Raw genomic sequence first — 144,179 nt, 5'->3', positions numbered from 1 at the left:
ATTAAATATGAATGCTCTTTGGATATAAGATCTCAAAGAGGAAGAGTGAAGTAGATATAAGGTCAACATAAATGTCATCTATGTAGCTTTCAATTCTACAAGTTATTTTGACTAGAAGGATGATTATGCCAACACATTGTATGCTTTTGCTTTTAATCTGCATTCTTGAATCATGCCTCAAGTTAAAGGAGGAACTCCTTGATTGAGGAAAGTCCTCTATGGAAGGGGGTGAGAGTTTGTGGAATATTGGGAGAAATCTTTCAAAAGATTGCCACATGTACATGTATTACACAATACATGTATATAAATAGACATGCCTAAGTATTCATAGACATGTATGTGTGTTATACATTTATTGTATATTTATTTGTGTCCATATGTCATGTATGAAAATGTCAAGATGTATATATGGAAGTCTGTTGTAAATGTAAACATATGCATGGAAGATGTAGTCTCTTCCATTAGCAAATGAGTGCTATATGGGGTTGAGAGTTTGAGAGGTTATGTATATATATGTAGATATAAATTCATACATAGATAAGTTTATACATGCATACGTAAAACTATTTACATGTGTTTTTTTATTTGTACATAGAAAAGGATATGCATACATATGCATAAATATGTGAAAACAGAATGTGTTTAAAGATAAATAAAGACATGCATATAAAGATAAATAAATATGTTTAGATATTCCTTTATACACATCTATGTATAGGAGTTTGAATGTTAGCTCTATGTATCAATAATAGTATATTAGTTTGACTGTTAGCTCTATGTATCTATAATAGTATAGGAGTTTGACTGTTGGCTCTAAGATAAACTAGACCCTAAATGCATGTGTTCAAAATGATAGTGTAAACATGTATCTGGTTAGTGTTTAAAAAATTTAACAGTTGTGCTCACATTGAACTCTTGATCTTCATAGAATGTTTTGGAGAAGAATAGCATGTGCCGTGAATAATAGACTTTTTCTATAGTTTCCTATACTATATTTGCTCTTGGATTAGATTTTCATTGTCTTGCAATCTCATTTCATATGTGACCAGTGTATGAAAAGGTGTTATTTTTGTATTTCATTTCAGGATGACTGGAAGGAAAGGTAAAAAGCCTCAAGAGGCTCTGCCTCCAAAGTTAGCAAGAGGAAATAAAATAGATCCCCCTACCCAATCATCAGTAGGTGGGACAGAAGAACTAAGGAGTGCAGCAGGTTCTGAGCCTGATACATCCTCTACTCCAAGAGATAAAGGACCAAGATTGGAGGAGGTTGAATTGGATGACACTGAAGTGCAAGTGGAAGGAGGAGGTGATGTGATTGGAAAATGCAGGATGCTTGATTCAGATCATTGTCCTCGCATTCCATTATGTAGATTGATCCCCTATGCACGAGTACGAGGATTGCATGATGATGTGTCTTCATTAAAATGTGCATTCCAAGTGGAGGGCTACCTTCCAGAGAAAGGATCTTTCATACTGTCCGTTTGCAAAAGTGATGGAGAGGAGGTAGTAGTGACAGATGATATGATGGAGAGGTGGTCTCCCACTTGGAGAGACGTTGATGAAAAGTTTGAGAATGACTTGCTATCAAGTCATGAATTTAAATTTATGTCAAGAAGGATGTTTTTTGTTTGGGAGGGAAATCATAGGACTACTGCTTGGATGAGTGTTATAAAGGATATCTTTCCTACAAACAAAAAATGGCACATAAGAGTGGTTTGCACAATAATTGATCCTAGAAAAATAAGTGAGATTGCTCTATTGGCTGGCCTACAGCACATGAATTCGTAAGTACTTTGATCCTTTTTTCTTTCATTATTTTGTCTTGTATAATTTTTTATCTTCATTATTTTTATTTTGTACAAATGAACTAATCTTTTGATGTATCTTGTAGTATGAATGAGCATGCCATCATCAAACCTAGCCTCCGAGACACACTTATAAATGCACACAACATTTGTGAGTGTGATCCTACGATATTTATGGAATCATTGTCTCCTAATGAAGTGAAATCCATAGAGAACTGGAGGGCTCATGAGAGTAAAGGAAAAAGGCCCTGGTTTCCATTGACAAGAGGCTATCTTGCAAGATTGGTCTTTCAGATTTAATGCTACACTTCTCTTGGTGCTTATTCTCTTTCATTCCTTTTCTTTCTATAAAAGGAAATCTTTTGTGTAGGTTGAGTACAATACAGAGCTTAAAAAGCCAATTGATAAGATATCCACAAAGATGCCTATAGACCAAAGAATAGAAGCTGAAGGAAAGCAACGCGTCCTGATTCAAAAGAGAATTGTTGACAGGATGGGAAAGGTGAGAGTTTAATTCTTCTTGTTGTTACATTTTTTAATCATTTTATGCATCTAACATGCAATGCTTGGATACGTTTTGAATTGCATAGATCCAGGCTTGGAGGCCTGGTTGGAAAAGTTATTTGCCTTGCGATTTGATGGTCTGGACTCTTGTGTAACTTTGGAGAAGCTACAACTCATAGCAAAGTCTGATTTGAGATTGGAGAAAAAAATCATTTTTCTTTCCTTGTTGGAGGCTACCAAACCAATGAGGGATATGTATTTCATGCCTGTGGGGGATGTGGAGTATAGAGGGTGAGTTGTTCCTTTCATAAATAAACTTATTTTGCAGTGTTTGTATGTATTAAAGAAGTGCCATAAGTCTTAGTTGTGTGAATACTTTGTTTTTCACTTGTGTAGATGGATTAATAGAGAGATATTTCTTGAGAAAGTAGAGACCCAGACTTTGAAAGTTCTTGATGACTTGAGGATTGCAACAACCATGGGTGTTCCTTTAGAGACACCAAAAGATTACACAATGCAGCAGTACATGGAGGACATAAAATTAGAAGGAAGAAAGCATTTGTTCTTAGCTCTACGATCAAAGGATTCAAAGATTGAGAGTAAGGGAGGAAAGAAAGCAGATGGTCTCTCTGAGTTGGACATGGCCACTCACAGGGTTGTCTACAGGTTGGTCCCTTTTAGTTTTAATGATGGTGCTTTTCTATTTGTTTTGTGAAGCTTATAACAACATTGAACTTGACAATCATTTTTATTTGTCTCAATTTTTTTGTGAACCTTTCTTTATATAGGAGGTCCAAATAATTAGTGATTGTTGATTTGTAGGTATCTTGCTCATTTGGCAAGAGAGAGAAAGATCTTAGAGATTCCAAATTTGTGCAAGAGTTGGGTGGAAATTGGTCATGCTGCTTGTATGTATCCTCCTGGCATGCACAATCACTCTCAATGGGAACTTGCAAATTATCCTTGGTGGATAGACTTCCCCAAGGGACAAGTCTTGGTGCGTGAGAGAGACTTTCACAAGAAATATGCCTCATTTAAGGACATTGAAGAAAGTAAGGATAAAATGGGGGGAAGCTCTAGAAAAACAAAAACACAAGCACAAAAACAAGAACAAGCTCAAAAGAAAGGTAAAAAATATACATACATGTTGAGTTTCTAATGTTGTTTATGATGAGGGTTTGGAATAGTATACTAATGTTATTCTTTCCTATCCATTTAGATGAGGAGCCATCTAGTCCACCAAGGCAAGATAAGGATCAAATGGAGCATGCAAGTAAGGTTCTAGTTTATTTTTGTTCTTGCTATCGGTGTTTCAAAATTTCCTTTGGTTGTGTTTGATATAAATTTTCCATGTAGGTTCACAATCTATCACAAAGTTAGTACAACATTATGTATTTCATAAGGCACAGTCACCGGATAGTCTATCGACTCGAGGTATCACTCCATTATATGCTTGTATGGTGGGTGACTACATAACCATGGGCATGGACTTTTCACAGTCTAAGAAAAATGAAAAGTATACTATTTTGCATGAGTTTTTCATGAATGTAGTTAGCCCTGATCGAGACTACATGCCGTTGGGTAAGAAGATTAAGTGGGCTACGGATTTTATATTGGTTGACTTTCCCACTGGATTTCCACTTGATGAGAGAGAACCCGTCCCAGTTTGGAACCTCTTATTGGAGGACCATGTGTGTTATGGGCTTGCCGTTGGAGCAGCTTCATTATTAGATAGTGGTTGGCTCGCAATTATATGTCCTATGGTAGGTAAGGTTTAATATCTAGCACTATTGTTGTTATATGTCCTCTATTCCCATTTTTCTTGTATGAGATAGTGTCATTTGATTGTAGGACATTGTATTTCATGGATGGAGCACTTTGCATTTGTTCAAGGCTTGGAAGTTGTCAGATGTGTAGTCATTCATGATAAGCCTTCACATGGATACTGTAAATACCATGGTATAACTCGTAAGGTATGCTACAATTCCATGCATGGTGTGTTGTAATGCTACATTCATGAACTTTTTAATGTGTTTCTTTATGTGGGATTGATAGATGCCATGTTACATGTAGTATGCATGCTAGGTTTTGATGGTAAAATCATATATTTCATTTGTGTTCCATATGTGTGGTCACATGTAGTCTTTCATGCTATGATACTTGTTGGCTAAGGTCATTCTTTGGTATGTGGTTCTCTATGCATGATTCACAAATGCAGTCATCTATGTTGGCTCTAGTACGTAGGGCTAAGAAGACTCCATCAATTTATTTAGAAGAGAGTGTTCCACTATTTCAAAACCTTTCCATTGATCCGCCGCTATCTGATTTATGGACTCACTATGTGCCTCTCAGTGAGAGGACAATAGTGCCTATGTCTTCTCAGATGGCTCGAGGTGGACTTGAGCGATGTTGCTACTTTGTTGGGTGCCTTTTGTCTCTCTTATGTGTTCCAAGAGGATTGGTTTTAGAGATGGGTTGTGGCACAGCTCCTCTCATACGTGCTTGTCAGGCTACTGGTAGACCTTGTTTTTCTTTTAATTCAGATAGCAGTATTATGGCTACCATTCTTGAGCCACTTGTAGCAGACATTCCGGGAAACGGGTGAGGTCAGAGCATGATGGCAATGGGGATGAAGATAGAGTGGACCCCATCACAAATCCATATGATGATTAGTATGGTACTGAACTTAGATCTTTCTTTGATGACATTTGGATATTTTTGTATTGTTGTTATTGTGTCTTTAACGTTTTGACTTACTATGGTTTCAAATGTATGTTTGATTGTAGTTTTTACCATGCTATGTAGAAGAAATGGCAAGATTCATGTCAACTGAAAGAAGATATGATGAGAGGCATTCAGATAGGCCACGAGCTCGCATTTACTTTGTTGATGATGAGTGTCAAGAGGAGTAGAATATGATTTAAAAGACCATTTTGATGAGAGCTTGGTGATACTTGTGAGAAGAAGTCCCATTTTGAATATCGTAATATTGCTCTTTCGGGTGAGCTAACAGTAATGTGGTAATATTTCTGTATGTATTATGCAATCCTATGCTTTCAAATGATACTTGGGTTCTCCCACATATGGATGAAGTGGTATTAATGTTATTAAGTATAATTTCAAGCAATGTGGATGTTTTGATTGTAGGAAAATAAAACCCATTTTGAATGCAGAAGAATTGTTGTGTATGTGATGCAATCCCACGTTTTGAAGTCACACTTCACTTTCTTTTGATTACTAATGACACATATTGGAAGTTACATTATTGAGATAATTCTAATCAATTTTGTATCTTTTCTTGTACTGTTAGTCCAAAACATCACTTTTTGACCTCACGTTTGTACACAGGTCATTTGACACCCAAATCATGTCAACTTCAAGAAACATGTATTTCGTAGACACAATGTATTTCACATGCACAATTTAAATGGGATAGGAAGGACAAATACAATTACCATTTAAGAAAGCAAAATGTACAAGATGTTGTGCTTGGATAGTTAAATACAATGAAAACATTAAAAAAGGCATGAGATATGTTTGCAACTTTATATGAGGCAAATGAATACCTAGGATCTTGATGAAGAGAAAGAAAATCAATAAAAGCTTTTGGCATGCGTATATAGTGAGACTCATAGGCATGAATATACAACTTGCAGCCATATGAGGGACTATGAAATATCAATAAATTGTGCAAGTCATCATCAATAGACTCACTAAAGTATATGAGAATTGAGTTGTTGGAAAAGTCTTAGTTGCTTTAGTCTCTCCTATGCTACCAAATCCAAGTTACATTATCAAGATAATTATAATATATTATCAACTTGCTTTACTCTCCCAAATATGGAAAGTAGGTTAAGTTTCATTTTGGAGATTCTTCCCAAATAGTGGATTTCACAGAGCTATGTTGGCTACCTCTATAAGGGATTGTGGAAAAGATCGCTCGCTTTTTTGGGCCCGCTCGCTTTTTCTCGCTCACTCTATCAACTACCTCGTGGAAGGGTGGCACATGGAGGAACCATGCCACCTTACATTTTATAATATTACTACCATGGGTTATGTACAACACACCTTATGGGTCCTCTTATGTGGAAGGGTGGCACATGGTCATGCCTTACCACCTCAACCATGGGCCGTATGCACACCATATTGTATTATACTATTGCCACACATACAAACACACACACATATTAATGCCTTTTTTCTTAGACAAATTTATCCATAACTCTGTGTGTGTGTGTGTGTGTGTGTGTGTGTGTACGAGCAACTATATGAGTGATGAGCAAGAACATGGATTACTTGGGCGCTTTGTAAACAGAATGTCCCTAGTAAGCCAAACTAACCAAATGATGGAAGCAGAGCATCACACAAGATGTTATAATAGGTAGTATTGATATTTTATTTGTTTTGCAAGCAGATTTTCTAGATGCAAGGTGGATGGGCCTTTGCCTGCTATTCCTTACCACATTCTATGGGGAAAGTTGTTCGTCACCAAAGCCTTATGATAATATCAATCCCTTTTGTATTTTGTGGGATATAGATAAGCCCACTCCTAAAGACATTGTGATTGAAATAGATAATGAGCATTTAGGCATTAGGCTATTCAAGTTTAAATGGGGATTTTTGCATACACATGTTTTCATTGTCACAATTTTGGACATATACAGCTAGAATGTCCTACTTTGTTGCATTAGCCATCTCCTAGTGCTATTGTGACCTATAAAAGAAATACATAGAGAGATGATGTCTCGCAAGACAAAAAACAAAAGGGCAAGGCAAAAAGGAAGCTAGTTCTTCTAACTTCAATAAAGGCAATCCAAGGTGGATGTGGATAATGTATATCCGCCCTCATAGCTCAAAGTTGACAAATCACAAGTTGCTTTAGAGGGTTGGTCAATTCTATTCATAGTGCTGCACTCCTACTAATATGGGTTTATTCCTTGTAGACAAACCATTGGTAATATTGCTGATGTGTTTGTGGGAATAGAATTTGCCAAATACAACAATCAAGAGTTTCTTTTGATGTAGGTGGATATAGCCAAAGCATTTGACTTAGTACATTGGGATTTTATAGCTTAAGTATTGTCAAATATGGGTTTTTATAGCAAAATGGCTATGTAATTTACAAGTTATGCCAAAATGGAATTTCTCAATGTGTTCTTGATAAAGAGCTTCCTCTACACTGGCAGCTAGGCAAATTAGTATGATAATGCTACCCACTCCAATGCTCTTCTATATGCAATTGCTACTCATCTTCTCTGTTACAATATATGGACGTTTTGATAGTGACAGGTCAATTTGAATGGTTTTTCACTACTAGACAATTCTTGATTTTGTAGCTCAAGCATACTCTAATGATGTATTTTTCTTGCCTCAATATTTCTCTCATTATGTAAAGGTGCTTATGGTAACTTTAAGTTATATATTTTGGCAACCAGATTGAATATCAATTTTGCTAAATCTAAATTGTTGCCTTTAAATCAATGATATTGGCACATTTTATTATGTGTAGAGAAAAGCACTCACCCAAATGAGAATTTCAAACATTTGGGCCATCCCATCACCTAGAATGGTTCTAGAAAGCAAACAGATTGATGGGTGATGCAAAAACATAAAGCCAAGCTGATTTTTTGAAATTGTCCACGTGGCCACTACTTGTATGACTTCATATAGTCCAATCCTCTCATGTCATCACAAAAGGAGGCTATTGCATTTGTATCTATTTCTATGAATTTACTATGAGCATAAGAAAGGATTACTACCTCTTTTGGGAGCAACAAATAAAATTTATTCTCCAAAGATGTATGGGGACTTGAGCAAATTCATAAGCATACATTGGCACATAAATCAACATTATTGGGGGTACTTTTTGAGCAGCAGCAACCCTAGACATTGATGCTTGCAACTTATGCATGGACAATTAATGCTTATGGGCAATGGAATGTAGATCTTTATGAAGTAGTCCTTGGAAAATTTAAAGGGAGATAGTGGTCTATCCTTATGCTAATAGGCTGCTTAAAGATTGGGGCTTGCTACTATCTTGTCTACAATCTCTAGTATAGGCAAAGCCACATAAAGCATATAATCTAGTAAAGCAAGGCATAAGAGTTCTTCAAGATGCCATTGACACTCAAAGATATGTCCTCTCCTTCTCATAGGCTTGCCAAAAGTTGGGATTGCATATGCATCATTGATGTATTTGAAAAACTGTTAAGGAGCTACTTCAGCATTTTAAGCCTATACCTCCTCTTAATTCATCGTATCGTCTGCTTGGTTGGTCTTTGATCCAAATGCAAGTTTTTTTTGGATTAGATTTTGGCAAAGTAGGTTTAATTATCTCTTTTGTGTTCTATATGGATGGTTGATCATGCTAATCATTTGTGGCATATGTCAAAATCAAAGTAGTAGGTGGAAAATCAGATTCAGAGAAGTGCTTTCATTTAAGGAAAAGTTATTCCTTTGGTGATGTTTGGTTGGTGCTTTTCCTATTGGGGTCCTCTTGCAAAAAAGGGAAATTGCTTCTTCATGCTATAGGAGGTGTGTCCATCATACTTAGATTGTGTTGCATTTACTTTGGTATTGTTCAAAATCTTGCTCTCTCCTGTGCATTTGGTTTGTCTTAAGAGGTACATTCCTTAGTATCATTTTTGGAGCCAATTATAGTTATTTGGTAGATTTCCAATTTGCCTCTTACACTCCTATCTAATCATGCTTGCTCCCTATTTTGGATAAGATATTGACCCTCTAGGCCATTTGGAAAGCTCAAAATCATACTAATTTTGCTTTAATTCAAGCTCTAGGGATGTTTTCTATGTCCTTGCTTGACCTTCTTAAGGGAATTGTGATACTATGTAATTATTCCATTTCAGTGTAAATGACTTGATGAAATTTCTGTTGTAAATGACTTGATGAAACACAAGAATGGATATGGAGCGTACTTCTTAAAGAAATGGGTAGGATGGAGCTGTTTTATGCCGTATACAAATTTGAGTTTCACGAAATTTCCCCTTGTGCATTTGTTCAATGTGTATGAGAATTATTTGAGTGTGAGTGCCAGTGGATCCATGGGACAAGCAAAAATTTTAAGTTTTAGCCCTACATTAAAAGCTTATTTTTATACTAGCTTATTTTGTAGCCCTACATTAAAAGCTTATTTTTATATTTTTGTTATTCCCTATTGAAAGATATCCTAGTCCTGGGTTTTTGAAATCTTTTTCTTGCAAGATTAAACATCCTTGATGTAGCTTCCATGGTGTTTTGGCTGGCTATTCCAGTAAGCTTAGTTTCTTTCCCATGTGGTTTTCATCTCCTTTCCTTAAACTTGTAAGTCAATTCTCTCTATTTATTAATAGAGCAGGTTGAGATAGTTGCAAAATAAATTTTAAGAACCAGTGAGGCCACTCTTATTGGAACCTGATAGATGTGACAAATTTATCTCCACCCACTAATACTCCTATCACAAATAGTTTCTAACTAGTATTGGGCAATCCAAGCGTGCTTGTTGAGACCCAATTTCTTCATGTCACTTGTTTATAGAGTCCACTTTTCTCTCATATTAGTCAGCCACCTCTCCACACTATATGAACCCATATGTTCTTTTTGCAAGGAGGCTAAGATATCAAGGGAAAGTATCGTAGCTCACTACTTAACAAGTGATAAAATCACTATGTTAGAAATATTCATACACTAAAAGGCCTTGTGATAACTTTGGATGGTGCAAGCATATAAATCATATTAAAGAACACATGGGTGGACAGAGTCTTAAATTTATCTCACCCATTCATAGAAATGCTAGAAGATGGTACACAATTGTTGAAATCAGAATTGTTCAACCAGAAGATTGAGGGGAGATTTTTTATTAACATGCATGGGTTGATCACAAGATTCATTCCTTTAAGGACTGATACTACTTAAACACTTGATTGGTTAGATTTCAATTTGCTATGAATCAATCTATTCAAATGTGCTTGTGTTCTCAATAATACATGATAGGCCTCTTATATAGAGAGTGCCCTTTGAATAGTCAACACATGTGTGATCCTCTCATCCACATCTCTCCTTGTGGATATCCTCAATCGACATCTCCACATCATGTAGTCCACATCTTAGGGTGGTTACTTTAATACATTCCTTATCACATACCTTTGCCCTTTAATCTATGTGCTCATGGCACCACAACTCCCAACACCTCCCCTTGGTGCCATGATCCTTTGGCTACTGCAAGGTGGTCAGATGTGAGTTACAAATCCATCACCTCCCCTTAGTGCTTGCATTGCTACTTAAGGTGGTCAAATGTGGCTTTTACATGTTAATATCATGGGTGAGATTGGCAAGGTTTTTGTTTCTCAATACATTCCATTGATGTCACCATTTGGATCATGGCTTGATGATGATGCTATGTAGTTGACCTGCTGGTTCTTCAATCTGCAATCTTCTTCCTTGTGTAGCTTCATGTATGATGCTTTGTTCTTCCATGTGCCTTAATGCTTTATGTGTGAATGCCATGTTCTGTCCTATGGTCATCTCATGCACTTGTGCTTTTGGTATGCTTATGACAGCGATGTGTGCATTCATGCTTTGATTTGTCATTTGTTGCAAATGTCTTACCAATTGATTTCTTTCAATATTCGTAGTGTCTAATTGCTAACAATGCTTTTGATCTTACAAGCACGTAAAGCTCAAAAAGAGGATCAATTTTCATTTTTGGAGTGTGTCCAAATTCTTCCTGGATTGCAAGTTATGCCTTGTCAAAGTTTCTGTGAAGAAGAGGTGGCCTGATGATGTGGCACATGGATTCGTATGCTGAATTCCAAATAGCGCTTGGCAAGGGGACTATGCTTGGGTGGCACTATGCCACATGGCAATTTCTTAACTGAACTAAATTAACCCACGTCTACCAAAACTTAACCATGGTCCAAGCAATTGAGCCTAACCATGGTGATCTTTAATCTAACCACAGTTAAAGGTTACCACCTTATCTACCACGTGGCATTTCCATGTGGCCTAAGGTTATCAAACCTTAAAAAAACAAGCTCTGTGAAATCTGTGAGGCCACGATTGTGCGTCGCATTCGTAGCTTGCAAAGAAGGATGTACATAGATCTTGGGATCCATCTTTATGCGTCCTTGCAATAACTGACAAGTACTTGGAGCTTGTGGCACAAGGGAGTCGGCCGTTTGCTAGAGCACTGGTTCATTAGGACAACTGCCTTGGAGTCGTTGTGCAGAGTGTGAGTCCGGAGCTAGCTATTGCTCATTCGCATAGTAGCGGCTGGCAATACAAAGTCGTCTATAGGGAGGAACTTGAAAGGAGAGGTAGTTCGCATGCAGACGCCAGTCGAGGGGAGCCGTTTGGGCTGAGCAACAAGCAGAGTTTGCATTCTAGCAAGCTGGGTTACTGGAGCTAGGCTGAGAGCCTTGGCTTCTGCAAAGAAGGAGTTGGCCGCCGGTGGAGGCTTGGAAGATCGCAGTCGCTAGAGTTGAGGTTGAAGCTCATGAATATGCTAGGAGCCGCTCATGGTTCAAGTGCCATGGAAGATTAGCATATGGTGAAATTGTGTGAGCGGCTCTTATAGCCAAGAAGCTACCTTGCTGGTCAGGTTCACTGGAGCTCTTTGGTCGGGAGCTTGCTTGATGGCAAAAAGTGTTATGAAGCCCGATGGTCATCATAGTATGCCATTCCGTTTGCAGGCTAGAGGAGACACCTTGATTGATTGCCGTGTAGAGACTGGTTTACCTTGTAGGAGCATTGCTTTAAGCTGATTCTTTGTCGATGGCAATCATCATTCGTGCTGTAGAGAGATATAGATCGGGCCTACTAATTTGAGTCGATGGAGCTCGCTTTGGTGCCTTGTTGAAGCTGTTGCTTTGCTTGGTGCTACTGGTAGGAGTAGTTGTCGAAAGTTCAAAAGGAGGAGCTCAAAAAGGAGTTGCCATTTGGAACGCTCTACCTATAGTGCTAGCTCATAACATCTTTTGAGTCGAAGCTACTAAGTGCTAGGGCATCTCTCTCTCAAAGTTGTCTCTAAAGTTCCTATCTTTGTCTCTCTCAATCTCAATCTAGGCTTAGCTAAATCTAAGCTCTGATACCATGTCAAAGAATGAAAGATCATGCTAAACCTAGTGCAACTAGATGAGCATAAGAACTATGGAGGCTCAAAGTATAGAAGAAACCCCATAAAAGAGATGATGAGAAGCTCTGAATCAATCTATTCAAATAGCACAAAGCATTATTGCAATTCTTAAATGTTCTCCAAGATTACATATTTCAAAGATAACTTTGTTACAAATTAATCATAGTTAAATGTATTCAAACATCTTCTATTACTTATAGTTAAATGTGTTCAAACATCTTCTATTAAGCTTATGTTTTTTCATTATATAGTACAAGGTCACCAATGCTTAGCACCTTCAACTCAAATTGCTTCAATGCTAATCACTCTTTGTAAAAAGATGTGAAATTAGTCCCTTTAACAAATTCAAAGTTTCTTGCAGTTTTGTTTTCCACAAGCACTTAAAAACCTCTCAACACCCCAAAACCAAGACAAATAAAATCTCTCCCACATCCAAAAGAAACAACCTTTCCTACAACATATTTTGCTCATAGCACATGACTATAAGTACCTACTATACTTTTGAAAGCAAAGACAAAAAAACATACATACTTCTTTTTTTTTAAATCAAAAAATTTAAGATAACAACTTAAGAAATAAACATGTGAGAACCCAGAGTTCAGTGCAAAGACAACTCAAGTTCAAATTTATTTATTAAAACAAAGCAATTTTAAAATCATTCAACTAACTTCCTCTTTCTTTTCATTACATAGTACACAATTAATAATCTATAGCACACAATGAGTGAACACATACTCCATTGCATGTGAATAAATTCACAGGATCTTTCACATGTTGTGAACATAACTTTTGAAATAAATCTCAACTCATATTTGGAAAATAATGCATCTTCTACTCACTCATACATTACCTTCATTATAAAGACATAGGTCTCACTAGACGTACAAAAAATGAAAAGATACCTCTCACTTGGCGTTTTAAAACCTGAATCACTGAAACTTATTGGGCCAACTCCTTATGGTTAGGTTCACACTAACAACTCAAAAAAAAATTACAATATAAAAAGGAAAGCACGCACACCTAAATATTACTACCTTTTCATTATGACAACATTCCCTCAGAAAATGTAAATTAAAAACTTCTTGTAAATATGTTGTCATTGTAGAGGGCAACATTGGAAATTCTTGTACTAATAGATACTACCTTCTCTACAAAAAAACTGGTACTCAAAATGTCACATTTCTTACTTTCACGAAACAAAAGAAATTGAATACACACAATTCTCTCTTAAACTACATATTACTACCAAAATCTCCAAATCCCTATGGTACCTTTCACCTACTCAAACATTTTATAGTTATATGTACAAGTTCTCAATCAAGCACTGATGTAAATCCCTCAACAATATGCTCTCTGCATTTACAAAAGGTATAGGTTCTCAATCAAGTATTCATGTATGTACCTCAATAATATACTCTCTCCATTTACTAAAGATAATACCGCTTCACATTGTAACACACTCCAAAGAAGCCCAACTCATGAAAATGAATAAGGTACATGAAAAGAATGAGGTACACATAGATAAAGACTTCTTCAAATTGTATCCACAAAATAAATGTATATTTGCTTGTATATCTTCTATTTTGCAATTCCATATTACACTAGAAGCATTAAGAAGATTAAATTCTTCACAACCTACAAAGACTTTACAAACATCTCTTTTCCAAGAAGAGGAATGGGACCATCAATTTACCACATCACAAGTTTTTTGACAACTTTACTCAAACTTCATGACTACTGAGCAATATTTAGAAGCATTGTCAACCAACAATGTTTGTTCATCACATAAGACTTATTCTGGTATGTTCTTCCATGTATTCGTCTTCAAATTTCCATGCTAAACTCACTGATGAGAGCAAAGAAATCATAGGCACTAAGCCACAACCTCAAAAAATGTAGCTACTTACAAAGCACCCCAAAATGTTCACGTATCTAGGCAAAATCAAAACAAAAGCAAGGGACTCCGCTCCCGCTGCTAGCCTCCTTCCCCATCGCCATCGCCATTACCATTGCCTTCACACCGCCATCGCCATTGCCTCCCCTCCCACTACCCACCATCACCTCCAACCTGCCATCGCCATTGCCCTCCTTCGCTTCTACTTCCCCTTGCCTATGAGCTCTTCTCCACACCCACTCCCCTCTGCATCTACCTCTCGCTGTCAGCCCGGTGACCTCCCTGCCTTGGCACGTTGCACCTGTCAGCCCACAATGGGCTCCTGTGGTAACTACATGGGCTGAACCAGTCAACCCATGCCCCCTTTGTGCCTAGAGCAGCGAGTGGGCTATGTGCCAACTAGCAATAAGCAGAGGTGAGAAGGAGCTATCTGCTCCCTATACCCTTTGGCTGCCAACTAGCTAGGAGAGAGTTGCTCTTGGCTAGCCCCCTTGACTATCCGAATAGGTTTGAGCTCAGGAATGGCCCCCTAAAGACTTTCAAAGGTGTGACATCCCCCGAGAGGGAGTAGTAGGTTTCTTCCTGCGAGTGGAGGCTATTCAATAACAAGAACCCCAAGCTCAAGGGAGGGGTTCACCAGGACTCTTTTTCTTTTGGGCTACACTTGCAGCCCACATAGCTTGTAGCTCATTAGCAAGCTATCTCTCCTTGGTTTTTCTCTTTCTTTTCGAGGCAGCCAAGTGATAGTGTTTGCTCTTAGGTAATAGAGTCTTGGCAGTGACCACTTGGTCTGTGGCCAGAGCTCTCATGGTAGCATCCTCAACTCCCAAAGCCGTATTTCTCCTTCAGCTGAGCTCTCCAACCACCTCACAAATCGCAGAGTCTAATCTACCTTATTCCTTGGTATCACACCTTCTCGGTGGAGGATATATATGGACATGACACATCATGTCCCCCACTTCCCGATGATGCTTCACTTCCCAAGGCTCTTGAGGGAGTATAGATCCATCCTGTCATCTAGGGGGGGGGGTTGTCACAGGAAGTCCGCACCAGCTACTACATCACCATAAGGAGTCATGAACGATGGGGTCCCCAAGCTCAAGCCAAAGATGATCCTCCTTGAAACCCTGGATGGGGGAACACTGAGGCAGAGGGTGGAGATCTCAGCGCTTCCAAGATAGTGCCTCCATTGCAAACAGCTGGGGCACTATATCGAGATTGTCCAAGAGGATAGACACAACCCCCTCCCACCCCCCATAGGGTAGGCAGAGTTAGCAAAGGGATACTCAAGATGAGATAGCATAGAGATCCTCTAGACAGTAGTAGCTTGACTCACAAACTCCATGGGTGCCACCCTCGGAGGGCAAGTGGATCCAGGTGAAAAGAAAAAGAAGGTGAGAAAACGGACTAAGAAGAATCAGAAATGAAGAGCGAGCAAAAGAGAAGACAGAGTGAGAGTCAGCACCCCTCCCCCCTAGAAAGAGTAGTCCATAGATTCACCCCTTCAAGTCAGACCCCCAAGTAGGTAGATGGGGTCCCTTCTTCTACATTAGACCCCTCAAGCATAGTGCACTCGAATAGCCGACATAGCACGTTCCATATATGTTGATGGTAGAGGCTCCTCTAGAGGAATGCCCTTAGGATCTTTAGTGGCATCCAACCCTGCCTCCCCCCTAGTCCTCCAACCCCCCCGGATCCTTCTCCCCATCCCCCTCCTCCATGCCCTTCGGAGTCCCACCCCCCTCCTCCCCCCCCTCCAAATCTCCCCTCTACTTTGCCTGCCTCTCCCCTCCCTCCTCCGCACCTCCTACTGCCCTAGAGGTTGTCACCCTTGTTATTTGCCCCCTCTCCTCCCCCCTCCGCTCCACCCCCCATCGCAGTGCCTTCCACCCCATCTTCCTCTAGTGCCTCCCCTATCCCTCACTCTACGGGCAAGGGAAAGGCACCAGCCTCTAGCTCATCCCCTCTCCCAAAGAGTGGCAGGTGGGAGCCTCCTCTCAATGGACCCTTGTCTCATGACAGGAAGTGAGGAGCGTTAGATCCCATCACTCATTGGTTCCAAGCTCATTGCTTCTTCACCCTGGACTTCCCCTATTGCTGAGGGAGTTTTGGCATCTAGGGCCATGGAACTACCTTGCAATTCCAAATTCCTACCCCATGCCTCTTAAGATGATAGTCTTAATTCTGCAACCCCATAAAGGGGGATCATTTAGTGTGGTTGGATCCTGCACCCATCCCTTCTAGGGCATAGAGTTTGCCTCCACAAGAGAGGAGAAGTGGACCTTAGAGATGTTTGATGACATGATAGAGGAGCAGTTGTTCGCATGATGGACAAGTGGATGGGGTTGTATGGGCTAGTTGGACCTGTGGTACATGCATGGCTCGTTGGTCCTCTTCTAGCTGGATTCACTATAGAGAGACCAGGATTAGGTTTAGCAGTAGGTGTGATCTGGCTGCCACCTGATATGAGGATTCACCTGTGAATAGCACTGGATGATATAGTGTGTAGAGGCATTTCAAACCATACATTATGCAGTGGGCACGGAAGGTAGGAGTTGAGCCGATGGCTACTCTACTCTGTAGACACATAGACACAATCAATGGCAAGAGTCTTACAGATGGATCTTCTCAGAGGTACTGCAGTCCTTCCTATAGAGTGGAGCTTGAGAGACATCCAATTCTTTGGCACTCCGAGGTTAGAGACTTAAAGGGATGGATGCTAGGGCAAAGAACACACATTGGATGGGTGCAGTAGGACGATAGTGGTCCAGCTAGATCCTTTGGGGCTTGGTGATAGCTCCCCAAGGATCCAGAGGCCAAGGTGTAGGTACTATCTCACTTGCAGGGAGCAAGAACACAAGTGGTAAAGATTGATGCAACGATCCCTGAGTCATGGTGGGAGAGACTACGCAGCCTGTGGACACCCCACTATTAGGACAGTCAGTTTCATGGATAGGGTGCCTCTTAGGGTTTGGTTCTTTGGGGAGCATTTGGGATTTATCCGCCTCCGCCATAGGTTTTACTATGTGGATTTGGTGGGCTCCTACAAGGTGAGTCAGAGGAGCTGGCAACCTTGGAGGATCTCAAGTGGTAGAGGATCAGGGTTGTCGGTCGCTTGGGCAGAAAGTGGCATATTGATCCGACCACGGTCTTATCTAGCCCATAGGGCGTGGTTTGGCATCTCTAGCTATGGGAGGACAGGCCTCTTAGAAATGTACAAGGGGACCCATGGGAGTGGCTCTAGATAGTACAAATAGAGGAGGGGCCTTTCTTTTCTTCCACTACATGCATTGGCAAATGCATAGAGGAGATGCCCTTATTTTCTTACACTACACGCATTGGTAGATGCATCCAATTAGAGGCAGCTGCTTACCTCCCTTAAAGGAGCCACACTGACTAGAGTAGGAGGTTCCTAGGGAGGTGGTCATCCACTTCTGGTAATGCCAGCCTGAGACCAAGGAAGATATCGTACTTCTTCTAGATGGTGGCTCACAGGGGTCCTTGGCTGGAGCAGATGCGAGTGGGCGATCGGTGCGCTTGGTGGAAGCATTTGAGATGATCCCACACTATTTATGGATCTGTCCGGTAGCACAGAGCATTTGGACAACAACATTTTGAATTGTGGCTCGGACATAGAGGATGCAGAGAGACTTCACATGGGGGATGGTGTTGGCTCACAGAGGGTCACCATGCATTCTTTATCGATCCAATCTCACCGTCATATAGGATTCACGGCAAGCAAGTCTTCCAGGTGGAGTTTATCGAGGCAATACTGTCTTTTTGCACCGGCCCATATGGGAGATATCCATTGGATGTATAGGCCACTAGCTTGGTTGTTAGCCCCTATTCTAGACAATCCCTAGGTAGTGTGGTGGGAGTGTTGACAGGCTGGTACTAGACAGCGAGGTCTTCTCTTTGTACTTACCATCATCATCACTAGTTTGGTAGCTGATTTGTATGGGATTTTTCAAGCATTAATAGAAAGTTCCCTTCTTTGCAAAAAAAAAAAGAATACTCATTGGATAGGTGACATGGTCTGCACATTGCACCATATTATTGAAACTCCAGAAAGAATGTAATTCAAATCTTAAACAAAAAAATTCCAACAATAACAATATGTGCTGACACTACAAGACATGAAATTTCAAACATTAAAAAAACCAAACAAGACAAAAAATCCATATCAATCCAATCAACCTTCTTCAATCTCAAACCCCTTTTCTCAAGTCTGCTAGCGGTAGAAAGCTCCAATGTACCATTGGCATTCCAACTACATCTATTGCCCTTCTCTACCAAATATTATCCTTCACACTAGCATCCCCACAAAACCTTAGATCCCTTCCATCTCACACCAATCATCTCCCAAAATGTATAGCTAATACACAACCAAAGATCGTCAAGGGATAAGATCTCATGAGCTTACTATACTAGATTATAAACTTCCAAGCGCCATCACTCTTACCTACATAATTTATAAACTACTTTACCATGGAAAATGAGAAACAACTGTGGCAACATTTCCTTAACAATGCCCTTGTCCTTAGTTTTTAGGAATTGGCAAATCATCCCACAAAAAATGCTAAATTGAATAAAAATGACCCACAAAAAAGAGCATGATAACTACCACTAGAAAAGTGAACCACCTAGAATACTACAATAATAGCTACAACAAACAAAAACCTTGGTTTATAAACAGGAATCGATAGCAGGAAAAAGAAAATGAGCCCACATAAGAGATGACTACATAACACCACAAAAGTATTCAGACGCTTTTGGAACTGCCTTAAAATTCATAAACAAATACATCACTACAATTACATATATTCCAATACATGAATACTTATCTTGTGAACATTCACTATTTACGAAACAAACTACATATATGAAAGAGAACATATACATTTGGATATCAAGTAGAAGACAATGCAAAATGGCCTTCAAGATTAAAAAAACATGGTATTTGTATGCAATGCAAAAAATCAATACAAGCAAACAAGATCGCACCTCTAAAAATTCAAAGAAATAATGAATTATTCGATGTATCAAACTTAAAATAACATCAAAGAGCTATTAGTTGCTCCAAGAATAACACTCACTCAAATGTAACAATTAACACACGGTAGACAATACAGGTTACAAGGTAGCAGCATCAATGTTATGGATGACACATCAAAAGTACAATATCTTCTACCATGTTTGATTCATGATGACTCATCTATAATAGTTGGAATAAAGAAGAAGCTGCAGTACAAAACAACATATTATTTTGGAAAGTTCAACCAACTATTCTCATGCGAGCATTGCACGCACTCATTCAAATACCACTTTACAAATGTAACAACATACAAATTAACAACAACCAATGGACCAACCATTTACATCACATACTCCACTTAGAATAAAATAATAAGAAGAAGTTGAAGAAAAGAAAATATTGATGAAATTCACACTGCCACTTTGATACATAACTTGATTACAGCTGAAGAAGTGATTAATTACAAAATACACATTAGGTAGTGGCTCCTTGTGGAAACAACAAACCATTGGGATTATTTCAAGACAAACACAGTGAAGAATTAAATTTACTAGCACTTTTCTTTGGCTTAGAAAGACAAATTGGAAACTCAAAACTAACATATCAGGACATCGCAAAGTGGGAGTTAACATATGCATCTATTACATTTTCAAAAAACATATCAAATCTTTTCTCCAAATCAATTTAAGTTTTAATTAACCAAGTGATGCAATCTATTTGGGTGCGACTACATAAAGAAGCATTGCAAAATAAAACAATACATGCAAAAGATATTATGAACGACATGAACATTAAGACCATTCTAAAGTTCAAAATTGGATACAAAGACTTCAAGAATCTAAGGACTTATATGGGCCATCAAGAGAAACTTAACAAAAAAGCATTTGCAATGACGAGACAATTAGGAGCTCCAACATTTCTCATTACATTATCTTGTACAAAAGACTATGGGAACCCTTAACAAATTGCTTATACACAACATAATCAATAAAAATAAAATCTCCCACAACACAACAACATACCAACACTCAAATCAGTGAATTAATAAGAGACAACCCCACGATTTGTGCACGATATTATACTCATAAACTTCAATGCTTTCTTGCTCTAATAGTGAAGGACAAACAATTACTTCGAAACATACTTGACTACTTCTTCATAATAGAATTCCAAAGTAGAGGAAGTTAACACAAAGATGGCATCATTTGGATACAAAATGCTTCTATATGGTGTAAATGATACTACTAAAGTACATCTTTTGTTGACAAATACACGCAACAAAAACTTATTAACAGAAAACATTAAGGACATTCAAACACACATCCACTTGCCATTAAAAAAATAATAAACTCTGCAGATTCCACTACCCAAAACTATGATATTAACACCCCTGGAAGACAATCAGAGACATACTTACAAACAAATATACGTGAACATTGCTCCGCACATAGATTGCATTGACTTTAAAACAGATACCACATTCACCGACTTGATCACAAACATTGGAATAGACATACCCACATATATACTAGCATTGCGATCACAAATACCAAAGCCAACTCTATTTTCAAAAAGAGAACCAAAAGACACTTTCACAAACACTTGCAATCCAAAAATGAACTTCCTATGGCAGTCAAACATGGATATATAATTCATCATGGATGCATATTCAGTTGCCACATACTGCACTTCATACACGTCACAAAAATGGACAATATAATAGCAAGCAGCCTTCAACAAATAAACAAGATAATAGAGCACTTATTCTTAAAAGAAAGGAACAACTACAACATCTTCATGCTGAATCAATAGACATAACATGTGAAACTATCATAGACAAATACAAGAAGAGACAACACATGGATGACATTTGCCTCGCTACATTTGCAATAGAGCATAACTACAATAATGTCAAAACTTTAAAAAAGATAAAGACTAAGAATCATAAGATTTACAAAGTTCGACATGCTCAAAGACCAAGAGAATAACTATTGTGAACAATTGTTACCATACTATCCCTTTAAAGGCAATGAAAACCATGAGCTATCAATACATGGAAGTTAGCAACAAGTTCATAATTCCAAACTACTTAAAAAAATGGAGCTTTGTACATGAAACATTATAACCAACAACCAATAGAACAACATGATACTCATTACGTAAATAATCATGACCACACAAACGTTAATGATGATTGTAACTTACAAGATGAGAGTAGCTTTCCCAAATATGACAGCATAGTGAACATGAAAAAACCACAAAGACAAATACCGAACGAAGGAAATGAAACAAGACACAACACTGTATATGCGTACATGACAACCATGAATCACAAATGGATCCCAATATCATTTCGAATCACAAGAGAAGTATAAATTGACCCTTCTAAAACAAGTATCCTCACTGAACAACAGTTTCCAATTCAACCAACTATAGTTAGAACAATTCACAGAGCACAAGGCCTTACCATGGACAAACTAGCTTTCTCACCGGCAGGAATTCACACACACGGTCTCATATTCACCAAGAAATGGACCTAAACAAAATAAAACAAGAGAACAATGGCAATAGTATACTCAAACAAACTTTAAACACTAGATCATTACAAAAACATAAAGAGGACATACAAGCCACAAAGACACTTATAAACTTAGACATTATTTGCTTTCAAGAGACAAGAACTGAACATTGTGACCCACATGTCCCAAACAACTTTCAATGTATCAACAATCGTTCCACCTGTACCTCAATACAAAATACCAATACCATTGAGAAGATAGGAAAACCCTTACACCATGGTATTGAAATTACAACTCACATAAGAGCCAACAATAAAACTTATGTAATTTTAAATATATATAGACCACTATCCAAAAACTATAAAAAATTATTTGAAATATTACAAGATCTACTAGCACCCAGTTCAACAATGATAAATGTTATACTAATAGGAGACTTTAGCATTAAAATACTACAATAAACAAAAGAATTAGAAACATTAGAACAAATTATGCAAAAGTTCAATCATGCAATTCGGTTCAAACATATTACAACAACATACGGAACACAATTAGATCACATTTGGACTAAGATACCTAGCATTAAAAATAATTGTGGAACAACATATGCGTATTGGAGATCACTCTATAATTTATATATACACATAATGCCACACTAAATTCCAATAAAAATACATAACAAACTTCTTCATATAGAAAGACCACAAAATAAAGTACCCTTCCCAATCAACCTAGTACGCCAACCTTTTCCCATCCCTACCAAACTTCCATAAACACTTAAAAACCTCGCAACACCAAAACCAATACAAACAAAACCTTTCCCGCATCCAAGAGAATAGAAACCTTTCCTGCAACATATTTTGCTTATAACATATTGACATTTGTTAGCACTGCCCTGCAGGCAGTGCTTTCCTAACAGTTTTTTTTAAAAAGTGTCCCTCTAATCATTTTGCTAGGTCTTCCCTTGCCCATGCCTTTTAATTCTAATTTTGGATCTCTCTCTCTCTCTCTCTCACACACACACACACACACACACATTTTGTTCATGCGTGATCTCTCTCTCTCTCTCTCTCTCTCTCTCTCTCCCCCCCCCCTGGCTAGCCCTCTCAAATCAACTCATGAGTATCCTCCTCCTCTATCAATAGGGCAGTGCTATTGAGCACAACATGTGCTCTCTTGTTTTTATAATGCCATTATTTCCTCCCCCTCAATATATAGCACAAATGTGCACAATTAGAGTGACGAGGGCATGGGTCATTACATTAGGTTATCACCCCATTAGGTTACGTTAGTTACTCAAGGTTAGGTTAGTTTGGGTTAATTCACTGAACTCTATGGTGCCAATTCCACTTGAATCGTAGATTGCATTGTTTTTTTGGCACCTAATGTAAGTATGTAAAAATAAAACAGGGTGAAATTTTCCCTACTTAGATTATGACAACCCTTAAATCCGCTCCGAGGTTATCCTTCTATCATAGCATTCATTTAAGGCCATTGCACAAAACAAGCTCTATGGCTTTGCCTTTGGCATGCCAAAAAAATGGCATGTTGTAAGTTATGAAATTTATAGCCAATATGAAGTATGCAGTATGTCTTTTTGTTGGAATTGATTTGATTTGTGTATCCTTAGTGGTTTGGAGAATAGATCATTGGCATTAAGTTCAAAATCTGCTCATTCCTTATTCTTGTGCTGCCAGAACGATAGTACTCTGTAGTACCTGTTAATGATGGACGAAGCAATTCCCTCAGCATCAGCGGAAAACGATTTGCCTTTGCCTCAATCTTCTGGCCAAGCAGCTACAGCACCTGCAACAGCAACATCCTCCACTGCTGGCGCCCCCGGCGGTTCTCTTTTTACACCTGGCTTTGTCTCTCCTCTTATCAGCGTCAGGAAATTTCAGGGATCCTGTGTTGCCTTGTTGATGGTGAGCTTGTCTTGATTTTATATTTCTGTGCTGCTTTATCGCAGGCCCAGATACTGGATTGCAATGTTTGAACGCGATGCAATAGTGCATTACATGCAGAAAGTGGAAACTTCATACTTTGTCGTTCATCATAGTAGAAGTTGACACGTCATACCCTGTAGTTGAGAGTCACTCTTTTGTTTAGCCTGATTCGATCATGTTCAGGAGCAAAGTAAATAATGAGAAGATGAAAAGGAATTTGCGAGGAAACATCACAGAAAATCTAGAGCAAGGTGATTAACAGGAGTTTGTATCGTCATCACAGGCTCTTCAAGCTGAGCTGAATGAAGAATCTTTACAGGCTGATGATATCGATCTTTCGTAAGTACAAAGTTTATTTGCTGTTGAGGTTTAGATTTCCGTTTTTGGTCCAAATAAAATTTTGAGCAATAAATCATGGCAAGATTTGATGCATGGCTGTGGATATAGGTTGCGAAAGGGACAATGAATGTTTGGCATCGAGTTACCGTGAATGCCTAAATACATGCATGCTATGTTTAAAGCCTCTTTATATATGTGCAAGAATTCGAATGACCACTTCTTGAATTATTTATTCACAAATGAAATTGTAAATGCATCGTTGGAATTTGGGTCATCAATCAAGAAGATCATGGTCTAGTATTAAAAAATGATCAGAATCCAGTATCCCATCCAAGCAGGAATTCTCAGCCTTTTGTATGCAGGCAGATTCGAGGAGGTATGGATAGGACTTTTCATGTTTGCTTACAATGCAGCTGTGAATTGTGCCTGAATGGTTCTGATTAGCACACTACATTGTTCGAGTCTTTGCTTCACCGTCAGGCCCATTCTAGGGGGCCAGAGGGCAGCTTACTGGAGGTTTGTTTAACCGAAAGGGCCTGACCATAAGTGGGATGAATTCAGAGTGTGATTATTAGGGTGTACACATGTTAGACAAGAATAGCAAAGTCGTTGCACATGGTATTTTGGACAAAGGTCTCTATATAAGTGGAGTGGTAGAAGGCGTACCTGTTGTCCAGAATTACTAGATTTTTGCGCTTCTTGCATGATGGGCAAGCAAGAAAGTCAACTTTTTCCCAAGGAAGCTCACTTTAATTCAAATGGTGGACTCTGGGATTTCCGCTGAAATGACAATGTGGATATTAAGGAAGGAGAGGCTGAGCTTGTTTATCCCACACTCTGTGGAAGAATATGGTCTAGGTTTTCTCTCTCTCTCTCTCTCTCTCTCTCTCTCTCTCTCTCTCTCTCATGTGCTGTTCCAGCAAGGTTTCATAGTATATGTGTGATCATCTATGAAGAGGTTTCTGAGTGTTGTATGAGCTGAGATCAGAGAGTGAGGTGTGAGAGATTCTATCCTCCTATTTCCAACATGGTATCAGAGCAAGGTTTCCAGATCTAGAAGGGAGTTCCTCAGCAAGAAGGCGACTCCAATCGACACTCCCATCCCTAACTTTGGCGAGTCTAGGAAGCTGGATGGGACTAACTATCCCTATGGAAAGTGAAGATCCAGAGCCATCTCGTCGCCTGGAAACTCTGGAAGCTTGTGACAGGTATTGAAGAGAGGCGAGAGGATGTTCAGGACAAGAAGGAAAGAATTTTGATTCCAGTAGATGCAGACGATCTCGCAGCATGGGAAGAGAAAGATGCCCAAGCCCTAGCCATGTTGATAGGGACAACGGTAGATGTAGTAATTCCCCACATTCAAATGGTGGAGACGTCTAGAGAGACGTGAGCCATCCTAAAGGATCTGTACGAAACAGATAACACGTCTTGGATCCTCAATCTCTAGCATTAGTTATACAATCTGGATATGAGTGAGGGAGACGATGTTCATGACCATCTGGCTTGACGTGACCAAACCACTCATGCCATAATTTGGATCTGCCATGGTCTCGGTGCACCAACAAAGCGTTGAGCCTATATAGCCCATGCTCCTCGACACCATGAGTCACCATCTTTCCAGTTGCCTTGACTTTGCCGTCGTCGTATAGGACGACATGTTGTGTTTGTCCATCTGCTTGACAGACAAAAGATTCTTGCACAAAGGCAGTACATAGAGTACATTGAAAATCATGTTTCCTAGAGTCATGATGAATGGGATACTACCAACACCCTTCACAGGGCATGCATGGTTATCCCCCACATTGACCTTGGAGTCAGAGCGAGGCTCGGGAGAAACCATCGAATCAATTGGACGAGAAAGCACTCATGGCAAGGGACAAGCCAGGCAACGGCAAGTCCAAAGATTCCAAGAACAACAAGACCGAGGATGTAGAGAAGAAGAAGAAGATGAAATGCTTCTACTGCGAGAAGCTTGGTCACTCAACTGAGGAATGCCGCAAGAAGGCAGACCTCAAGCAGAAGGAGGAGTCCAAAGCCAAGGAAGAGCCAAAGACTAAATCAGTCAATGTCACTACCGCCGCTCTCTTCATAATTATTGAGTGCTGCTCCAACCTATGTAGTTAGCAAAGGCAAGGAGGGCTGGTACGTGGATAGTGGAGCCTCGAAGCACATGTCCAACAAGAAAGAGTGGTTCAAGTCCGTGGAAGGTACGCATATTGGCCGAGATGCAAAAGTCCAAAATGGTGGATGGACTTCCACCAATTGGAGGCAATGACCATGTTTGCAGGGCTTGCTTGGAGGCAAGCAACACAGGGACAAGTTCCCATAGGAGCCCCTCGAGTTGGTTCACTCTGACATTTGCGGTCTGATGTCAACAAATTCATTTGCAGGTTCACGCTATTCTCTTTTATTTGTGGATGATTTCAGTCGGATGACATGGGTATACTGCCTGGCCAAGAAGTCTCAGGTTTATGAGAAATTCAAAGAATGGAAGGCCCAAGTAGACAAGGAGTCCGGGGAGGCAGTCAGAGCCTTTCACACATATAGAGGGGCCCGGGGGAGTTCACTTGTACCGAGTTCAATGGATTTTGCAAGAAGCACGGGATTAAGCGGCAACTTACTACAGTTTGCACATCTAAGAAGAATGGAGTTGCTGAACGGAAGCACAAGACCATCACCGAGACAGGTTTGACTTGTTGGGTGTAGGAAGCAATGGAAGCTCAAAAATGGAAGCAAAAAGGAGAAAAACGAGATGCTGTAATAGATTGCTGCAAAACTGAAGTGTGGAGGCTCAAGGGAGAGCCAACATAACAAAACCCTAGGGCTAACTGCCCTAACTGGACTAAGTGTTCTAATTGACCTAGATGGTGCATAAACTAACCGTACCAATAGTACTAACTGACTATAACTAGGCCTACAAGGCGCACCCCTGCACTTGGGTGCAAGGTGACACACTGGCTACATCGACAAGTGCATTATAGTTCCCAGATAGGAGATTTTGTCGTATGCTATGACCCCTTTGTGAGCCCTTGTCTAGGGACAGTCAGGCACAAGCTACGTAGGTCAGTCTCTCAGCCTTAGGTCAAGTCAGTAAGTCAGTTCTTGTTCACTAGTACCCACTGGAGAACAGTAGGTTAAGTGTTTCCATCTTATAGTTTAGGTCTTAGCCTAGGTTAGGAGTCCCTTTAGGGTCCCCAAAGGCTGGACAGGTAAGCAGGGAAGGCAGCTTGCAAAGGCTGCCCAAAAACTCCCCTGGCTAATGAGCCAGGGAGGGCTTTTTATAGGCTGGTTGTAGGCCAACCAGTCTGTAAAACAGACCGACTCAGTCGGCTGTTTACAGACTGGGTTGGCTCAGTCCAGCCCCATAAAAGGGCCCCTTGGCTGCCCTCTTTCCTCATTCAGTGCTCTCCTACAAGCTCCACTCTAGCCTCCTTGTGCAGCCTTTGAGATCCTCAGTTCTGGCCCTACTCTATACTCAGTCCCTTGGCCATCAGTTCAGCCTGATCTGAAGGTGTCCATGCAGCACAACAGTCGGAGGTTTGGACCAGCAAACGGAGAGAGGTTTGGACACTGTCTCCTCAACTTTTCTCAGTTTTCTTTACAGGCTACACAGCCTACTTCTTAGCTCTAGTTTCTCAGTCATATCTCAACTCTCGTTCAGTATCTATTACTCTCAGCTATCACTCTCTCACTCACGCAGTAACCCTGCATTTCCGGTAGACAGCACAAGCCTCTCCCTTGCCTTGCAGAAGCGTCCTACATCGTTAGTGTGGACAGCATCAAGGTCTTAGTACTGGTCGGCGTTGCCTCAGGTCTTTGGGTCTTCTATACGTGTGCACAGTGAGCTCTTCAGAAGCGCGTTCCGTGTTTTCTCGAAGAGTGTTCTTTGTATTTCTCAGTTCTCCAAGTATAAAGCAAATTCTCCCCTGATTGGGGGAGGGGGCCCTCAGTGTGTAGAGGGACCCAATCGGTTGTCGACTCGACTCTTTCTCTACCCTCATCTCCTTTCTCTCTCTATGGTAAACAACGCTCATTCCTTGCTAAATGTTTAAAGAAGGTCTTGCTGTGAATTACATGATCAGATTACCGTTGCATGTTACATTGGTATCAGAGCTTCGGTCTGTATCCAGCTTGACTACCGCGAGTGTATGGTTGTGTTGAGATCCGGAAAGGGCACACAATCAAGCGTCATGGAAGGGTCAGGAAAAGATTTCAACCTCGAAGACTTTGAAGAGGAGAAAGACTACCAACAAGATACGCTTCCGCCAAATGCTCAAGAAGTGATGGCGAACCTTCTAGAGCAGAATCGGGTCCTGCTGGAGCAACTCGAAGAACATATATCCCAGTTGGAAGAAAGCAGAAGACAACTGGACCAGACAAAACAATGTCTGGAGGAAAAAGAAGCAGAAAAGCCGCTAGAAGAAAGAGGAACCACAAATTTTGAAAAACTGCTCTTGTTGATGCTGAGGAACGCAAAAATGAGGAGGCACTGCGACGCGCAGAGCTCGCCCAGGCAGAGAGGCAACAAAAGCTAGACCGAGAGGCGATGCTTCTCCAACACAAACAGATGTTAGCCGCTATGCAGGCAAGTTTGAGCGCAGTGACCGTCTCCGCCACAGCTTCGCCATCGACAAAGGTAACACCACTCACTCGGTCCACTCCAAATTTTGTTAAGTATGATGGTAAGTGTGACCATTTAGCAATTTTACAATTTATTCATCAGTTTGTAGCTCATTTTCCGTTAGCGCGAACTCAAGATGAGCAAGATAAAGTCCACCTTGCAGCCCCTCATCTTATAGGTGAGGTGGTGACTTGGTGGCAGCATTGGGCTAGTAAGCATACTGATTCAAAAACGTTTAAGACGAATTTCGTTTAGGTAACGTTTGTGGCCGATCTCAAATCCCGTTTTCTCCCACCCCAATATATACTTGACCTGGAGGATGAGTTCGCTCGTCTCTCCTAGAATGGTTTGCCTGTGTTGACATACAGAAACAAGGTCATCACGTTGGCACAGCAGTTGGGTGTGACGGAGAGTGCCAAAATGAAGCAATTCATTCGAGGATTAGACACGAACATGTGTTTTACCATTCGGAATGTCAACCCGTCAGATTACGAGCGAGCGCTAATTGTCGCATAGAATCAGGAGATGATGCTGAACGGGGGAAAGCCCAAGCAGGTCCAGAAAGATTCCAAAGCCCCGCAGCAGTCAAACAACACAGCGGGTAAGGATTAGAAGGAGGACAACTAGTTCCAAAGGAAAGACGGCCAGGCTTCCGGTCAAAAGAAGGAGTCCAAGCCAAAGATGACTCCGGATGAGAAGGCTAAAGTGGGTATTACGGGAGGCTATCTACAGTCCGACGAGCAGAAGCGGTACCACCAAGAACATCGCTGCTTTCATTGCCACCACATCGTTGGGCATGGCAAGAAGGATTGTCTGAAGTGGCTTGCTAAAAAGTTTGCGAAAGCACCTACTTCGTCCGTCGCCAATGTATTGGCTCTTCCAGCCCCGCCTTCATCCTCAGCTACGAATGCCGTTTTCCTTGCTTTGAACGCCGTTCCCATGGTGGTCTTTCAAGGTAAGAAGGAGGGCGACTTCTCAGATTAAAAAAAGGCGCTCATTCGAGCATACGGCACAGCTAACGGGCATCAGTTTATTGTCCTGTTCGATATGGGGAGTTCAGAAGATGCCATCTCCCCTCATCTTATCAAGATAGTGGGGTGCACCTTGGTGCCTCACGAGCTTGCAGTGGATGGGTTCACACTCGGCTTGCGCACACACATCACGCATAAGGTCATCCAGTTCACTTTTTCAGTTCAGAAGGCCATGTTTACGTGGATTTTATATTGACTCCTTTGATGGGGTGCGACACGATCCTCGGGATACAGTGGTTCCGTGAGCATGTTTCGACGCCTGATTGGCGGCATGACACCTTCACGATTGTGGAAGGTTTACTTGAGTCCGTCGTGATACGTGGTGATCGGAGCATATCAGGGATTCCATTAATCTCTCATATTCAAGTAGGTCACGCCGCCCGCAAGGGTGCCATGTATGCACTTGTCTATGTCCAGTGCCAAATTACTGCAGTTCAAGCCGCTCCTTCGATGGGGCAAGCAATGGTGGATCTACTTTAAGAGTTCAAAGACATCATGCTCCGGGACGATTTGCCACCCCAGCTGCCTCCCAATTGACCGGAAGACCATCGCATCGATCTATTTTCGGACTCGACACCTCCAAGTAAGGTCCCTTATCGACTTTCAAAGTCTATGGAGGGGGAGTTAGAGCAGCAATTGTCTCAATTACTACGCGCAGGGTTTATTAGACCTTCTTCTTTGCCTTTTGCTGCACCCATTCTATTTGTGGCAAAGAAGGATAAGTCCACACGACTATGTGTCAACTACAAAGCACTCAACAAGCTTACGATAAGCAACAAGTTTCCTATGCCCCGCATCAAGTACATCTTGGAAAGACTCAATGGTGCAAGATTTTTTTCAAAGATTGACCTTAAGAGTGGCTACCATCAAGTCCGGATTTTTGAAGCTGACATCCCAAAGACAGCTTTCCGAATTGAGCGAGCTCATTACGAGTTCGTCGTCATGCCCTTTGGTTTGAAGAATGCACCACTAACATTCAACAAGATGATGTCTTGGGTATTCGCAGAGTATATTGCGAAGTGCTTGTTCATCTTTCTCGATGATATGCTTATCTTTTCTGGGACAGCTGAGCAGCATATTAAGAATGTGCGATGTGTCCTACAGTTATTACGTGATAACCAGCTATATCTCACTGCAAAGAAAAGTGAATTCGGATTGCTGGAAATTCAGTATTTGGGCTACATCATTAGTGCTCAAAGGATTCGATTGGACCCTGAGAAGATTCAAGCTATCACAAGTTGGGTTGTCCCCACGACGGCCCAGGAGATTCGATCCTTTGTGGGTTTGTGTCAAGCATATAGCTCGCACATGGAGGGTTTCTCAACATACGCAGCCCCTCTTAGAGATTTACTCAAGGGGGTAAAGACACACAGGCAAAAAGTTCAAGTCATAGGCAAAGCTTTGCAGGCCTTCCACGACTTGCAACGGTTGGCCCCGACCACCAATTATGAAGATCGCCTCTTGGGATGATTCATTCTGGTAATCACAAACGCTAGCAATGTCACCATAGGGATAGTTTTACAGCAAGAGTATAGACTCGTGGCATACTATAGCAAAAAGCTTAACGATGCGAAAAAGAACTATTCAATGTATGATAGAGAGCTCCTCGGTGTCATCCATGCATTAAAACATTGGAAGCCTTTCCTATATAGACCGACTTTCATGGTGAAGACATATCACCAAGCCCTTAAGTGGCTTCGGACAATGCCTAGTACGCAATGGAGTGATCAACAGCAGCGGTAGAGTTAGATATTCTAGCAGTTTGGGGGAATGATCGAGTATGTTCCCGGCAAAAACAACCCCGTTGCAGATGCTCTCAGTCGGAAAGGTTCCATCCAGACCATTGAGCAGGCCATTGTGCTCGAAATCAAAGGAAAGGATCTTGACAGCATGAAGGCACAGTACGCGGAGTCAGCAGAGTTTGGCACGCAATTCCAATTAGCTACGACGCTTGCTCCAGGCCATTACTCATTAGAGGACGGTTGGCTTTTCTATAAGAAAAGGTTGTGTGTACTCAAAGACAAACGGCAGTTGCTTCTTCATGATGCCCCTGATGCCCTTACTGCTGGTCACAGAGGTATCAACGGGACTTTGGAGAAGTTAGAGCGCTATTTCTATTGGCCAAAGATGCGGAAGGACGTATACGGCTATGTGCAGAATTGTCAAATATGCCAAAAGGTCAAGACTTCCCACAAGAAAGCGGCAGGCTTACAGAGGTTTTGGGATGTTTTGCTGCCATTGAGCTCTTACAGGCATGTTTCTTTGAAAGAGCAAATAGAGAGGTACTGTTGTGGATTGCCTAGTGAGCTACGTGATTATTGCATCAAAACCAAGGTGGGTTCTATGACTCAATTAATTGAGAATGCAAGGACAGCATATGCATGGATGCATGAGAAGAATTTGGGCTTTATGGATAGCAAGAAAGAAGACAACAAACGGGCTGCCAAACACCAGGATAAGGACATCAAATCTGAAAATAAAAATTATGGCAAATGACCGTTTCAAAAGGGAGGAAAAGCCCAATTCAAAGCTGGTCAAAGGCGTGGACAGCCTAATAAACAGCCCCGTACCAAGTTATCTGATGAAGAGAAAAAGTCACTCATGGAGCAAAACAAATGTTTTATATGCAAAGGAGAGGGACACCGCTCTTATGATTGCCCATTCAAGAAAAGAGACAGGTCAGATGATGATAAGAATGGTGATAAACAGGCTGATCGGAAGGGCAAAAGGCCTATACCTTTTGCAGGACTTCTTCCAGATGTGATTGGGAGTTTGCCACATGCACATGATGAAGAAGAAACGAAAAAGATTGAGATGTGCAGAGCATGGGGAAAAATAAGAAATTAGAACTGTTTGTTTTTCTTTGATTCTGGGGCAAAGGCGAATTTCATAACTCCTGATATGGCAGGAAGGCTTGGCATCAAGCCTGAGGAAATGGGGCCATCCGGCATGTGTGATATGGCCAATCCTGAACTCAACACACCTATCACTCCTATCATTGGCAAGTTGAGGATGCATATCTAGGGATATCAGGATGCAGAGGACTTCTACATTATGCCTTTGCCAGAGTGTGGTGCTTTGCTTGGGATGCCTTGGGGATGTACAGGTGGGGACTGATGTACAGATGAGAAACAAGAAGATTTCTTTAACTCATAGAGGCAAAAATCATGTACTTGATGTAAAGTTGAAAGGGGAGTCCATCCCTGTAGTTTCAGCTTCTTGTATTTCCAATGTAATAAAGCGTCATATTTCAGCGTACTTGATTTTGGTCAAAGAGGACAGCCAACCAGTTCAAGAAGGCTCTACTCTTTCTGCTTTAGATAGAGAAAGGGCTGCTTTTATTTCAGATTTTCAGGATTGTTTCTCAGATGCACTTTCTCAAGAATTACCTCCCAAGAGGCCCGAGGATCATCAAATTGATATAATTCCAGGAAGCTCACCGCCTAATATACCTCCCTATCGTGTCAGTAAGGGACAACAGGAAGAGATAATGTCACAAGTGAAGGAACTCTTGGAAAAGGAATTAATACAGCCAAGTAATTCTCCTTACTGTTCCCCTGTGTTGCTTGTGCAAAAGAAGGATGGCAGTTGGAGAATGTGTATTGATTATAGGGCTTTGAATAAAGTCACAATTAAGAACCGTTTTCCAATTCCACGCATTGATGATATATTGAATCGGTTGGAAGGTTCCTCAACATTTAGTTGTATTGACCTTAAAAGTGGATACCATCAGATAAGGATACGGCCTAAAGATGTCTATAAGACTGCCTTCCGCACTTCATTTGGCTTATATGAGTTCCTTGTGATGCCTTTTGGTTTGACTAATGCACCTACCACTTTCAATAGAATGATGGACACAGTTTTTAGAGCACACAGAAAGTTTGTGGGCACTTTCTTCGATGACATCATTGTGTTCTCTAAAAATGAGCAGGAGCATAGGAAACACCTCACTATTGTGTTTCAAGAGTTGAAAAGACACAAGCTATTAATAAACACCAAGAAAAGTGAGTTCTTTATGCATGAGATTGATTTTCTCGGTCATATAGTGTCAAAGGATGGAGTCAAGATGGATCCTGCAAAAGTTGAGGCCATAAGGAGTTGGCCAATTTTGAAAAATTTGCATGAAGTCAGAAGCTTTCTTGGGTTGTGTTCATACTATCGGAGGTTTATAAAGTACTTTGCAGAAATTGCTTCTCCCTTGCATGCTTTACAAAAGAAAGCTGTACCGTTTCAGTGGGGACGAAAGGAAAATGCAGCTTTTGAAGAGCTGAAGCAAAAGTTGTGTTCTGAACCCGTTATTATCTTGCCAGATCTTGCAAAACCCTTTGCTGTAACTTGTGATGCATGTGGGAACAGCATAGGAGGCACTTTAATGCAAGATGGCAGAGTGGTTGCATATGAGAGTAGATGCTGAATTGTACTTGTAGACATACGAGAAGGAAATGTTAGCAGTGATACATGCTTTGACCACATGGAAACATTACCTTCTTGGAGCTGATTTTTATGTGCAGGCAGATCATCAGTCACTTAGATATTTTCTCAGGCAGAGAAAATTATCTGAAAAGCACATGAGATGGGCTAACTTACTCTCAATGTTTCATTTTCAAATTGTACATGTGCCGGGTAACAAAAATGTCGTGGCTGATGCACTTTCCAAGAAACCACAGCCTGAAGCAGTCTCCAAGAAACCCAGTGTTTCAGCAGTGAGCATTGCTTACAACAATGTGTTAGATGTGATGAAAGATCAGTATGTTAATGATGCTGATTTTTCAACTATTTATGATCAGCTTTCTGATGGTCAAAGGCATGATCACTATATGCTGAAAGAGGGTTTCATTTTGATGCATGGACGACTCTGTGTCACTGATCAGATGCGACAGAAAGTTATAATGGAAAGTCATGCTCCTCCATATGCAGGACATAGGGGAATTACAGCAACAATTACAGTAGTGGAGCAATACTTTTATTGGCCATCTTTGAGGAAAGATGTGGAAGAATATGTGAGAACATGCATGGTTTGTCAGAAAGTAAAGTTTGACAGGGAGAAGGCACCTGGGTTGTTACACCCTTTGCCAATTCCGGATAGACCATGGCAAAGCATAGCTATGGATTTTGTGTTTGATCTTCCACGTACTCCTACTGGACATGATGGATTGTGGACAATAAGTTGCAGGTTTAGCAAACAAGCCCACTTTGTGCCAGTAAGAAAGAAAATTACAGCAGATCAAATGGCCAAATTGTTTCTGCAGCATGTCTTCAAGTATCATGGGGTGCCTGAATCCATAATCAATGATAGAGATCCGAGGATGACCGGCCTCTTTTGGAGAGGGCTGTTTGAAAATATGGGCACTACACTGAATTTTTCGTCATCTTTTCACCCTCAGTTTGATGGACAATCGGAGCAGGAAAACTCTACCATCTTGGATATGTTTAAATGCTATGTCTCAGACCACAAAAGCAAATGGGAGCATTATTTGCCTTTGTTGGAATATGCTTACAATAATACGGTGCACACATCCACAGGTAAAGCACCTTTTGAAATAGTGGAAGGTGCCAGGAAGATACCTCCCATTTTGCATACAAAAGAGAAAATCTTCGAAGCTGATCGTTTTGTGGAAAGCCTTAAAGAGGCTTACAAGAAGATCAAATATGCCTTGCAAAGAAGTCAGGACAAGCAGAAAAGAGCAGCAGATAAGCATCGCAGGGAATTGGTATTCACAGAAGGTGATTGGGTTTTGCTGCGTTTTCAAAAGGCAAGGCTGAAAAATAAGAAAGGCAAGGAAAGGTTGTACACAAAGTTGAACATGCATTACTATGGTCCTTTGAAAAGATAAACAAGGTAGCTTACAGGCTGAAGTTGCCTCCGCATTGGAAGATACATAATGCCTTTCATGTGAGCTTATTAAAGCAATATCATGGAGATATTCCCAAGGATTTACCTGATGAGGTGCAGCCTGAAGTGGAAGAACAGGATGAACTTCTGGTCCCAGAGCAGATTCTGGCACACAGAGATAGAAAGCTCAAGGATAAAGTTATCCGTCGCTACTTGGTAAAATTTCAAAATATCACTTGATGCGAAATAGATGGAGGAAGATGAACTGGCAAATTCACCTGGGATATTGCAGCTTTACCTTGATGCTTTCCAGTTAGAGCTGACTGCGGTCCGAGCTCCTACAGGTAGTTCAGCAGAGCGAGCGTCTGGAGCATTACCTGGTGTTCGAGAGGGGGGTAGCACCTCCACTCCCTCAGTACAGAGGTCACTTGATGACACTGTATGTTTCATCCGAGATACTGAGCTGATAATATTTCTGCTGTGAGACTTCATGATATTGATGCATCTTGACTATTGATCGCCGAGGATCACATAGATTTTGAGCAGTGTATATGGATGGATGCATGTCTCTCCTAGCCATATTTTCACTGTCTCTGTATACTATAGCTGTGGCTTTCTTGTATACTCTTTTATGCTATATTTCATGCTCACTCCTATGTTTTGGGGCAGCAAACTATGGTTTGCTGTTTCAAGAGAGGAGTATGTCACGAGGGCGTGAAATTCTAAGTACTTTAATGTACTACAAGACCGTGACAACTTTGGTTTTAAAAGTCCAAGCGTGGGCTTAATAATGTGTAATTACGCGGCATGGTGCCTAGCACATAAGCGTAATTAATCCCTAGGCCCAAAGGCATTCCAAGGAATTAAAAGAGTGGTTGTTCGAAAATGATGATGTGGCATTTTTAATGGGCCCCCTAGAGGGCCATGTACCTTCAGTGGCCCCCCTAGAGTTCCAGGTGGCTCTAGTGCCTTCTACATGCTCCTTTGCCATTCTTGGACCTTCCTGGGCCTTCTAAACTTCACATGTCTGGTTTTCTCTCTCATCTTCTTCCTTTGTTGAGATTTTGGACTGGTTTTTCAGCCTGAATTCCGTTTTTCTTCATAACTCCTCACCCGTTTGGATTCCTCGACTTCCGTTTGGCCCGATGGCTTTCCCTTTGCCTCCCCTTCGTAGTGATATGCTTTTCCCTCCGTGCGTTTGGTAGAACGGGCAGAGCTGAGCACTTCTTTTGCTGGTCGAATTTGCAAAAGTGGCTTTTTCTGGACCTTTTTGCTTCTACCGCCTCCTGGGCCTCTCCTCTTGCAGAGCTACAGCTTTCTATTGAATTTCGAGTGGTCCCACGTGCTGGTTGACTGGTTTTTCTCAGTTTTGGAGGACTTTCCGGCGATGAAACTTCTCTAAAACCTCCTCAATGCATTCCTCTCTGAAGCACGCTTCTTTTGAGCCCAAGAACTCCCACTTCTTCGCGATAGAAGTGCTTCTTTTCGCATTTTTCAGTGGAATTCTTGCTGGTCGGCTCTTGTAAATACTCTTTCTTCACGCCTTTGCACTCCTCTTTGGCTGAGAATGCAATTGGGCATTGGCTACTATGTCCTCTTGGCGATTGAGGACTTGGTTCAAGTTTTCAGGGCTTGGTGAGTTGTGATTTTGCTGCTGCAATTTCTTTTTGCCATAAGCTATTGGTTGGCCTCGTGTGCCGCCTCTTTCTTGGCTCACAGGTGCCCAGGCAGTGCTACATGAGTCATTCTTTGGTTGGGTACTTTTTTGGAGCTTTGAAAAGCTTTGTGAATGCCATCTGGAAACCACTCAAAGAGAGTGCAGCTGGGGTGCAGTGTGATTGCATCTGGACAGCCAATGGAATTGCACTCGGAAAAGAGAATGCCTTTGGGTTGAGCCTATGGGTTAAGTGCACTTATGTGATGGTGTTCTACACTTGAAAGCCTTGCGAAGGCTTAGTGAATTGGGGCTGCGTGCTCCGGTGCAGGGAAGGTCTCCCAGATGCAACTTGTAATCATTTCACTATGAAACATAAAGAATACCAAAAGGGACGCCACGGTGTTTGGGGCCAATCGGGTGCACTTGTCTATGTTTGTTGAGCAGGGGCATTCTAGCCTCCATCCCTTTTTCAGTGGTTTTGTTTGTGAACAAATGGGTAAATGCCAAATGGTGATCATGCAATGGTTAATGGTTGTGATATATGCTTTGTGACCTGTAAATAAGTGCTGAAGTGATTAAAGGTTTAGTTCCACTGCCCTCTGAGTGATTAGAGGCCGGTTTCATTAGCGGACTCATGTCGATCTTCTGCACTAGAAGAACCAGATACTGCAAGACTAGACTCTTTCTTTTTCTTTTTAGATGCTATGCGCTTCGTGCGTTCAAAAATATCATGCCCAGGTTTCCTGCAATAATTACATCTCTTCTTCTTTTTGTTATCCCTTGAAGAAGAGGCACCATGTGAATAATCAGCATGGGAATGAGAGGGTTTTCCAACTGAAGCCTTGCCTTTACCTTTGTGTTTGTGATGGGCAGCAAATGCTTGATCACTAGCCATAGAAGCATTGCAATTCACACGACTTTGCTCCTCCTGAAGAAGAAGAGCTGTAATCCTCCCTTGTAAAAGACAGCAGAGACACTCTCATTTCTTTATGCAATCGCTAGCTCTCTCGTGGAACCTCACGCTCATAATTTACTGCAGAAACACTCATAAGAGCTCTCTCTCTCTCTCTCTCCACACAGCTAGGGCCTAGGACAACATGTCGGGCTGGACCCCCCCGAAGGTATTTTATTTCTTGAAGAGAGAATCTGTTACAAGAGTTCAGCGTAGAAGCTGTACATATATGAAAAAAATCCAAAACGTGAATGAATGAATCATTACATGAGCTCTCAGGCTCCCTTTCTTGGCAACTCTGGAGTCTACATTACTTTCCTAATTACATGCCACTAAGGGCAACTCTGGAGTCTTCGAAGCACTTGGTCACGCGAACCGCCTCCTAGAGTTTGATTAGGCTCCCGTAGCGCTTAGGAAAATAACTTTTCTTGGTACCTGCAACAATTAATTAAAGCACACTACCATGGCACCCATTAATTGTTAGCGCTTTGCCTGCAAAGAACGCATTGTGGACTAATTCTAGTCACGGTGGGTGTCCCCACTCAATACATGTGCACACATAACAAATATAAAAAAGTATATTTATTCTCTGGTTGATGGAAGTCAACGCTCTTGATCATAATCAAGGAGCTTTGACCAAGGGTCGAGGCACCTTAATTATAGCCAAGTCTCTCCAACCGAAGTTGGCACAACTCTGTTGGCACATCTTGGTTAACCGTGGTTAATCCTCTTGGTGCATGCCAAGTCTCGTTGACCGAAGTCAACACTCTCTGACCGTAGTCAGCTTTGTAGCTCTCTGGTTAACCATAGTTAACCCTCTTGGTAATAAACCAAGTCTCCCCGACCAAAGTTAGGTTTACTTGACTAGAGTCAAGTATCTTTGACCGTTAGTCAATTCTTTGACCATTAAAAGAACTCTTTGACCATAATTAACACATATAAAACTCTTTAATTATGATCAAATAAATGGTCAACTGTACTTTGACTTAGGATATTTACATTGTGGTGACATCCCCTCGGCTTCTATTCAGTTGACCTCGACTGAAAAGCTTCCTTGTAAACATCCAAAAGCTGTGGATGATCGGATAACATGTCTTCGTCCATCCACTCGGCATCTAATGCCGTATAATTATTGAATTTTACAAGATACCTGTAAAACTCCTTGCCTTGAGGGCCTTTGCGTACAGTATGGTACACAATTTGCTATGGCTGAAGGACCTCCTCCAGCTCATCCACTTCTGGTGGATCCTTTGATACTGGCTCTGTAGGCTCTGGCCCCTGGAATTTCTTTAGAAGACTCACATGGAATGCATTGTGAATCCTCCAATGCTCTGGCAATGATAACCTGTATGCAACCTCATTTATTCTTTGTGTAAGCCTGAAAGGGCCATAGTATCTGGGAGATAACTTTGCATACACTTTCTATTTGCCTTTAAACTTGCGGAGCCTAGCTTTTTCAAACTTCAAAAGTACCCAATCCCCTTCCTTGAGATCTAACTGTCTCCTATGCTTATCTGCAGCTCTTTTATGTTTCTCTTGAGACCTTTTGATTGCTGTCCGGACTTGGTTGTAAGCTGTCTGGAGGTCTCTCACAAACTGATCAGCTGCAAATATTTCATCCTTGGTCCTCAGGATAGGTGGCAAAATCACCTTCCCATAAATGACCTTAAAGGGGGCTTTCCCTGTAGAGCTGTGTACTGTATTATTGTAAGCAAACTCTACCAATGGTAGGTACTTTTCCCAGTCTGAACCTTGGTCACCCACGTAGCATTTCAGCATATCCAATGCTGTAGAATTTGCTACTTCACTTTGACCATCTGTCTGGGGATGGAAAGAAGAAGAAAAATTCAGATTCGTCCCCATGTTATCAAATAAAGCTCTCCAGAATAGACTGGTCATTTTGGGATCTCGATCACTGACAATGGACTTAGGCATACCATGGTGCTTAAAGATCTGTGCCATGAAAAGCTTAGCCATATGATCTGCCTTTATGGTTTTGCGAACCGGAATAAAATGAGCTTGTTTGCTGAATCTATCAATGATAGTCCAAATCCCATCATTCCCTGACTTTGATCTTGGCAAATCAAAAGTAAAGTCCATTGTAATACTTTCCCATGGTGCGTGAGGCACGGGAAGAGGCATAAGTAGGCCAGGTGCCTTCCGTCTATTATACTTCACTTTCGGACACGTAAGGCATTCACTAACAAACTAATGTATATCTTTCTGCATCCCTAGCCAAAAGAAATACCTCTCTAGTGTTAGAGTTGTTGCTGTAATTCCTTTGTGTCCAGCATAGGGAGGTGCATGGCATTCCTCCAAAATCTTTTTCCTCATCTCCTGGGTGATGCATAGGCAATCATCTTTCATTAGATACCCATCTTTCAAGGAATAGTGACTGGTGGATTGCCCCTCTTGCATTTGCTGTAAAATCTCACCAAAATCTGCATCACTAGCATATTGCTCCCTCATGCCTTCTAGGTCTTGATGATAAGCAATAGTCACATTATTGAGGCAATGCTCTTCATGATTTTCTTGCATTAGCAAGAAGCAGCTGTAGTTGCTACTTTGCGTTGTGGTCTTCGGGACAAGGCATCTGCCACTCTGTTCCGAATTCCTGGGGTATGGACAATTTGAAAATGATACATTGACAGCATGTTTGTCCATTTCATATGCTTCTCGGAAAGCTTGGTTTGAGTCAAAAAGTATCTTAGACTTTGGTGATCTGTTTTAACTGTTGGGGTAAAGGCACATTGCCAACCCTTCATTAAAGATAGGACACCTATGACTGTCTTAAGACAGTCATAGGGCAAACCTAATCCTAATAAAACAAATGAGTTTGTGGTGTGGCTCATCACTTTACACCCACACACCTTGAGTCTTCTCTCCCTCTCACTCTCTCCCTCTTGCTCCTCTTCCCACTTCAGTTCCTTTCAACTGGTATCAGAGCCTTCTACCCTTGACCAGCCTACCCACCCCCCTCCGTACAACGTAGTAACACAGTGCCGTACGGGCGTACGACGTCCGTACAGCCGTACGGACGGACTTCGTACGGATCTGATCAGGGCGCGTGGGCACGGGAGCGTCGCGAGCGCGGGCACGGGCTGTGGCGTGGGCACGGGAGCAGCTCGGGAGCGGGCTCGGGTTGCGGGCCGTACAACAGCTGTTGACAGCAGCAGGGCGTCGCCGCATCAAGTCAGCAGCCAGCAGCTGCATAGCAGCTGCTACTAGCTGCTAAGCCCTTCGGGCGTCGCGCAGTCCACACAGGGGAGCCGTACGGACTGCCGTACAGTCGTACGGATTGCCGTACAGCTGTACGGACGACGTCGCCACACCTTTCGACAGTTTTTCCTCTTCTGGGATTCCGTACAGGAGCCGTACATCTGTACGGATCTCCACAGCACAGGTACAGGGAGCTGTTTCCTCTTTTTGCAGCAGGGAGTACATTTTCTTTGTTTGGGGAAGAAAAAGAGGTGAAAGCGCATTCTGCTCTTCATTCCTCTTGATTCAGGGTCTTTTTTCAGTTCACAAAACTGTGTTATCTTGACAGTACAGCAAGTACTTTCATTCATCTCGTGCTTGAGGTGAAGAGAACCACAGTGTGTGGTTGATTGCACAGCTATTTTGTTCTGGGAAGGTAATGCCTTGATTTTGCAAGAGGACATATGCTTTTACTGGGTTTGAATCTCAGTTTACAGGTGAGCAGATCATAGGGCTTTTGTCCGGAAGGTGATGCATTGTATGCCTTGAGGCAGTTTGGTGCCAGAGAGCACACATTTGTCTTGATTTCCGCAGTGTCGAGGTGACATTTTCTTGCAGGTCACATTTCTTGTGCCACACTCAGAGAACTTCAGTTGAGCCACGCTTGGCCAGGGCGCATCGAGTTTACTCGGTCCCTAACTGTCCATCGTTGACAGTGCTCAAAAGGTTCCTCATTGAGTGTTTGTACGTTGGGATCTGTGTATGTCATTTCTACACAGGGCAGTATATGCATTACATTGGTGGATGATTTTGTCAGAGAGATTTTCATATTGCATGCTACCTCAGTGTTGAGGTGTTCTCCACTTGATTCAGGTGTCAGATCAAGGGGCTTTTGCCCAGACTTTGTTTGATAGCACTTGGGTTACCGACAGAGATCTTCAGATGCATTTTCTCCCCTTGGTATAAGGGTGATTGCTTGGGATTTATCCCATTTTCTGTTGCAGGCTGTGTGACAGGCTGAAGTGTCATTTTTTTTGGGTGTTTGCCAAGTGGTTTATGCAATTTAACTCAGTGCAATACCTCATCTGAGGTGGGAGAAGTGATCAGTACAGTCAGTACAGCAGTGTTTACAGCAGTGTTTGTGCTTTGTCAGATGATTATGCACTGTTAAACACTTGTTGAGCAGCTGCAGCAGTCTGAAATTACTGTTTTTATGCCTCTTTGAGCACGGTACAGTGTGTCAGAAGGTACAGTATTTGCAGGGTCATTTACTGTTTTGCTGCAGATTTTCCTGACAGTAAAAAAAAAAACAGCACCATTGAGAGTGCTTCTGGCTCTTGAATAGAGCAGGTTTTTTTTTTTCTGAGAAATCAGAATTTTTATTCAGTCCTTTTTTACTTCCAGGGAGTCAGGTACTTTCCTTATCTGATATGGCATCAGGGATTCTTCAATTCTGAACATAAAGAAACTGGAAGGAGCACACAACTATGCATTATGGGCAGAACAATGCTTGAATGTACTTCTGTTAAAGAAGATTGCTAAGCCCATAAGGGTGAAGGGTGTCAAGCCATCTGACATGGCAGCTGATGACTGGGAAGAGCTTGATTTGTCTGCAAGGGCAGCTATCATGCTCACTATTTCAGACACTCTTGTGTTCAATGTTCAGGCTGAAAAGACCTCTTATGGTCTATGGCAAAGACTAGAAGAATTGTATGCCCAAAAGAGCTCAGCCAATAAGGTTTATTGGCTGAAGAAGCTGGTTGATCTTCGCATGAAGGAAGGTACAGCTATGACCTCACACTTGAGTGAGTTCAATGCCATCTTTACACAGCTGATTGCACAGGGGTTGAATCTTGATGAGGAGTTCAAGGCTACTTTCTTGTTGTGTACCCTCCCTGAGAGTTGGGACACTTTCAAGACCACCCTGTCTAATTCAAATGTCACTCTTATATATGCTGATGTAGAGAGCTCTCTCCTTATGGAGGAGATGAGCAGGAAGAATAATGCGGGCAGCAAGTCTTCAAATGCTTTGCAGGTACAGGATAGAGGCAGGACTCAGCAGAAGGGGAGATCTGCTAGTAAGTCCAAATCCCGAAGTCAGTCCCGTGGTAAAAAGGATATTGAATGCTTTTATTGTGGCAAGAAGGGACATGTGAAGTCTAAGTGCTTCAAGTTCATACGGGATCAGAAAGCCAAGAAGGCTGAAACAAAGGATGCAGGAAATGCAAGCAAAGGCAAAGGCAAGGCCAAGGCAGATGACTTGGATGCAGTGAATGTTGCAGCAGAGGACAGTGACAGTGACATACATGATGTTTTATGCTCTTCTGTTGTAATAGCACATGCCTTGGTTATTGATGGTCACGACATGCACACCTGGCTCTTGGATTCAGGTGCCTCTTTTCATGTTACTCCTCATAGGGAGTGGTTTACTTCCTACATAGGTACTCATGGAGTTGTTCATCTTGGGAACAACTATGCATGTCAGATTGCAGGAATTGGCAGTATACAGATAGTATTTCCTGATGGACGCATATTCATGCTTGATGGTGTCCGCCATGTGCTGCAAATCAAGAAAAATCTGATTAGCACTTGCTTATTGGATGACAGTGGTTACCACACCACATTTGGGGATTCCAAATGGGTGATTACTGATGGCGGGACTGTAGTGGCTGAGGGTTTTAAGAGTGATACCTTGTACCCTCTTTATGTTTCCAGTGTGGGTAATCATGTTGTTGCCATAACCGAGCTGCCAAAGGTTTGATTGTGGCATAGCCGGTTGGGACACATGTCTGTTAAAGGAATGCAAGAACTGTCACGTTTGGGTTATCTGCCGCCTCTTTCTTTTTCAGATTTGCCTACTTGTGATCATTGTATATTTGGAAAGCATTCTGTGACTCCTCATAAGAGGAGAACTCCCCAGAATAGAGCACCACTTGATCTAGTGCACACTGATTTGTGTGAGATGCCACAGTTATCACTAGGGGGTGCAAAATATTTTATTACTTTCATTGATGATGCCACACGCAAAGTGTGGGTCTATTTCTTGAAGCATAAGGGAGATGCCTTAGATGCTTTCAAGAAGTTTGTCGCTCAGGTTGAGAATCGGACAGGTCGCAGGCTGAAATGCCTCAGATCCGATAATGGGGGTGAGTATGTGTCACATGCTTTTGTGCAGTTTTGCCAAACTAAGGGCATCAAACAGGAACTCACAGCTCCTCATAATGCATCTCAAAATGGTGCAAGTGAGCGTATGAATCGAACTATTCAGGAGAAGGTTCGATGTATGTTGTCTTATGCTGCATTACCCCATGGCTTTTGGGCAGAAGCCGTGCAAACAGCAGTTCACATTATTAACAGGTCGCCAAACAAGGCTTTGGAGTTGAAAGTGCCAGAAGAGGTGTGGTCTGGCAAGTCACCTTCATATAAGCACTTACGTGTATTTGGCTGCGAGTGCTTTGCTCATGTACGCAAAGAACTACGCACCAAACTGGATCCAAAGTCTATCAGATGCATCTTTATGGGTTATGGTGACGAAGGTGAAATGGGGTACAGGTTATGGGATCCCGTTAAACAGAAGATTATACGCAGCAATGATGTCATCTTTAAAGAGGATAGTGTACACAAGGAACCCGTGCAACCTGTGGAATACAGGAGGGTTATTTATGATGATGTTGGACAGCAAAGAATGCCCATTTATATGCAGCAGCAGCCTGCTGCAGATCACCCTGTTCAAGAGGGTATACAGGCTGAAAATCAGCCAGATAATTTTGCCAATGATGCACCACTAGATATGCCAGCAGATGGGACTGTAGAACAGCCAGATATAGTGGTACAGCCACCTGTCATGCATGAAGAACAGGCTGGACAGCAGCCTAATCCGGAACATTTTGTTAGGAGGAGCACCCGTGCACAACGGCCTCCTGCCAGGTTTGTTCCAGGAGCCAATAATGTGGCTGATTTTATCATGCTGACAGACTGTGGTGAGCCTTCCAGCTTCAAGGAAGCTATGGGAAGAACAGAGAAAAAGAAGTGGGAGAAAGCCATGCAGTCAGAAATGGACTCCCTACTTCAGAATGATACATGGGACTTGGTGCAGCTACCTGCAGGCAGAAAGGTTTTGCCATGCAAGTGGGTTTACAAAGTCAAAGTGGATTCAAATGCTTTACCTAGGTATAAGGCCAGATTGGTTGCCAAGGGATTTAAGCAGGAGAAGGGCATTGACTTTGATGAGATCTTTTCCCCTGTAGTCAAGATGACTACTTTGAGAGCAGTGTTAGCTCTTGTTGCTGATGACGACATGGATTTATGTCAGATGGATGTGAAGACAGCCTTTCTTCACGGAGATCTCCATGATGAGATCTATATGAGTCAGCCAGAGGGATATGCTGTTAAAGGGAAAGAGCAGCTTGTGTGTAAGCTCAAGAGGAGCTTGTATGGACTCAAGCAGGCGCCAAGAGAATGGTACAAGAAGTTTGATGCCTTCATGCAGTCCCAAGGGTATCATAGGTGTGAGACCGATCATTGCTTGTACACCAAACGGGCAAAGGATGGCAGTTTGATGCTACTCATTCTATATGTGGATGACATGCTTATTGCCAGTAAATCTCAGCATGAGATTAGTGCTTTGAAGAAACAACTGCATAAGTCTTTTGACATGAAAGACTTGGGTGATGCAAATCATATTATATTCTTGGCATGCGGATTACTCGTGACAGGTCCAAGGGACTTTTGTTTCTGTCACAAAAAGAGTATATTGACAAAGTACTGCAGAGGTTTAAAATGGAGGGAGGGAAGTCTATTAGTACCCCGTTGCCTCCACATTTAAAACTCAGCAGTAAGGACAGCCCCAGAGCAGATGATGATAAGGCTGAAATGGCCAAGGTTCCGTATGCATCTGCAGTTGGTTCTTTGATGTATGCCATGGTTGCCACTCGTCCGGATATTGCTTTTGCGGTGGGAGTCATCAGCAGGTATATGGCAAATCCAGGCAAGCGGCACTGGGAAGCAGTGAAAGGTGTCTTGAGGTATCTCAAGGGTACCAAAGACTTGTGCATATGCTATGGTAGGCAGGATGCATTGGTGCATGGTTTTACAGATTCAGACTATGCAGGGAATGCAGATAACCGGAAGTCTACTACCGGTTATATTTTCACATTTGCAGGAGGTGCTATATCATGGGTGTCTTGGTTGCAGAAATGCGTTGCACTGTCAACCACTGAAGCTGAATATGTTGCAGCCACTGAGGCCTGCAAGGAAGCAATATGGCTTACTCGGCTGGTGGGAGATTTGGGCGTTACAGGAGATATGCCAGTTTTGCATTGTGATAGTCAGAGTGCTATCATGTTGGCAAAGAATCCGGTCTTTCATCAGAAGACCAAGCACATAGAAGTGAAATATCATTTCATCAGGGAGGTACTGGAAGACAAGCGACTTGAGCTTGTGAAGGTGCATACTGATGATAATCCTGCAGATTTGCTCACTAAGAGCTTGCCTACAGAGCGGTTTGCACATTGCCGCCACATCATGGGATTAGGATGAGACCATTCTTATTTTATGGTCTTGTATACATTAACTGTATATTGCTGTAATTTTTATTCTTTTCTCCCCTTTAGGCACATTGGCCTTTAGGTGGGAGGTTGTTGGGGTAAAGGCACATTGCCAACCCTTCATTAAAGATAGGACACCTATGACTGTCTTAAGACAGTCATAGGGCAAACCTAATCCTAATAAAACAAATGAGTTTGTGGTGTGGCTCATCACTTTACACCCACACACCTTGAGTCTTCTCTCCCTCTCACTCTCTTCCTCTTGCTCCTCTTCCCACTTCAGTTCCTTTCATTAACAGTAAAATCTGCACCCAAAAGATAGTGCTTCCATTTATGGATGGCATGAATTACAGCGAATAACTCTTTCTTATAGATTCCTAGATATCTTTCAGCATCACGCAATCTTCGGCTCTCGTAGGCTACTACATGTCCATTCTGATGTAATGCAGCCCCAACACACTCTCCACAAGCATCGCAATCAACATCAAAAGGTTGATAAAGATCCAGGACTACAAGAATAGGCTTTGTAGTCAACTTCTCCTTGAGTGTATTGAATGCTTTCTTCTGTGATATTCCCCATGTGAAGGCTGCATTTTTCTTAGTAAGGTCATGTAATGGAGCTGCGATATCAGCAAAATGCCTGATAAATCTCCTATAATAGGAGCAAAGTCCCAAAAAACTACGGACTTCATGCATAGTTTTCAACTGAGGCCATTCTTGGATGGCTCGGATCTTTGCAGGATCCATCTGTATCCTATTCTTGGATATTATATGCCCCAGATAATGGATCTCTTCCAAGAAAAATTCACTTTTCTTGCTATTGGCAAAAAGTTGATGATTTCGAAGTTCTTGAAATACCAAAGCAAGATGTTTCCTGTGCTCTTCTTTTGTCTTTGAAAAGACTAGGATATCATCAAAAAAAGTACTCGTGAAATGCCTGTACTTTCGGAAGATGTGATCCATCATTCTATTGAATGTGGCTGGAGCATTTGTCAACCCAAAAGGCATCACTAAGTATTCATACAACCCGAATGTAGTGCGAAAAGCTGTCTTATGCACATCTTGTGATTGTATCCTGACTTGATGATAGCCACTCTTCAAGTCTATCCTGCTGAAAACTGAAGCTCCATTTAATTGATCCAGCATATCATCAATGCGCGGAATAGGGAATCTATTCTTGATGGTCATTTTGTTCAGTGTGCGGTAATCGACGCACATACGCAATGAGCCATCTTTCTTCTGTACTAGCAGTACAGGGGAACAAAAAGGAGAAGAACTGGGCTGAATCAACCCTTTGGACAACAAGTCCTGCACCCGAGTCATAATCTCTTCTCGTTGAGTTGCACTAACTCTGTATGGGGGCCTATTGGGTGGCTTGCTACCAGGCATTAACTCTATCTGATGATCTTCTGGTCTCTCTGGGGGTAACTCCTCTGGCAAAGCATCGGAAAAGCAATCTTTAAACTTTACAAGAAACTGACACTTATCTTTGTCTGCATCATTCATTTCAGCATGCATATCATTGTCTTTTTCTTTTACAAAAACCATGTACGCAGAATTGCAGACTTTATTGCTTTACCACATGTAACATCAGAAACAATGGGGATAGTCTCCCCTTTATTCTTGGCAACTAAACACTGGTTTTTCCCCCTATGCACAAACTCCAGCACTCTTTTAGGAAGAGTCAACTTCACTGCCTTGCGATGAAACCAAGGCATTCCCAAGACTACATTATGATGTTTCAGTGGAGAAATGAAGAAGTTTTCCTGATCCACATAACTCTGTACATGAAGATGGAGCTTCCCTATCAAGGGAGTGACTGGCACAGGATTCCCACAGAACATCTGATTGGCATCCAAAGCTGTGCCCAACTCCTCCGTCTTTATTCCCAGCCTCAGGGCTAGGTCCTCTGATATGAAATTATGAGTAGCCCTTGGATCAAATAAAATTAGCGCTTGTTGGTATCTGACTTTGTCCCATGATAGCAGCAATTCTCGTTCTTCTGGGTTTGAAACATGACCCAGTATGTCAGGAATTCCTCCTGCCATTGGCTTTTGCGGTCCCCGTGGCTTCTCTGCCTCTTTTCCCTTCAAAGTTGAAGGCTTTTCTGGGCACTGGGCAGCCACATGCCCCTCTTTGCCGCACTTGAAGCATTTCCCATCTCTACGGAATCCAGCGATCTGTTCAGGGGTGAATGGAGATTTGCCTTTATATGACTTTGAAAACTGAGTACCCCTCGGCTTCTGAGGCTGAAACCCTTTCTTTTCAACCTTGGGATACTCTTTCTTTTCTGATTTTGAAAAATCAGTTTTCTTTCTTTCAGCACGTCCTGCATGCAAGGATAGTACCGTGGATGGATCTTGTAACCGCACAAGACTAGCTACTAAAGCTGAATGTGTCACCACAATGTAAATATCCCAAGTCAAAGTATAGCTGACCATTTATTTGATCATAATTAAAGAGTCTTAAATGTGTTAATTATGGTCAAAGAGTTATTTTAATGGTCAAAGGATTGACTACGGTCAAAGATACTTGACTCTAGTCAAGTAAACCTGACTGCGGTCAGAGAGTGTTGACTTCGGTCAACAAGACTTGGCATGCGCCAAGAGGGTTAACCCCGGTTAACCAAGATGTGCCAACTTCGGTTGGAGAGACTTGGCTATAATTAAGGCGCCTTGACTTTTGGTCAAAGCTCTTTAATTATAATCAAGAGTGTTGACTCCGGTCAACCAGAGAATATATATATTTATTTGTGTATATATTTGTTTAGATGTGCACATGTGTTTAGTGGGGACGCCCACCGTGACTAGGATTAGTCCACTTATTTGCATGCAAAGCGCTAACAATTAATGGGTACCATGGTGGTGCGCTTTAATTAATTGTTGCAGGTAATAGGAAGGATTATTTTTCCTAAGCGTAATGGGAGCCTGACAAGCATCTAGGAGGCGGTTCGTGTGACCGAGAGCTTTGAAGACTCCAGAATGGCCCTTAGTGGCATGTAATAGGATTTATTCTAGATTTTAGACAAGTGGCAGGTTGCCAATTTGAATTGAGCTTGAAGCTCTTGTAGAAAAGTGGATTTTTCACGTTTGTATGAAGGGAGAGGTTTCCAGACAGCGTGCTGAATTTCTGTAACAGATTTTCTCTCATGAATAAAGACCTTGGGGGGGGTCCAGCCCGACGATTTGTCCTGGGCCCTAGTGCATCTTCAGAGAGAGGGAGTGAGGGAGAGCTTTTGAGAGCATAAATTCCGTCGTTTATGAGTGGTAATAGCTGTCCTACACCCACGATCCATACAGTTTATGAGTTCCGTACAGTTGTACGGATTCCATACAGTTGCTGTATCTTCACCCATGTGGTCGAAATTGCTGTCTGCAGCAGGCTGTAAAATGCTTCGAAATGCAGCTCCCTTCACGGTGGTTGCTCCAAAGTGCGGTCTTCTCGCGACAAAAAGAGGTTTTTCACGACATAAGTGCTTGGAGAGGTCTCAAACACTAATGGGAGTGTGAAAACCAGAAAAACCAGCAGGAATGAGGGCTCCAGAGGCTGCCAAACAGCTTGGGAAAGTTGTCAATGGCTGAGGTAAAGGATTTCCGACCGGCTTTGATACCACTGTTGGTGTAGGAAGCAATGGAAGCTCAAAAATGGAAGAAAGAAGGAGAAAAACGAGATGCTGTAATACATTGCTGCAAAACTGAAGTGTGGAGGCTCAAGGGAGAGCCAACATAACAAAACCCTAGGGCTAACTGCCCTAACTGGACTAAGTGTCCTAACTGACCTAGATGGTACATAAACTAATTGTACCAATAGTCCTAACTGGACTAAGTGTCCTAACTGACCTAGATGTGTGCTCATCATAGTTGGCCTATCTTTCAGATGGACATAAAGTCCGCATTCTTGAACGGAACCCTGGAGGAGGAGGTATACGTGGATTAGCCACGAGGCTTTCAGGTTCCAGGGTCCCACATCCAAGGTATGCAAGTTAAAGAAGGCGTTGTACGGGCTGAAACAGGCCCCATGGACATGGTACGAGCGGATAGATGAGTTCTTCTTGAAGATCGGGCTACAATGGAGTCCATCTGAGGCAAACCTCTCTCTCTTCACTGAGAGGGGGATGCGGCTGGTTTTTATCCTGATACGTGGATGATCTTATCTTTACAGGAGACCACTCGAAGAAGATTTCTCAAGTCAAGAAACTTCTCATGGAGGAGTTTGAGATGACAAATTTCATTACTTTCTTGGGATCAAAGTCAAGCAGGAGAAGAGCAACATATTTATCTCTCAGGAGAAATACTGTAGGGAGTTATTGAAGCGGTTTCAGATGGAAGACTGCAAGGTGGCAATCACTCCCATGGAGGTTGGTTTGAAGCTGAGCATCCATGATATGTCTCAGCTAGTTGATGCATCACAATATCGACGGATGGTGGGAAGTCTACTTTATCTCACCAACACGAGGCCATATATCTCCTTTCCAGTAGGGCTACTTTGTCAGTTCTCCGCCAAACCCAAGAAGGCCCATTGGGACACAGGCATGAGGGTGCTGACTTGAAGGGTACATGCACCTATGGCATCACATACAGTAAAGGCGTCGAACTAGGTGGATTTTGTGACAGTGATTGGGAAGGTGATGGTGATACTAGAAGATCTACTACAGGGTACTGTCTCATACTTGCATCAAGGGCCATCTCATGGCTAAGCAAGAAACGATCTTTTGTTGTTCTTTCATCGACAGAGGCAGAGTATAGAGCTGCGTGCACTGCAACATGCGAGACGTTGTGGCTTAGGTGGATCCTGGAGGATATGGACGTGACGTAGGAGGATGCAACGGCGATCATGTGGGACAACGAGAGTTGCATAGCCATTGCTAAGAACCCCATGTTCCACGCACAGAGGAAGCATATTGAAGTCCACTACCACTTTGTAGATGAGCTCATCATTGATGATATCATGGAGTTGATGTACTGTTTGACCGTTGACAACATTTCAGATGTCTTCACGAAGGCATGGGAGAGCCTCTATAGAAAGCTTCATTAAATACCTTGGCCAAGTTTACTGCAAGGATTGAGTTAGGATTTTGCTTGAAGGCCTTGGTTTTGTCATTTTGAAACTTCTTTATTGCTTCCTTGGACTGGAGTTAGTGAAAAGGTGGTATTGGTAGGAGGGATATTCCAGGCATTTGTCTAGGACATCTTATCACGTGTCTGCTCAGGCTTTTCAAAAGAGCAAGGTCTTGGATGGAGCATGGTGATTTCTTTTCTAATCGTAACATCTAGGATTCCTTGGAATCATGACTATAGAGGATATTTAGGAGTTCCTTGTTGTGTCATGCAAGAAACGGTTGTTTCTTGTAACAAGCATCTGTACTCTTTGCCCTATCTGTTCCTTATCTTTGGGGCCCTTGCTTGGCAGCACATCGTCAGTGTTGCCTAAGTGCTGTACACTCATCGTCGTACCAGCACTTTTGACAAAAAGAGTCTTTGATTTTGTTTCCCCGTTGACTTGATCATGCATGGAAATGAGTGCCACATACAGCAACATGCATGGAGGAGTGAGGAGTTAAGTCTCTGGCATCAAAGATGGGTTGGGATGTTATCTCAGAATGTGGCTCGGTAACTTGTGTGTATGTGGTTTAGAGAATGGTTAAAGTCGTAATGATAGTATGTGGAAGGAGTGAGTGGCGATGATAGTAGGAGCAAGAGGTTGTGATAGGTGAAAGGAGACATGCGAGTGGTTGGTTCTTGGTATGAGTGGGTGGACTGTGAGGCTAGAAATCTGTGAGGCAAAAGCAAAAGGCTCCATGATATAATCCATGACACTATGACTGCCGTGTGTATGCCAAAATTCATACCAAACCCTAACAACGATGTGTAGGCGTCAAGCCCCATTGTTCTTCTCATATGGGGACTCACATGTGGGCGTTGACCCTTCTTTTTCTGACGTGTACCTTTAAACTTTTGCTGCAGATCCGGCATTAGGTTTCTGTCCGTCTCTGAGACAATGGGGCCACTAAGGGAAAGGAAGTTTTATTGTGGCTTGACAGATGGTGTTAGGTACTTGGATGGGCCTTTGTAGTAGAGTCTTTGGGCTACTTTATGTGTTCTCACCAACAAGTCTCATCGGGATGAGGCTTTTGATCCACCCAGAGGAGAAACTCTTGGATTGAGAGCTAAATGACAACATGGCACTCTTTGTGGAGGGCATCAAGGAGAGCCTAGAGGGGGTTCGGGGAGCCCTAGTGACATATTGCGTGGCCTCAGGGACTAGGATCAAAATTAGTTGGTTTCCTCACAACTATTGAGGAGGTTCAGGAAATCGAGCAGTGGGCAGTGCTTGGCTTCCGTTGGATTTTGAGGAGTCACACAACGAGATATCTAGGTTGCCGAGTTGGCAACAATAGATTGCCCCAGTATTGGAGAGTGTGTGTGCAAGCTTCCGTATTGGAGCTTGGCCAAGCTTTTTCTAGCAAGCAAGGCCCTTGTGGTCAATCAGGTTCTTTTGACTACGGTTTGGTATATTGCATCATGAGGGTTGTTTAAGAGGGGTTGCATCGGATAGCTTAGGTGCCTAGTGCGCAATTTCTTATGGGCAGGATTGGATGATACATGGAACACTAGAGCTAGGGTGGCTTGGCGGATGGTTATTCTAACGCAGGCTGAAGGAGGACTTGGCATCATTGACCGCGAGATACAGAGTAGAGCTTTCTTGGTCAAGTTGGTGGTATGAGGCATCACACTTGGTTCGAGCCTTGGAAGCTCTTGCTTCAGCGAGGGCTTTTTAGGAACACCCCCGCATAGAAGGTTAGAGGCAGCCATCCTGTAGGTGGATTTTCTTAGACCCCCCGCTCCCCCTTGATGCGGAGCCTTCTCATTGTTTGGTTGCAATTACCTGGGGGCCTCATTCAGGCCAGCCCCTCCTACCTCGAGGAGTTCGAGACAGCCTCTTATATGGCATTCAGAGGTCAGGGATTAGGAGGGGTTGATGCTTGGATAGAGGACACACATTGGATGGGCCCAAAGGGATAGTGAACCAGCTAGGTTCTTCGAAGCCTGGCGTCGCCTTCCCGTGGAGACAGAGGTACGTGTGCTTGCACTTTTGCACTTGAGGGGAGCAAGTATTGGGATGGTGGAGATCGAGGCAGTGATCCTAGAGTCATGGCAAGAGATCCTGCGCAGGGCAGCTAGACTAGCTTCGATGGTATGGACAATTCTCGAAGATCGGAGTATCCCTCAGGGTCTAGTTTTTACAGCAGTCCCTTGGCTCTTTCCCATGTAGGAGCTATAGGTAGGTACCGGGGGCCTGTTGGAATACTGAAAGGAAAGAGTAGAGTGGACACAAAATCAGAATACTTGCTTATAGAATGAAGAAGAAAGAGGTCCTTAAGTAGGCACCTCATACAAGGTCACTGACATCACTGATGACCTTAAAGCTCCACAATCATCTCCTCAATCTGCTCCTAGATTCACTCAATCATCCTATGTGGCTTTTCCACCACCTAACTGTGCTTGTGGGCACCTAACTGTGCCTCCAGCACTCACACATAGAAACATAAGGTGTGCCTGAGGCATACACCTTGAGATATCCCAACAAACCCCCCCTCAAGGAAATGCCTCAGGCTATGTCATGGACACATCTAGTCTCATAGTTTCTCATGCCATCTCATGGTGGTCAAGGATTAATCTATGGCTAGGTTCTCATGCTAGCAAGGGTTCCCTGGGGTGTAAGGTAAACAGAAAGGGATACAAAAAGACCTTCCAATGGTTATCTCCCCTGCATGTACATGCACACAATGTCTACAGGAGGTACCATGGAACAAAACATACACATGGCCTACATCATAAGGTGACCAGAGGTGTTTACAAAACACACAAAACACAATAGTTTATTTTCATTCATTTTGGAGGACTATCCAGGCTGAGTACCTTGACATAAAAAGAGAGATCTGGAGCATACATAGAGATGATTTAAAATGCATAATCTTCAAAGGATGCCTCATCTTGTGGAGGCTCATTCACTGTAAGTAGATTTGCATTTTCTGTCTTTGCTTTGGCTTTGCAAAACTTCTCACTATGGTTGTTTTTGCCACAGTGCTTGCATGGATTAACTTTGAAGCAGTCCTTTGAAAGGTGATTTGTCTTTCCACAGTGATTGCAAGGAGAATACTTGCCCTTCTGGAATTTCATAACATAAGCAGTGTCATTGCCTTTCCTTAGCTCCATATGTCTTTCTTCTTCTTGGAGAGCTGAGATAATGCCTTCAAGGTTTGGATTGGGAAGATTCTTCAAAGTGCTTACAATGTGATCAAAACTTTCAGGCATACTCTTAAGTAGTACTGCCATAGCATCATCAGGGGTGATAGGAGAGTTGATAGAAGCTAACTGAGTCATAAGACTCCGCATATAGTTGACATGAGCAGCTAAAGTAGTATCACTTGCCATCTTTAATTCAAAGAAAGAGATTTTAAGTGATAGTTTAGATATGTGAGAGCTTGCACCAAAAATCAAATCTAGCTTCTGCCATGCTTCCGATGGAGACTCCAAGTCAGAGATATGATGTATGTAATCATCACCCAAAGCTAAAGCAATTATACCATATGCTTTTTCTTCTCTTGCTGGATCCCTTGCCGGTCGTGTCGGAGTTGAAGATTGTCCAGCATTGGAGGCCGTAGAAGAAGCGGTAGGAGTAGGTTTGACAAGTCCCCATAAGTTCTCCCGCATCAATGCAAATTTTACCTTCATTTGCCATGTATGGAAGCCCTTTCCATTGAACTTCTCAAGGTTATATAAAGTAGCCATGAGAGGGTCTAACCCAGATATTGGGCAGTGTCTATCTCTCTTACAAGGCAAAAAGAACTGAAATACTTCCAAAGTATAGGCACTTGATGTAGCAAATAGTAGTGACTAGTTTTCAAACAATGATGCTTCTTCTTACATGCTTCATAGAAGTGGATGAAATAAACATTTTCCAATCAAAACCAGGTCTAGCAAGTCAAAACAAAACTGAATCCACACTTGTATTGAAGTTATTGAAAGCTTCAAAAAACCAGAAATGCTAGAGTAGCATTTTATGTAGCATCATCTTCAAAAACTTGTCCAAAACTGTCAAAACTGAAAAGCTGAACTTGGAGGGCTTGTAGCTCACTCTTCAAAGCAAGGAAAAGAGGGCTTTCTGAAGCAAAAGAAAGCTCATATACCAGAGAAGGTCCAGCACAGAGGTTGGACGAAATGGTGCGCACTTTTGCCCGGGAGAGTTGCTACAGGCTGAAACTGAGTTTTGACGATTTCTCCCTCGTTACTGAACCAAATGACCTGAAAAATGGCTCAAAATCTTCGTCTTGAGGTCGCCCATCTACTCCTAAGAGGGCTCAGGCAATGGCGGAGTAGGCAGGGAGTATTGAGCAACAGAAGAAATTCGCTGTTTGGAGAATGGCAGCCACCACAGACGTTTTTTCTTCAATTGCTTGCAGGTGGAAGTTCGCCCATACTAGAGGAGTTTCCAGCTCAGAGGGTTTGGGCAATGGCTGTTTGTAGATGGAGAACCAAGCTCTCAAAGATTTTGGGAAGAAAGAGGAAAATGGAGAAGAAGAAGATGATGATGTGGCAGAAATGGGCTCAAGGGGGATCAAAGGGCTCTGATACCATGTTGGAATACTAAAAGGAAAGAGTAGAGTGGACACAAAATCAGAATACTTGCTTATAGAATGAAGAAGAAAGAGGTCCTTAAGTAGGCACCTCATACAAGGTCACTGACATCACTGATGACCTTAAAGCTCCACAATCATCTCCTCAATCTGCTCCTAGATTCACTCAATCATCCTATGTGGCTTTTCCACCACCTAACTGTGCTTGTGGGCACCTAACTGTGCCTCTAGCACTCACACATAGAAACATAAGGTGTGCCTGAGGCATACACCTTGAGATATCCCAACAGGGCCTTCTTCAACTAGAGACCGCAAAGGACCTAGAGGTGGTTGGGCAATGGAAGTGATATAGTGGCAGGGGATCAAGGTAGTGGGGGCAAGGACTGGACTGTTGATCTAGCTCCTTTTTCTTGCGGGCAGACAGAGACGAGATGATGCCTTTGGTTGTGATAATTCTTTCTATCTTAAATGGTGCGTTGCCCTATCAGCTAGATTTAGATTTAGATGCTCGTTGGGGAGAGACTAAAATGAAAATGTTTAGACTTCACAAGCAGTTGTAGCTTGAATGAAGAGATTTTGGACTACCTTTTGATTAGCCTTCTCCTTTAGTGCCAGCCTTCATCATGGCTGAGTCTGCCCTTCACCTCCGGAGTGCCGACAGAAACTCAGTACGAAGACTTTGTATAAATGGATGCTCAAGTATGTGTGGGTGTGTGGATTTGTATGTGTGAGAGCATATTTTTATACTATGGTCTACACCCACTGTTGGGCGCTGATGACGTCAGTGGGGATGTCATAGTAGCTAGTCCCTGCTATGCATGATGGAGTTTATGGCTTTCAACCTTGTGAGTGACTATCATGAGATTGAAACTGCACTATGTTGTGTTTTTGGAGGATGAGTTTGGGAAAGTTCCTGGATTCATCTAGATAGATGCCTTTGGTTGTGGGGGGCGAGTCCTCTTAGAGAGGTCTAGTGGAATCCATGGGCGTGGTTTGGTAAGGATGAATAGGGCACTCGAAAAAGATAGAGGAGGTGCTCTCTTCTCTTACGCCACTCGCATTGGCTGACTTCTTCAGTTGGAGGTAGTTGACTGGATCCCCTCATGAGAGAGATACTGGATTGAGCAGCAGGTTTCCCACCAAGAGGTCATCTCACATTTTTTGTCTCGTTTGTGGTCCAGTCTTAGGGCATTGAACATATCTTATTTTTTTTGTCATCCTCTAAGTCTCTACTTGGGACTTTAAGTTATAAGCATCAATGATGTATAGGTGCAATAGCCTTTCAATTATTCTGAAAAATATCATGAAGGCAATAAATGTACACCCTCTCAAGAGGAATTTCAAGAATTAGACTCCTATATGGATCCTTCCCTGGAATATCATGATCCGGTGCCTTGGTTTGATCAATCTGTGCAAGCTCACAAGCCCATTGCTTTTGGTTCTTTTTACTTGCCTGCAATGTTAACTCTCTTTTGCATGCACAATGGACAAGGATGGCTTGTATTTGCTCCATGTGCCACATTAAACATACATTTAATAGTCTTGAAGTCACCAACTAGATGCCATTCTACGCCGTAGGATCCATAGCCCTCAACTTCAAGCATCTCACCATTGTTATGACCTTTGATCATACTTGGTATAATGGTTTGGTCAAAGAACCACTTCAAAATTGAATCCAACTCTTTCAGCACGTGCAAACCAACTCACACTCTATTTCATATCTCCTAAGCATTTTTCCATTAACAAATTAAAATTCAAATTTCCATGTTACCTCAAATGCAGCTAGCCAGAGGATAGTGTTTGGGAGATGGTAGCCAGCATCACTGCCTAGAACATATGGGTGGCCTACTGCAATTTGGTGATGGGATGCCAGCAGGTTTCTCTGGCAACCGCTCTTGTCTCCATTTGGTAGGACGTCATCTATGTTGGAGTAGCATGGAGACAAGAGGGAGATACCAAGATGATGAAAAAGAGTGATTATTCATGAGAGATATGCCCAATATATAGGTACTTTCATGAGAGATATGCCCAATATATAGGTACAAGTTACATCCAAGAGTGACATCATATGTGAGCTCAGTAGAGCATCTAGATCCACAAATTTCTCCCAGTATCTCTCAATCAGGTCCATGATTCTCTCAATCACACCTACTAGAACCTTCTACCACCTAACTTGGTCACATTAACCACCATGTGGTGACACACAAATTCACACAAACCTTGTACCTCTTGGTACACCCCATTACATCAATTTGTCCTTCATTCTCCCCCACAAATTGATGACCTCATCCCTTAGCAGTAGTACATGGGATGCTCCATGGCTTGCGCACCATCATGTGGCAACACACATGGCCCCAACCTATGACTCACTCTTAGGACTCTTGGTTTACAGCTGGAGGATTGGACAATGACTATGCATGGGAAATTTCCATAGGTCTGACAAGGAAATAACTCACATAAGACTAACAATCATTTAAGGATGGACTATCCATGGTAGAGTACCATTATATGACACACACAAAACACTTTATTTCATTCATTTTATGCATATAGCAAGGGCAGAGTACCCTAGTATGTTGAACCTAAATTTTTGATATGGGGAACCATCCCCCCTTGATGAAATATCTTGTCCTTTTCCTCCTCTTCCAAGCTACCATAGTGTGAGGTACATTGTCAATGGAGAGGTTCTTGGTGTAGCCCTTCTTTTTGTAACTCCTTTGCCCGTTGATCTTTCTTGCATCCTTCTTCTTCATACCTTCTCTCTTAATGAGGTATGCTACCAAATGAGTAGCTTCAAGCAAGTTGATTTCAAGTACATGATCACATGCATCCCATATGCCTTCACATAAATCAAATATGAAGAGGGTCTTACCACTTGGTAAAACAAGGGCAGTGTCACCTACTAGAACCTTCTACCACCATACTGGTCACACTAACCACCATGTGGTGACACACAAACTCACACAAACCTTGTGCCCCTTGGTACACCCCATTACATCAATTTGTCCTTCAATCTATACGCTACGTGCCATCTGGAAGCATGGGACTCTAGGATTGAGTGCTAGAAATATTTATATTTCCTAACAATGTTTATGTAATAAGGGGCTAGGGGCAATCTGAATTGTTGCAAGAACTTACCAATATACTTGATTGCAATAGCCCAATACCTCTCTCATCTTGTATAAGCTGGATGCCCAAATAGTAGTGAAGCAACCCCAAATTGGACATCTCAAATGTCTGCTGTAATTCAGCCTTAAAATCTGCAATTTTTGCAGCATTATTACTAGTGAGCAGCATGTATCTGTAAGAGGGACTGCGTATGTTGAGAACCCATCCATATGCAAGCTGTAGGCTGGACAAACCCACAAAGGACCAGATCTCTTGAGCCGTCGTGGGGACAGCCCAATTGGTGATAGCTTGAATCTTCTCTGGATCTAATTGAATACCTTGAGCACTAATGATGTATCCCAGATATTGGATCCATTTGCCCAAACTTACTTTTCTTTGCGTTGAGGTATAGCTGATTATCGTGCAATAACTTTAGGGCACATCACACATCCTTAATATGCTGCTTTGCAGTAGCGGAAAAATAAAGAAATATCATCCAGAAAAATGAATAGGCTTTTTCCAATGTAATGTGCAAATACCCAAGACATCATCTCGTTAAAAGTAGGTGGTGCATTCTTTAGACCAAATGGCATGACGACAAACTTGTAATGAGCTTTCTTTGTTCGAAAGCTGTCTTTGGGATGTCAGCTTAAGAAATACGGACTTGGTGGTAGCCACTCTTGAGATCGATTTTTGAGAAAAACTTTGCACCATTGAGTCTTTTTAAGATGTACTTGATGCGGGGTATAGGGAACTTGTTACTTAGTGTAAGTTTATTGAGTGCTCTGTAGTCCCGCATAATCGTGCGGACTTATCCTTCTTTGCCACAAAGAGAATAGGCACAGCGAATGCCGAAGATGACGGTCTAATAAACCTTGCATGTAGTAACTGAGACAACTGTTGCTCTAACTACCCCTCCATAGACTTGGAAAGTCGGTAAGGAAACTTACTTGGAGGTGTGGAGTCCGGAATCAAATCGATGTGATGGTCTTCCGGTCTGTGTAGAGGTAGCTGGGGTGGCAGATCATCCCGAAGACATAATGTCTTGGAACTCCTGGAGTAGATCCACCATTGCTTTTCCCATCAGAGGAGTGGCTTGAACTGAAGTGATCTGGCGCTGGATATAACAAGTGCACACATTGCACCCTTGCGGACGGCATGACCTACTTGGATATGAGATATGAAGAGGATCCTTGGTATGCTCTGATCGTTGCGTATCACGATGGGTTCAGGTAAACCTGCCACAATCGTGAAGGTGTTCTACTGCCAATCAAGCGTTGGTACATGCTCACGGAACCACTGAATCCCATGGATCATATCACACCCCATCAAAGCTGTCAGTATAAAATCCCATCTAAAAATAGCCTTCTCAGCTGAAAAGGTTCTTACCTTAAAAGACCACTGAGGGAACAACGTTCAAAGCAGGCAAGACTGCATTGGTAGAGCTGAGGCTGGTAGTGGGACTGGAAGAGCCAATACATTGGCAACTGACAAAGTAGGCGCTTTCGCAGTAGCTTTTTTTGCAAGCCATTTAGGACAATCCTTGTGGTGGCAATGAAAGCAACGATGTTCTTGGTGGTATTGCTTCTGTTCATCGGGGTGTAGATAGCCTCCTGTAATGCCTGCTTTAGCCTTCTCATCTGGAGTCATCTTGGGCTTGGACTCCTTCTTCTGACCAGAAGCCTGGCCGTCTTTCTTTTGGTACTAGTTGTCCTTCTTTTGATCCTTACCCATTGTGTTTGTTGACTGCTGCGGGGCTTTGGAATCCTTCTGAACCTACTTGGGCTGTCCCCCCGTTTAGCATCATTTCTTGATCCTAGGCGAGAGTCAGCTTTCAAAAATGCCCAATTGCTGTGCTAGAGTGATGACCTTGCTACTGTAAGACAACACAAGAAAACCATTTTGGGAGAGACGAGAAAACTGATCCTCCAGGTTAAGGATATACTGCGGTGGTAGAAAAGGGGCTTTGAGATCGGCAACAAACGTTGCCCAAACGAAATCCATCTTAAAAGTTGGGTCAGTATGCTTACTAGCCCAATGTTGCCACTAGGTAACCGTCTCACTAGTCAGATGAGGGGCTGCTAGGTGGACTTTGTCTTGTTCATCTTGAATTCACGCTAACGGAATGAGCGGATGAACTGATGAATAAAGTGAAGGATAGCTGAGTGGTCACACTTACCATCACACCTAATGAAATTTGGTGTGGACCGGGTGAGTGGTGTTACCTTCGTCGATGACGAAGTTGTGGCGGTGACTGCTGCCGCGCTTAAACTAGCCTGCATAGTGGGTAACATCTGTTTGTCTTAGAGAAGTATTGCCTCTCAGTGTAGTTTTTGTTGCCTCTTTGCCTGGGCGCACTTTGCGTGTTGCAGTGCCTCCTCATTTTTGTGTTCCTCATGCATTAAAATATGTGGTTCCTCTTTCTTCTAGCAGCTTTTCTCCTTCTTTTTCTTCAAGACGTCGTTTTTTCTGGTCCAATTGTCTTCTGCTTTCTTCCAGCTATGCTGAATGTTCTGCGAGTTGCTGTAGGAGGACCCGATTCTGCTCCAGAAGATTCTCCATCATCTCTTGAGCACTAGGCGGAAGCGTATCCTTTTTGTTGTCTTTCTCCTCTTCATAGTCTTCAAAGTTGACGTCTTTCCCCGAACCTTCCATGGCGCTTGATTGTGTGTCCTTTCCGAATCTCAACACAACCATACACTCGCGGTTGCCGAGCTGCATACAATCCGAAGCTTTGATACCAATGTAACAGGCAACGGTTATCGGATTGTGTAATCGGAGGAAGACCTTCTTTAAACCTTTAGTGAGGAATTAGCGTTATTCACCATAGAGAGAGAAAGGAGATGAGGGTAGAGAGAGAATAGAGTCGAGAACCGATTGGGTCCCTGTACCCACTCAGGGCCCCCCCCCCCAATCAAGGGAGAATTCGCTTTATACTTGGTGAACTGAAAGATGCAAATAACATTCTTCGAGAGAGCACGGAAACACACTTCTGAAGAGTACACTGTGCACACTATTGCAAGACCCAAAGACCTGAGAGACAACTCCTGCCAATACCGCAACCTTGATGCTGTCCACACTGACGATGTAGGGCACTTCTGCAAGGCGAGGAAGAGGCTTGTGCTGTCCACTGGTATACAGGGTTACTGTGTGAGTGAGAGAGTGAAGCTAGGAGTAATAGATCTACGAGAGAGCTGAGATATGACTGAAATATAGAGCTGAGAAGTGTGCTGTGCAAAACTGTAAAAGAGAATTGTAAAGAGCTGCTGAAACAGTACCCAAACCTTAAGCTCTGTCCTCTGGTCTGAATCCCCAATTGTTGTGTTGCCAGTGTTGATGATTGTGATATGCAGAGATTGCTCTCAGAGTTTGTAGATGTGTTTGCTGATTTGCCATCACAGTTGCCTCAGAGAAGAGATGTAGATCATGCCATAGTCTTGGAACCTGGCAGTAAGCCAATCAATAAGGCCCCATACTGACTCTCTAAGGTAGAACGGGAGGAAGTGGCAACTCAAGTGAGGGACTTACTTCAGAAGAGTTTCATCACTCATAGCACTTCTCCTTTTGCATCCCCTATGCTCCTGGTGAAGAAGAAGGACGGTTCTTACCGTATGTGCATTGACTCTAGAGACTTGAATAAGGTCACCATCAAGAACAGGTTTCCAATCCCCAGGATAGATGACCTGTTGGATGAACTCAAGGGTGCTCAGCTTTTCACTAAGATTGATTTGAGATCCGGCTATCATCAGATTAGAATGAAAGCTGGGGATGAGCACAAGACAACCTTTTGCACAGAGAGGGGACTGTATGAGTTCAAGGTGATGCCTTTTGGATTGACGAATGCACCAGCTACCTTCCAGGCACTCATGAACAAGATTTTGCAGCCTCTCCTTTTTAAATATGTGCTGGTATTTTTTGATGACATCCTCATTTACAACAAGGATAAGCAGGAGCACATCAGACATGTCAAGCAAGTGCTAGAAATTTTGAGGTTGCATCAGCTTTATGCTAAAGCCAGCAAATGAACTTTTATGGCACAAGAGGTTGAATATCTTGGTCACATTGTGAGCAAGGATAGCATTCGAGTGGATCCTGCAAAGGTGAAATGCATTGAGGATTGGCCGCAGCCACGCAACCCTACTCAGTTGAGGGGATTTCTAGGTCTTGCTTCCTTCTACAGGCGCTTTATTCGCCAAGTTTGCCAAGAGGGCAGCCCCTCTGACAGACCTTTTGAAGAAGGATGCTTTTATGTGGTCTACAGATGCACAGCGCAGCTTTGAAGACCTGAAATTCGCCCTCACTCATGCTCCTGTGTTGGCATGCCCTGATTTTTCATGTACTTTCATTGTGGAGGTAGATGCCAGTGGCAAATGATTAGGGGATGTGCTAAGGCATGAACACGGGTTAATTGCTTTTGAAAGCAGGAAATTGGATGCCAAGGAACTGGATTATCATGTGTGTGATCAGGAGATGTTGGCTATCCTCCATGCTTTTGAAAAATGGCACCACTACTTGTACGGTAGCAAAATCAAGATTAAGATAGATCATAGGATACGCAGGTATTTCCTTACGCAGCCCAACTTGTCAATGAAGCAGAAGAGGTGGCTGGCTACGGTTCAGTCTTATGATTTCGACATTGAGTACAGGAAAGGCAAAGAAACGTGGTTGCTGATGCCTTATCCCGTATGTGGGCTTGCAGTTTGTCTGCCATTTCTACCATCTATCAGGAGTGGATTCATGGTATTCAGGAAGAATACATGCAGGATTGTAAGGCAGCTTCCATATTTGTGGAGTTACAGAGGCCCATCAAGCCAAGGGCATGCTGAATTTAAGTTGCATAATGGGCTATTGGGGTGCAAGGGCAGAATTTATTTGGTTCCAAATTTAAAGTACTGACTGCTGGTCTTAGAGGAAATGCACTCATCTCCTATGGTAGGACATGCGGGTATTACTAAGACATATGAAAAGGTCAAATAGAGCTTTATCTGGGATGGCTTGTGGCGGGATGTAGTTAAATTTGTCAGTGAATGTTTGCCTTGCCAGCAGAATAAAGTGGACAGCCAGTTACCCGTGGTTCTCTTGCAGCCACTACCTATTCTAGAAGGCAAATGAACTCACATTGCTATGGATATCATCACAGGGTTGCCTTCCACAGAGCGGGGATGGGATAGCATTTTTGTGGTGGTTGACAGAATGACAAAGCAGGCCCATTTCATACCCACTAAGACCCGTTTTCAGCATCAAAGGTTGCTTGGCAGTTCATTGAGCATGTTTTTAAGCATCATGGTTTCCCTTGGGAGATTGTCAGCGACAGAGATGCAAAATTTATGGGTCACTTTTGGCAGGAATTATTTACAGCAGTGGGTACTTCTCTTACACCTAGCACTGCTTACCACCTTGAGACGGATGGATAGTGAGAAAGGGTGAATAAATGGCTGGAGGAGTATTTGAGGCATTTCTGTCATGACACACAAAAGTCTTGGGATAAGTGGTTGGCACTTGCTGAATTTTGTTACAACAGTACCAAGCACATCTCTATTGGCATGAGCCCGTTTGAGGCTATGTATGGATGCACAGTAGGTATGCCATCTTTAGTTGCAGACATGGCTGTGAAAAATCAGCAAGCAAGAAATGACTTGGAGAGTATGGATGCCCTTCTGCAATTGGCTAAAAAGAATATGCAGGATGCCCAAGCCAAGCAGAAGAAGTATGCAGATGAACATAGGAGATATTGTCTTTTGAAGAAGGGGATTATGTGCAGTTATGCCTCCGTAAGAACCGTTATGCCTCGCTGAAAGGTAACACCAACACGAAGCTTGCTCACAGGTATTACGGTCCCTACAGGATCATCCACAAAGTTGGCGAGATGACGTATGAGTTGGAGCTACCGAGGACCTCCAAGATTCATAATGTTTTCCATGTGGCCTTGCTGAAGCCACATGTCGGACAGCATATCCAAGTCCTTCCTGAGCTACCACCTATGGATGAGGAGGGCCACATACTCTATGTTCCGGAGCGCATCATGAATTTCAGGGATCACGTACTCCAAAACAAAGTCTACACCGAGTATCTTATCAAGTGGCAAGGACTCCTTGAGGATGAGAACTCATGGCAGCCAGAGAGCATTGTCCAGGACAACCCCTATCTCCTATTGGGCTGATTATTATTTGCTGTTTGCTGCACCTATTTAACAGCCCGCATATGAATTTTTGAGGGCTAAATTCTATGGGAAGGGATGGCTGTAATGACGGGGAAAAAGAGGCCAAGCTAGAGGCCCTTTAGGTGGAAAATGTGGAGGGACTATATAAGTCTCCATCCACCCCCTACTATGTACCTTTTGATGTGACATCTAATCCTATCTACCCTCCCTCCTCCTTCTTGCTTCCTGCTGCCTACGCTCATTCTCTCTCTCTCCTCCCTCTCTCTATCTCTCTATCCCCTTATCCTTCTCCCTCTTTCTCTTTCTTTCCCCTTCTCCTCTCTTCTCCTCCCTTCCTTCTGCTATTCTATCCCCATCTCCAAATGTTAGATCCCTTGCAGTATGCATATACGTGACGATTTCATGCAAGTCACTGCTGTATAAAGATGTAATGTATTCTTTTTGTCACCGTTCTTTCACCAAATAATGCTCCAAAACGTTGTGTATACATTAATCACGCTCTCTAGAGATGCAAGGAGACCTACGAGAGCCATAACTAAAGTGAAATGGTTAATTGATGTTCTTTTTTTAGGGTGCCTGATTCTTGGGCAAAAATGGAACATTTGATTAAAATTTGACAAAAAAAAAGGAAAGAATCAGCTATTCAGGTGGGCATATTGCCGACCACTTCCTTGTAGGCTGCTTCCCATGGTTCTTGGCATTGCCTATTTTAGGATGCTTTTGGTTATTTGTGTGATATTTTAAACGTTGTATTCCTTTTAATACTTATCATGGCCATTAATGATCACAGGGTGGATGACTTGAAGATTACTTCAGATGAGGAGCTTGTAAATAACTTTTTTGAGAAGATGTTACAGGTGTGTTGCCTCATATATCTTTGTTTTGGTTTGACATATTTAGGAAGCTATTACCAAGATCAATGAGGTGAACTTGTTCAAGTGTTGAAATTGAAAGCTGGAAAAGGCACATACAATGAATAGTGATAGCACGTCAAATATATATAACTGCAGTGTTTCCTATCAGTGTTCTTGTTAGTGTTAACAAAAAAGAAGAAGGAACTTTACTGTGTCCATTACCAAGCTTTTGAAATCTCTCAAAATTTGTTTCTTTTCTAGTTGCTTCTCTTTTGACAATGAATTGTACAGATGGCAGTGCATTTGTGTTGGAATAGAATGGTCTCCTCCCCACCTGTGAGTCCCCATACGAGGAGGACATGTGCGGGGGGAGGATGACATACGTCATGGGATGGGATGAGTGGATTAGGGCTGTCATGTGGGCAGTAGATTGACTGCCACATGACATGTCAAAAACTTTAAAAGTAGTGTATGTCATAGGAAGGGCCCACTTGTAAGATACTTCAAAATGCTGAGAAAATATTTATTTATTATGTGCAAATTTTCTAGGATTATGAGCTGTAGGGTGGATAGAGGGGATGAGTCATAGTAATTACAAGATAGTGTGTCCTCGATCAGTCAGGATAGTGTGTCCTGCTCCAGAAGTAGGATGAGAAGTGGACAGCAAACTCTGGTAGGAGAGAGATGTCAAGGAGTGTCTTCCAAAACCAGAAAAGATCAGAGAAAAGTGCATCCAGCAAGCTGTAGCAGATCCTCGTCCACCAGAACAGTGTTTTCAGCCCACAAACAGCTCCGTTTTCAGTGCACCTTGCAACAGGTAGGAGCAGGAAGAGAGGCGCCCATGAATATGGCTTCAGATTCAGAAAAAGAGAACTTTTGTCACGAAGAAAGTCGAAAACAGCTTCAAAAGTGGCCCAGAATGAAGGCGTCCAGGTCTCGGAAGCATGCCAGCAAGAGAGGGCACCAAGGGGAGGAGAACTGTCGCGAAAAAAAGCTCGAAAATCGACTTCAGCAAGCACATGGAGAGCTGCAGAAATCCGCCATGAAGAGAATGAGGCTGCTCTGGTAGGGGTGAAGTCTCAAAACAGAAAGGAGAGCCAAGGAAGGGATCCAGGGCCTTCCAGGGGCGTCCAGAGGTGACACAAGGCAAGCAGATAGGCCACCAGCAAACACCTAAGCAAAATGAGGCGTGGGATTTTTAATGCCCCTCGGGGCTCAGATGGCACACCATGACCCTAGTGCAAGGAACCAATGACCCTATTTTGAAGGATCTCTAGGGGGTCAGTTTTTAAAGGATGACCACATTGAACCAAACCAATGACCTTAGAAAATGAAACCACTCTAATAGCACCAAGAGTTGCACTTGTTGCACATAAAATCATAGGTACCTTTTGGGCATTAACTAAGGCCCCTAGCCTCGTACCCTAGGCCAAATTCAGGGACAGTTAGTTTAGACACTTCACCATCACCACCACGTCCCCGTGACACGTTTGTCCAATAAAAATAAGGGCAACAATATTACATATTACACAAAGTCTCTGATATGGGTGTATCACAAAAACATTATGGTCAGTTTGCAATAGAGGTAAGAGTGCATACAGATCTTGTTGCAAATGGGCAGCTCAAACAAGAAATAAATAAGAATAGCAGAAAATATACAACACTCAGGACATTTTGTGAGTATAACAAGAAAAATTAGAAAGGCATATACAATAAGGAAAAACTTTTTGCCTAAAGCTAAACTACATGCCACATTCCTTTTAAAAGGACAAAACCACAATGCCCTCACAGTTCCAACCTGACAGACAGCAATGGTCATCAAGCACACATCAAACATTTTCAGCATGCAAACTCAAAGGTAGCTCGACACTGGAGCCAATGGGTGACAGAAATGCAATGTGGAATCATTATCTGCAGCATCCAATACTACCCACAAGTGGTCCCTAGACAATACAAACTTCAGGGAATGAAGCCACAATTGAGCATGTATGCCTCAATTAGATGTGCGGCTTCTTAATGGCCCAGGCCTAACCATAATGGGATTATACATGTCATTATCCTTGTTTCGGGCTGAAACAAGCTCTTTTTGTTGGCTGAACTCTCATCTTCCCTTTGTACTCTTTGCTGCAGCTATCTTTACTGAGTTCCTGCTAGGTTGGATGCCCTGCCGTTGGCCCGGGAGAGGATTGGGGCACTTGTTGTGATACTCTCTTCTTGGGGGTGCAGTGGTTGGCCTTGGGCTCGGTAATGGTTTGGAAATGGGTAATGCATTGCTTGGTACGCTGTCAGACTACTGAAAGGAACCAAGGTAATAGCACTGGGAGTTCGTCACTCTCTATGTTTCTGAGTAGGGGCATTCTAGCCTCCCTTGTCTTGAATGGTTCCATGATGTTGTGCAATGAAGTTCTATGCTTTGAGTTTGGTTTGTGAACGAAGGGAATCAATTAAGTTGGCTGTATTTTCATCATTGTGAGTTAGTAGAGACAGATACACTGCCCTTAGTGTTCTAAGGCCGGTTACAGTGGTTCGATTGCCGGGATCCCTCATCAAGTCATTCAGAGGAGTCCCTGGGCAGCTTGGATAGAGAAAGCCTTTTGCTGATTTTGGTACAGCCATCCATTGCTTTTGGATATGGATAATATTAGGCTTGGTTATGATGCAGACTCAGAGTCTGACCAAGAGCTACAAATAAGGGGAGCACACCCTGGAATAAGAGTGCAGAATGCAGCCCATGAAGGGAAGAATGTTCAAGTTGATGCATTGGGGCAGCCAGCTCCACAAATGCAAAATCCTGTGGGTACAGTTGCATTGGGTGTTGACCCAAGTGTGTAGGTAAATGCTATGGCAGTAATGCAAACACAGATGGCTTCTGTGTTGCAAGTTTTGACTCAGCTCACTCAGAGCTTTGCTGAGATTGTGCATAATCCAGCTTTGATGCTAAGGGCAGAGGCACAACCCATTCAAGGTCCACAGATGCATGTGGGACAGCCATAACTAGAGCCACAGAAACCAGTGGTACAGCCACTATCAAAGCCACCTACACCAGTGGTACAGCCACTTGCAGTGCCACAGAGGCAGGGACCAAATGGGAATGAGCATGGTAGCAATGCTCAGAATGTGCAGCAAGGGCAGCAGGCCCAACCACATTATGTGGTTCAGCCTACACACTTTGGAGGAGGATCCATTTTTCAGGCCATGACCTCATAGCCAGCCCCAAATTCTTTGTATGCTAATGTGGGGATATAGCCTTGATTGCAGGGAGGCAGCCCTATGATATCATACACTCAGCCAGTACCACCTGTGCCTGCAAACCCAGCTGTGGGGGGTGTTCTTCAAGGTCCTGAAGGACCCCAAGGACAGCAGCCCCTTTATTTGCAGCTCCCTAGCTATGATTGGTTGGAGCCGAGGCTCAAGATGAAGGATTACAAGGAAGGGGGGCAGCAGTGAAGTTTGAGACCTTTAATGGTTATGCAGATAGAATGAAGGCTCTTACTTTCTTGCAGCAATTTGATTTGGCTTTTGTTGGAGGGTACTTCAGAGAGTATTTGAAAATCAGGAAGGCAGCAACATTCCTTAAGGGAAATACCATGCAATGGTGGTCTAACCTTCTCCTTCAGGGCCAAACACCTGCTACATGGGTTGAATTCAAAAAGGCATTCTCAGCTGCATGGCTCACCACTACTTTTGAAGTGGATGTCATGACTGAGTGGCATAACTTGAATGCTAGGGAATACAGGAATCTCGAGGATTACAACAAGAAGTTTTGGGATGCGCTTCTACGTATGAGCTCTTACAAAACCGTCCCTATTTCAGAGCAAGCTGAAAAGTACTGTTGTGGTCTTCCCAAAGAGTTGACGGACTATTGCACCAAGACACATATTTCCAGCATGTCACAGTTGATAGAGAATGCCAACACAGCTTACTCACTCATGTTGGGCAGAGTCTCAGGTTTCAAGAGCAACTTCAAGGAGGAGCCAAAGAAACCACATCAAGCTGGAAAAGTCCCTTTTAAATCAAAGTTTGTGGCAGGACAAAGGAGAAAACAGCAGCCCTCTTCTCTCACTCCCGAGGAGAGGAACAAGTTGTTTACTGAAGGGAGGTGTTTTCTCTGCAAAGAGACGGGTCATAGGGCAGCAGATTGTCCTAACAAGAAGAGGAAAGAACCTGCAGCAACTCGGGCTGACACTAATCAAGGCAATAGAGAGGACCCCAGAGGCAAGAAGCCCAAGCCAAGTGCTGGCCATATACCTGACATTATTGGGGGTGAGCATGATGAGAAGAAGACAGAGATGTGCAGAGCATGGGGCAAGCTACGGGATCAGCATTGTCTCTACTTCTTTGATTTAGGAGCCAAAGCAAATTTCATTACTCTTGAACTTGCAGCTCAGTTGGGTCTTCGACTAGAGGAGATTGGTCCTCTTTGTGAGGCCAACATGGCTAATCTGGAGCTTAGTACCCCTGTCACTCCTATCATAGGGAAGCTACGGATTCACATTCAGGGACATGTGGACTATGAGGATTTCTTTGTGATGCCTTTACCTGAGTGTGATGTTTTGTTGGGGATGCCTTGGATGTACTGTGTGCATGGTACCATAGATACACCACTCAGAGAAAGTTATCAGAAAAGCACATGAGATGGGCAAACTTCCTTTCCATTTTTCATTTTTAGATTGTACATGTGGCTGGAAAGAAAAATATAGTGGCTGATGCACTTTCGAGAAGGCCACGTACGGAAGCTATGTCAAAGAAACCACATGTATCTGCAGTTCACACGAGGCATCGAGGGGACACACAGATCACTCTGGGGAACCTCCCGTCACTGTTTAGACCCGGGATATGTCCCATGGGAGTCACGGTGGCTCTGGTCTTGAGTCGAGCCTCCTCCAGGAGACCGAGACACACGGCACCCCTTGATAGACCCAGCGTCCCATCACCAGCTACGCACCAGCCAGGGCGACATGACATACGGAGGATTCAGCTCCGCTCCAGTCTTTTTCCTTTTCATTGTCACACCTAGATGTATTTGACTATGTATGATCAGATTTAGGACTCAACACGGGTGATGATGCTCGTTTAGTAGCTCCACCCTTACTGTGGTTTGTATCAGGTTTTCTTTCAGTCTCATAGACCCATCGGTCTTCCGAAGACTCTAATAAAATTTATTTCTTTTTTTCTTTCTATGTTTTCGAGTAGGGGCATTCTAGCCTCCCTTGTCTTGAATGGTTCCATGATGCTGTGCAATGAAGTTCTATGCTTTGAGTTTGGTTTGTGAACAAAGGCAATCAATTAAGTTGGCTGTATTTTCATCATTGTGAGTTAGTACAGACAGATACACTGCCCTTGGTGTTCTAAGGCTGGTTACAAATGCTTGGGCCTACGTGCTGTGTATGAAAGTGATTTGGTGTTGGAATGTCTTTCTAGGAAAGAATTACTGCAGAAGAGGATGTGGGTACAATGAATGAAATTGGGACCAGCTCAAACCAAGTGGAAAGACAAATGAGTCTTGAGCAGGTCTCTACTGGCCGTCAGGTAATGGATACCTAGATTTCAGAATTGAGTCAGCAAACATGTTAACAATCCTGCTGTGATATCTCTGTTATCCAATGCTGACACCAGTGCTATGTAGTAACCCCAGCTGTAATCTTGGTAATGCCCCATATTTTGAGGCCTTCAGTAAATAGGGGCTCGTCAATGCAGCACTATTACATTATTTGCCTTTTGTGGATGTTGTGCAGGATATTCTCGACATACGATCTAGCTGCAACCAGATAGAAGAAAGAAATGGAATCAGCAATAGCAGTATCCTTTTTGGTTCAGCCACTTTATGTGAGGAACGTGGTGAGGTTGTGAACTCCTTAGATAGAGGTGAGAATCGACTGTCTTTGGGTGTTATAAGATCTCAAGCTTAATATGAAGAGGCCAGTGTTGTGATAAATGAATATTGAGCTGAAGCATGCAAAGCATCAAGCAGAGGACATTTCTTTACTGGTGCATTTATGTTTGCAGGAGATGCTGTGCCCACAGAAAATCTGAGAAAGATTCCAAAACACAGAGCTGAGAGTTTGGATGCTAGTTTTAACAGTGGAGTGGATATGATGGGAGAAGGAAATGAGGTCTTGCTGAAAAGAAATGAACCAAAGAAGAAAAAGATGGGCAGGCCTTTTGATCGAATTGTACGAGCTGCAGAGTTGAGATTGGTGAGTATGATTTTGTGTGCGTCAAGTGTCTTCAGAAAATCCTCCTTTTTGGCCTAAAAGCGGGCAATCCTCTTAGAAAAGGGAAATATATACCAAGCAGGAAGGACAGGGAGGGGATTGTTCTTTTTCACAATAAAAGGCTTGGGTTTACAATATTAGTCATGGATACTGCATTTGCAAACTTGTTTACACATCCGAGGATATGCGACCTTGTGAGGTCTATGCTTTGTAAACTAAGTCTTTACTTTAATATTATATTTTAGGAATGAAACGGCTTATATTTTGAGACTGGTTGAGCTGTACGCTTTACAGGCAATGTAACTCACTGAAATCTCATGTACCACTTGACTCAGGATGGAACCTCATTTAAGGAGTCACATTATGAAAGGCTAAGGCTGGAACGAGAAAATGCAAAGGCAAATGCTTGTTTACGTTCTCTTCGGTAAGCGGCCTTCCCACTGCTCTTTTGAAACAACAGCTTGTGTTTTTCAAATATTCTGGCAATGGTTTGTTTTTCCTATTCATGAGAATAATTGAAATTCTGTAAGAGCATTGGAATGCTCACTTTGAAGTCGTGTGTGCAGACTCACTAATCAAAAGGGTTTCATGCTTGGGGAGCTCCTCAGCCCTTCTTTCTTCCATGCATGGGGTGCTGCTGCCACCCCTTCTCCTTTGTCTTGTGTTTATCTCCTTTTACCCTCTTTATCCCTTTTACATGTCCCTTCTTCCATTTCATGCTTTCATTCTCTCGTTCTGCTTGTTCTCTGAGTGAGCCTCATCTTAGCACTGTTGTGGGCATCTGCAAGCCCATGGCATGGCTACCTTGCCGGCAGCCCCATCAGCAGATGTAGAGACAGTGCAGCCGTACAGACTGACATCATCCCGCAGGCTGCCATGTGCAGCAGCAGCAGTTACAGGTCTACAATCAGCTGGCGATGACATGAGCAACAGCAGGTGCTGACATCAGCAGCTAATGTCAGCCACCTGTCAGTTGGCAGTGCCATGTGGCAGGTCGGCTGCTCTGTCACCTCTAGCTGGCTGAGTTCCAGTCCGTACCTATAAAAGGAGCCAGATGCCTTCGTTCTTGGGAGAGCCATGTCCGGAGCAGTTCCAGTCGTCAGCTCCAAGAGGTCTCTTGGAGCAGATTAGCCTGACAGGCCCTCAGCCTGGACTGCAGCAGGGAGAAGGAGTGAGGAGCAGTCTGCCTCATCTCCATTTCTATTCTTGGACCTTCATATAGTTGTATCTTGCTTAAGGGCCACAACTGTAATCAGTCTTTTGGCTTAGTAATAAACAGCAAATACTCTCTATGGAGGGTGTTATTGCAAATCAATCCTGCCTTGTTCTCACACACACTCACAGAAAAACATGTGGGTTCTTGTGTGTCTTTCTCTTTACAATTCATGCATTCCTCACAGTAGGGAGATAATAGGCCAGAGAGATGATACCAATGATTCATGAAATAGGACAAGGTAGATATTTCGCTTATTTCATTGGTATAAGGGCTGCAGATTTTCTCTTGAGAGTGTGAGGCACAGGCCAATGAAGGTAGTCCGGTTTATGGTATAGACAGGCTCTGGCAAACAGACCATGAATGAAGGAGGACCTCCCAATCCAGGCATGGAGGAAGAGGCGTCTTCAACTCAAGAGGCAGTCCCACCAACAGTATGTCCAGCAGCAGTGCTCCATCAGTGTAGGCATGGATAACCCCATCAGCCATGTGGGTTCAGCATGCTCCTACTCCAAGAAGAAAACAACGCTGCCCAGGACCAAGGAAGAGTGCAGAGGGGTCGAGCAAGCCGTAATGGAAGCATGCCTTTGAATCAAGCAAGCCAGAAAAGAAGATAGGGCAAGCCAAAAAAAAGGACCGAGATTGGGCATTACTTTTGCTGATCCAACCACACGCAACAACAAATTTGGAGAGGCTCTAGAAAGCTACCAAGTCGTCTTTTCTAAGGAAATTGAATTTCTAGAGGTACGATGGATAAGCGGATGTTGATTTTTATGAATCAATCAGTTCGAAAGTTACTTCTCTGGAGTTCTGACAGAGGCCGAGAGTCTTGGCTTCCATGCATCTAGATTGGTTCGAGATGCAATTCTTCATGTTTTCCCAAGGGCCCTCTGAATCGGGCAACCTCTATGCCAATGGGTTCACTAAGGTGGCCATCCAGCTACAGAAGGAGGAGCAGGACAAGACCATGAAATTCCTGTATGGGCTGCAGAGATACATCTAGGGTTAGGTGTGTAGTTTTCGCCCTCAAGGGTACGATGCTGCCTACGAGCTTGCACAGAATTTTGAGCTCATGAGGAAAGGTTTAGCAAGGTCCCAAGTCAGCCCTCAATAAGAAGTACTAGGATTGGGATTCCTGGATGCCGAGACTTGGGCCAGGTATAACAGGGAGAACTGATGTTATTACTTTCATTTGTAGGGTCATTGCAAGAATGATTGCCTACACTTCAAGAGGCTCTCAAGGAGATGGTGACACCTATGGGCCCACTTCCAGCTTTAACTCTGGCTAAGACAACATCAACGGTCATCGAGGAGATCAAAGGTCAGCAGAAGGAAAACCTCATGAGTTTTCCGCCATGTTGTAGTTTTATGGATAGATAGGTGGTCAGAAAATCCTCCTGCTTGCAGATTCAGAGTCCCAAGTCAGCCCTCAATAAGAAGTACTAGGATTGGGATTCCTGGATGCCGAGACTTGGGCCAGGTATAACAGGGAGAACTGATGTTATTACTTTCATTTGTAGGGTCATTGCAAGAATGATTGCCTACACTTCAAGAGGCTCTCAAGGAGATGGTGACACCTATGGGCCCACTTCCAGCTTTAACTCTGGCTAAGACAACATCAACGGTCATCGAGGAGATCAAAGGTCAGCAGAAGGAAAACCTCATGAGTTTTCCGCCATGTTGTAGTTTTATGGATAGATAGGTGGTCAGAAAATCCTCCTGCTTGCAGATTCAGAGAGTTCAGAGGACATCATCTCCACCAAGGCAGCAAAGCACGCATGGATACAGTGGCCTTGAATGTAGCATTCACAGCTAGAGTGTGGACAACACAATGCAAGCCAAAGACATGAACCTGAAGATTTTCATAAGGGTCGATAATCAGCCACTCAAGGGTTGCATCAAACAGGCAGCGGACATTATCTTGGGAGCCCGATGGTGGCACTAGTTTGAGGTCGCGACCCAATTATTCGACCAAGGTGTGGGACCATTCGAGCCATTGGTATAAAGTTTATTCCTTTGCTTCAGGATGTTTCTCCTTGTCCATTGATTTGGCCTCATTCTCATACTCACTCACTCAGAACAAAGCATATGAGTTCTTTTGTCTCTCTTTACAGTTCATGCATTCCATGTAGTAGAGCAAAAATCGGCTAGAGAGAGAGCAAGGTATACATGTTGCCTACCATCGTTTTGTCTGTCTCTTTACAGTTCATGCATTTTGCGTAGTAGAGAGAGAAAGGTATACATCTCGCCTATCATCCTTCTATCCTCATGTGGGGCTTAGGCATCCTATCAAACCAAGGGATTCTTGAATCTTTGGAAACCCACATGGCAGCCTGTGCTTGGGTGTTGATGAGAACATAAGCACAGCTTTGCTTAGTGCTCACAAGCTATATCTATTTTTTATTTTTCTCATTTACTCATAAACAAGTCACTTACAAACTCGTTCTTTCGTTTGTCTTATAGAAATTTTAATTTTTAAGATTGGGGCAGGAACGCGATGCCTCTTAAAATCTTGGTTTCAATCTTAATCTGTCTCCTTCTCAAGGTAATGTAGGAGTGTACTCTACGAGCCTTGTGGGTGAGTCTTGGTAGCATCTAGGGGAAGTACCCTACTACATTTTTTGGGGATTTGAATAACTTGTTATTGATTCACTCACTCAAGATGGACATCAATGGGGCTGTTGGAGAGGGAATGCTCTCCTAACATTTCCAGGTGGGTGTGTGGGGGGCTGTGTGTTGGCAGAGATCTGGTGGGTGGGTCGGGGAAAGGGAAAATGGGGGCTCCAGAGAGGCCCCATTAATTTTAGTTTGTTCTCTTGAATGTTAATTACACCAAATAGAGAGAAAATGCTTTTCGCCATCAGGGAATTTGGTTTCCTCATATTTGTTTTATTTTGCTCTTGTAGCTGTGTTAGGAGATAGATTTCTTGTGAGTGTTCATGGTTTGATGAAAAGGGGTTTTTAAGGGGAAAAATATTGTGTAGTAGGGCGTGAGCATGTTAATGCATTCAAAAAGGCTATGTGTTTACTAGACATGAGCTTTTCAATATTTAACAAGATACGTGAACATGAATTCTGACCCTTTTTTGGGTGTCTACTGTGATATACAGTGTAAAATCAGAACAGGAAGGAGTTGCAACACGATTGGATAACAACATGAACATGCAAGCATGCAATTTTTTTATGTCTCCTTTAAAGGTGATGTTTATAAGCTCTTGTATTGCTCTAAGCAGCTTGAGATAAATGAAGATCTTCTTTTGTATGTAAATTCTCAGGCATTGTATGGCATGGCAACATAATGTAATACTTGCAGGTTTGGCTAACAAAAACCAAGACATGCTACTATGAATTGAGCCTTCTAGTAGCTTAAATGTCTCCATTTATGTGCTGTGACTCTTGTAGTTCTAGCTTAAAGATTTGAACTATGCTGCAATCAAGCATTTAATTCATCTGGAATGCACCGACTTCATCGATAACCTGTTGTTAAGGCAAGGAGTACTGTGGATCTATGCTTCTCATCCTTCAAGTCCATGCGATTTCAGAGGCAATGCGGACTGTAGAAGAGACAAATAACATTGATTATGTTCTTAGACTTCCTTACAATGAGAGGGGCGAGAAATGCATGGCACTATAGTTAGGGAGGGCATGAATTGTCATATTTTGTAGAGAATGAGGAATTTTAGATTCCTAGCATATGGTGTCGACTTGTGTCACATTTCATGAGGTCTAGTAGATTTGCTCAGTCGCAAAGAGCCAATCAAAGATTAGGCTCAGACCTTGGTGTATCATCTCCTAGAGGACATTCTCGAGAATATCCTAAATTAGCTTGTTGATCATTGGCCACTTAATGAGGACTTCTGATGCTTGTTGATCATTGGCCACTTAATGAGGACTTCTGATGCTTTTTGATCATTGGCCACTTAATGAGGACTTCTGATGCTCTTGTACTTTAAACAGCTCGCACTGCCGGGCTGAACGTGTCACACTAGGCCAGTACAGACTTAGAGAAGAAAGACTGCCTCCCCACTCTCTAAGAACAAACGTCCTCTTGGCTGAATCAGATCTCGAAGTCTCCTGCATCCTAGACCAAATGGCCACCAAGGGGTGTACAATATCTGTCCAGATGCTAGGCATGGTCTGAGCTGGGTGTTGTCAGCCTTTCTACATTTGGATCTCCAAATGTGCCAGGCAGTCATGCCCAACGATCGCCCAAGTCATGTCCATCGATGCAGGTGGAGGTCTGTACTGAGAGGCAGGAGCAGTGTCATGTCGACAAAACTCTACAAGCTACCGAACCATGAACCAAGGAGAGACCTGACCCTCATAAAAGACCTGACTTCCTGTCAAAGAGAGTCAAGCCACTGAGCCCCACCTGATGAACAGGGTATAAGAAAAAAATCTCCCATAAGTCCTGCAATTTCTGTGCATAAGTCTCTCATGGGTTTATGCTGTCTCCCATCTCCAGTGTCCTAATCCAACCGGAGCTGCATCTAGTTGAGCGATTCTTCTGCCACTCCCTCTGAGCTGACGAACCATGTGAGTTCTGTGTACTTTAGGGAGGTCCTTAAAAGCCCTCTAAGAACCCATGGAAGACTTCTCTCCCATTTGGACCACTGCTACCAAGGTCATCTAAAATAAAATCATTCTACTTAACTGGCTACTATCAATATCATTCTGCATAAAGGGGAGAATCCTTTGCAAGGAACCCTTCAATGCTGTCCAATCAATCACCCCCTAAGAAAGGAATACAAGATCCAATACATTATAAGAAATACAACAAAGTCCTACACCAAGTGTCTGGATCAATGATCTCTTGGGTTTGGAAGAATAAGAGTCTCCCAAGGCACTCTAGTGCTAGTATCTATGGACTTATCAAGTCTGCTCTAAAGAAAGTTCCTAGTAGGGCTCTTAAGCTGTACAATGCAGTCTCTAGAGTGACACTAAAAGAGCAAACAAACTAGGCAGTGGCCGAAAACACTTGGTTGACGACTACCACTCTGGAGGCGAGATCCAGCGTGGTTAAACTCCAAAAGAGGAGCTTCCTCCTAACTCTCTCCAACACAGGGGCAATCTGTTGAAAGGCCAATGCTCACCTAGAAGCCCTAGTATCTACCAGACAAAGCTCTTTGAACCCAAGTAAAGCCAAATTTGAACCCGAATCAGCACCATCCTCTTGAATTACACCTATTTCCCAGACCATATTCACATCTGTGCAAGTGCTTGTGCACTCTTGTGTATGTTAATGAGCTTGTATCTTCATATAATTTTGTATTGCACCAGTGTAATGCTTTTCCCCCCTTGTTGATTGTGGACACTTTATGGATTTTCTTCCTTCCTCCATTGTATCCCCTTCTTATGCAGTATTGAATGGAAGATCTCCTTCTCCTTTCACCGGACAGCAGTGAGAGGTTGTTATTCTTTCTCCAGCGAGCTTCCCCCCCTTACTTATGCCAAAAGATCAGCTACACAGAGTGCCGGATGATTCCCCTGCTAGGTCATGGGAGTAATTCCAAGCAGCTCCTTTCATGGATGAGGATTACTCGCTGGAATATCCACATACGTAATCAGCTTCATGCAAGTGTCTCAAGAAAACTCATTGATGTTCTCTTTAGGTTAGAGCACAAACTGGATTATAGGGATTGCAGGAAGTCTAGGAAATTACTTTCTGGTCGCACCTTTTGTTCTTCTATCCTTGGCACTAGAGGGGAAACATACATTTCAGTTTTAACTACCATTCTCCTCCTTATGGTTGGTCACGGCAACATTATTCCGTCTAGGCCAAGATTGGCTTTAGCGAATGGTTCCTTTTTGGAAGGAATTGCTCTCTTGGTTCCTTATTGCTAAATCTTGGATCCTTGGTGGTTAATGTGGGCTCCTGTTGGCACAATAAATTCAAGCCTGTCTTGAGAGCGGTGAGCATATGAACATCTGTATTATTGCAAGCTCACTATCCATCAACTCCTCATCTTGTCTGAAGGAGCCTCAAACCAAGGGTCTCAGACTGGGATCTGAGAAAGTGACTCATGGCCTTTGCCACAAATAATACAAAAGAGGAGCAAACAGGCATCCCTACCTGACTAATCTAGAAATCTGAAATCTCTCTTCTGGAACCTATGATAAGAACTTGATTGTGGTCTTTTTTGATCTATGGAGAGACAATGCCCTCTTATTCAAGCTTTAGGGAAGACAAACCACACCAACGTATTCTCCATGGAACCCCCGTCTACGCTGTCATAAGCTTTCTAAAAAACCTAAGTTGAATAGCAAGCTCCCGATTGCTAAATCTGGCCCACTTCGAGACCTCCCAGGATGAAAAGATATCATAAAAGTACTACGGCCATGCACAAAGCCGGTTTGTGAATCGTGGGGCAAATCAGGACGTAAGGGCTGCAATCATAGGCTGCTAATTTATAAGCAATGTCCAACAATATAACTAGCCTTCATTGTGTGAACATTCTGTAGGGATAAGATGTGTGAGACCCTCAGTAAGTGAAGAATTCATAAAACCATAATCCCATATGCTCTGCAAAGCTGAATAACAAGAATCGGTGAGATCCTCATATTTGGAGTCACCAACAAACAAATAGTGTGCTAAGCCCTCAATCTGGCCCGATCTCTCATGTGTGTCAGGGTCCTCTGTGAGAAAGAAAGAAAGAAAGTTTATTAAAGTCTTCGGAAGACTGATGGGTTTATGAGACAATGAGAAACCTGATGCAAACAAGCTGAGAGGGAGCCAAAGTAATCTTTAGCATTCTGCTCAAGGGTTTGAGGATCTAAATGCAAAGTGCCATCTAAATCAAGTAGCTAAGAAACACTTGCTTTGCCTCATGGAGAACTAAGAGCGAAGAAAAAGTGTTTATCATCCTCACCCTTTAGAGATGGGATCCTTGATAACAAGGTCTATATAGAATATCTCATCAAAATGGAAGGGCCTTCCTGAGGACAAGAAATCATGGAAGCCTGAGACCATTGTGCAGGAGCATGCCCATTATGAGCAGCATTTGCTGCTTTCGACACTCCTTATCGGACAAGCACTATTTATAATTTTGAGGGCGAAATTCTTTGTGAAGGAATGGCTGGAATGAAGGGGACAAATAAGATAACTTAGTGGGCGTGGCTCCAAAGCCGTTTAATTTAGTGGATGAGGGGAGGACTATGTAAGCTTCACTTCCAACACTGCATTGGTTGATTTGATACCTTGCCTGCTGAATCTACTTGGAGCTCCAGCTTCCCCTTTTAGTCTCAATATCCATCTCTCTTCTCTCCCCCTCTCTCTCACCTCCCACCCTACCTTGCTCCTTTGCCATCCACCTTGCTCCTCAGCCCCCCAACCTCCCACCCTGCCCCCTCGCATCCCACGCTGCTACTCAAGTCTTCTGCCCCTATGTCCCTAACCCCCATCACCCAGCCCCCATTCATGCCCTACCTGTATTTGTCACTTTAGGCTCACCCAATTCTACCCGAGGCTTGGGAGGAGATCATCATGGAGGCTCACCGCCTCAATGCATGAGAGATGGAGCAGGATCGCCTCATACATAGCCTTGGTCAAGAGATAAGCTTTATAAGGATGTGGCAGCTGTAGCTGCAGTCCTGAGCAGTGGCCACTAGTAGATGTAGAGATAGCCACCATGCAGTCAGCTATTGCAAAGGCTTCCAGTGGGTGGACGTTGTGAAACAAGAGCCCGAGGGCTAGTAAGGCTCTCAACATTGGAGTGCGAGGGATCTCCTGCATCTCCTCCACTCCAATCGAGGGGCTTTAGGGACACTCGGGCTAACAGCAATTAGAGGTGTTGGTATGCACGTACATGCAGATGGTTTGAGAGTTTGGAGCTCCACATGGATAAATTACCCCCTTTTCAATATAGCATTGAGACCCCCTCTGTTTTGCTCACCTATCACGAGGTTGACTAGGTTATCTGGGAGGATCTCTTACATCTATACACATTTAGATCCTCGTTGGCACCCAGTGAGCTTCGTGTGAAGCTCAGCTTGTACTTCATTGACACACAAGATATACATAGATCCGCCCCCCTGTTCCTTGAGGATATTGACTAGGCAGTTCCGTGTCTCATGGCACCGACTATGCATTCAAAGTGGGCGGGCATACCTAAGAGGGTCGCATCTGTACTCTGTGATCAATAGGAGATCGAGTTTGTGGAGCACTTCGCTTTTAGATGCCATCTTGCTATGAGATCTGAGATGGTTATTATTGTCTTTCCAGAAATGTTTTTGATTGTCTCTAACTCCTTGCCTTACCCAGATCAGAGATGCCTGGCGACTTTCATTCATGAGTCCATCTGACACAGAGAGCATCTCCTCAAGACATGCGAGATCAAGGACTCCACTCAAAGCATGATCATTGAGTTTCTCTAGCAAAAAAAAAAAGATCAACAGGCCCTCGAGAGACAAGGCCCAGAGCAAGAGACATGACAGACTGGCCAGCAGATTGATGCACAGATCAAGTTTGGGACCTTCCCTCCACAGCTAGGAGACCGACCGTCCATAGCATCTATCACAGGTTTTGTATCGATAGCAGTCTATCACAGGTTTTATACCACCATAGCCTTGTACACCACCGAACTCCCCCTTGGGCTTTTGACCCTCTGCCAGCCTCCAGAGGATCATCACAATGATGCTACACCATAGTTTCCATCATCTCCATGGGCTCATCCATTTTTATGTATTAGTATTTCTATGATTATGTTGTATGTGTCTTGGGTGTCGATGCCCACTTAGAGGCTCCACCCATTCAACTCATCATATCAGGATTTTGAGTGTCATAGACCCTTCGGCCTTTCAAAGAATTTTAATAACCTTTCTCTCTTTGTACGTTAAGTTACTGGGCTTGACTCTAGTAGCTGTTTAGCAAGAAAAGGTTAATTTAGTGAGGGGAGGACTATGTAAGCTTCACTTGCAACCTTTGTAGTACCACTTTACCCACCGAATGTACTTGGAGCTCTTGTTTCCCCTCCCAACGTCATCCTCCATCTCTCTCTCTCTCTCTCTCCCCCCTGTAGACAATGTTTCCAGGCACATTTTTAGGATCCACTGACGAAGAGCTGGTCCTTCGACACTTTAGTGCGGCCGACCACCATGTAGGCAGCACCCTTGTTGGGGGGGATCTCTCGAGGACAGAGTGGAGGAGATTTGAGTGGCTACAGGTGAAAACTATTTTCCTAGCTGAAGGAGACCTAGAACTAGAAGATCCCTTGCATCCTCAACAAAATAGCTAGAGTGTATATAATATCTATCCAGATACTAGCCAAGGTATGGGTTGGGTGGACTTTGGTGGCATCAATATCCTTTGTGCATCTAGATCTCCAATCATGCAAGGAAATGATGCTGGCTAAATTCTCTCAACTAGTGTCCACTAATGCATGTGCAAGTTTATATTGAGAGGTAGGGATGGTATGAAGTTGACAAAGCTGTATATCAAGGTGTTGAATCATGGCCCAAGAGGAGTCATGAATCTCATAAAATACATGAGGACCAATAAGTGCGACCCAAATAAGGGATAAAGAGGAGAAGGAAATCTACATAGGAGTTCTGCTATCCGAGTCTAAACGACCTTGGCCTATATGCACTCCCGTACAATCTCGGTTCACCTTCACCCTCCATACATCCTCCGTACACCTTATAGGTTGCACCAGATAGTAGTTCCGGGGGTCCTCTAACCCCTGGCTGGGCTGAACCCCAAGCCCAGCCGGGGGTTTAGTTCAGCCAGGGGATAGCAGCAGACATGGCCAGTAAGGAATGGCCGACCCTCTCCTCGAAATCCCCTCCCTCAACTCCAGTAGCCTTAGCCAGCAAGGCACGATATGCCACAGCCAAGGCACCCTTTCCGCATGCGCACACATACCTACGAGGAGGTGTGGAACGACCCATAATTGGGCAGCATGAACAGAGTTTTTATCTACAGCAGTAGGTAACAGAGTTAAAGATGCAATTGGCAGATGTAGTAGCTAGAATTCAGGTTCTTGAAGGACCTGGCAAGCAGGTAGTAATTGATGAGGCTGGAAAGTCTTGCAAGGCTTCCCCCCCAGTCAAAGATCTAGGCCACATTGAAGTACAGAATGCTAAGAAGGAAGTGATTGTGGAGTTTCATACCAAAGTAAATAAAGCTGACATTCAGGAATAGATTAAAGAACACACAACTAGATGTGATTATGCCTTGAAGATAAGAATATGGGGACTTCCCGAAGGATGGTATAAAGAGGAGGACTCTTTCTGTGACACTATATCACATGCCAAAGCAGCCATGCTTGACATTGATTGGACGGTTGACAAGGGTCATGATGTCGAGGATGATGATGAAGCCAGGCCAACTCAAATCTCACAGTCTAAAGGTCATGCTATCATTATGCTCAACTCACGAGACCTACGTGTTAAGCTTCTCCGACAATCTTACAAGTTGAAAGGGACCAAGATATAGTTGAGGAGCTTACATAAGCTGAATTGAAAAATAAGGCAATGGAATGAGCTAAGGTCAAGGCTGCTAGGAAGGATGGAAAATGGGCAGTATATCATGGAGGCACAACAATTATTAAGAGTTTAAATCCAAACCAAAAGACTGGACTCTCCATCGTGAGCTGCTCCTCTCCCCGTGAGCTGCTGTCCCCCCCCCCCTCTCCCTCTCTCAGCCAGCCCCCTCTCCCTCTCTCTCCCTCCCCCTCACCCTCGCTGCCCGCCCTCTCCCTCCCCTTGCTTCTCCTCCTCTCCCTCCCCTTCACCAGCCCCCTCTCCCTCCCTTTCCCCCCCCCTGCCAGCCCTCCCGCCCCCTTCCTCTCCCTCCTCGCTCTCCCTCTCCCCACCCGCTGCCCTCCCTCCCCCGACCCCTCCCCCTCCCCCGCCCCCTTTCTCCCCCACCTTCCCTCTCCTGCTGCCCCCCCGCCCCCTCCTCCTCCCTTGCCCCTTCCCTCCCCTTCCCCCTCCCCCTCCCCCGTCCTCCCTCTCCCCCCCCCTCGCCCCCTTCTCCTCCCCCGCCCCTCTTTCCCCCCCCTCCTCCCTCCCCTCCCCCGCCCCCTCCCTCCCCCGCCCCTTCCCCCACCCTTCCTCTAACCCCTCCGCCCCCTCCCTTCCTATCCTGCCCCCTCCCTTCCTCTCCCCCGCCCACCTTCTCCCTCCCCGTCTTGAGCCCCCTTCCTCCCTCCTAACCCGCCCCCTCCCTCCCTCCTAACCCCCCCCTCTTTTCCTCTCCGTTGCCTACCCTCTCCTTCCCCGTTAGCCCTCTCCCTTCTATCCTATCTCAGCTCCCCTCCACTTCTCCTCTCTGTCCCTTCCCCTCTCTCCTAACCTCTCCTTTTCTCCTCCTTCCTACGTGCGTTTTAGGGCGTTCTGGGCAATAGTTTCACGGACGGAGCTTTAACAATGTTGGAATCGGCCTTTTCACTTCGATCGGCGAATGGATCCCCATTCAGCCAATCTCTGTCCACTTCCACCGGCCGCGAGAATTGTCATTTTTTCAGATGACGAGCTGTAGCAGCTCAAGAAAGATGTGGAATTAGAGGGCTCCACGTCACTTTTCGCCCGCATCTTTGGGTCACATGCTTCCAGATCACAGGCTAGAGACTGGATGTTGGCGGCGTTACCAGGAGATCTCGCCCCACACCTCAGGGATATTCGACTTCTGGGACGTGGATTCTTCTAAGTGATTTTTGACTCCCACGAGTCCACAATCCTTGTTCTCAAAGCAAATCCCTTGGCTTTGGGTTCGAGAAGGATTTTTCTTTTGCCCTACACCTTGGGCTTCGATCTAGTCGAGGGATCTAGTCAAGGAGGACAGTCAGGTCACATCACTGTTCATCAGGTTTCTTGGTCTTCCTTAGGTTTACCATTGACTTCTTGCTACTATCGGAGCCACTTTCGGAGTGGTCACTGAGATTCCCCTCCTTCCTGGCATGCCTTCTTCCTCAACAGAGGTAGTTAGAGCGGATGGGGTGCCTCGAGTTAGGGTCATTGTCTCTGACCCTAACATCTCAGATGACCACATCATGATTCAGCGTCCAGATGGCTCTCTCTTTTGACAGAGAATCGAGATTGCAGGTAGACAGGATCAATGCAGGATTTGCAGGACCCTTGGGCACTTTGCTAGAGATTGCCCAAGGAAGAGAAAAAGACCCAAGAGGTCTTCTGGTGCGGCTCCTTCATGTACTACCCCGTTTGCACCTCCCCTGCGGCCTGTACCACGCACTCTAGGACTACCAGGAGCAGCAGGGCGCCCTGCTTCGTGCACCCCATGACCACTAGGGGACGCAGGGCGCCCAAAGCCTGTAGCACTCCCAGTGTCACGTTGGAGAACGGTCAGAGTGGCTCCTTTACCTCAGGAGAACATCCTTGATCCGGTTCAGACAGATGCCATCCAGATTCCAGAGGTGGATGCTGTTGTAGCCCCAGATACTATAGTTTCACATCAGGAGGGGACTTCAGATGCACCAGCCCCAGTCATTTTTGTTTCTGATCACGAGGGGGCTACTGATACTTCTCCCCCTCAGACTATTCATGCCACAGTTGAGGGAGTGTTTGCACAGATAAGGACTACAGATCCAATTTCAGCGAAGCCACAGGCCTCCTCAGCTCCCAGCTCCAGATTTGCTGATAGAGGCCTGGCAGGTCCTTCTTCTCCTTCCTCCACGAGTGCATGTCTTCTTCGCACTCCTCGGCCAGACTTGCTTCTCAGGAACTCTTTTTCGACACTGGCTGATTCGGCGACTTTCATGGATGATGAGGAGTTTATGCCCTCCACCTTAGGGGTCCCGGTCATTGGGATTCCTTTTGGCAGGGCCTCCCTCTCAGCAGGTGTAGGGATCCTTTTACTTGTTGAGTTTCCTGCCCTCAGTAGGAGTGTTTCGGCCCAGGGGAAGCTGGTCTCCTCTACTAGGTCGGGTAAGCCTTTCCATCCAGCATCATCCTGTCGATGAGGATAGTCAGTTGGAACATACAGAGCCTAGGCGGAGTTCCAGACTGTCGCCGTAGGCAACTGATCCGGAATCAGCTTCATCTAGGTTTCACTGGAGGTGCTATTGATATCCTTTTTATCCAGGAACACAAGTTGGATGCCAGTGATTGCTCTAAGTTTGGCAAACTACTTTCTGGTCATACTTTTTGGTCGCTTGCCTTGGGCACCAAGGGGGCACTTTTATTTCAGTTTCGCAGTCGGTTCTCCCCTTGGTTGTTGGACATGGAGTCATTATTCCCTCTAGAGCTCAGTGGATTATTCTCTTGATTGGAGGGTGTAAGGTTGGTTTCCTTAACCTGTATGCCTCCAACATTAGAGGGGAACGTGTCTTTATGTGGAAGGATCTGCTCTCTTGGGCCCCGGCCCCCATTGCTGATTCATGGGTGATTGGAGGTGACTTTAACATGGTTGAGTTACCGTGAGACAAAAAAGGGGGTAGAGAAGGAGGACTTCACTCTTTGGAGAGAGCAGCTTGGGATGCCTTCCTTTTTCACTACTGTGGCAGAGATACTTGGTTGGACGATGCCTTTCTTATTCAGCCACAGTCCCTCTTGTTCTCTTGGTCGAACAGGAGGCAGCAGATGCCTATTCATGCACGCATTGACAGATTCTATGTAGATGATTGGGCACTTGACAGAGGTGGATCAGTATGCATTGCTGCTGGGATCTCCACTTCAGACCACTTTCTTGTTGTGCTGGCTATCTCAGAGCCTCACCTAAGAGGCCGATCTGCTAGCATCAGGATTCCAGATGCCTTGTACACAGAGGAGGACCTTACAGAGGCAGCCCTGCAGATATGGGTTTCTCATGTCCAAGGTGGGCAGCCATTGCCATCACAGGTAGCTGTTGCCCTTTCTGGTATTAGCGACTTCTACCTCTCAGTTGCTCGTAAGATTGGTGTTCGCCAGCAGTTGGCAGCTTTGCAGAGGGAAGAGCAGAAACGGCCTTTAGATGCTTGGATTCAGGAGCGCCTTGCTGCAGCAAGGGCTCATCAGCAGGTATTGCTTGATCAGAGAGCATAGTATGTCTTTCATGCACGGGAGTCCTTCTGGATTCAGATGGGTGGCAGAGTCAATAAACACTTTTTCTCTACTCTTGGCCCTAGACATAGTAGAGAGAGTGTATCCCAACTTATTGACTCACATGGGGTTTTACAGACAGATCCTGATGATGTCTTGCGCATAGCTTCAGATTTTTATGCCGCTCTTCAATAGAGAGGATGCTAGACAGGTTATTTGGCAGAGCATCCCTTTGTTGGTGAAACCGGATATGCATGTTTTGCTTGATGCACCTTTCACCAACACAGAGTTTAGGACTGCACTTTCAGCCCTTCACAAGGGCAAGTGCCGAGGTTCGGATGGCCTTACCCCCTCTTTTTTCATTGCATTCTGGGATACGATTGGAGACTACATTACTTCAGCCCTGCAGGGTTTTTGGGACTCTGGTGAGATGCCTGGGTCACTTACAGAAGGTCTCATCCACCTTATCCCGAAAGGAGGTTGCAGAAATCTAGTGTCCCAGTGGAGGCCTATCACACTTCTAGGACCCATTACAAAATTCTGGCCAAGGCAATCAGCCTCCGATTGCAGCCCCTTCTCCCAAATCTTATTCATGACACTCATACGGGATTTGTACATGGCAGAAGCATTTTTTATAACATTTTCTCTTTCTTGGAAGCCTCAGAGTGGGCCATGCAGAGAGCGGCCAGAATCTGGCCATTCTACTTTTGGATTTTGAGAAAGCCTATGACAGAGTAGATTGGGGTTTTTTGGAGGGCACCCTTCTACGTTTTGGCTTTACTGATGCTTGGATCAGAGGTGTTTTTTCCTTGTACAGATCAGCCCACAGCCAGGTACTGGGTGGTGGGGTAAGGGGTGAGAGATTTCAGATTTTCAGATCAGTCCGTCAGGGATGCTCCCTTGCTCCTTTACTTATTTTGTTCATGGCCGAAGCTATGAGTATCTATGTTAGATCTCAAGCTGACATCTTTGGGCCGAGACTTCCCATTAGAAGGGAAGAGGAGTTACTTGACAGTGAGTTGGCAGATGACACAGCAGTTTACTTGGATGCCACTCCACAGACGCTCACTTCTTTCAGGACAGCATTGGATTTATTTTGCTTGGCGGCGGGGGGGCAGATCAATTGGCATAAATCCAATGGCTTTTGGATCACTGATGAGGACACTCCAGTTTGGGAGCTTGACATAGGATTCACTTGGGTTCAGAGGGGTGTGCCTGTCAGGTATTTTGGCTGCCAGGTCGGCTTGGATATTTCTTCCACGCAGCAGTTTGCTCCCGTGTTGGAGAGCATCAGGATGAAGCTCCTTTTTTGGAGCTCAGCCAAGATGGATCTTGCCTCTAGAGTTGTGGTGGTCAACTAGGTCCTCTTGGCCACGGTCTGGTTTGTTTGTTCTTGCTGGTGCTATTCTAGAGACTGCATTACTTAGATCAGGAGACCGATCAGAAATTTTCTTTGGAGTGGTCTTGATGGCTTGCAGATACCTTAGCCAGGGTGGCTTGGGAGACCCTCATCCTCCCTACACAGGAAGGGGGTTTCAATATTATTGATCCAGATTTACAGTGCAGAGCTTTACTATGCAAGATGGTGGTGCGGGGACTTACGCTAGGGCAGGAACCGTGGAAGGCCTTTCTTATTAGCAACATATAGAGGTACACACCTTTTTCAGGAGGAGACTGGATGAGCAGTATTAGGTGGATCTTCACCACAGCACACCTCAGATCACCTTCGTCCCCTCTCATGGTTGCCATTCTGAAAGCATGGGCCAGTTTCAGGAGCACTCTTCGGAGGATTCCTCCTTCCTCTCGTGAAGAGATTGATAGGCAACCCATCATGTGGAGTGATAGTATTTTAGATGATCATGGTGGACCACTTGGTGCCTCACTCTACATGCAGTGGTCCAGGTGGGAGAGGAGACCTGCATCATCTTTGGGGTCTTGGAAAGCTTTCCGCAGGCTTCCAGAGGAGATCAAGTCTCAGTTAACATGACATCTCAGAGGGAGTGTAGGGAGGATCTTGCAGATTGAGGCATCCCTTCCAAAGGAGTGGGTGGACACAGATGATATGCCACTCACTTGCTTCACTTGGGCAGATACTTTTACGAGAGGCGGTGTTCCGCTTCAGGTTTTGGCCTTTCGAGATGCACAGGAGGATGCTTTAGTTTTTACTGTGCAGGATGGTGGCAGATTACTCAGATCCACAGAGGACATCTTGCTTGAGTCTGCTTTTCAACCTATCAGGGTTGTAGGTCTTTTGGTGCAGGGATCAGATTCAGAGTGGTTCCTCGACCCAGCCCCCCGGCTACTCTCCATCGGGTCTTGGAGGCTTTGGCTCTACAGGGGAGTTCCCATTAGGTATTTGCAGTGGGACCTTCGAGAGTGGGAGTGGATTGACGCAGGGCATTGAGAGAAGAGCATCCCCTTCTTTCGTTACATGATCAGTAATGCCAGGAGATTTCAGCTCAGTAGTAGAGGTTGGAGACCTTCCAGAGTTTCTCATTGGGAGACATTTGATATCACTGCGGATCTGTAGAGGTGCTTCTGGAGGAGACTCTGGAAATCCCACAGGAATAGAAAGATCACTCTCTTCTTTTGGCTTTCTATCCATGGTGGGATTGCAGTGAACCTTTGGAGATCCAGGTTCGGAGCCGACCCTACTTGCCCTTGTTGCCTCTCTGCATCAGAAACTATTCAGCATTGTTTATGGGATTGCAGACAGGCGAGGATGATTTGGATGGGGGTAGCCAAGATTTTCAGTCACTTTGCCCACTTCCCATTCTTTATGACATGGGGCTCAGTGGCTTGGCTTTCTCTTACAGGGCCTCAGGTATTCTATGAGAGACTTGACTCCTCTCGGGCCATTTTGGTTCGACGTCATCAGATTGAGTCCTGTTCATTGGATGTGGTACCACACCTTCCTTTTACAGATGTACATGTCTCTGTGGATACTTCTTGGGAGATTTTAGCGAGCATAGCATCCTAGCATATGTGGAGAGCCAGATGCACAGAGGCTATGGAGGGTACTCAGGTTCATCCCTCGCACACTTTGGCTAGTATCTAGACAAACACCATACATACTTTGATGGCCATATGGATGAGTATACAGGGAGACTCCCGTGCAGCCTCAGTTAGGAGTGCTTTCTTCAGGGAATGGAAGGATTCTCCTTTCTTCTCTGAGACTTCTACAGGGTTGAGGTGGCACTTTCAGCCTCAGCCTTGGTTGTTTTACACCTCACTTTGAGGGGGGTTTTATTTATCCTCATGATTTCATGATGTTGTATTTCCGCTCAGAGCTTGCTCTAGCGAGTTTCTTTCTTACTTAATAGAAGTCTCTTTTTTGGGGAAAAAAAAAAAACCAAAAGACTGTCTTAAACTGATGTATGGCTGATTATGTTTTCCCAAGCTAGAACGTAGGTACTCTAAGATGCTCTTTGCACTCCCTGGGAGCTGCCATGTGCCCTCCCTAAGCAGGTGTATTTTTTTCCTGTCCCATAGACTTGTTGGCCTTCCATGGATGTTAATAGAATTTCTTTCTTTCTTTCTTTCTCTCCCTTCCTTCTCTTCCGCCACTGTATCTCCTCTATTAGGTCTGCTTTTCCTCACACCTAATGCAAACAAACCTTCTTCTAGATGCTTGTCCAAAACAAAGCAAAAATGCCTAATGAGGTTAGTTGTGAAGTCAATAAGTGAGCCATAAAAAATATTCTTCACAAGGTGTGTCAGGAAGGTGGAGCCTTTGGCCGTACTTGCTGTCAGTTACTCACTTCAAGAGTTTTTCCCATGTTGCATGCAAGATAGAATTAAATCAGAAATTATTTTATGAGAGAGGCCACAACGTGGTGGGACTAATGAAGTAATTATCACACGTGTGAGTGCACGAGCCTCAGAGGTTGGGATATTTATGTGGAGATGATTGCGACAATTCAAAGTAGTGGTTTTGCTACCCCGTGTTCAGCGTTTAAAGGATCAGTATCTTAACATCTAAGGCGGTGGGAAAAACCTACCAATCTTCTTATTAAGATTTCCATTTAGTTTTAGAAGTCAAGCAAGAGCAAACTTACACATTTATTTGAACGATTTAAGGCACCATATACAATGCTCTCTTCAGTTTTGTCACAGGTCTTATCAGGACAATATTTTTCTGGAGATATATTATTGAGTCCTTACAATTAAGATCATGTATAGAGTTGGAGATGCAGAGGTGACCTTGGTAGCAAGTCTCTAGGGTTAGTCCCCTTTCAGTTGTGATTGCAGCTTGGGCTATGAGTGGTTCTCAGAATTAAAGCTCATGCCCCACAGTCCAAGGATTTCAGATGCAGTTAGTTGTAGCAGTTGACATATGAAGGTGATCAAGAAGGGAGTGTGATGCTGCTCTATCTATTTCAATAGGATGCTAGATGCTCGGGGGATATTCATCTCTTGCATTGGAACCTATTCTTTCTTTGGTACTGAGAATTATTTCATTTTGTGGATGATCGTAGATATTTTGTAGCATTTTCAATATGAATTATTTCTCTTCCATCAATTGGTAAAATTATCTTGGACACTCGACCAGATCCTGCTTTGTGATACAAGGAGATCTGTCCGAGGAAAATGTATATTGCCTCGAGGAAAATGTATATTGCCTCAAAAACATTCACATAGGCTGGGTGAACCAGGAAGACCAAGTATGGCTATTATGACCCAGTCTTTTGTCTATCAATTGAGTACTTGGGGTTGCCAATTAATGCTAGAAAGATATGCATGACGTGATTGCAAGCTTTGCAGGATTTAAATTTTGTAATGCATCTGTACAGTTTTCTCAAAAATGTTGAGTGATATTTGAGTTTTCATGGGTAGATTGTGCTATGTGTTTGACAAATAGAGGCAACATTTCTCATCAGTTTCTTGCGTGTTCTCGCTCTCTCACGGACATGCATACGCTCATGCTGTAATCTAGTGGTTGGTTTGTGCAGATAGATACAGTGGCAATCGAGACTGTTCAGCAAGTCTTACCATTTGAGGTTGTCTTGTGGATTGAAGTATATCACAACCGCGTGCCACAGAAAAGGAGAAAACAAAAGGTGAGGAACTTTTTGACAGCAAACTGTGAGGCTTGCTATTCTAGAACATTCAGGCAAAAAAATTGGGGGAAAGAGGCTCCCAAGAGGACGGGATAGTGGTCTGATTCGTTGTGCCTTAACTGGTGTATCACAGAAATTATGTGAGCGCAGGGTATGCTTTAATAGGGCAGATCAATCAAAGAAAAGTATAGACACCTAAGCAAATGATTGGTCCTTCTAATTAAAGCACTATTCAACCAGATATCAAGTAGAAATAAGACCTATGCTAACCTCTTTTTGAAGTCGAGGAGGAATGATGATACTGGTCCCCCTGGAACTCAGAACCACCTCCCAGCAGCAGGAGCTCTTCTCTTAGTGTGAGAATCTCTTGGCTGTTTAAGCCTTTCTCACTCTCATTGTGAAAGGATAACAGGATATACGATGATTACATGAGGGTAGCTCTCGATGATGAGGACCGAGTGGCTAAAAAAGGGCCCACGTAATACAACTGGCAATTAAAAAATTGCCCTTCTCTGTAAATACAAACAATAAACCAATCACTGAGGGTATACAATGCAAGGGGCAGGTTGTTGATGATGAGGCAGTTATACAAAATCAAGCTGCACCTTTGCAAGCCTCAAAGCGGGCACTTGTGATTATCAAAGGGCGCAACAGTGCCTCCAAATGGCGAGGCTAGGAGGAAATATCCGAGGGAGAGGCTTCAGATGCCTTATGACCATTCAAAAGAGATGGGACACCTTGAATTCGGTGTATGGTAGTCTGTCAGGCTGGTCCTTTAAATGGAGTTAGCTCACTAAATTATCCTTGGGGTAGGTTAGGTTTAAGTAAAGGTTACAAAGTGTGGTAGGTAGACCTTAGGTCCTAAGTTAGGACATCTATGATGTTATGTCATGGACAAGGGTTAGAGATTTCTAAGGGGCCACTGATGTGGCAAGGCCTTGCAGACATCCATCATGGATGAAGGGGATGGGTGCCACATAGCACCAATAACTGGTCTATGTCATGTGGCCCTTGCCATGTGTCACATTGGTATACACTCACCATGCCACTCACTCTACAGCTGCCAATCTGATGCATGTGTTTGATGCGTTTTGATTAGGCACACTGTTCGGCGCTGATGACGTCAGTGGGGATGTCATAGTAGCTAGTCCGTGCTATGCGTGATGGAGTTTATGGTTTTCAATCTTATGAGTGACTATCATGAGATTGTGTTTTTAGAGGATGAGTTTGGGAATGTTCCTGGATTCATCTAGGTATATACACTGTGTTAGTGTGCTGCATAGGATATGGCTGAAGCCCTATCTGTGAGAAGCTACTAGGAAAATCATCCCTCTAACCTACTCATCGATGGATTGTTTAATGTATGAGGTTGGTTGTGTGTTTGCAGTAACTTGCTGCATTTTCAGTTTAGTGCATCCATTGTAGCTAGGGATTGGCATTCCACTTGCATAAAATTATTGTGTGTGCATCCTACCTATGTGTAATAGTCTAGTGAACCTCCCCTTTTCTTTCACTTTAGCACCTTTCCTTTTTCTCTTCGTAGCAGAGTCTATGAACTTTTTTCCCCGATCGCAGATTAATATTAATAGGCTTCGTCTTCCAATACAAAACAATGAAGAATTTCTTCACTGCGAGGTTGGAGTTCACAAATCCTTAGAATTTTGGATTATTGATGTGGACGTATTGACTAAAATTGGCTTTACTTGGTTTGAGAGAGGCTCTACAAATAGATATTTCAGCTGCCAAGTAGGTGTGCATATCAGCCCCTCAGAAATGCTCACTCTAGTTCTATAGTTTTTAAACAGAGGAATGTGTTATATTGGAGTACTACTACCTTCGAGGGCATAGATTGTCAACAAGGTACTTTTGGCTTCTGCTTGGTATATTGCCCTTGTTGGAGTTTCTCCTGCTTTTCATTGGTGGTTAGCTCAAGAGGTTGATTAGGAAGAACCTTTGGTTTGGATGTGGTGGTACTTTTGACAGTAGAGTCAAGGTAGCTTGAAATGCCTTTATCTTACTGTCAAACGAGGGTGGACTGAACCTTATTGATCCGGTGTTTAATGCAAATCCATGCTAGGTAAGCTTGTCATGAGAGCCTTGGAAGGATTTTTTAACCCATTAGGTGCAAGCTTGCACCCCTTACAGATTGGAGTACCACTATAGATTTGGCTTTGGAGGGTAATACGTGTCAATCAAGTACTTTTGGCTTCTGCCTAGTATATTACTTCTTGTTGGAGCTTCTAACACTCTTGTTTTAGCCAGCTTAAGAGGTTGACTAGGAACTATCCTTGGTCAGCTTGTGATGGTAGTCCTAATAGTAGAGCCATCTTACTACGTATGAGGGTGGAGTGAACATTATCTATCTAGATGTTCAATGTAGAACCCTTCTAGGTAAGCTCGTCATGAGAGCCTTTTTACCAGGCAATCATGAGAGTTTGTAATGGTCTTGATGGGTGAGAAGATCGGAGAAGATCGACATCCACAGTCTAGACTTAAGAGTGTATATGAAAAGTTGTCCTCACCCGAGAGGGAGATCATCACATAAGATCTTATAATGCATAGTGCAAGAGTAATCCAACGATTCATGTGGACTCTTTAGATGGATTTATACAGATAGAAGAGGAAGATGTGTTCATTACCTGGGCGTCTTCTCTAGCATAGGTGTTCCCCTATAGTTTATTTGCATATCTATGGATCGGGAAAGGGAACAATTTAGAAAGTAGTTAAGAGTGTTGGAGAGTTGTTAGGTTACTAGTTGAAGAATTTATCCGAGATGCTTTTCTCCACACTTTAGAGTTGTTGGATGCAGTGATAATGACCCTGACCCTTCTCTTATTGAGGGTAGATCATCACGACTCTGGTTCGATGGGGGTTGGCCCCTTCAACACTTGCCTTGGGGTACGCAAGTGAGCAGAGATGTATCGATGTGGTGTCTCCTTGGAGGAGGGTATCCGATTTTTGAATACACAATGTGGATTGCCAGGAGATCTCACTGATTCAAGACATGCATTGGTCTCCCAGTAGGGGTAGTTTGGGAGAGATTTGACGTCGCCCCTCCTCTTTAGACTTATTTTTGGAGACGTCTATGGAGGTCCTATGTTTTTCGGCTCTTTTAGAATGGAGGTACGATTGTTGTTGAAATACACGTTGGAGAGACGGAGAGAAAGAGAAGATTACATGACTCAATGATATTGTAGAAAAGGATAGGGGCAGATTAAGAAAAAGGGATAAAACTAGTGAAAGGGTGAGGGAGAATTGTAGGCTAGGGCAAGCAATGGAAGCTCAAGAAATGAGGGAATGAAGACAAAAACGGGCGGCTGTAATGAATTGCTGCAAAACTGAGTGAAAGTACAAGAGAGCCAATATAACAAAACCCTAGGGCAAAGTGCCCTAGCGGGACTAAGTGTCCTAAGTGGTAAGGAATCAAAGGTGCTAGAAGCATGGCCATGATACCAATGTAGGAAAGGGGTAGGGGCAGATTTAGAAAAGGGGATAGAACTAGTGGAAGCAAGAGAGAAAGAGGGAAAAAGGAATGGGAGATGAACAAATGGGTAGGAGACTATGCGTGGTGGAGTTTATGGTTTTCAACCTTATGAGTGACTATCATGAGATTGAAACTTCACTATGCGTTGTGTTTTTAGAGGATGAGTTTGGGCATGTTCCTGGATTCATCTAGATATATTTCCCTCTTTTTTGCCCCTTTGAATGTTGCAAACTCGGCTTAAAGGATAGCAAGTTCTCTCTCTCTCTCTCTCTCTCTCTCTCTCTCTTTCTCTCTCTCTCTCATGCCCAGCTCATACTTTTATATACTCCAGCGTTGAACTCAAAGTAGTTGTTCTTTGTTTTAACAATGCAGTCGCAGGACTTTCTCGTTTTGGGAAGCCAGATGCTGACTGCTTTGAGAGACAAAATTTACTGCCTTACAGATGAACTCATGAAGAGAGCTCACACATATGTTCCTTCAGGATACTTCCTCATTGAGGTATGCTCGTGTAGCTTGTTCTTTCCGAACTATGTGTGTTTACATTAAGAATTCCAGTAGTGTCCTGCTGTTCTCTTGATTTTAGTTGGAATACTTTCAGTACTATTCTAAATTTACCAATGCAGTTGGAAACCCTTGCAATGTTATGCATGCCAGTACCTTTGGTAGTTGTAACATTAAGGCTGAAGCGAATTTGAGTATGTTCGAAAATGTAACCCTTTATGCTTTGGTTCAGAATGTGTTCTACAATGATTTGCGAGATGCAAGTGCCATTGACTACAGTATTCCAATTTTAGAATGGGCAAATAAACAAGAGAAACTTGACCAGTGTGAAACTGCTGGTATGAAACGAGTTCGAAAGCACAATAAGATTCCATCTTTTCTCACGGCGGATATGGCCTCTACTCAGTTTTTGGACCTCGAATGCCATGTGGGGATGCAGTATATATATTGTCACCAGGTAAGACTGCAATATAAAAACTTTTTTTTTTGGTTAATGAAGTTATTTATTATCCTTCTTTTGTAGAAAGACAGTTTAGAGCAGGATCACAGGAGTGCTGTTTGAGGACTGGCCTGTATTCATCATGAGCTAAGGTTGTGGTAAAAGCAAAATCCAATCCTTCAGGTTCTGAGAGTTGAGCTTCAGAAATTAGTGAGCAATAACGATTTCTGCAGCCTAATCTTTGTGACATGGTGTAAGGTGGTGATAGTTAATTTTTCGGATACTTAGTTTACAAGTGTAGACTACTCACATAGGAGCAGTTACATCTCTACCTTGAGTCGATTTTGAGAACTTGAAATATTTTCCATGCATGAATGCATAAAAGTAAGAGAAAGTATTTATAAGAGTACTTCATAAACTTGAAGGCCTACAATAGATGACCTATTAGTGTTGGGCTTCTCCTCTTTTACACTATGCATGTTATACTATGCCATGTGCCACTCTAGGACTAAATCCAATTCAAGGATTTAGGGTTTCCTACAAAGCCCACTGTTTCTGGTATTTCAAAGTTGTGTGCAATTCATTTCTTCTTCTCAAGATTTCTCCAATGTTGTGGGTTCTCTCCCCAATTTCTCAAACTTCATAGGTGGTATCAAAGTCTCTCCTTGTGCAATCCTGCACACCTGTGCACTTGTCAATCCTTGGAGGTGATCTGGAGGCTTGAACAGATGTGAGACGTTCCATCACTGGAACTTACCTCACATTGGATGTACACAGCTCACAAACGGGGTGAAAGTGTAGCTATCATAGATATAGTCAAAGAACTAAAGGTACTTAGGGGACATGTCATAGTGGTAATACATGGAGGGGGGTTTTTTGGGGGTGATCTCGATGGGTTGGTGCAAATCCAAGTGAAAGGATCGATAAGAGTGACTGGCTCATGTGGCATAATGGGGTAAATTGTGGGATAGAAATCTATGAGGTGAAAGCAGGAGACCCAATGACATAAGACACTCTATTGTCACCCCCATGTGGGCAGCATGTCTCTCTCTCTTATCCGGTCCATTGCTACAAGCCGTCATAAACCATCATCTTGTGTGTGGTACACATGTCAAACGGACATTTCCCATACCGTACAATGGTTGTGTCATTTGTGTCCACTAATGTTCATCGAAAGTCCCGTTCCATGGCATCTGTCCATCAAGTACAATGGCATTTTCCTGGAAGACCAAGATCTCTGCCTGCATTACTCTCATGTCAGCCTTGAACTCCCCTAGTAGAACCTCTCCGCATGTGCATATCTTAGAGTGCCCTCGTATAATTCCAAAAAATGTTATAATTTCTTGCATACTTGAATGTCTCTAGGGGGAGGTAGCATGCTGTGATGTAGACGTCTCGAGTAGAGGTCTCTCGAGGTAGATTCACACGCATCGAGCATGTTCATCTCTGCCTAGGACAGATATATATGGCTTGAAGTGAGTGGAATAAGACTTCCACTCTTCTTGATTCTTGTGCACCCCCATCTGTGTGTGTTTCTGCCTTGTGTAGACATTCCTGTGTACTGAGGCATTATAAGGAGACCCTTCTGGGGGATTTGGTGCATCTATATGTAAAGTACAAGATCCTGCCCATTGTAGGTCCCAGCAAGGTTGGTCAGAGCCAAAATTATTGTTACCATTACAGAAAGCAATAGACAAAGTATTTTCAATGGTTGGATCTAGAGCTTCCTTAAAGATCGAGATAAGCAAGCAGCTTATTCTCTTCATTAAGCGTGCCACACACAATCTCATTGCATCCACATCAGTGGTCTCACTCCAGTATTTCTTGGTCGTGGGACAATTAGGGGATTTAACCATTCAGTGGCAAGATGCAAGTTCACACATACCTTAATCACATAGATTTCATGCCAGCTCTTATTCAAAGTTCATGGCCTCCTAGATCATGGTGTGTTCCCTCCTCATGGCATGCCCTATTGTTCACCCTTTTACTTACAAATTTAAATTGATGCACTGAATGCCCAATCACCTTCACGACTTACTCAAGCTAGGTGGTCTATAATTCATATACATATCGTGAATCAAGTGTCGCCAAGAAAATCCAAGAAAAGGGCACATAAGGAAACCCTTGCCCCCGGAAGCTTCTCAATGTGCACCTATGGGGCCTTGGGAAAATAGGCAACTAAAATATAGGCATTTTCCAGAAAAACATTCGATGGAATCTGTGAACGTTACCCAATGGAAGTGTGTGTTTCCCTCCACAATTCATTCTGAAAACCTTTTCCGTATGTTTTCCGTCCATCGCCAAATAAGGAGACAGCAAGATAATAATTTGCTGTTTCAGGTTCTTTTTAGCAGTTAACATTTGGGGGCGTATACCTTGAAACCAGCAGGATGACAAATAGGGAGGGCATGGCAAAGGAAATGGAGGACACTTTGAAGAAGCCACCCCGCCCAAAGACCCCTACTCCATCCAGGTATCTCATTAGAATGAAGAATGCCTCATGATATGCACTGAGAAGACGGAAGCCTAAGAAGTGGATCACAAGGCAATAAAAGAAGAGAATTTATGCTCCAAAAAAGCCACGCTCAGTCACGAGTTGCCTTGAGAGCTGAGAAAGATACCTTGAAAAAGACTGCCAAAGACCAGGCCGCTAGCATCAAGGTGCTCAAGCTGAAGTCAGGTGCGGAGTCACCACCAGGGCTCCCGACTCAATTGCACTAGACTCTTTGAGGAGTGGAAACACAGCCCTCAAGAAACGTGTTGACGAGCTTAAAAATACTCAAGGGAAACTCATGGAAGAATCATAGAAGATCAAAATAAATTTGAACACAGAAATAGATGCCCATAGCAAGGAAGCAAAATCTTGGTCCAAGGTAGTGAGCTGCAATGGTCATCGAGGAGTCTCTTGATGTGAAGAGTTGGAGATAAAACAACGTGCTCAACCTCAAACTGGTGGTATTGTGACCAGTCCCCTGGATGTTACTCGGGCACAAATTGAAAATGCTTGGAGAGAGAGGAAAGATAGACTTAACAAGGGAAGAAAACCCTAACTCTTAAATACAAAGAAGCGGGGGCAAACATGCTGTCCTAACAAAGAGGACAAAGGGAGCTCTATCTATGTGAATGAGGATCTCACACATAGACCTCAAGAGGGTCATGGAAGCTAGAGCTAAAGGGAAATGGGTAGTATACAGAGACAGAAGGTCATCATCTCAGACTAGAAGCAGCAACCTCTCTTCAATCGAGGTAGTCAGATTTCACACTTATATAAAGGCGTTAACTTGCAAGTCTAACAATTTCTTAAATTGAGATTCTTAGACTTTGAAGGATGCTGAGAGGTGTAGGATAGCGCTGGCATCTAGACAAAGGTCTTCTAATATGCAATCCTTGTTCAATAAGTGATGCTATCAGATAGTCCTGAGTGGGGACTCCTCTCTACTGTTGACTCTTGGAAAGCGCTTTAAAATCTTTGGGACAATCGTAGCCGTAAACCTTGACAATATAAAGGTGAACTGCCGTAAACCTTGACAATATAAAGGTGAACTGATAAGGAAATATTCAGGTCTTGTATGAGTGCTTTCATGAAGGGAAAAGTTTTGAAGAAAGCCATACTTTCGTCCTAGTATTAGTGAGAGAAAGTTAAACAATTTTTATTAGTATTTCCAAGGTTCAATGGCAACAATTGTGCTTTTAAGCTGAGTCATGTCAGTGTGGAAAAGAGAGTGGGACAAACCGAAGAAAAGGCTGTCAAATTCATTACAAGGCACACTTTTAAAACAGTAAGCCTCTCAGAAAGCACGCAGTCAAAGTCAAGAATCTTACAAACAAGCTAGTCTTTAAACCTACAAGATGTCCAGATAGGTTTTTCCAAAGCGCTCAAGACTATTTAGACTTATTGGTGATTTTTCAATGATTCCAATTGTTGTCAAACAATGTGTTCGTTCTTTTAATTCTTTGACTTATTGATTGGCATTGTACAGGGTGCTTGCAAGCATAGCATTGTAATTAGAGACATGCGGCTAGCACACAAAGAGGATGTCCAGAATACACTATTGTATCCTTTGTTGCGCTCTCCGCTTCGTGTCAGGCATAGAAAGTGTACTATTTGTCGCATCTATAGAGCAAAGAAGGTGACTTATGATGATAAAATGGCCCCGGAAAGTCCTTGTTTCTTTTGTGATTATTGCTATTATTTGCTGCACTACTCACAAGATGGGACATTACTATACAATGATTTTAAAGTTTATGATTATTATCATGAATAAAGTTAATTTTTGTCAAAACCAATTATGAAATAATTGGAATAGTTTGGCAAATTTAGATTGCAATTGCATAGTTCGTAGGTTGTCCAGGTTCTTATCTCCTTGCATCCAGCTATGTGATTTGCTGTAATGGGCTTTCATAATTCAAAGTATTGTAGAACACCATTCCCCTATTTGATGCCTATCAATTCCTCTTATGGATGAGGGTTTTCCAATAAGAATTGCAACTGTTCACGTAGGTTTGAGGATTGACCAACTTTAGTGTTAAGCTGTATGTTGGGCAACTATTAATGAGCTTTGTCTTGATTGCAAGGAAAGCTTGAGATTGGGTGAAAACCAAAAGATTGTTATTTTTGAAATGCAAAGCTTTTCCGTATTCTCCACCTTATTACAATAAAGCTTACTTATTCAGTAAAATCCGAAGGGGTAAAACTGTTTAGTCCTAATCAAAAGAGGTATAAACAAAAGTACAAAAAGAGCTTTTCATTCAATCCCACCTATATAGGAAAAAGGGGGAGGGATAAGAATTTACATTGTTTTAAAATTATAAACAAATTGGCAAAAAAAAGGCTCAAAATGGATTTTGAGAACACTTAGCTTTTTAATACAAAGTTATGCCTTTCATACAAAACAAAATTTCAATCCAAGATGATACCATTTACATGTAATTACTAAATCTTTCTTCAGTCGTTGTCTATGCATGAACATGCACACTTGCATGTGCGTGCCAGTTGCTCCTTGTCTAAAGTCCTCCCTCTAGCAAGGTCCCTTTGTTGCTTGTGGTTTATTTTCGAGTGGGTGTTGTTTTCGAGATGTGTGCTCGGTGCACCATTGTCTATTGATGTTAGTACTATGCTTAACAATAATTCAACCAACCACACTTGGTGGATGTTTGGTTGTTCCATTCTAAACATCTCCCACGACTAACACTATCATTGCGATACTGGGTCAAGGATTTAGCTATTGCCATTGGGCATGCATTTAGCAACAAAATTATTTTCAATTTAGCTCTTGCCATTGGGCATGGATTTAACAATAAAATTATTTTCCCACCACTAACACTATCTTTGGGATAGTGGATCAAAGGTTGTACTTTGATTTAGTACTGCCTTTGGGCATGGATTATTTTTTATTTGATGCTACGAGCATAGTTGAGGCACTATGTGGATAAATCTGAGGCATAATCCATGATTATTGGGATGACAAGAAAGCTAGTTATTCCTCATACCTAGCTTTTAAAGACAGCACTCAAAGCCTAAAGGACATTGAAGAAGACCAACAACTTCATAAGGGTCCTTTATAGTTGTTCACCATGAGGATGGAGGCTCGATGAAGATGATTGAGATCGAGGCCAACTCATCTTACAGGCATTGTGTTGAGATAGAGCTGAGAAATAAGCGTTGGAGGGGTACGCTCTCCCAAAAGCATCCAGATGAGGTTTGGATGCCCCAAATGGCGGTAGTGAATACTAGCCTCTATCCCCCGCATGGAACTTAAGGATATCACCCATTGGAAGTGTCGCTGGTGGGAGTCTCTGACTGAAGTTCTTCATGGGCAAGATCATGTTGGGCTGCTCATTAATAACCTGGAAGGATCTGGCATCTGGCTAGCTGTGTAATATATATTTTTCCTATTGTCATCTTGCACCTTGTGTGTTGGATTACAGTATAATCCCCACGCATTAGTGTACCTTGGTGCTCTACCAAACAAGAGGTAGCATTTTCGTGCCCTGTAAGATCACCCTCCTTGGAAAGAAGCCGATTGCCCTTGTCTTTTCATGATCCTCCACTTCTGTTGTGGTAAGTTTTCCTCATCCTTGTTGGATTAGCTTGGTTTTCTCCAAAAATGCTGGAAATCACGTGATCTCCCCTTGATTCATCCTTTGGGCTTTTAACCTCGGTTTCTTCCCATGTCGCCATTTGGGTCACTCCTTCTTGGCTTGTTAAATGTGTTAGTGCCGTTTCAAAACTAGATTTTACCTTTGCATCTTTCTGCTGCTGTTCTTGCCGTCTCTAAAGACGGGGTTGCAAATGCGTACGTTGAAATATGGGGGGGTTGTCTTGGCTATTTGCAGTCATTCATTCTTTTGTATACTCATCGCCATGCCAAGAATGTTAGTGTACTCAATTCAAATGAATATGAATTATACCTAAGTTGAAACTCGTTCAAGATTATCGAAGCTTGCCATCTTCCAAAAACATTAGATTGAGGCAATCTTGTCTCTCGGACTGAGTTTTCTACTCTACAATCCTGAATGTGATATGCTGATGGCCGCATTGTCACCCTGATGCATCAAAAATTTTCATGGATCACAGATCGCCAATCTTGCTATTTTGGCTCGATTGATGGGTATTTGGACTTGCAGGATCACCACTGTTAACGGAATACAAAACTCCATTCTTTGGGGGTTTGATAACATAGAACTATACTAACTGTTGCATTACTAAAGGAGAGAATTGAGATCTATGAGTTATTCAAGATATTATCACAAGAGGCAAGAATACACTTCTCTCTAATTGCTCAAAGGGAAGAGGAAAATAGATACAACACCGAACTTAGAAAAGCAATAATGGTAGCATAATGTGCAAGATTGATAATAGTCGGAATTGTATTCATTAGATAAGCTACTACAAGAACATCACATTGCATATTCCACTCCTCAGTTTGTCTCTTACATTCTTGCCATATCCGACATGGTGGTTGGTATTTCAGTTACAACTTCTAATCGTTAAGACTCTTGATCATTCCGATACTAAAGTCGAGTTACTTATTTTACCCTAACACAAACAAGAAATTATTTTGTAGGAGGCTCATCACAGGCTCATCTCTCATGCCTCATAAGTCTATAGGTTCTATCAAGCCCTTTCTATAATGGATTGTTAATTGATACATTATTGTTGTAATGGAATACTACATCAAATGGGTTGAATGTTGTGCCTTGTGAGATAAGCAAGTAGAGTCATAGCTATTTTAATTTATGAGGTACCCCCATGATCCAATTTGTCGATCCCATTGAACTAGTAAGTCTCCAACAGGGGCATTTCCTTAATATATTGAATGTCATTAATGCAACACTTAACATAGAGGCATACGCTATTACACAAAGGGACTGGTGTATTATCTACATGCTAATGTATAAGATGAATCAACTATTAAGATCATGCTTCAAATTTTGAGGAAGATTTTGAATGAAACGTAGAATGATTGGGTCAAGTGTTGTATGGTTCCAATGGATTTTGGGTTGCCCCATCTAAGGATTACTATCAAGGCTTGAATCACTTTAGAAATCTAAAGAATATCACCTATCACAAGTACTTGCCCTTCATAGCAATGCTTACATTGTTTGTGGATAGCAAAGATATAATCGAGCATTGTTGCAAGATCTAGTTTGATTGTAATAGTAAGTTCTTCCTATTTGAAATTGGTGATGTTGTCTTGCTTTTCCATTCATATGTGGGTGCACATTTGAGCAAGTTTAAAATATAGGTAGGGACCAGCTATCTCTACTTTGTAATCTCCTCTATTTTAGAAGAAGTCATTGAGTAGAACAAATGCTCAATAGGTCCTAGTTTAGACGAAGTCATTGAGTAGAACAAATGCTCAATAGGTTCTAGTTTAGACATTTGATGAAGGTCAAATGTGGCTTTGATGGTCGTAGGTATGATTGCTAGCTAGGGTCCAAGGCAGCATCTCAATTGGAGGTCCTAAGGGGCCTAGTGGGCCCCTAGTAGGGGTTCTAGCGCAAGAGCCTAGACCTAATGGTATGTAAGAGCCTAGACCTAATGGTATGGGTCCCTTAATAGGGGAGGTGGTTCAGTCAACTAACGATTGTCACCACAGCATACGGCTAGAAAGCTGTTTCCATCTATTGTAATGATTTGTAGTCATATGATTTTATTCTCTCTCTCTCTCTCTCTATGTGTGTGTGTCTGTGTGTGTATTGAGGTAGGGATGTATTGATATTTTCCATACAATGTTCCTAAGTTAAACAAGACCAAACCTTCATTATTTCCAAAGGCTTCAACATCTTTGTGGTATCTTGTGACATGATGCTACTTACTTTGGCCCAATTACCCATGACCTTTTCCCAAGCCTTGGGCAAATCATTTAGTCCAATAAGGATCCTAACTCACCCATCAAAGCTCAGTAAAACTATGAGTGACAATGGATGAGGAATCTCCAAGTCTTGTGAATAATTGATGCAATCATGTAACAAAGGATCATCAATACACATCATGATTGACTGCACTATTGGATTAGGTATCTCCCATGATAGTATTGTGTGCTAGGTGGTAAGCTTAAGAATCCTCACACAACTCTTATAGTAGTGTGAGTGACTTGAAAATTGTACATGGACATGTAGCTTACCAATTTGATTTTCAATATGGTATTGATTCCCTATGGCTCCATTAGTGGGTCCATGAACATCCCACAATAGACCTAGGCAATGTACAATATGTGCTTCACAATTCTAGGCATGATACATGATACCATCTCACTATTCAGTCATGACAATAGATGATAGTGCTTGGAGACTTTTGTGATGGCATGATGTGAGCTAGCACGGGTTGGAGGAATAGTGCAATATAGCCAACACCGCCCACAATATACAACAATGTCAGTGTATATGACACATCTGAGTTAAAAACCTACCAAAAATGGTAGTCTTGTCAGTAGTAAATGGCCAAACATAAATTTTGATGTGTAAAAAATATTGAAGCTTATGCAACACATTCATGCACAAGAAATATTGAAATTTTTTGCAAGTAATAAGTGGCCATGAGTTGGATAAGGACTACTTGGCACATTCTACTACATGGACCCAGGCCTAAATGGAAGAAAATGTTGTAGGAAGATGCCCACATACCTCTTCACAGTGATGTTTTTTTCGAAGTTGTACTTATATAGTAATATAAAATTCTGGAGAAAGTTAATCGAGCTAGTTTTTTAAGTTTCATGATATCATTATAACATAGAACAATTTTATATATTTTCTTTTGAAATTTGAAGAAAAAGTTACAAATCCTGGTGAAACTTTAAATTTTTTCCCATAAAAGTTTCCAATCTTGGTGAATGTTTCAAACCTTTATTTTTATTAGGGCATACAAACTTTCGATTCTAGTATAAAGGTTTCGCTTCTTAATGAACTAAGAGGAAAAAAGCATACATGTACCTCTTTAGATTAAGGGATGATTTCCTTTTTTTTATTGGCCCCTTTGGGTAGGGAGGGTGTTGGAACATAAAAAGGGGGGGACTAAATGCACTACACACATCTAGTGGCCATGTGCCAATCTTCTACCACATCTATGTCGTGTGTGGTTAATGAAATATTAAAGAGGAAGCCAATGGAATGATTGACTAGCTACATTGGGTAGCCTAACATTTAATTCACCTCCTATGGATATAGTTTTTTCTAGAGGATGTCATGAGAGGAAGCTCAAACAAGTTGTGGCCATCATGACTCGTGCTAGCTATGATGGGAAGGTAATCTATGTTGTGGAATCCCATGAGCTTGAGGTCATAGGAGACTTGAGCTCCATGATGAGAGACCACACTCAACATCATGTAATTACATGTGCATAGCACTAACACATATAGAGTGCTATAAAGGAAAGGGTTAGATGCCCTAACCCTAACCCTAAATGGGTTTGTATATATTATACATTTTCAACTAAATCTAGTGTACAATTAGTTATTTGTGGTTTGCTCTCTAGCTGCCCCCTCTCTCCTCATCTCCACTCTTCTATTTTGTCATGCTATCAGAGCTTCGTTGCCTTACGCTGAGGCATCGCTGAGGCATTGTGAACCTTACAAGAGAGTGTGAGAGATTGAGTGATTGAGAGTTCTCTTGACTGATCGGGAGTTTCTTTCGTTCACTTCTGTAGAGAGATTTTCATCAATTTCTTTTTAGAAAATTCCATCCATTAATTCATTCCATTGCATTGAGGGAATTCTTTTCTTGAGAGAGTTTAAGAGATTCAAGCTATAGTGATCTTCAGTTGAGAGAGTTTGAGAGAAAGTTTCCGCCACTATGAGTTTTTTGTCCATTGAGATTCTGTGTGAGTGATTTGATTGTGAGAGGGAGGTTTCAGATTTTGAACCTGTCAGAAAGTTACTCTTTCAAGAGACTGCAAGTATTAGTGAGCTTTGAGGGAGAGAGGCCCATCAACAAGCCTCTTCCATAGAGTGCAGAACCCTACAAGCAACCTTTTAGCCAAGCACTACTGCAATGAAGCACCGTGCCTTCATCAAATCATGATGGGTTGCATGAGATAGCTCTTGCATATAATGTTTGAGGGGGATATTTTGGTGATTGGTGCAAGTAAGATGATGAAAAACAAAATTTATCTTAGACCAAATAAATTAAGAGTACCCAAATCCACCTGCATATGCATTTGATAATGCATACACACTTCGATGGATGGGCAAAGTAGTCAAACATTGCAGGTTAGATGTCCACAATATGGTGAAGCTGGGTACATCGAGGTTGCTGCAAGTCATAGGGTGGATGGGGAGAGGGCTAAGAAAGAGTTCCAAGACAATCTAGGTATGTGGGACAAGTAGTGGAAGGTAGCAAGAGCACATATGTAGACCCGAGGTTTTTCACATCTTGGGATTCATGGCATGATAGGAATTGATGCATGGGTGATAAGATATGTGTGTTGTAGCATTCCTCTTTTATAGTTTTTGTTTTTGTTTGAATAGAATGGTTTTCTCCTAGTTCTTCAACTAAATCTTTTTTTGGTCTCTCGAGTATGCTAGAATTGGATTTATTCCTATGGATGATTAATTAATTATGGATTTGTGCATGGACTAGAAGACCTCTTTGAGAAGTTGGACCAAGACGGAGTACTAATCAATTGGAGTGTAGTGGTAGGTCATCTCTAGGTCATCATCATGTAAGTCTTTGATCCTCCTTGTTCTTATTCATGTTTGAACTTCCATTATTTGAAAATAGCTTTAGTTATTTTTTTAAAACACTTTCACACAACATTCTTAGGGTGGCGTGTTTAAACCAAGCGAGGATATAGGTGAGGGAGGAGACAAGACCAAAGATGGGGGAGAAGGAGGTGAAGGAGAAGGAGATGGTAGAGAAGGAGGTGAAGGAGGCAGCAAATGAAAAGATGATGATGATGATAGGAGTAATTTACTTCGATTTAGCCAACTTAGGGCATTTTACCATTTTGTATCTCATTCAATTGTTGTACTACCCTCTTTGGAAGGGCGAGCTTTTGTATATGTATTAATACATGATGAGAGTTTTAGGCACTTTTCTAGCTCGGATGGCATGTATGCATTTTTGTACTACCTTGTAATAAAATATATATTATAGTGGGGTAAAGTGGGATAAAATATATATAGTGGGGCAAAACCTTGTCCTATCTTGTAATAAGATATATATAGTGGGGCAAAATGGGACTATGACAAGGCCCATGCCACCGCACTATTGAAACAATAAAAATCCACTGCATTGGTATTTCCATTGGGCACCGATAAAAATACCGATGATGGCATATTTATGTTCCAAAGAAAATTGCGGAAGAAATTTTTCCATCGAAAATTTTGATGGATATACCGACACCGCCCCCTTAGCCTTTTTATTAAAAAAAAAGTTTTCATCAAACATTGCATTAGAAAGTGGCCAATACTTTGTAGTCTATGTAACAATGGAGAAGGACCTTTGCAAACAGCATTCATCTTGCAAAAGGTATGTGCAATAAATGATCTTCTTAATATTGATCATCATTAAGGTTAAGTGAGTAAGATTTAGTTATTAGAGTAAGTTTGACATTGTCTATCTTTCAGGTAAGTTGTCTTCTATCCTTTGCTTGCCTCACAAGTTAGCTTCTTTGGGTCTATTTTAGATTGATCGTGGCCATGGCATCAATGGAAACATGCAGCTTGCCATGGCTTGCAAGAGAAGAAGACAGAGGCTATGAGACAGGAAAGCTAAAAAGCTTGGTCAAGGCACAAGGAACAGATTGCAGGTCAAGGAAAGCAATGGAACGGTATCAAAATGGCAACGGAAGACACTTGCAACATTTGCGAAGGGAGAAACAACAATAATAAAGAAGAATCCCTGCAGAGCAACATTAGGAAGCAGTTGCAAATGCACACATTTGATCATTGCCATCATAGCAAAGAACGCAAGCTATGGTGTCACAATTGGTGGGAGCATTCAAGGCAGCAACATCAAGCCATTCAAGTGAATACTAGTCTCGAGTCTTCACAAGATTTAGCTTGCATCCTAAAGTTTGTAGAGTAACAACCTTACCAACACCTTAGGAGATGCGCACCCAAGAGGCGATGCTCTCTAACCTGAGAAATGACCTACAAAAAGTGAAAGGGGTGCATAGCTTAGATCAACTAGCTACAAAGAGGGCAACATTAGCTATATTGGTGTCTCCTAAACAAAGGAGAAATGGCTTGGGCACACAATGTTGAACATGTTGTTAATCAGAAGGACCAACGTGGCTCCAGCAGTTGAACATAGAGTAGAACCAATGCACAATTATCCCGATCCGAAAAGTTTGTGGGCTTCAATAGAACGCAAGAAAAGGAGAGACAGCTTAAGTGCGGAAGTCATTGCTAGAGTGACAACATTTTGACCTGAAAATACGAGCATTTCTCCAAATACAAAGGACATATGTAAAAAGTGAATGTGACGCAAGGTGTTTGATGAGCACATCATATACATGCTTGATACAACACATGTCATTGGTGACTAAATTGGCCCAATGGTTGTTTGTGATTGAGCTTTAGGATAGTTTACTTGTTTCATTTCTTAAATCAGGCTTGGACTTAATGTGATTGTTCTAAATCAGCCCAATGGTTGAAATATCATGCAATTGTGGATGGTTTAGCTTAAATACCAGTTATGTGATTGTCCTGAACTAGCGTGGTTAAACAAAAATTAACAACAATATATTTCACAACAAAATGGCAATATATTATTATTGTCCTAAACGAGCCTGGTGGTTGGGACATCATGCAACTGTACAGCTGGTTCAGCTCAATTACCAGTTATGTGATTGTTCAAAACTAGTATGGTTGAGCGAAAATTAACAGCAATATATTTCGCAACAGAACATCAATATACTAAACCAGCCTGGTGGTTGGAACATCATGCAATCATGGCTTCAATCACCAATTATGTGATTATTCTAAACTAGCCTGCTTGAACAAACATTAGTTTTTGACCATCTAAGTGGTTAAAATTATTGTGTTTCTTAGTACTTAAATTAATTAAATTTAAATTCATACTATTGGGGTCATATACCACTTAATTTCTAGACCGAGATGACTTGGATTTAATGTGATTGTCCTAAACTAGCCCAGTGTTGGTTCAAGACAAACCACAGTTAAACTGATTAAAATTGTGAAATTCAAAAATGAAAAACAAGATATTGTTATTTTCTAATTGTGAAATTTAGAAATTAAAAATCAATATACTTGTTATTGTCTAATATGTGAAGTTGATACCATCAGGCTAAACCAGCCCGATGGTTAAAATTCTGATTGTGTCCTAAACCAGCCCGGTGGTTGAAATTGTTATTGTGTCCTAAAACAAGCCCAATGGTTGAAATTGTGGCTATTCTAAACTAGCCCGGTAGTTGAAATTGTGATTATCCTAAACATGTCCTAAACCAGCCCGGTGGTTGAAATTGTGATCGTGTCCTAAGCCATCCCGGTGATTGAAATTATGACTATCCTAAACTAGTGCGGTGATTGAAATTGTTTTGTTTTGCAAGTAGCTTGATTAGTTTAATTATCAGATTCATTATATGTGTTTGTATTATTCAAACTAGCTTGGGGTTTGAAATTGTTTTATTTTTTTTTAGGCTGATTAGTTTAATTAGACTGCGCTTTTGCATGTACTGTGTTTTGTATTGTTTTCCTTTTCCTCATAGTAGTACAAAAAGGGGACTCACTGTACTGTTGTTCCCGCATGTTGAATCAGTAGACGCAATTGTATGTCATGTTTATGGAATATAATCTTGACATTTCAATTGGGCAGAGGAGCTTTGAGCATTGCAATCCATGGTATGTCAGGAAACTCAAAGAAAGGAATGTTTGTTGTTTTCCTTTTCCTCATAGTAGTGCAAAAAGGGGGCTCACTGTACTGTTGTTCCCACATGTTGGGTCAATAGAGATGCAGTTGTATGTCATGTTTATGGAACAGAATCCTAACATTTCAATTGGGCAAAGGAGCTTTGAGCATTGTAAGCCTTGGTATGTCAGGAAACTCAAAGAAAGGAATGTTTATTTTTGCAACCACCTGGCTGGTTTAGGACTTGAGATCTAGTCATGTTGGAGTATTGCTCCATGGGGATCGATGCCCATGTCTCCCCTATGAATGTGTAGTCTATAGGCCACCTAGATCCTTAACATGTGTTGCAAGGGAGAGCCGATTTTATAGACTAAGGTCTCTGTGGGAGCCAGTGGTTTGTCCAAAGGGAGATTGTGAGTGGCACCACATTAAATGCATTCATAGGACATGCAAGCATTGTAGTCTGAAAAGCTGAAGAAGAAGACATTTCATGTCTGTCTAATTGAAGTTAGGAACGACAACCATGTTGCTCTAAAATGGAGGAGATTTGAAAATGTGAATATTGAAGGATCTGATAAAAAGAGATCGCTACTATCATATAAGAGCACTCAGCTAAGGGAGCTTATAGGTCACATGGTTCAATCCATCCCAAAATATGTGCTTTACAATTTCATGGCTAGTTGGTAGGATAAGCAGTCATGATAAGCTGGCCAATTTTCCCCATGACACTATTGTCTCTGTCATAGATTGTGCTAAAAATTATTCATTTTAAGAACAAGATGAGATACAAAGTGCTCACTGGTACAACTGTCAACAAGTACATAACAATTCTTGTGCATATGAAATACAGACATTTGCTTGATTCTTCTATGATTGATGCCAATCTACTTGCTGACTCACAGGATTCTAGGTCAGTGCAACACACATACCATTTCTACATTTCAGATGTAGGGAACATGACACCTTATTTGTGCATGCTTTTCTACTGCATTGGGAATGGCTGAAAAAAGAAAATCCCTATGTAGAAAATATAAAACAACATTAGCTGTGGCCAGACGGTGCTGCCTCTCAATTTAAATCAGCCCATGGATTCTACTTTGCCTCAAGGTTCAAATCCTTGACCGATCTAGACATGATGTGGAGTTTCTTTGGGTCTAGGCATGGCAAGGGTGAACATGATGAATGTGGTGCTGTTATTAAGAAAGCTTTGTTTAAACACCAATTAACATGCCCTCTTAAAAATCTCAATAATTCCCATGATGCTATAACATGGATTACATCCAACCTCTCCGCAGGCGTGCATTCAACATCATACAGTAAACAAAGCCTTAATAATAGTGTGTTACACAGTGTTCCATGAAGTGAAAGTGGATGAAGTGCAAAGGAGAAGCCGGCATGATTGTGAGAAAATTAAAGGAGCTTGTGGTTTGCACACCATATGGGGATTTTCAAACGACCACCTGATCAAAATAAAAAAACTTTCTTATTTCTGCAATGTGTGCATCATAGGGGATCATGACAATTGTGAGAACATTGCAACTATGAAGACATGGGAGTGAGTTCAAGTTTTCCCTCTACGTTCAAATGGAGTGACAAACAATTGAGAGACAAACAATGAGGAAGCATTTAAGGATGATTGGGGAACAACCTATGAGAAGTGGGATGTAGTAGTTTGAGCTTTTTGGTACAAAAAAACATCCAAGAGAGGCCACAATTACGAACTGTTACATAAGAGTATTTAAAATGTTTTATACTCTCATCTAGTAAGAGCTTTTAAGTTCCTGATGCAACCTTTGCCACAACAAAAGAAGAGCAAGAGTGTCTTCAAATTGGATTTAGACATGCATGAGCACATCTTGGGGTATCTTGGAGTAGTGGACGAGGTTGACTAAGATAGTACTAAGAAAATGTAGTCTCATTGCAAGGAAACAATATTCCACTTATCTTGGAAAATGGAAAATGTATTTGAGATTACGCTTCTTTTAGTAAAGCCCAACCTAACCACCACCACGCTTGTTTTTGTAAATCCCAAATGATAAATCCCATGCTTATTTTTACTATATCCCAAACAACCACCACACTTGTTTTATTAAATCCCATAACTAATCCACAAATCCTAAACAAATGAATTGTATGCCATTCATCTTATAATAATAGAAGCAAACCACCACAATGGTGGCAATTAATATCCTAGTGTGCAACCAACCACCGCACTGGCGGACCACTTATCATGCACTATTGCCACGCTATCCTAAAATTGTTGCAAAGTGCTATACTAAAATAGTCCCCTTTAGGCTGGTTATCTTTAACTCTCAGATTTCAGCCACCAAGCTACTTAAGACATTAGAGTAATCCTATTTCATTTCTTCATCCACCACGTGTATTAAGCAGTCATGTATTAAATCGAGATCCAAGTTACTTTGGTTGACTAAAATAAGATTAATTAGCAGTTTACTTGAGCAAACCTAAGATAATTTGTACAAAATATTACACTCACATATTATTGACACTAAAAAACCAATTGTCTTTCTAGAGACATTTAAGTATTAACATGGAAGTGGGTCAACACAAAATCAAGTATTACAAGCACCATAGATCATGGATGATGGTAGTCTGAGAAGTCCACAAGTCCAAGAATTGCCTCAAGATGTTTACTAAAACAAAAATACTCCCAACTATCTTATCAGCCTCTCTGTAGTAGCAAGCATTCGACAGCTTGGCATGTTTGATGTACTATCATAGACCTCCTTACACACTCGAATCACCAATTTCTTACTTGCCTCTGTCGACTTGTATGCCCATAATAACTCCTCCTTTAGCTCGGGGTCCTCTTCATCCTGGTCTTGGCGCTCTATATACAACTTAGCGCCACCATCATGTCCTACCAAAAGAAACCTACATCATGAGCTTGACAAGAACCTTAAAGAGGTAGGAAAAATGATATCCAAGAAAATTAATATTCACCGTCTTTGTCGACTCCAAGTCACACAACCAATTGGGAAGCATGTCCTCCTTCTAGCTATTATCCTCCCTCTTCTCCGAGTCTATTTCTGTGTGGCAGTCATCCAACAGTGTTGTTAGGTAGAACATGAGCATTCCAAAGTCTTTTGGGTATGCCATAGATTTGTAGTAGGTGGATCGATCTACATAGTTTTGGGGCTAGATTTTATAATGGTCTCTTAGTTGTGTCTGCACGACACTTAAATAGGGAGAGAGTTCATTGATCCCGGCCTTCCCATTCTTCTTTCATATGACATGACTGTCCATCTTTTGACTCAGGTGGGTAGTCTTCTCTATTAGCATGTTGGAACTCTAGCAAAGATATGCAAAGATAATGTGCAAGCAATGACTTTCATACATGGAAGTTATAGAAATAATCACAAATACATGGGGTGATGTCACAAGAATCTATGTGAGGACCTACAATTACTCACATGCCTATTGCCATCACTTGGCTTGCATGATCAGTAGAGTGCAATTAATAACCAGTGTGGTATTTTTCGTGAGTCTACATATGCTATTAAGTAGTGAAGTGCCCTTCAACATGCTGGCTTGCTGATTCACTCCACACACTACTTTGTGGACATATTATCTACCATGTGTTTGCTTGCAACTCTCTGATTAAGCACATTTCACTCCCTTGGATTTGCAAGGCTTCTTTGACCTTGGGCACCTTGATTGTGACGTTGCAGGAAGCTGATTTAAGGTTCCATAGGTAGAGGAGGAAAAATTGGAAGAGGAATGAACACTCACAATTGTGCCTGTACAAAACACACAAGAGAATAGGATTGTGACATCAAGCAAGGGGAGGAAGGAATTCATTAGTTTTTCTCGAGGTTTGTGCCCCAAGAAGACAGCTACACTTGCAAACATCCTTTTTTAGGCCTGACTTTGATCTTGGACAAGAGGAACGTACACTTACACAGGCATAACCTTTCATGAGCAACTAATTGCCCACCCACAAGCGTGCACTAAAATTTTGTCTAGCTACAGCTTAATTTCCAAATCCTGAGAGAGTTGATCAGCTCAATGAGAGTTTGTGCAAGCATTTGATGCTCATGCATGCAGCCGTTCAAGTACAGATGAGTATAACTTCATGTACAACTCCGAGTGCAATGAGTATAGCCATGTGTAATCTTCGACTACAAATGAGTAAATGGGAACAAGCTTTTCATATATGACAGGTTGAAACTACAGCCCTGTGTACATGGTGTCTTTACTTGCTTGCTGATCAGGAAGAGGATCGGGTGGAACCTGGCAAGGCAATGCAGTCCTTGGAGTTGATCAACATTAAACTATGCCTCATTGTCTGACTGTTTGATAACACAGAAAAGGCAAGGGAGACCTGCAACAAGCTCACGGTATTCCATGAGGACAACTGAAGCACGCTTTTGTGCTTTCAAAGGCCACTTTCACATTTCAGGTTGGCAGTTATGATCCTTCAGGAGTTGGGACTGTTGCTCACCTATGTAGGGCACCCTGGGTTCTTGCTTTTTGGGCCAAAGGACTTTGAAAGTCTTACCTGCCTCCTTGATGTCATTTTTGGACCAGCCAGTAGTCATTCATTAACATTAGTTAAGCTCAGCTAGGGAAGCTTATGAACACAATGTGCCAATTATTATTTTTTATCTACCCCATAACATTGCCACGTCATTATGGCTGTAACTACATAGAGCAGTTGTGTCTTCGTCTTGCACGTACTTCACACATCCTCTCGGATTGTGAGAGTATTATCAAAATACGATCCAGCCGTTGTTCCCACTAGAAACTGAGGATACTGCTGAGCTCTGCTCAAAGCTCAAGAGAGCCTAGAACTGTGGTGGGTGACACGCAGAGGTACAATGGAGCATCCCATATGGAGTGCCTTTAACCTTAACAGGCAACCCTAACTCAAGAGGGGGAATATCACATGATTCGAGATTTAGTTTCTGTATATGCCCGCAAACAATGAATTGCATCGTATATAGTTGGCATGAAATGTAGCTTGCAAGCACCTTTTTCTTTTATTCAACAACATTTCAAATACACTGTTCACAAAGACAATATAGTTAGTGAACGTATTTCCTCCTGTATTATAATTGCACCAAAATCTGCTCATGCAAAGTACCTGTCCATACGAACAGCCTTGAATTCCACAGAGTGTCTACCCTATTTAGAATTGCACCAAAATCTGCTCATGAATGTAACTGTCCATCCGAACAACCTGGAATGCCCCACAGTTCCTACCCTAGCATTGCATTGAATAATACTGAAATAGCACTCACTGCATGATCCCACAATCTTTCCGGTAAAAATATAATCATGAACATTTCCTGACCTCACACATTCGAACAGAAGCCAGAACCAAAGCAAAAGGCCAATGCTAACTTGCGCTTGTTAGAAAGGATAAAATACCTTGTATGCATAGTATATGGCCTTGAGCAATTTAAAGAGCATGAGCCATATTGATTGCAGCTAAGCATCATTCAGTAACTACTCTCTCCTAGTAAGATCCATGGGTGCGCATTTTTGACACATTCTATAATTCTAAGAACACAAACACTGGAATGACCGGCCAAAATAAACCTCTCTATACAATCATCCTCTTACAAGTCATTCAGCCAGTTCTTTTGCAGGTCCTTAGCTTTTCCATCCCATGCACCATTCCCAATGGTTACCATCTAAGATTTTTGGCCTGCCCTCTGGGTAGCCTTAGCAACGGTTCGAGTTTTGCAAAGCTAATCTTTCTATTTGTTGGGGTGAGAATTTCCTATTGGTTGCTAGTAACTTTGGCAGGCTGGTATTTATGACTTTGGAACAAAGGTGATTGGTCCAAGTATGCTCCTTGTAAGAGGCTTTAATGCATGCATTTACTGACTTCGTCCTCTCTCTCCCTCTCTCTCTCCTTCTCTCTCCTCTCTCCCCTTTCTCTTCTCCTTTTCTCTCTCCTTTCTCTCTCTCTTTCTCTCTCTCTCTTCTTCTTCTTCTTCTCTCTAAGCAAGCCCCCCCCCCCCTCTCTCTCTCACTCACACACACAATGAAATTCATCTTGTTGACTATTGGACCATTTGCGTTTACTACTCTTTGTATACTCTTTCCTTTTCATGCCTCCAATTTTATGCTCTCTTAAGCATTTCACTCACCCATAGGCAGGCCTAATGAATGATAGATATATATATCATTCACACTGTTATCTCAATAAAACCTCGTAAGGCAACCTAAGCAACATTCACCATAAGGCTTTCCATGTAGTCCGACGACAGCAAACCAATACTAGAAAGGCATTCAAAGTACGATTAAATTTTACATATTCATTCATAAAAGCGTCCAGGGAAATGTAAGCTTGGCATTTTTGACATGAAGGTACTAGAAAGGCATCCAAAGTACGATTAAATTTTACACATTCATTCGTAAAAGCGCACATGGAAATGTAAACTTGCATTTTGACATGAAATGCCATCTTGGCATTGTCGAATTGAGTGATCTTATCTAATAAGAATTCGATGAGTCTGCAAATCAGATGGAAATCGAACTCCCCTGATTTATAAAATCAATTGTGAGGTAAGGACAATGTGAAGCAAGAAAACGACATATCCTTAACTTTCGGAAACTGCTTGACGTATTCTCTCGTCAATAAACAGTCTGTCCGCATGAGCTTCCTAATTTCCAGTGATAAAAAACACTAGGCGCTTTATAAAGTAGCCTGGAAATAGTTTCACAAAATTACAAAACTAATACAAACGCAGAGTAACTGGTAAGGCCACGTGAAACCAGAAGGAAACAGTTGCAAAGGAGACGCACGGTAAAATAACATTGCATAGTATTCTCTCTTCATAGATATCCAAGGAGTCAAGAACAGTGTGAGCACTTTGAGATCCAAAACAGGTCTGCAGACCACAGAATACATCGAATACTTGGCCAATGCTTTTCATTGGGAGTTACGTTGCTTCAATTGCTTCACTTGCTGATTAAGTCTTTCGATCTGTACCAACATATGGGTGGTGCAGTAAAGAAGCCAATAAAGGAGAAGAGCTGCGAGCACTAGAATGGCGTTGCGCTGGCTTTTCATAATGGATTTCGCATGTCTTGACTGCTCGGCCACAGTGCAAGTCGGTCCATCGCATTTGGGCATGTGGTCATACTTCCAGTAGATGTCAAGGAGAAGAAAGAGACAAAAGGGGATCAAAGCCATGAGAGGTTGCAGACTGTTCCTGGCAACAGCGATGATCCCCTTGCGAAGGCGTTCCAGACCAGGCAGGGTCACGAGCAACAGAATGATAGCTTCCGCTGCGACGGCATAAGCCAAGACGGCCCATTCTAGTGCCATATTCCAACGAGCGAATAGCAAGATGTGCAGGCAACAAGATCGTGCATTACCTGAATTCTGGATCGAAGGAAGGTTTCAAAAACTGGAGCTGAAAAGAACGCAACTATGGCCGATCCGATCGATCCAAGCACCGATTTAGCAGCAGAATTCGGATGCAGAAATCCAAGATCGTCCAAATCCTCACATCGACAATGGGCAAGATAAGAGAAAGATGCTGATTAAGGCAAAATTCACAGGGACTCTGCGCAAACCCTAATTTGATAACATGCGTTTTGTCCTTTTCAAACATGTGCCACACATAGGGTCATGCAGCACACCTCTATGGGTGAGTTTTTGGCCCGTTCCGAGGCCATCGATTCGCATAGGGGAACATTCTATCGGCTGCGACAAGCCGAGTTCCCCCGTCTTGTGTTCACAAGACACATTTTTCTCAACAAATCACAAAACTTGGGGTTTCAAAATTTGAAGAATTTTGCTGATTTTAAAGCTAAAATATAACTAAATTGCCTAACATTTTGCAAATTTTACAGAATTGAGAAAATATCTTTTACGATTAATTGTATATGGTTTGTAGGTTTTCAGTGAACACTATACCCCGTCCTAGCACCCACTAGAGTGCTCGAACCCCTCACAAGCCAATAAGCACCCCCTCATGAGCTAATAAGCACGCTACAATCTTACCATTTCACTGCTCAGCTGGCATTTGGTTCTCGGGCGGGCAGGCACTGGGGCAATCTGTAAACGGCTCAAGTTCAAGCAACTCAGGACCTCGTCTTGGTCACTCCATAAGGGACGCTATTTGGCACTTCAATTTAAAAATGTAGATCACCCAAAAAGAATAACATACAATATCTCATCGTTGCTTAATGACAAAGCCTAGTGAAAAATGACACATGGAGTCATGCACCTTCATGTTTTCCTATACTTTTATTACATACATTTAATCATTGTGCTTCGTGAGAAGCTGTAGTGAGAAATGACACAAAACTTCTGTTACAGAGTTATGCATCAAAGTACTTGGGATTTCCAACAACAAAGGGGTTATAGAGAGAGAGAGATAGACAGACAGACAGAGAGACAGAGAGAGACAGAGAGAATACGCACACATGCACATATAGGAGAGAGAGAGAGAGAGAGTACGCACGCATGCACATATAGGAGCACATGCACGCACATGTTGTGTTTGTTTGTGCGCACACATGTGTGCAAGCATGTGTGTGTTCATGCACGCACGCCTGTGCACACATTCAAGAGTGAGTGTGTGTGTGTGTGTGCGTGCATGCACGCATGCTAATGCAGGCATGCACATGCGTGTGTATTTCTTTATTTTTGGAATTATTAATTAATATTTATATTTGTATATACATTTCTTTTATTATTATTTATATTTATATTTATATAGACAAACCATCACTTTATATCAAGGCTCTTTTATTGTGACCCACTTTACCAAAGCATAGCACGATGCATGACCAAGCATTTGGCATTTACTACAAGATTAGTATCAAAATTGAGGGACAAATTTTTTAATCCAATAAGGTAAGAACAACATAGATCAATATCTTAAGAATATTGTACTTGTGCACATACATAGTTAGATACACACACACACACACATAAGTAGATACATACATACAGACATACATGGATAGATACATACACATATATATACATAGGTAAATACACACATACATATGTACATACATAGGTAGATACGTACATCTATGGCTATATGTTAAGCTTTGATTTCTCAAATATGTAGTTATAAAATTGGCATGAAACTATTTAACAACATATTTAGCTATACAAATATTAATTTATGTTTGTATCTGCTCAATTTTTAATATTCTATAAATCAATTGTCAATAAAAGTAACCTGCAAGTGCTAGAAAGATGGAGCGCTAACACCTAGTAGAAGAGTAACAACAGCATCTACAAAAACTGTAATGAGTCATCATGGAGCCTTAAAGTTGGGCATTACTGAAGGTAGATTCCTACAAAACAATAGTTGGATGTTTTTTATGCATCAAGTTACCATGCTCGAAAAGTGACAAGAAGTTGACCTTTTAAATGGTAAACAATTTCTTGGAAACATTCAATGTAAAAGGAGTATTTTTTTGTGTGTGTGTGTGTGCATGTGCACACGCACGTGTGTGTGTGTATGTGTGTGTGTGTGTGTGTGTGTGTGTGTGTGTGTGTGTGTGTGTGCGTGCGCGTGCATGTGTGTGTGCGTGTGATGAATAGATTGAATAGAAAGAGACAAACAAAATTCAATAACAATCGAGCTTGAATAATATGATAAAATAAAAAACAATTGATGCATACAAATCCTTATAAGAAGGTTTTCGCCTGATACCTACAACCGCAAGGCATAGTTTCATATGGAGAGGCGAGCCCTATCCAAAACCAAAAAATCGGTGGTGTACTCAAGTGTTTTTCAAGTGTAATAATTGATTAGGTAGTCCGAAGCTAAAAAAGAGTTATGCAAGCCTTAATAGATTTGCTGCTATAAGATCCTTGGGTAGCCATTTTTTGAGTATCACGAATGCCTATGTGAATAGGCCAAGTGCACAATGCTTGTGAGTTTTCAATGTGCATTAGGTAGATGCTAACTACACTCATTCCCATTGTAACTGGTGTGGTGCACAATGCTAGAGGGTTTGTTTTTTAAAACAGAAAATTAGTTTGTATAATTTATATTAACAAGATATCTATACAATGAAGCTCCATACGGCCTTTGTAGCCCGTGGGATTCTCAGCAGGAAAGATCTTTTGACCAAAAGTCTATAGCAACAAAAAGATATGTATGTGTGGCAAACTAAAAAGGTAGACTGATAGTAGATGACTTTTTAGGAATCTCTTATCTAACAAGAAAAATAGGGGGGGGTATCTTGATTTTGGAGGCACTCAATAACTACTTTGCAACTATTGAATGCCTTATGGTGTTCCTCCATCTCTTCCTATAGATGAGCCTCTTCATTGTAGTTGAAGATTTCCTAATCAAGAAGGAGATTTCCTCACCAAGAAGATGATTAGCTTGAGAAAAATATATGCGGGGATATCATCAACAGAAGCTTACTTTTGAAAAAGTGAAACATTCCTATTAAACCAATGTGAGAAAGCATCAATAGCATTAAGTGACTCATTTTGGAACTGATAGGAACTTCTGGCAATCCATATAAGCCACAGTGCATGTGCTCTTAAAACAACCCAGGATGCCTGTGACATTCTAAAAGAGTCTTGTAGCAAGATTTGCCTTCCAATTTATAGGCTCCCCAACCTGTATTTGCACAAATTTCCACAAAAAAAAAGGCACCTAGGCAAGTAATAAAAAGATGGAAGACATCTTCTTTACTTGTTGGCCATTTTTTTGCAAAAGCATATTCCTTTCCCTATCCTTTCAACTTTTGCATTTGTTCCATTTTGCTTTGTGGAGGATGCACCAGTGGAGAGTAGCAAATTTCTCTGGAATACATTTCTCCCATTAGGAGGAACCTATTAAGATGAGGGCTCTAGCAATCTCTTCAATGCCATTGAAGGTGGTTGGGATAGGAAAAATTTTCTCCTTGATTTTTCTTCCCCTAGCTAGTCTCTCTTTTGTCATCTGCCTTTAAACCGCATTTGATTTATATATATAAACACACACACACGCATTCCTAAGCTCATGTATTCACACACTTCCCTTTTCTCATACTTACCTTGAGAAACCATGATCCCTTTTTTTAGTATGTTTTACTCCGGAGTTGTCCTAGGAGAGATCAAGGAGCCATACTCTACTTGGATCTTTTTGGGCCGTCGATTGAAGCGCAGAGAATAGCTTCTTGTAATTTCTTTTCATGGCATTCCTAAGTGGGCGACAGTAGTGGCAGAGTAATTTGCGATCGTATCTGGCTGCCACTGCTGTTGGTTCTCTATTCCTTTTGGGGTTAGGCTTTCTTCAGAGGGTTGGGATTCTGACTGTTAGAGTTGTATGGGGCTTTAGGTCCACCCTCACTTAGAACTTCTTTGCCCTAGGCCAGTGATGGTGCAATAGGTCAAGCAAGACACAGTTTACAAAGCGGAATTACTGCAGTCCTCCCACCATTCGTGAGGGATGCTGTTCTGGCCCTCCAATCAATTTGGCAGTTCACGGCGTGACACCAAGTCCTTCCCAATATTATATGTTCGTCAGTTACTTCTGTGGTAAAAACATAAAAGAGAATCTCTACTGCCTGGTGAACAATCGTTAGACTCAAGTCCACATATCCTAATGTACTTAAGAATTGACTGTTGATAGCACGCACTGAAGTGACAGTGAGGTTTAGGGGTACCTGTAGCTTCTCCCATACATCGTGGGAGATGAAGTTGTGGCTCGTTCCCAAATCCACAAGTGCTTGGATGCGAAAACCCTAACCCTGCATTTGGACATTCAACCTAGCTGGTTCTATCATTAGCTCATTAGTTAGTCATGGGTGTTCAAGTGTTGCCTTAAGCAAGGCCATTTACTAACATTGTTTGATTTTGGTATTACATGCCCTAGCTTCCTCGATGGCCTGGTGTTTCATTCGGGCTACCTTGGCCTTGAGCTCTTTTTCTCTATGGATGGCTTGAAGGGTGGGCAAGGTGAGCGATCCATAATATCTTTCAATTTGCTCCTGTTAAGGTAGCCTTCCATTCCTACTCCATCTAGGATGGCTATCCGGTATGCCCCTTGCAGAGTGATCTCCACACCACACGGCAGGGACCATGCCTTAGTACTTGAGCTTACGTTTGGTAATGTAGATGTTATAGAGAAGAGCGAGATCACCCTCCACGAGGTCCTTGTTCTTAAGGTTGTGGTCGAGCCATTTTTTGCACCGCGCCTTCTCCACTCAGAGGCAGTAGGCTGCATGCAACCTTGTCTCGTCCAGCTTTTCAAGGTCAATCAAGCATTCTTACAAGGCATTCTCAGTGAGCCTCTCCTTGACTATAGGGCGGAGGCTAGGTGCTACATACTCCATTGGCATAACTTCCTCCTCTAAAGGCTAGGCTTGACTATAGGGCGGAGGCTAGGTGCTACATACTCCATTGGCATAACTTCCTCCTCTAAAGGCTAGGCGGAAGGGGGTGCAGTTCGTGGCCACTTTATAAGATGTTCGGTAGGCCCACAAGGCTGCGATGAGCTTATGCTCCCAATAGGTAGTATGACTGGCCTCCACCATGCAAGTTATAATCTTGCAACAAGTTTTATTCGAGCTCTCAGCTAGGCCATTCGCCCTGGGATAATATGGCGTTGATTTCCTATGTATAATCATGAATTCACTGGTCAAGATTGCTATAGTTTCATTGAGGAAATGAGTTCCCTGATCGCTGACTAGCTAGATAATGGACATCCAAACTGCGTGATAACTTGCTCGTACAAGAACTTAGCAGTGGATCTCCCTTCTACCCACTTGGTGAAGTAATCGGTGGCCAAAATAATGTATCTAGCCCCTAGTCCTTTAGTTGCTGGACTTATAGTTTTGATAAAATCTATGCCCCATTTCTCAAAGGGCTACTCAGTTATTATTCCTATGAAGGGCATCATGTCCACCTTATGGGGGATTTGCACAAGTTGGCAGGGGTCTCACCACTTGACGAATTCAGCTACATCTTCGAAGAGAGTTAGCCACCAAAGGCCAGCTTGTAGCACCTTATGCACCGTAAAGTTAGCGGAAAATGCCCTCCTGCAATCCTAGAGTGGGCTTCTTCGAGCACATCAATGTATTTGCACTCGCACATGCATCTACGCATGATGCCATCCTTGCCCATGTGGTATAGTTGGCTTGCAATTAGTTGATACAACACAGCGTCCTTGATGAGTTTGTGGGCTCTATCTTTCTTGAGGGCTTTGTTGTCCAGATGCAACCCATTGGAAATGTAGTGACCAATCTCTGCGGCCCACTCAAAGATGTAGTCGATGAGGAAGAGGGAACCATCGGGAAGGTCATCTTCGACTCTCATCGGAGCTTCGCCATTTGGGATACTCGAGAGGTGGTCGGCTAGGACTCCCTTTACACATAGCAATTGTGAAGTCAAACTCCAATAGGATTAGCACCCACTTGGTGATGCATCCCATCATGCATGGCTTGTTGACCAAGTACAATAGTGCTTGGTGCTTAGTAATGCCTGAACTTCTTGACTATGTAGACCATGGCTAGGCCCTCTCTCTTTGTCGTTATGTAGTTGACCTCGGCATTGTTCAACTGCCAACTCGCAAAGTACACTAGGTAGTCTAGGTTATACTCCCTTGGTTGGGCTAACACACACCCGCCGATAGCAAAATTGGAGGCATCTATGTGACCGTGGAATATTAGATTCCAATTTGAGGCTTGTAATACTGGTGTAGTGGCTAGGGCAGGTTTGATGGATTTGAAGGATTTTTGACATTCCTCTGTCCACTCAAAGACTACTAATAATTTGTATAGTGGTTGGGTTATGTCCGCATAGAACAAAATGAACCTTCGATAGTAGCTCATGTGGCTGGTAAATCACTGCACTCCCTTGGCGTTTGTAGGGGGTGGTAATTCTAAAATGAGCTTGATTTTATTGTGGTCCATGGAGATACCATTCGGGGACACTATGTGACCAAGAATTATGCCATGTTTAATCCAAAATTGGCATTTAAGGAGATTCAAGGATATATAGTATTACTGGCACTTTTTTAGAACTAGTCTCAGGTATTGTAGGTGATCATTCCACAATGAGCTCACACATATGTCATCCAAGAAGACTTCTATGAAGTTCCTTAGATACTCCTTGAAGATGGTGATCATCAACCGTTGGAAGGTGGCGGTCACATTGGTCAGCCCAAATATCATTACTCTAGCCACATACACACCCCACTTGGTTGCAAAGCCTGTTTTGTGCTGATCTTGCAGAGCGATGGACACTTGGTTGTACCCAGAGAATCCATCTAGGATGCTATAGGCTTCCTTTCTGACTACCCTTTCTAGGACATGTTCCATGAATGGCAAGGGGTAGTGGTCGTGCTTGGTGGCAGGGTTAACTTTTTTTAGGTCTACACATACTCAAATCTTTCCATTCTTCTTCACGACTATCACGATGGGTGACACCCAGTCGGTATGCTCGATCTCATAGACGAATCCTGCATCTATGAGTTTTTGGATTCCCTCCCTCACTATGAGCGCATATTTGGGATTCATAGGGTAGGGATGTTGACGCATCGGCTTGGCATCATCAAGCATGTTTATCGTGTGCTGCACAACTTCAGCGGTGGGCACCCCTTTCATTTCTATGTATTTCTAGGCCATACAGTCCTTGTGTTCTCGAAGGAGTTCTAGTAAAGATTTCTCCTCATTGGGGGTGAGATCATCGGCGATGAATACCGACTGGGGGTCTTGACCTTCCGGAGCCAGGTTTACCTCCTTGATTGGGGTTGGGCCGTCATACCTTTGGGAGCACCCGTCTTTCGATATCTCTTGGCCTGTTGGTATAAGTTCTTGCAATCCTTGATTGTGTGGGCCTTGTAGTGGGCTGGTACTTGCTATAGATCCTCCTTCTCTCCACCTTCCTCTTCCATTACTTCATGGGGGCTGGTCCTCTTGGCCCTAGTTGGGCTTTTGGATATTGGGAGTTTCGAACATGAAGGGGGCTCTTTCATGGCACTTATAGAGCCATCTAGGGAGGTTACCTTGCTTACCCTAGCTCCCCAATTGGAGGAGAACTCATGATGGGCGGTAGTGACACCAACATATGCTAGACCCTTATTGTCCCCTTGCTCACCTTACAGGGTTTGAGCATGTTGAACATCCTAAGGGAAACCACCGAGGTCAACCTCTCGAGTTTGGACGTTGTCGCTTGGAACCCTATTCTCTCTAGGACATCAATGTTGGCCAGAATGTGCATCCAGTTTTGAGAGGATTCTATCTTAGGGAGGGGGGCATACCAAAACTCATCAGACTCTTTCTTGTCCTCTTCCCTCCCACAAGGTTGGAATAGCTTTAGGGATGCTATCCGGATGGTTGTTTTAGATTCCGTGGCTAATATTTGTCCTGACAATGGGTGGGTCTTGTAGGTGCGCAAGTCCACCCACATGATTTGCTGCTCACACCACAAATATATGTTGTTGGTACGCCAGTCATGTACGAGATCAGACATTCACAAGAAGGGCTTGCCTAGGATGGTTTCATATCCCAATTGTTGGGTAAAGTCCATGACTACGAACCTAATGGGGTACGTGAAACCAAATACTTTGATATTAATACCGGTGAAGACTCCCAAGGGTTCCACAGTTCCGCCACTGGCTAACTTTACCACCAGATGGGTTTGCTCGAGTGCAAGTTTTCCCTAGACACTCACTCCTGCTCCCCCATTCAGGATGGCATCAACCTTTTGGTGTTGGTAGGTTATGGGAATAGCTGTGCTAGTGTCATCACCTTCGAAGTATTCACCTAACTTATTGATAGGAACCTTGGGTAAGTTATGTCCCTCCTCTGGTGATTGATCGGCCTTAGGGCTAGCAGGTCTTGGGGGCAGGAATCGTCCGTTCATTCAGTTGGATGGGTCTCGCCAGAGGGTGGTATTCCCTCTTAACAAGGAGCTGGTAGAGAGGAAGGCTTCCAACTCAGCGCTATCACAGGGTTCTTGTGAGGTCTCTCTACCTACTAATAGGAGATCCTCGAAACCATAAAGGTCTCCTTCTTCCTATAGGTTTTGCAATACTGGGTCCTCTTGGAACATCTGCTACATCAAATCTAAAGCTTGATGAAGCAATTGCTCTTTCCCTATCAGAATACGAATACTGAAGCTGGAATGTTCATCTTCTTCTACCCTTTCTGGCACCTGGAGCACCTTTGCCCCTCTATGAGTGGTTAGGTGGGCTGAGTGGATGGTATCCAACCCTCTACTAGCCTTGATTCTATGCTCTAATGTTTCTTGGCAATCCCGTACCAAGCTCTGAGACTTTATAACATATTGTTTTTCTAGGTCCGGGTCTAGATAGGTTTCCTTATATGGAGGTAGGGGTGCGAGGCCTCAAGCCTACTTTGGCTTGTTTACATCTGAGTATGGAGATACACTTGGGCCACCCTAGGAGGAAGTTTGTCTGAAGGCAGAGGAGGTGGCAAGGGTAGTTGTTTCTTGATCAGAACCATCTTGAATGAGCACCTGGTCGCCCCCCTCACCTATCCCTATGGCCTTCTTGGATCGGGTTTGCTGTGGTTGAGACACCTCAAGATTTTGTGGTAGAGGATCTTTATCCTTCCTTGCTTGTTTCTTCATTGCTCTATGGCTTTGGCCTACATCCTTGTGATGACCTTCAAGGGTACCACTGCCACCTGTCCCTGTTCAATACTTAGCAAGTTAAGGTTGGTGCTCTTAGGTAGGGTGATCAGAGTTGCTGGTCTTCTTAGGGTATAATCCTTGAATAAAGGTTCTATTCCACACCCTGCACACAAGGGTGTAGGGCCTATCATCTTGTGGGTCGAACCACAAGGTAAGATCCCTATAAGTGTAGTCCTTTAAGAAATGTGGCCCCTGGCACTTGAAGCATGACACCAGAGGGTTTGAGGTGCCCTTATAGGGGCACTCATTTGTCTTGTGTGAGCCCTAGAAGGCATAACATTAGATCGAGGGCCTTCGAGCAACAAAGTTCATGTCTCTCACCCTTGTAGTCAAGGGGGCAGTCTGGAACACTGGAACTTGTTGATCCTCATGTAGGAGGTGGTGACTTAGGGTGCCACTTCCTTCCTCATAAGGGTAATAGTCAAGGTGACCATCGTCCGGATCCAGTTCCTCCCAATCATTGGGAACTTTCGCTACCAATACTTGATTGACGAGAGTTATACAGACTAGGGGAGGTTGGGGACCCAAATTGGGGGGTAGTAGGGGAGCCTGTTGTGCTCTGTACTGCCCTAAACTAGCCAAAGGGGCACCTTGTGCATTTATAGGGTTAGGTGGGGAAGTCAGAGCTAGTGAGGGTCTCGCTTGGTACATAGGTTGGGACAGGGCCCTCATGAATCGGCATTGGGAGGTAACATGGTTTCCCCATCTATGACAGTGTGTGCAGTAAAGGGCTGGCCTTGCCCTAAGGCGGGGGCACTCATTAGAGGGATGGTTGCCATTACATACCCTGCACCACACGTTGTCTCTTTGTGGAAACAAATGGGGGTTACTTGGCACCTCCTTAGAGGTCCCTGACCTCCACTGTTGGCCAAGCTGATTCAGGAAATTTGAGGCCAGCTCACTCATATCCAAGCCCTTGAGCTTGTTGTTCTCCTTCTTGGTCGGGCTCCACACTGGAAGACCTGACCGATGGTGATACTTCTGATGGGGTTGGGATTTTGTCGAGGGTAACCTTGTCCATCATATTATCACTTATATGATAGCCACCTTGCTGCATAGTTTAAAGAAGGTAGGATTCATAACCATCAAGTGGTCATGCAGCTTCGGGTCTACCAATTGGATGCGTCAATTTTACGAGCAAAAACCTATGAGCAAGTTTATACGAGCATGTTTTTCAAGAGATTTTAAAAATAGTATTTCTTTAGGAAACATGGTTTTTACACTTTTATTTTCATTAGAACTAGATCCCTTTATCATAAAAATATACAAACTAGTCACTCATTCATTTTTACATAACATAAATCTTCTTATTCATAGACATCCCTTTGTACCCTTCTTATTACCTTAAAAAAGTATTGAAAAATAATTCATTTAAGAAACGTCCCTCATAATCACTCTCAACATAATAATATTATACATAAATAATTACTTATTAAACACATTTATATCACATGGCAATATCTTTCAAGTGTTTTTATAGTATTAATAACAATATATTTATGGACATGTTTCTACAGAAGTTTAAATTACTGTAAATAAGTATTAACTTGGGCTTATATATCACTCTCATAAAATACATGTAATATTTAATACTATATATGCAAGGTTTTCCAAAATATAACCCCATAGATGTGCTCAAATGAGGTTTTTCGATCAATTTGAGTGGCTGAATGACTATATTTGGACATTGGATGTGAAAGTTATGTCACTTTTAAAAGTGCTGTCCAAGGTAGTTTCGCCAGCGAAACTACCTTGAAAGACCTTGTTCAAAGGGGTTTCGCTGGCGAAACTACCTTGATGGCTTGCTTCAATGAGTTTTCTTTGGAGAAACCCTTTCATGAAGATATGGTGAGAGAGGTTTTTCAATGTCACCCCTTATTAAGTAAAAAGTTGTAAGAAGGATCATAAGGGGATTTTCATAGAGAAGTCTACTCTACATGTGGGTTTCTTCAAAAGCCATCCCATTATGTTCTCACCATTCCCAAAGATTCACATAAATATTCGTGTATAAAATAGGCACTCCTATAATACTTTTTATATTTCTAAGTGAAACTATGTTTTCTTCTGATCCATTTTTGTCATATTTTTGCGTAGTTGAAAGCTTTTTTTTTCCTTCGCTCGGATGCTCGGAAGATTTCGCTCGGAAAATGCTCGTCCCCCTACCAATTTGATGATGAATCGGGGCAACAATCATTCGTTGCTCATCCGCTTGTATGGTTCACAATGGGAATTGAGGTTCTTGATTCTAGCTATGTAATCCCGAAGGGATTGTTTGTCATTCTACTTCACCTCATATAATTGATTAATGAGGTTCCATTTATGTCCACTGGGGGCAAACCCTACAATGAATGCTTTCCTCAGCATCTCCCAGTTGACCTTTTCTTTTGAGGTGAGAGCTCTATACCATTGGCCTACCTTGCCATCCATACTGAGACCAAATGCATCATCCATTTCTAGATCTCCAAGTTCTCCAAAGGCTTCACATATCTGCTTGAATTGCTCCATGTGGGAGACCAAATCTCCTTCCCTAAGGAGTTTGTTCATCAACTTGGAGATGGCTATGGGTTGTCGACTCCTCGAGGGATTTGTGATCCCTACTAGAAACACAAGTGCAGTTGGGGGTGGTGTGGCCACCCTTCCTAGCGCATTCACTGGGATGTGCATTGTGTCATCTGATAGCACCATTTGGGAAGTTGGTGGAGGCAGCACCGTTGTGGGCCTAACAAGATGTAGAGGTGGCCTCAGGCCTGGTCCTATTGGTGGAATCCACTGAGTTACTGGTATTGGAATTAGGGAGGAATGCCTAGCCCCCCATCCATTGGGGCAATAGTTGTGGCCAGAAATGATTGGACTTCTAGAGGGGGTGGGTCATGTTGAGAGTTGTGGTGCCATGAGCACATAATTAGAGGCTAAGGTATGGTATAGGAAAGAATTAAAGTAGCCACCCTAGGATGTGGGCTACATGATGTGAAGATGTGGATTGAGGATATCCCACAAGAAGAGATGTGGATCAGAAAATCCCATGTGGACTATTCAAAGGGCACTCTCTACATAAGAGGCCTATCATGTGTTGTTGAGAATACACATTGCAATAGAGGAATGCACATTCACTCAAAATTCTATTTATGAGTCCAAGCTAATCTATCTTGGAACCTAATTGACTTGAGGTACATGTCATGAGCATTCTCTTCATCACGTCTCCACACAGGTTCCATCTACCTTAGAGTGCTCCATAGATCCTGAGGCACACATGTTTTCTCATGGTATCAGAGCTTAGGTCTAGTCTCCTAGATCAGTTATAGGCATGCCTTAGGAGCTCATGAGTTCTCCTAGGTTAGTTTTTAGTTTTAGATGAAGAGTTTCTTCTTGGTTTCTTGATGTTTTTTGTGAAGGAGAGATCTTGAAATTTCCGTCTTCTGAGTGAGAGAGAAAGAGTGTGTTGAGTCTCCAAAGAGACACTTCTGTTCATAGAAAACTTGGAAAAGAGAGCTATGTGAACCTACTACATCCACACTTCACAACAATTGCAGCGAGTAGCACACTCCAGCCTGCTTCTAGCTCTTCGCTCCTCCTGTAGGCAACTCCCACAATGGCTACACAAAAGGCCCTCCAAGGTAAGCTGCTCTTAGCCTCCAAACAACGGCTCTAACAGCACCTCTCCATCCGCTTCAACAACGCCTTTGGAAAGCATGGCCTTCTACAAGGCAAGCAGCAGCTCAACCTACTCCATCAATAGCTTCTACATCAGCCTCTCCAAAGCCTCTCTACTATAGCCAACCTACCCTATAGGCAATCCATGCGAACAAACAGCTCCCAACAACAGCAACACGGGATTATGCAGTAATCCGCTTAGCAGTGCCATCTCCAAATCCCATGGCTTTGGCTCAGCACCAGTTGCTCAGCATAGAAACACCAACAGTGGACTTTTTTCAACGAGCAGTCTCCTTCGTCGATGTCCATCTTCAATTTTAGCTCATCGATCAACTAGGTTGACAACCCATGCAAGCTCTTCCAACAACTTTGTCCACTGAACAAAGCTTCGCCATAGCTGGCAGCAGTAGCGACGCCTTCTACACAAACCGAAGCCTGAGTGTCCTGTAAAGCCCATCTTACGCACAACCTCCTTCGATCAATAGCGGCTCTACAGACCGCCAAAGGCAAGTGACTCCTGCTCACAGTGCACCTTAGCCTCTCCTGTGTAGATCTCCAAACGGCTTTCATTAGCCAAAGTTCCAGTGCCACACCCTTCTCAAGCTTACACCTATCTACAGCACGGGCATGGACTATCCGCCATCACGGTAGCAATAAGCTAGACACTGTCGACAATCATTACTGCAAATTGACATCCTCACTGAGCTCTCCTGTGACCTTTGTGCCTAGGTTTATTGCTTTCCATAGCTAGTGGGCTACACTCCACCAGCCTCTGTGCAACGGCGATGCCATCTCTTGTGATATCCGCATCTTCTTCACTACGGTGGCTGATGTAACAGAGAAGTTTTTCTTTCTTTCTCCTCTGCCAAGGTTCCCCTTGACTGACACATACCAAGATTAGATGTGGGTTAGGTTTGTTTATAACTTTGGGTTAACTCATTTGGTTAAAAGTATGCCACATGGCAGATAAAGCCTGACTCTAGTAAGGTTAAACATAGCCATGGTTAGGTTAAGGGGTTAGTTAAAAGTGCCACATCACCCATAGTACCACCTAAGCACATAGCCCCTGCCAAGCACAGTTTGGAATTCAGCACATGAATCCCTATGCCACATCATCAAGGCCCCCTCTTCTTCACAAAAAGTTCGACAAGTTGTAACTTGCAATCCAAGAAGAATTTGGACACACTCCAAAAAAGAAAAGTGATCGCCTTTCTAAGCTCTATGCACCTATCAAGTTAGAACCAATGTTAGCAATTAGACATTGCCATTGAAGCAAAAACGCTCATGGTAAGACCTTTGCAACAAATGGAAAAGCGATGCATGAATGCAATAAGCATGCCAAAAGCACAAGTGCATGAGATGACCATAGCACAGAGCATGGCATCCACACATAAAGCATTAAGGCACATGGAAGAACAAAGCATCATGCATCAAGATACGTCAAGGGAAGAAGCGAATGCCATTGACATGAAGCATTGAAAAGCAAAATTCTTGCCACCTTCAACCCACATGTTTGTAAAGCAAACTTGACCACCTGAGAGTAGCTTGGAGTGGAGGCTCCATCAGCATTCCTTCAAGAACCCCACGACATGTGAGTCACCTTCAAGACTACACATCATTTCATGGAGGAGTCAAAGGGATTTGCTACATTTCATGGGGGGAATCTGGGGCAGAGGATTGTGTGGGGGTTAAAGGTCACTGTGCCTTTACCCCGGTTATGTACAATACTCAAACACATATATAAATGAATGAAAAAGAAGATTAGGGTGGTTCTACACCCACCAAAACTTGTGTGGCTCTCTGTTTCTCTCTCTCCCTCTTCCGTTCTTGCTTCCGTTGAGAGCACTCTCAACTAGTATCAAAGCCCGGGTGATCTAGCTGAGCATGCGTGAATGTTTGAAGCTCAACAGCTCTGTGGAAGGAAGGAGAAGCTCTGTGGGAAGCTTTTTGGTTGCCTTTACTTGCATCCGAGTGTGCAGAGACCTTGGAGGAACCTTTGGAAAAGTCACTTTGGTTTTGCGAAGTGGTTTTGAGAGCCTGTTAAGTGTTTTCAAAGAAAAAGTCGTTTTTTGAGCTTTTCCCTGTTTCGTTCGATGACAGAGACTCCATATTGACTTGTAGAGGCAACTATTGCTTGCTTTTGGTGTCCACTTCACTTCAGGACCTTGGAAACACCTTCATTCTTGAATCTGGGATCATTTCATTGGATTCTGACTCACTGTGTTAGTTTTTGCGTTTTTCTACCCGAGTGTTGGAACTCAAGTTTGGAGTAACCATTTGCAGATTTGTCAATTCCGGTGGACTCAGGAGGTCCTAAAACTTCTATGTTGCTCATCATTTGCACTCTGGTGGAGTTTACAAATAGCTCTGTTTCCAAAAACGTTTTTCAGTCCATGTGTTGGACCCAGTGATCGAGACCATGGTTTCCAAAACCGTTTGCCCCATTGCATTCCGGATGCCCAAAAACCCCTACCTGTCAGTTCTTACGCGATTCGATGGAGGATTTTCAGAGTTATAGATCTCTATGTATTCGATTTTGTCTCTCTGTTATGCATTTTTCATTCTAAGGTTTTGAAACCTTAGATTTATGCCACATGGCAGTGGATAAGTGTTGACTCCCATTTCTCACTCATCGGTTGGGATTTTGGAGTTCCGACAGAAGAGAGATATTTGCAAATTTTCTTGCTGAGTCCGATTATGCAATGGCACCCATGTTTTGAGGCATCTCATGTTCTATTTTCAGTAGCGGTCATTACCGTGGGACTACGATTTCTTGAGCATACCTTATGCAGATCACTCTAGTCGTAGTTTGAGCAGTGTGCACTCATTCGTGGTGTGCATTGGGTTGCAGTGGATGATTTATAGGCCATTTGGATGCTTGCGGTCCTTATTGGATGCGTTGATAGGCCCAAATTGCCTTGTGGGATGCTATTTTTATGGACGCTTTGCACATGGATGCTATTTTATGTTGAGAGACAGCTTTGACACATTGCAGGTGATGCACTGATAGTGCTATGCTCTCTTGGATGAGATATTATTAATGCATATGCCAGTGGACGGTGTTTATGCTTGAGTCATTTGGCACTTATTGGCATTTTGGATTGCCATTGCAGTTGGCATTTTATTTTCGGCCAGATTTGCTCATATGGATGCATAGTACATGCACATAAGTCAGCTGCATCTTTTGATGCTTTGAGCTTTGAGTTTTGATGATAATTCACTCTATTGTGGCATACACATTTGGGTGCACCTGGTATTTGGTGTGATTCTCTCTTATAGGCACTAGCATTTGGGATTTTGCTTTATTTGCATTATGGCATCCTCTTCCATGTCTGAAAAGGAGTTTTTCAGCATTAAAAAGTTTGATGGGACAAACTTTTCTTTGTGGCAAGAATAGATAAGGGATGTGATTATTCAAAAGAAGCAGATTAAACCCTTGGCAGGGATTGAAGCTAAGCTTGCAAATATGTCTGAGGATGATTGGAATGAGTTGGATGCATTAGCAAAGTCTACTATTAGACTTCATCTTGCAGAGTCAGTTTATTTCACAGTAGTAAATGAGCAAACTACGGAAGATTTGTGGAAGAAACTGTGTGCCACTTATGAGAAGGAAACTGCCTCTAATAAAGTTTACCTCATGAAGATGTTGTTTGAGCTACAAATGAAGGAAGGGGTCTCCATTGCTTCTCACTTGAATGAATTCGATATTATTTTCAGCCAGCTTCAGGCTCAGAAGATGAATTTTGATGCGAAGACTAAGGCAATATTTCTCTTATGTTCATTGCCATCCTCATGGGATACCTTTCGTACAGCTATCAGTAACTCTACACCTGGTGGAGTACTGAAATTTGATGATGTTGTGGTAGCTTGTTGGCCGAGGAGATTATATGAGTGTCTATGGATGGAAACAAGCAGAATGCAACCTTAAATGTGCAAAGGGGTAGATCACAGTTCAGGGGGAAGTCCCAAGAAAGAGGGAAGTCTCGTAGCAAATCCAGGGCACGGAACATTGAGTATTACCACTGTGGCAAGAAGGGCCATATGAAAAAGGATTGCTACAAGTTGAAAAGAGAGCAAAAGGATAAGAAAAAGAATTCAAATTGGGGTGCAAATCAAAAGGAAGAGAGTCCAAGGGAGGACAAAGGAAAAGTGAAGATCGAGAAGATCAATGCAGTCACACACGATAGTGACAATGACGTTCTCTTCATGTCTAGTTTATCTGCAGAGTTGCTTACCACTTTAGATGATGCATATTCCTAGGATTGGATTTTGGATTCTGGTGCTTCATTCCATGTTACTCCCCATAGGGAATGGTTCTCCACTTATGACAGTGGAAAGATAGGTTGTGTGCATCTTGGAAATGACTATGCATGTGACATAGTGGGAGTAGGTGACATAAAGTTTTCTTTTGCAAATGGGTCTACATTTATTTTGAAACATGTGAGACATGTGTCTAAGTTGACCAAGAGTCTTATTTCAGTGGGTCAACTGGATGATGCTAGTTTTCACACCACTTTTGGCTTTCAGAGTTGGAAAATTCAGAAGGGCTCTATGCTTTTGGCCAGGGGTGCCAAGTGTGGGACTTTGTATCCCTTACATGTATCAGCGGTATTTGATCATGTTGTTGCAATAACCGAGCAGCCAAGCACTTCTTTGTGGCCTTGCAGGTTGGGGCACATGAGCCAGAATGGAATGAAACTCTTATGCCGTTTGGGTTATGTACTGCATTTGAGTTTCTCTAATTTTGAATTTTGTGAGCATTGTCTCTATGGGAAGCACACTAAATCAACCCATAAAAGAAGGGGAAAGAAAGAGTTTGAAAAGCTTGATTTGGTGCATTCAGACGTATGTGGTCCCATGCCTACACGGTCATTAGGTGGGGCTGAATACTATGTGACATTCATGGATGATGCAACTAGGAAAGTGTGGGCTTATGCTATAGCTCGGAAGAGTGATGTGTTCCAGGTATTTCAAAAATGGCTGGCCTTGGTTGAGAATCAGTCAGGTAGAACGCTTAAATGCCTACGGACTGACAATGGTGGAGAGTATCTCTCTCATGACTTTCAGCATTTCTGTGACACACGTGGGATTAAGAGGGAGCTCACATCCCCTCGTACTCTAGAGCAAAACCCAGTTGCAGAAAAGATGAACCGTACCATTCAAGAAAGGTTGCAATGCATGCTTTCCAATGCGTCTTTCTAGTGGTTTTTGGGCTGAGGCAATGAAGACTGCAGTGCATGTGATCAATAGATCACCTAGTAAGAGTTTGGATGGCGGTATTCCTAAAGAGGCATGGAGTGGTAAGAAGCCCTCTTACTCTCATTTGCATATATTTGGGTGTGAGGCATATGCACATGTGCCAAAAGAGCTTTGAAAGAAGCTAGATCCTAAGTCTAGGAAATGCATCTTTCTAGGTTATGGTGAAAGTGGAGAGATGGGCTATCATCTCTAGGATCTAGAAGCAAGGAAGATCATATGCAGCCATGATGTAGTCTTCAATGAGAAGAAGATGCATAAGGCACCCATGAGGGATGTGGAAATGAGGAGAATCACTTTCTAGGATGTGAAACCACCTGCATATGTTGATAGACAGCAAGCTGTCCATGCACCAAATGTGCAAGAAATGGTACCACCAAGTACTCCCACAGGTATACAATCAAGGGTAGATGATGGATCATCTATTGGTGGAAATGATGAGCCAAATGTGGCTGATATGCAGGTGGGACAGCAAGCTGAAATGCCCTTGAGAAGATCATCTAGAGTGTCTAGACCACCTGATAGGTTTGTTCCAGGGGTAGACTATGTGATGCTTACTGATTGCGGGGAGCCTTCTTGCTACAGAGAGGCTATGATGCACGAGGATCAATGCAAGTGGGAGTATGCTATGCAATCAGAGATGAGTTCACTTATGAAGAATAAGACTTGGGACTTGGTTTCTTTGCCACATGGAAAGAAAGCATTGCCATGTAAATGGGTCTACAAAATGAAGGTCACAGGTGATGATGTGCCTAGGTACAAGGCCCGTTTGGTCGCTAAAGGGTTCAAGCAAGAGAAAGGTGTGGACTTTGATGAGATATTCTCTCCGGTGTGAAGATGACCACACTTAGATGCATGCTTGGACTAGTGGCATTAGAGGATATGGAGCTTATGCAGATGGATGTCAAGACAGCTTTCTTGCATGGGGATTTGCATGAGGAAATTTACATGGTGCAGCTGGAAGGCTTTGAAGAAAAGGGCAAAGAGCATTTAGTTTGCACGCTGAAGAAGAGTCTCTATGGTCTTAAGCAAGCACCTAGAGAATGGTATCAGAAGTTTGATGCTTTCATTCGGTCCCAGGGTTTTAGAAGGAGTGAAATTGATCACTGCCTCTACACTAAAAGGGCTAAGGATAATAGCCTGATAATCTTGGCACTATATGTGGATGATATGCTATTGGCTAGCAAGAATACTTATGAGCTAGATGCATTAAAGGCCAAGTTGCATGAGGCCTTTAATATGAAGGATTTGGGACTTGCAGGTCATATTCTTGGTATGCGCATCACGCGTGATCGGAGTAGGAAACTCCTTTGGCTTTCACAAAAAGAGTATGTTACAAAAGTATTGCAGCATTTCAATATGGAGGGGGGGAAGGTAGTGAGTACTCCATTGCCTCCATATGTGAAACTAAGTCATACAGATAGTCCCAAATCAGATGAGGAGAGGGCCATGATGGCCAAGGTTCCTTATGCATCAGCGGTTGGGAGTCTTATGTATGCTATGATAGCTACTAGACCAGACATTGTATTTGCAGTGGGAGTTGTTAGCCGGTATATGGCTAATTCAAGAAAGAGGCATTGGGAGGTAGTTAAGTGCATCATGAGGTACATGAAGGGTACCAAGGAGATGTGCATCTGCTTTGGTAGAGGAGACATGTGTGTACTTGGGTACACAGATTCAGACTATGCAGGGCATGTGGATAGTAGGAGATCCACTTCTGGTTATGTGTTCACCTTTGCAGGTGGTGCAGTGTCGTGGATGTCTCGCGCATAGAAGTGCGTTGCTTTGTCTACCACAGAGGCTGAGTATGTTGCAACCACAGAGGGTTGCAAGGAGGCTATATGGCTTGATCGGCTAGTGGGAGATTTGGGGATTCATACAGGTGTACCGACATTGCATAGTGATTCCATGAGTGCTATTTAGCTAGCACGGAATCCGGTCTTTCATGCAAAGACCAAACACATTGAGGTCAGGTACCATTTCATCAGGGAGGTACTTGAGGACAAGAGCATAGAGCTTGTCAAGGTTCATACAGATGATAACCCTATAGATATGCTGATGAAGAGTCTACCTAGTCAGTGGTTTGAGTATTGTCGTGTATTGATGGGCATTGGATAGTATGCTCAGTGGTTGTTCTCCCTTAAAGGCACATTGTCCTTTAAGTGGGAGGTTGTGGGGGTTAAAGGTCACTGTGCCTTTACCCCGGTTATGTACAATACTCAAACACATATACAAATGAATGAAAAAGAAGATTAGGGTGGTTTTGCACCCACCAAAACTTGTGTGGCTCTCTGTTTCTCTCTCTCCCTCTTCCGTTCTTGCTTCTGTTGAGAGCACTCTCAAATTTTTAGAGGCGTTGGCCGGAGCGTAGTTGCATGTAGATTTGTCGAGAGGGGTGCCTCTTCCCCGCAAGTGCATGTGATGATGTAGGTGTGTTAGGGGGGCTACAAATGCGTTTGTGTAGGAGAAACCGTTGTTTTAATAATATGCATAGGATTATCCCACGTGAGTGTCAAAATGTGCAGGTGTAGACAGATTGTCAATCGGAGGTCACGATGGAAATTTATGAGCGAATCAGTGCAAAAAGGGATCCACATGGGGGCATGAATTAGTGAGTGCTAGGGATGCCAAAATGGCGTGCAATGGGCTAGGAAAATGTCCCATAGCATGATGTTTCCATGTGAAACAACAGTTCAATCGGGGTTCAGTTTGGGTCCCAAATGGATGAGTTACAGTCTCTAAAAGTTGTGGTGAATTAGGGACAAAATTAGGCCTTTTTTAAGGGGGGGAACTTTGACCTTAAGGGTAGTGTGAATGGCCTTTAGTTTGAAGAGCCAACTAATTGATACTAGTTTAGTTACTCTAATTGGTTTAGTTTAACTAACTTAGCTAATTGGGCCTAACTAGCTACAGTTAGTTGAGCTAACTATAGTTAAGGCTTATCTAACCTAAGGCTCACCTAACCTATCCCCAATTAGTCTAACCTTACCTAACTAAGCTAACCTAACGTAGGGGGTTAATCTAACTAAAGTAAGTTGAGGTCCTTTTTTCCTTTTTGTATATAAAGGCAAAAGTTTCAAGGAAAAAAATTTGGCAAAAATATCCCGTCAAAAAAATTTCGATGAATAAATTTTGGTGAAAATTTTCCATAAAAAAATCCCGCCGTAAAAATTTCATCAAAAAAATTCATGTGGGGCATCGGTAGAGCACCGCCGTGGGTGGTGGTGGAGAGGGGGGGTGGGAGGGGAAGGGGTGGAGGGGTAAGGGGGGGTAAGGGTGGGGGGGAGGAAGGGGAAAGGGGGTGGTGGGGGTGGGGGTGGGGGTGGGGGTGGTGGTGGTGAGAACATGCATGTAGGAATCACATGTGGAACTTTCATGTAGAACGTGCATGTTGGATTTCTAAGAGAGATTATTCCTAGCCTTATGCAAGTACAAGCGGAGCTTTGCCATTACTCTACGTGCACACATTTTATGCTACCTAAGTCCATGTTGCCACACAGACAACAGTGATAGTCAAGATGCACTTTGAATTTTTCTCCACCAACCATTATCGATATATTGCTCAATAACCTTTGGAGCCTCAGAGGTTGCCATGACTTCTTGTAAATAAATTTAAATTAAATTTCAAACCTTAAGTATCATTGAATTTAAACTTAATTTAAAACTAGATTTATTTAAGCCAATTCCTTTTGAATAAAGTAAAATTAACTTTTTAAATAAAAATTAAATAAATAATATTTGTTTAAAACATAAACTTAATTCAAATAAATTTTTGTTAAAAGATAAGTAAATTTAATTAATTTTAAAAAATATATAAGTTAAATATTTTTTTAATACATTTTTATATTGAAACGTTAATTTAGATAAGCTATTTTTTACTAAAAAAGCCAATTTAATTATTTTTAAAATAGACTTAAAATTATCTTTAATTAACTTTAGAATTTTAGGGATTAGGGGGTCAAGGGGAGTAGTGGAGGCCTGATGGGAGAGGGGGAGGCTAGGGTCTTGGAGGCTGAGGTAAGAGGGGGGTAGATGAGGGGCACGAAAGAGGGGCTAAGGAGGGGCATGGAGGAGTGGGCCAAGGAGGGGGCGGAGGAGGGGCACAAAGGAGGTGGCTGAGGAGGGGGCGAAGAATGTGCATGAAGGAGGGAGCCAAGTAGGGGCAACAAGGAGGGACGCTGAGGAGGGAGTGGAAGCCCGAGCACCAAGGAGGGAGGCCAAGGGGTGATCCCCCCGCCCCTCAACCTGTTGCGTGTCCAAGAGGTTTGTGCAAGGGTAGGCAATCCTCACTTCCCTCTTTGCATCCCTTTGCTTGCCCCCCGCCCATGCTTGCCCCCTCGCTCTATCCAGGCATGCCCCCCCCTTTCAACCCACCAACTTCTCCCCTTCGCCCATGAGAGAGAGAGAGAGGGGGGGGGCGGGGGAGGCGATGAGAGAAAGAGAGAGAGAAGGGGGGGAGGGAGGTGGTCGGTTGGGAGAGTCAAGTGGCCACAGGTGGCAAGTGGGAGAGGGGGGGAGGAGGCGGCACATGGGGAGGGTGGTAGGCAGGGGAGGGGGGAGGGAGGGAGATGGCGGGTGGGGAGGGAGGGAGGTGCAATGGGAGAGAGAGAGAGAGAGAGAGAGGGGGGGAGGCAATGAGAGAAAGAGAGAGAGAAGGGGGGGAGGGAGGTGGTGGGGTGGGAGAGTCAAGTGGGCACATGTGGCAAGTGGGAGAGGGGGGGGAAGAGGTAGCACATGGGGAGGGTGGTGGGCGGGTGAGGGGGAGGGAGGAAGACGGCGGGTGGGAGGGAGGGAGGCACAATGGGGGGGAGAGAGAGAGAGAGAGAGAGAGAGAGAGAGAGAGAGAGAGAGAGAGAGGGAGAGAGAGAGAGAGGGGGGGGAGAGGAGAGGAGAGAGGAAGGGAGGGAGGGTGGAGGTAGAGTGAGAAAGTGGTTGGAGGGGGAGAGGGGAAGGAGAGGTAGGGGAGAAGGTGGTTGGAGGGGGAGAGGGGAAGGAGAGGTGGTTGGAGGGGAAGGAGGAGGAGGAGGAGTAGAAGCCCGTGAGTGATGGAGCAAGAGGAATATTTGAAAATTAGGAGTGAGAATGAGAGAATCACAAGGGACTAGGGATTTTATAGGGTGAAGGATATAATTAGATTTAGGGCAACCTTTTAGGTTTAGTATAAGTAGCATAGCCCTCACTCAATCCTTCATTCCACACTTCATTCTTCAAACGTCACGGTTTTATCCTCATCTCAACCTATTACACGATTGGAAATTTTTTCAAAATGTCGCAATAGGTGAATTGCTTTCCAACCTATTGTGTACACAACGATTTCCAACTATTAAGTTTTTTGAAAATTTCCCAATTCTCGTCTCCCAACCTATTGCATATGCAACAACTTCAAGCTTTTCAAGACTTCTGTAAAAACTCTCCCAACCTATTGCATACACAACACCTTTAACCTATTTCATACTCAATAACTTCAAGAAACTGGCTTTCCTTTGTGCTTTTTGAAACTTTTCAATAATTCTCAAACTTATTGCATGGGTAACAACTTCAAAAAGTTTGCATTTATTTGCAAATTTTGAAACTTTTTAACGTTTCTCAAAGTCAAGAATGGTTTATGAAATATGTGTATAAAATATTTTGTATAAATAATATAATAATATATGAATAAACTATGTATAAAAATATTACTACATAGTATAATCTATAAAGTTGTTAACTAGATTGCGGTAGGTAGCATAAGGGTTTGTTTTTAATGATTACTTCTTCTTCTTTTTTGTGCCCCAACAATTGCTATGTGCAAGTTCATATGTAGTCATTAAATGTAAAACGTACAAATAAAGATGAGAGATGATTGATTTTGATAGGTTGGCCCTAGGTTGGCATGGATGGAGTGACAAAGAATTGTGTGACACAAATGGAGTGAAGTAAATGCAAAGTAATATGAATGTTTAAAGAAAATTAAGTAAAATAGTGAGTATGTTTTTTATTTATATCAGCTTCTTGTGCTTAGAAATGGAGTAAAGTAATTACAAAGTAAAATGAATGTTTAGAGAAAATCAAGTAAAATAATGAGTTTTTTATTTATTTATATCAGGTTCTTGTTCTTCAATTAAGAATATTTTCTAGCACTTGTAGGGTTTACTTTTATATTGTTATATGCTTTTGAAGTTGATGTAGTTTCTAGTTGTAAAATGTATGTATGTTCTAAGGAATTTGCTTCCTTCTCGATGCTAGTATTTTTTCTTTGAATTGTGCTTCAAACGGACTGTTTGTGCGGACATTGTTGGCTTAGAGCCATTGAAGCTCATCCTCATGGGGAGGACTCTTTAGTTCTCAGGTTAATAAAGACTCACTTGATTGGCTGGATGGCACAATCACAAGCTATGGGATTGGCCCATGCAACCAAATATGCATGATTGGTTGCCTTGCATGCAAAATTACATGGTAGGTGGTTTTGACCTCATAGGTTCTTCTTACCTCTTGCCTATGTGCACAAGTATCTCCACCAACTTGTGATCTCAGAGGTGATGAGAGTTGGTTCCTCATATAGTAGAGTAGGATTAGATGCAGTTAGTTGTTGTTGTGAACTCCTATGAGGAGCTTTGAGTGACTGTGTGTCTTGGTGATCACGACTGTGTGTCATGATGAATTTGTAAGCCTTTGTGGCTCAATCTTTTGCATTAAACCCGGCAGGGATGAGCAGAT

General features: G+C 42.7%; 2 protein-coding genes and 1 long non-coding RNA gene across 4 annotated transcripts; 2 read left to right on the top strand and 1 right to left on the bottom strand.

The window, feature by feature from the left end:
* Positions 1-3,380: 3,380 nt before the first annotated feature.
* LOC147904408 (uncharacterized) lies at positions 3,381-3,725 on the top strand. Its single transcript, XR_015543126.1, has 3 exons — positions 3,381-3,436; positions 3,529-3,582; positions 3,666-3,725. It is a non-coding gene; the product is annotated as an uncharacterized LOC147904408 (long non-coding RNA).
* Positions 3,726-23,477: 19,752 nt separating this feature from the next.
* On the top strand, positions 23,478-102,053 carry SRD2 (snRNA activating complex family protein). 2 transcript variants are annotated; one of them, XM_087394281.1, is made up of 12 exons: positions 23,478-23,811; positions 24,116-24,171; positions 66,705-66,771; positions 72,190-72,297; positions 72,504-72,633; positions 72,775-72,965; positions 73,319-73,407; positions 77,307-77,394; positions 93,123-93,230; positions 97,087-97,212; positions 97,448-97,672; positions 101,635-102,052. In XM_087394281.1, the coding sequence occupies exons 1-12, from the start codon at positions 23,611-23,613 to the stop codon at positions 101,917-101,919; spliced, it is 1,674 nt and encodes a 557-aa protein (XP_087250407.1). In that variant the 5' UTR covers positions 23,478-23,610; the 3' UTR covers positions 101,920-102,052. The 2 variants fall into 2 exon arrangements, with proteins under 2 accessions (XP_087250407.1, XP_087250408.1); XM_087394282.1 differs by lacking the exon at positions 72,190-72,297 and having other exon boundaries at positions 101,635-102,053.
* A 16,658-nt stretch (positions 102,054-118,711) lies between these two features.
* On the bottom strand, positions 118,712-119,625 carry LOC147904406 (uncharacterized). Its single transcript, XM_087394266.1, has one exon. It carries the CDS (start codon positions 119,271-119,273, stop codon positions 118,875-118,877), a length of 399 nt encoding a protein of 132 aa, XP_087250392.1. The 5' UTR covers positions 119,274-119,625; the 3' UTR covers positions 118,712-118,874.
* Positions 119,626-144,179: the final 24,554 nt, after the last annotated feature.

The sequence above is a fragment of the Dipteris shenzhenensis genome, chromosome 2, assembly GCF_047967505.1.
Source record: "Dipteris shenzhenensis isolate YYH24624 ecotype China chromosome 2, Dip_SZ_1.0, whole genome shotgun sequence".
In the NCBI taxonomy this organism is placed as follows: Eukaryota; Viridiplantae; Streptophyta; class Polypodiopsida; order Gleicheniales; family Dipteridaceae; genus Dipteris; species Dipteris shenzhenensis.
The sequence above is the reverse complement of the archived record's forward strand: the minus strand, read 5'-3'. Positions and strand labels throughout refer to the sequence as shown.

Excerpts from the sequence above, each read along its gene's own strand:
- LOC147904406 (XM_087394266.1), bottom strand. The coding sequence starts at position 119,273 with ATGGCACTAGAATGGGCCGTCTTGGCTTATGCCGTCGCAGCGGAAGCT.
- SRD2 (XM_087394281.1), top strand. The coding sequence starts at position 23,611 with ATGATGGACGAAGCAATTCCCTCAGCATCAGCGGAAAACGATTTGCCT. Across the intron at positions 24,172-66,704 it reads GCTGATGATATCGATCTTTC|GGTGGATGACTTGAAGATTA; the intron begins GTAAGTACAAAG and ends TAATGATCACAG. Across the intron at positions 97,213-97,447 it reads CAGGATACTTCCTCATTGAG|AATGTGTTCTACAATGATTT; the intron begins GTATGCTCGTGT and ends GCTTTGGTTCAG.